The sequence below is a fragment of the Oryctolagus cuniculus genome, chromosome 17 (genome assembly GCF_964237555.1).
Source record: "Oryctolagus cuniculus chromosome 17, mOryCun1.1, whole genome shotgun sequence".
Lineage (NCBI taxonomy): Eukaryota > Metazoa > Chordata > Mammalia > Lagomorpha > Leporidae > Oryctolagus > Oryctolagus cuniculus.
Window position 1 is genome coordinate 4046040 of NC_091448.1, and position 102995 is coordinate 4149034.

The window sequence follows — 102995 nt, forward strand, 5'->3', positions numbered from 1 at the left end:
GGTGACAGTGGCTCCCTGCGCCCAGATGGCACGAATGGCTTGATGGTGACACGAACAGCTGCCTCTGTTGGGGACAGTTGCTCGGCTGGGCTTGCCTGTGTGACCTCCCCAGTGCGCACATGGTGCTGAGTCCCCGTGGGCATCGTGGGCTGAGCCCCTGCACGCGTCACTGCCCCGCGTGCTGTGCTCTGTGCCGCCCCTCACAGGTGGGAGGCCCCCGACTGCCGAGTTTTCCGTGAGCTCCTCCAGTGTGTCGCCGAGTGCGTGGCCCTGTGGGGACCCCTGAAGCCCAGGGGCACTGAGCAGCAAGGCGGGGTGGGGGGCATCAGTGTGTGTGCTGCGTTGCCTTGGCAACAAGCAGTCCAAAATTTCAGGAACCCTCCAGCCCGACAGAATTTTCACCCAAGACGGGAAGGGGCTGCCGGGGGTGAGAGCTGCGCCCGGGAGAGGCAGCGGGAGGGAGGCCCTCACACAGGTGGCCCACACCCAGGTGTTCCAGCCAGGTGTGCGTGTGGAGTCCTGGGGCCGCGGCCGCCCAGCTGTTCTGCACCGTTACACAGGAGCAAAGCCGTCGCCCTCCTGGATGAGGGTGGGGGGCTGAACACTCCCGCCCTCTCCTCCGCTCAGCTCTCGGCCACCCCCTGCTGTAGACTCCAATCTGCACCCCAGGACCCCCCTCCCCCACCGCAGCAGCAGCTGGCGGCTCCTCCCGAGGTGACCCTGAGGCTGTGCACCTGCCTCTCACAGTCTGGCATTGACCTTCAGGTATCCCACGGCAGGGGGGGGGTACCTGCAGGCATGACCTTGACAATGGAGTGGGGAAGCAGCCTGCCTCCCAGCAGTGCCCGCACGCTCTGCTCCTGTCTCACCACGGAGTGGATTATCTGGGACAGCCACGCTCAAGGGCACACGAGTCAAAGTTGCCTGCTCCTGCCCTGACCAGTGACCGATTTCCTGCCCTCCTGGCCAAGAGGGCAAGGCTGCACGCTCCACGAGGCTGGTGGGGAGCCCGGCAGCCTCTCCCGTCGGAGCTCCCGCAGACACACAGAGGAACAGCCACGCTCCCACGCACACCTGCACCTGCACGGGACGGCCAGCTGGCACACAGCCCCCCACGCCACTCTCCCCATCCCCCACACGGGGACTGTGTGGCTGCTGGGGCTGGCACCACGAGCACCCCAGCCAGCTGCCTTGAGCAGCAGAAATTCCCGGTGTTAGCGGGGTTGGGGTCTCCTGAGGCCTCGTGCACAGCGTTGTCCTCTGTGGGAGCGTGTCCACCAGTCATGGGGGCAGGGCCCCCCAATGACCTCACTTTACTTAATGTCCTGTTTTTTAAAGATTTATTTATTCATTTGAAAGTCAGAATTATAAAGGGAGAGAGGGAGGGGGAGAGAGAGAGAGACAGAGAGAGATCTTCCATCCATTGGGTTACTCCCCAGATGGCTGGCAAGGACCAGTACTGGGCCACACTAAAGCCAGGAGCCAGGAGCTTCTTCTGGATCTCCCACATGGGTGAAGGGGCCCAAGCACTTGCGCCATCTTCCGCTGCCTTCCCAGACACATTAGCAGGGAGCTGGATTGGAAATGGAGGAGCTGGGACTTGAACCTGGGCTAATATGGGGTGCCGGCCCCACTCAATGACCTCTTTGCAGACTGTCTCCACATGCAGTCACATTCTGAGCTTCTAGGGGGTGGGACTTCAACACATGAATGGGGGAGGGGCCACAGTCCAGTCCAGGAGTGGGCACCACTCAGACAGCCCCCCTCTCCCCTGCAGCAGCCAAAGGGTTAAAGCCGGCGCTGTGGGTGGGGGTGGGGGAGTGTGTGCCTACATTAAGCAGATTAGAGCTGCTGGAGCCGCCACTGTAATCACAGTCATTAAAGTCAGGGTGGAAGGGGGCAGGAGCTCCCCTGCCTTGTACTCAGGGTGGGGCCGGCTGGTCTGTAAGGAGGGGCGGGGCAGCGGGCGGGGTGGGCGGGGCAGTGGGTGGGGTGGGCGGGGCCCTGCCTCCCCTGTGCCACCCTGGGGGACCCGGCTTTCAGCCCTGGCTGTCCACAGGGTGTGAACTGGCCCTGGGGGGACCCGGCTTTCAGCCCTGGCTGTCCACTGGGAGTGAACTGGCCCTGGGGGGACCCGGCTTTCAGCCCTGGCTGTCCACTGGGAGTGAACTGGCCCTGGGGGGGACCCGGCTTTCAGCCCTGGCTGTCCACTGGGAGTGAACTGGCCCTGGGGGGGACCCGGCTTTCAGCCCTGGCTGTCCACTGGGAGTGAACTGGCCCTGGGGGGGACCCGGCTTTCAGCCCTGGCTGTCCACAGGGTGTGAACTGGCCCTGGGGGGACCCGGCTTTCAGCCCTGGCTGTCCACTGGGAGTGAACTGGCCCTGGGGGGGACCCGGCTTTCAGCCCTGGCTGTCCACTGGGAGTGAACTGGCCCTGGGGGGACCCGGTTTTCAGCCCTGGCTGTCCACTGGGAGTGAACTGGCCCTGGGGGGGACCCGGCTTTCAGCCCTGGCTGTCCACTGGGAGTGAACTGGCCCTGGGGGAACCTGGCTTTCAGCCCTGGCTGTCTACTGGGAGTGAACTGGCCCTGGGGGGCCCTGTTTTCAGCCCTGGCTCTTCGCTGGGTATGAACTGGCCCTGGGCCGCAGCTCCCTGTGGGGAAGGAGCATCTGCCTCCCTCTCCCCTCCGGAGAGCGCCCTGGACAAGCGGCTGGGGGTTGCATCTCCCTCCCTTCTGCTGCCTGCCCCCAGGGTCTCAGAATTCATATTCGGAGCTGGGGCCTGCAAAGAGGCTGGGGAGCCTCTGAGCCATTACAAAGAAATCCGGACACAGGAGGAGACCCGGGGTGCCTGTGCCCAGAGGAAAAGCTGTGGGAGGGCTGGGGGGAGGGGGTTGGCCACCTGCACACTGAGCTGAGCGGCCCCGAAGGAACCAACCCTGCCCACACCTTGGCCTTGGCCTTCCAGTCCCCAGAGCTGTGAATTCTGTCCCGAGAGCCCCAGCCTGGGGCTCTGTGTGGCAGAAGGGCTGCTCTGCTCCGGCCCGCACATCTGAGCCCCAGGGTCTCCCACTGGATTTCTCTGCTTCCTTGCTCTCCGCCGGCTCCCGTGCTGGGTGAAGCGTGGAAGTCTTAGCCAGAGGAGACGCCCGCATCAGGTCATGGGGCTGAGGGCAGGGAGGACGAGTGGAAGTGAGGACCTCGCTCCTGCGGCCACCTTGGGGCCAGGAGCCCAAGCCCTTGTGCCGTCTTCCCCCGCCTTCCCAGGCGCATCAGCGGGAGGCAGAGCGGCTGGGACTTGAACGGGTGCGCAGATAGGGGGTGCCGGCTGTGCAGGGCGTGGCTCAGCCCACCGCGCCACAACACCGGCCCCCAAAATTCTGCTCCTAAAACAACTGAGAGTTAGACGAAGACGGTGCTGTCTTCCTCTGGAGCCTAAGGGTTTAAGCTGTGGCTGAGCGGGACTCTCGCGTCTGCTTGCGGTCCGCTGCCCCGTGCCGGTTTGAGTGGAACTTAGGGGACGCATTTCTGTGAAATGCTGACCTGCACAAAGTCCCAGCACCGCGACTCGGGCGCAGACAGGAGCTGCATGAAGGTCCGTCCCTTTCCCGTTCCCCGAGAACAGGGCCGGGCAGGAGCCCTGCGGGGACCTCCGGGGACAGCCCAGGCTATGCTAGTCCCCGACCCGACAGCCGCACAGGGCTGCTGGGGACCAGGGCAGAGGCAACTGGCTCGGACGTGGCCGGGACAGAGCAGGAAAACCCAGGCCAGCACACCCCGGGCTGCTGAAAGCATCCACTGGCTTGGGGAGTCTCCCCCTAAAAGCCCCTCCCCACTCTGTGACCAAGGAAGCAAATCAATTTTCCGATTCTGCCGCCTTCTGCACAGCAAGCGGTGGTGAGAAATAAAGAAAATCCGAGCACAGAGGACAGAAATGAGTTTAACAGCAAAGCGAGCCCTGCGGGAGGCTCGGGTGGTGACGGGGCCGGCGTGCTGGGGTCTGCCTGTGCCCACGTCCACAGAGATGCTGGGGCACAAGACTAGGGGTGGTGACAGGGCCAGAGTGCTGGGGCCTGCCTGTCCCCACGTCCACGGATGCTGGGGCACAGGAATGGGGGTGGCGACAGGGCCGGCGTGCTGGGGTCTGCCCGTCCCCATGTCCACAGATGCTGGGGCACAAGACTAGGGGTGGCGACAGGGCCAGCGTGCTGGGGTCTGCCCGTCCCCACGTCCACAGATGCTGGGCACAGGACTGGGGCGGTGATGGGGCCGGCGTGCTGGGGTCTGCCTGTCCCCACGTCCACGGAGATGCTGGGGCACAAGACTAGGGGTGGCGACAGGGCCGGCGTGCTGGGGTCTGCCCGTCCCCATGTCCACAGATGCTGGGGCACAAGACTAGGGGTGGCGACGGGGCCGGCGTGCTGGGGTCTGCCCGTCCCCACGTCCACGGATGCTGGGGCACAGGAATGGGGGGGGGACGGGGCCGGCGTGCTGGGGTCTGCCCGTCCCCACGTCCACAGATGCTGGGCACAGGACTGGGGCGGTGATGGGGCCGGCGTGCTGGGGCCTGCCTGTCCCCACGTCCACGGATGCTGGGGCACAAGACTAGGGGTGGCGACAGGGCCGGCGTGCTGGGGTCTGCCCGTCCCCATGTCCACAGATGCTGGGCACAGGACTGGGGCGGGGCACCAGCCCTGCTCTGGAATGCAGGGGGCTGGGGGGACGACCAGCGGGGGTCAGGGAGTCCTCACCAGAGCCACAGATGTCAGGGCAAAGGGCGGCCCTGCAGCCGGGCGGGGGTCGTCCTCCCAGTCAGAAGTCACAGAGGCCCTCACAGAGTGGACTGGCGCGCGGCCATTGGAAGAGCGCAATCCAGTCCCCGCCCAGACACGTCCCAGCCCTGGCCCCGGGCCCTGGTCTTCGTCCCAGCTACGGAGGCTGCTGATGGCACCGCTCGATCTGTCACCACCCCTCCCCCCTGAACAGCACCAACCTGCTCCCAAGGAACACGCATTCTCTGTCTTTTTTTAAAGATTTATTTATTTATTAAAGATTTATTGATTTATTTGAAAGTCAGAGTTACAGGGAGAGAGAGGGGAGAGGCAGAGAGAGAGTTGAGCCGATCCGAAGCCAGGAGCCAGGAGCCAGGAGCTTCTTCCAGGTCTCCCATGCAGGTACAGAGGCCCAAGCACTTGGACCATCTTCTACTGCTTTCCCAGGCCATAGCAGAGAGCTGGATTGGAAGTGGAGCAGCCGGGGCTGGAACTGGTGCCCATATGGGATGCCGGCACTGCAGGCAGCAGCTTTTTTCTTTTTTCTTTTTTTTTTTTGACAGGCAGAGTGGACAGTGAGAGAGAAAGACAGAGACAGAGACAGAGAGAAAGATCTTCCTTTGCCGTTGGTTCACCCTCCAATGGCCGCCACGGCCGGCGTGTTGTGGCCGGCGCAAGCGCTGATCCGATGGCAGGAGCCAGGTACTTCTGGTCTCCCATGGGGTGCAGGGCCCAAGCACTTGGGCCATCCTCCACTGCTCTCCCGGGCCACAGCAGAGAGCTGGCCTGGAAGAGGGGCAACCGGGACAGAATCCGGCGCCCCGACCAGGACTAGAACCCGGTGTGTCGGCGCCGCAAGGCGGAGGATTAGCCAAGTGAGCCACGGCGCGGGCCTAAGGCAGCAGCTTTAACAACTATGCCACAGCACCGGCACCAAAGATTTATTTATTTATTTATTTATTGAAGATTTATTCATTTGGAAGGCAGAGTTATAGAGACAGAGACAGAGTCAGCGACAGATCTTCCTCTGCTGGTTCCTCCCCGGATGGCCACAACAGCCAGGGCGGGGCCAGCCTGAAGCCAGGAGCCAGGAGCTTCATCCAGGGCTCCCAGCTGGACGGCAGGGACCCAAGCACTTGGGCCACCTTCTGCTGCTTTCCCAGGCTCATTAGCAGGGAGCTGGATTGGAAATGGAGCAGCCGGGACTTGAACCGACACTCTTACAGAATGCCAGCATTGCAGGGGGCGGCTTAACCCACCGCTCCACAATGCCCATCCCCCAGTGCACATCCTTTTCCAGCCCAGGGTTCTAGGGCCCAGCCTCCCACAGAAAGAGGCACCGAGACAGCGCTGGACAGCAGCTGTGGCCTCCCGGCTGGGAGGCCTCTAGGAATCAGCTCTGCTAGGCCACACCACACTCCCAGAAGTGGGGGCTCCCCCAGGTTGAGGGGGCCCCCCAAAGAGAAGAGGCCCAGGAGGCAGGGAGGAAGGAGTAGGAAGCGGGCGTGATGTCTGGCCAAGATCGCTGGGGGTCCTGGGGACGTCCCCTTTGGTGCGGTGGAATGGGACGTGGTGCCCGGAGCTCGCCTGCAGATCCTGGGACGTGGAACTGCCTTCCAGAAGGGGGCAGATCCCTGCTTGGCCCGCCCAGAACTCTGCCCGCGGCAAAGACCCTGCCGGCCTGCTGGGACGCGGAGGGACCTGCCGTCTGCGGCCTGGGATGTCCCCCAGGCAAGCGAACAAGCGACCGCAGGGCCTGCAGCCGGGCTTCCTCGGAGGATCAGTCCACTCACGCACGCCCACGGGCACGCGGCTCTTCCCGCTGTCGTTCGGAGCTGGCTTTGTCCCGTGGCTGCTGCTGCCTGCTGTCACACGCAGCCGAGGCAAGTTGTTGGCAAAATGCACAAGTGAGATAAATGAATGCTCCATTAAGCAGGACGCTCGCTGCACACAGCAAGAGAGCGCATGTTCTCACCTAGAAATCTGCTCCCGCGTCCCCAGAACCCAAAGCACAAGCCCCTCCCACCACCACCCGCTCCAGACGGGGACGACCTGCGGGCAGCCTCCACGCTGCTCCCAGTGACCGTCAGCCCTGGCGTCCCTGGGGAGTCTCGGCCCTACACTTTGAGAAACCCAAGGGTTCATAGCTGGAGTCCGGTGCCCACTAGGAGGCGCTAAGAGACTGGAAACTTCATCGACCTAGCGCGTGCACAGGGAGGCCTCTGGAGCTGGTGAGGGTGGAACCCCAGGAACTGGAACCTGGTGGCGGGGTTGGTGTTGGGGTACAGTGGGTTAGGCCACTGCTTACGACTCTGGCATCCCATATCAGAGTGGGGTTCGAGTCCCGGCTGCTCCACGTCAGCCAGCTCCCTGCTGAAGCACCAGGGAAAGCATCCGATGACGGCCCAAGGACTTGGGCCCCTGCACCCACAAGGAGACCCGGATGGAGCTCCTGGCTTTGTCCTGCCTGAGCCCTGGCTGTTGCGGCCATTTGGGGAGTGAACCAGCAGCGGATGGGAGTCCCACAGGGCCTGGTTAGCTGCCACACAGACAGACACACGTGCCGTGAAGCCGAGTACCAAGTCTTCCGTCCATTCGTTGTTCTCCCCATCCATTTTTTTTTTTTTTTGACAGGTAGAGTGGACAGTGAGAGAGAGACACAGAGAAAGGTCTTCCTTTTGCCACTGGTTCACCCTCCAATGGCCGCCACAGCTGGCGTGTTGCGGCCAGCGCACCGCGCTGATCCAAAGGCAGGAGCCAGGTGCTTCTCCTGGTCTCCCATGGGGTGCAGGGCCCAAGGACCTGGGCCATCCTCCACTGCACTCCCGGGCCACAGCAGAGAGCTGGCCTGGAAGAGGGGCAACCGGGACAGAATCCGGTGCCCCGACCGGGACTAGAACCCGGTGTGGTGGCACCGCAGGCGGAGGATTAGCCTAGTGAGCCGCGGCGCCGGCCCCCATCCATTCTTATACAGAGTTTCCACCAGGCTGTGCATGCAGAAAGCTCAGGCAGACCCCACGCCCTCAGGGCCGCTTGTGGTAGAGCCATTCTAACTTTCAGACCTCCCCCCTGCACACACGCAGGGGACTGGCTCACCTCGGCTGAGCTCAGACCTCAGAGGCAGCCTGGAAACCGGCCTGAGAGGATGGGCAGTGCTGAAGAACCAGTGGGCTCTGCTCAGGCTCAACGTGGGGCCGTGATGCAGCCGAGGATCCGTGCGCCCCGAGGGAGGCCAAAGCAGGGGGCCTGGGTCCAAGTCAGGTGCACGGGAGAGGGGGAGAGGACGGAGGAGAGGACTGGAGGGAGCAGCCAGATCTGCCCGGAAAAGATTCAGACAATGCCCCGGCCCCTCCCACCACTGGGATGCTCTGAAAGTGGGCGGGGCCATCGCCCAGGGGCTCCCCTCCACCTGCTGGGCACTGCCAAGAGCGGGCTGGGATGGAAGCTGAGACATGAAGATGAGGCTCCGTCCCTCTCTGCCAGGAACTCCCTAGAGGGTTCTCGCTCCGACCTCCCCCACGAAGGTCAAGTCCACGCCCCGGTGAAGCGACTCAGAGCCATGGCCTGGTCTGGTTTCCCCACCCAAACCCCAGTCCCCGGCCCCCTCCTGTCCACACACAGAGGCTGCAGCCCTGCAACCGATGTGAGCGCCAGTGATCTTTGGCCTCCTGGAAGCTGGTGAATAATTCAAGAGCAATGCGTTCCCGGAGAGCCCAGCCAGGAAGCAGCGGCGCCTGCTGACAGAGACGCCCACCCAGCCACCTCCAGCCTCGCAGACACGGGAGGCCCGCGCCCAGCAAGAGGTCCTGGGGCTCAGGAAATGCACAGGTCCGTACCTCACTCCTGCTCCCCTTGAGGCTGGAGGGCGGCCGTGGGAGAATCACACGCATGAGCGTGCACACACGTGCATACAGAGAGACACACAGAAACACAGGCACACACACATGTGCATATACACAGAGACATAATACACACATGAACGCATTCACGTGTACACAGAGACACACGGAAGCACACACATGCACAGACACACACATAGAGGTACACACACATACACGGAGACACACATACACAGAGCGACACACACATATATGCAGACACACACACATGCAGAGACACACAGACACACATGCATACACAGAGCGACACACACATATATGCAGACACACACATGCAGAGACACAGAGACACAGACACACATGCACACACAGAGAGACACACACATGTACATGCATGCACGCGCGCACACACACGCCCCTGGGGACCTGAGTCCTGGGCTGGGAGAAATCAAAGGCTGCCCCCGCCCCGGTCCCCCTGTGGCTCCCAGCTCTGCCTGCCAGGCCCTGCATGCACAGCTGAGCAAACGCAGACCCGGGTCAAAGTCAGCACTGAGACCCCAGGGCTGCTCCCCGCCAGTGCCTGACCCCCAGGGGACCTCACTCACAAAACATGAGAAAGAGATGCCGATCCCGGGGCCCTGGGGAGGGCTCCGTCCAGCACCCGGCGGCCAGTCCATGCAGATGGCACAGAGCAGGGTGGGGGCGCCCCCCCATGAGAGCAGCTCTGCTGGGGCTGAGGACGATGCGATGAGAGAAGTGGCCTTGGGAAAGGCTCTGCGTTTGCCCTGTGCTGGAGATGAGTGCCGAGGGGTGCTGGGAGGTGCTGCCGGGGGAGGGGAGGGCACAGGTGGGAGACGGAGGCGCCAAAGGCACGGGGACGGTCCCAGCGGCTCCACTTCCGATCCAGCTCCCTGCTGTGGCCTGGGGAAGCAGTGGAAGATGCTCCCTGCACCTGTGTGGGAAGACCCGGAAGAAGCTCCTGGCTCCTGGCTTTGGATTGGCGCAGCTCCGGCCATTGTGGCCATCTGGGGAGTGAACCAGGAGACAGAAGACCTCTCTGTCTCTCTCCTTCTCTCTCTGTGTAACTCTTTCAAATAAACAAATCTTTAAAAATAAAAAAAAGTTTCGTGGCTATCACATACTATGAAAAACTATGCATGGATATCAAGTATTTTTGTATCAAATTAAACATCTTAATTTTGCTTTTGAAGTATCCTCCTATGTGTGTGCAAATGTGTGAGTGAATGTGTGTGGGATGGGGTACAGGATTGATTGTCCAGGGAGTGGGCCATTGTTGGGGCGCAGGGGGTTAATCCGCAACCTGCAACGCCGGCACCCCACGTCTGAGCACCTGCTGAAGCTCGGCGGCTGCTCTGCTCCCAATCAAGTTTCCTGCTGACGCACCTGGGAAGGCAGCAAGGAAGGGCCGGGTGTCTGGGGCCCTGTACCCACGTGGGAGACCCGGACTGACTTCTCGGCTCCAGGCTTTGGCTCGGTCTGGACCTGGCTGCTGCAGGAGTCTGGGGTGTGAACCAGTGAATGGAAACTCTCTCTCTCTCTCTCTTCTTGCCCACCTCCACCCCAGTGCTCTGCCTTTCAAATAAATAAGTACATTTAAATAAAAAAGGCACCGGGGAGGAGGGGAGTTTGGTGCAGAGGCTAAGCCACGGCTGGGACCCCCTTCCGTACCAGAGTAGCTGGGTTTGAGTCCCAGCCCAGCTCCGTCTCCGGTCCAGCTTCCTGCGAATGTGCACCCCGGGAGGCGGGGGAAGGTGCTCCAAGGACAGGGACCCTCGTGCCCCGTCCCTCTACCAACCCAGCGCTGATACGGTTTCCCTCCTTACCCGCGGGCTCCACATCGGAGGATTCAACCCGCCACGGAGGGAAACTCTGAGGCAGGACATGCCTGTGTTTGAACGTGGACAGGCATGAATTCCTTGTCACTGGCCCCTGCACCACACGGTGAGATGAAGAGATGAAGCAAAGCGTGCATAACTAAGGTGGGTTCTGTGCAGGCTGCATCGCATCCTGGGAGGGGCCTGAGCAGCCACCAGTGCAGGCCCCCGTAGGGGTCCTGGAACCAGCTGTCTGCATACAGGGGGTCTTCCAGGGAGCGATGACTCCAAGCACAAAGGAGGAGGAGGGAGGGGATGTGTGCCTCCTTCACCCTCGCCTTTCCCGCTGTGGTCCTCCCAGGGGAAGCTTTTCATGGAGGCAGTGTGGGAAGCCAGACGCCAGCCAGGCCACCTGCCCACCTGCCCACCTGCTCACCTGCCCCCCTGCCCACCTGCCCACCTGCCCATCTGCTCACCTGCCCACCTGCTCACCTGCCCACCTGCCCCCCTGCCCATCTGCTCACCTGCCCACCTGCTCACCTGCCCATCTGCTCACCTGCCCACCTGCTCACCTGCCCCTGCCCACCTGCCCACCTTCCCACCTGCCCACCTGCTCACCTGCCCCCCTGCCCATCTGCTCACCTGCCTACCTGCCCATCTGCCCACCTGCTCACCTGCCCCCTGCCCACCTGCCCCCCTGCCCACCTGCTCACCTGCCCCCCTGCCCACCTGCTCACCTGCCCCCCTGCCCACCTTCCCACCTGCCCCCCTGCCCCCCTGCCCATCTGCCCACCTGCCCCCCTGCCCATCTGCTCACCTGCCCACCTGCTCACCTGCCCACCTGCCCCCCTGCCCATCTGCTCACCTGCCCACCTGCTCACCTGCCCCCCTGCCCATCTGCTCACCTGCCTACCTGCCCATCTGCCCACCTGCTCACCTGCCCCCTGCCCACCTGCCCCCCTGCCCACCTGCCCCCCTGCCCACCTTCCCACCTGCCCCCCTGCCCCCCTGCCCATCTGCCCACCTGCCCCCCTGCCCACCTGCTCACCTGCCCACCTGCCCACCTGCCCCCCTGCTCACCTGCCCCCTGCCCACCTGCCCACCTGCTCACCTGCTGGGAGCTCCAGAGCCTTTGGCTTCTCCTTTCTCAGCGAGGGTGAAAGGACCGTCCAGAACTCCACCCCGGGAAGGCAGGGCCAGCGCTGGCTCTCTGTCCGCGTGGGGCTCACCTGAGCCAGAGGACTCCAGAACACGCTGGGAAAAAACCTATCGGCCCCCCTCCCCACAGCCCCCCTCCCCCGAGAGGAACGAGAGCAGCTGCTGGGCTCCCGGCTTCTCCAGCTCACAGCATGGGACTGCGCAGCCGCGCGGGGAGAGGTCGTCGAAGGCAAAGGCTGTGTTTCAGAGACCAGCAGCAACCGGAGCCCTCTGGGTCTCCCCACAATGTATGGGAGTCCTGGTTAGGAGGCCCCGGGGCCAGGGGCACAGGCCCCTCCTCGGTACCCAGCGCTGCAACGCTCCGGCCTTCCCAGCAACCTGCGGCCGCATTAAATGGCTTTGATGTGAACCGTACACGGGGAGGCGGTGCGGTGGCCGGGAGGGTAAGGCCGTCCAGCTCCAGCTCGCAGCTAATGCGCAGGGACGCACGTACGTGGGCCCCTGCCACTCCTGTGGGAAACCCGAACAGAGCTCCAGGCTCCTGGACTTGGCTTGACCCAGTCCCGGCCATTGCAGCCATTTGGGAGTGAACCAGCAGATGGAAGACCTCTCTCTCTCTGTAACTCTGCCTTTCAAATAAATAAATAAATAAATAAATTTATACATACATACTAGGATACTTCATAAAGTTCATGGGAAAATGGGCTAAAATGTATGAGTTCATTTTGGTCCAAAAATTATTTTTTTGTAATACATGAAAAATGTGTATTATGAAAAAATTATGGATTTCATTTTTTACCCTAAAATAAATCCATACTTTTAATTCATTTTTTTCCCGAGAGCTTTTAAAGATAGCCTGTATGCACCTGCCCTGTTGGACGCCCTGTCTAGGAATTCCAGTGCGGGGAAGGCCGTCTCTCAGCCACAGTGAACCCGCGTGCTTGCTTCCACGGTTCCTTTTATGGTCGAGGGCCAGACGAGCTAAGTGAATCTGTCTCATTGGAGCGTGTGTGTGCAGTTACGGGTTCAGGCAAAACCATCTTCCAAAGAGGCGGATCTGGAATGGTTTCTAATTTCCCACAAATCCAGTTCTCAGCCCCTTCCCAAGAGGACACAAAGATGAGTACACTCCATGAAGTCAGGGACTCACACGGGTCGCAGGCAGGAGCCAGGGCCTGCACAGCACCCCCGGGGGCAGCCGGCAGCACGGGGGTCGCAGTGGGGCCGCTGAGGGCCAGAGCCAAAGTTTAAGCCGCATCTTAATTTACTATTCCAATTCAATTCCTTTTGCTGGGGGTTCGTTCCAAGCCAGAGCCCATGGCAAGGGCAGGGCGCCCCCTGCAGGGCACAAGAGGATGTGCACCCACCTCTAGGCCATGTTTCTCTCAGCCCCGGTTCCAAAACCAGTTTGACACCCGCTGAGATTCTCCTGTCTGCAAGGCTTGGGACTGAAGTGCTGCGGCTTTTTAGGATTTGCGAACGTTTGTATTTGCATGGTTAAGTATCTTGGGGATGGGGGCCAAGTCGATTATGAAACTAATTTATACTTCATATATGCCTCAGATACATGAAGGTAATTTCACACAAAGTTTTAAACAATTTTTATTTTTTTTAAAGATTTATTTATTTACTTGAGAGGCAGAGTTACAGAGAGGGAGAGACAGAGAGAGAAGTCTTTGATCTGCTGGTGCCCTCCCCAGATGGCCGCAACAGCTGGAGCTGCGCCGATCCGAAGCCAGGAGCCAGGAGCCAGGAGCTTCTTCCAGGTCTCCCACATGGGTGCAGGGGCCCAGTACTCTGGCCGTCACTCGCTGCCTTCTCATAGTGCACTAGCAGGGAGCTGGGTCAGAAGTGGAGCAGCCAGGATTCGAACCGGTGTCCGCATGGGAATTACGGACACCCGGGGGGTGGAGAAAAGGCCGCAGTGCCCCCCACCCCGTGCGGTTCTCAGGCGGTGCCTCTTGGAGTTTGCCGTGGGGACTGAGTGGTACAGGAGCAGCAGAGTGTGGGCCTCTGCCCGGTGCACAGCGCGTGTGGCTCCCTTCAATGGGTCAGGCTGGGGGCCAGTGTTTCCTGTGAGACGGCAGGGGTGGGCAGTGGTCTGGCTGGAGGGGCGGGGGTCGGTGTCAGAATGTTTGAGCCCTCAGCAGAGGGACCCTGGGAGCCTTCGGGGGTCAGGGTCTGGGCTCTGTCCCGCCCTCATTTAATGAGTTTCCCTTCACGGGGCACTCAGAGGGGCCCGGCCTCACCACGTCCTCCGCTCCCGGAAGCCGAGGCTGCAGTGGGCATTCTCGGGCACATCTTGGTGTGTCCCGGGGCAGAGCCGCTGAGTCGGCAAGCACGCGTGCCACCCTCATCCGTGCTGACACGGCTGCACCCCGGGGCACCCCTCTCACCCTGCAGTTGGGCCTCGCTGTCCACCAGGCGCCAGGCACCAGCACCCCTTCCTGGAGACCCCGACATGCGCTGTGGCCCCGCCCCTTCCCTGCTGCCCGTGGGCCTTCAATGCAGCCCTGCCCGGAGCACGGCTCCTAGCTGGGGCTGGGGGAGAGGATTCTGCCCCCCGGGCTGTGGCGTGCACGTCTGGGCGTGCGCCATCTTTCTTTCCGTAAATCCTGTTCTCCTGCTCACCTCCACCCATGGCTACTGAGGATCTCTCCGGGTCCTGGCAGCACATTTTTTCTTTCTTTAAGATTTACTTATTTCAAAGGCAGAGTGACACAGAGAGAGAGACAGCAGGAGAGATCTTCCATCTGTTGGTTCACTCATCAAAGGGCCACAACGGCCAGCACTGGGCCGGGTTGAAGCCAGGAGCTTCATCCGGGTCTCCCATGTGACTGGCAGGGGCCCACGTACGTGGGCCGTCCTCCACTGTTTTCCGGGGCGCACTTGCAGGGAGCTGGACAGGAAGCGGAGCGGCCGGGACTGGCCCCGGGTGGATGTCGGCACTGCAGGTGGCAGCTTAGCCCACTGTGCCACGACGCCGGCACCACCCTGTATTTTCTGTGTGAGGGAGAAGTATCACTCCTTCTCTAAATGTCTGATAAAATTCGCCGGGAAGCCACCTGGGCTGGCCCGCACTCTGCAGGGCTCCCTTCGTTGCTATTTCAGTCCGGGCGGCTGCTACCGGTCTGCTCAGTTCCTCTTCTTGAGTCGAGTTTCTGTCTTTCTAGGAACCCGCCCATTTCACTGAGTTGTCCGTCTCCTCTTTCTGAGCTTCAGCTGGATGAATACTGACTGTATTTGACCTGGAAACGGGAATGCTGTCGGTCTAAAATGCCAACACACGGGCCGGTGCGTGGGTCAAGTCACCACCTGCAGTGCCAGCATCCCACGTGGAAGTGCCGGTTCACGTCCCGATTCCGATCCAGCTCCCTGCTACGGCCTGGGGAAGCAGTGGAAGACGGCCCAAGTGCTGGGGCCCTTGTCACTCACATGGGAGGACCGAGGGAGCTCCTGGCTCCTGGCTTCAGCCTGGTCCAGCCCAAACTGTTGCTGCCATCTGGGGAGTGAACCAGTGGATGAAGGTCTCTCTCTCTAACTCTGCCTTTCAAATAAGTAAATCATTGAAAAAAAAAATAGCAACAGAGGCTCTCCGATGATGAGAGTTCATGTGGGAATGAATGACGGGGAATGTAATCTGGGATGCACCTGCCGTGGCGTACGTGGAGGGCACAGGGAGGCAGAACGGGGGGGGGGGGGGGGGGTTGCAGCAGGGGGGTTAAGGGCAAAGTGAGAAAGTGAGGAAGGTGACAGAGATTTTTTGAAACAATCGTCCCTGGCTACGAGGATGGCTGAGGGCCAGTTTCACCGGGTAACCGCTGGGCGGCTTCCTCGCACAGGTGTTGTTCTTACCAGGTCATCCTGGTGTTAAGTAGGATGACAGGAAGTAGCACAAGGAAAACAAGGCACCTGCGGACAGGCACAGGTGGCCTTGGAAGCAGCCCTGCACCTTGCACATCAAAGTCCCGGCCGCACCCCAGGAACTTGGTAGGAGGTCCCGGCCTTCCTCTCCCCACCCCAAGGAAAGCACCCAGGAGCCAAGAGGGCTGTAGCGTGAGTTGTAGGGGCCAGCAGCCGTGGCAGCCCACATCGAAGTGCCGGTTCAAGTCCTGGCTGCTCCGCTCCAACCCAGGCTGGGGAGGCTGTGGATGGTGGCTCAAGCACTGCCACCCACATGGGAGACCCTAACGGAGCTGCTGGCCTGCTGCAGCCGTTTGAGGAGTGAACCAGTGCATCGAAGATCTTTCTCTCTCCCTCTCGCTGTTGCTGTGCCTTATATATATATATATATATTTGACAGGCACAGTGGACAGTGAGAGAGAGAGAGACAGAGAGAAAGGTCTTCCTTTGCCGTTGGTTCACCCTCCAATGGCCGCCGCATCGTGCTGATCCGAAGGCAGGAGCCAGGTGCTTCTCCTGGTCTCCCATGGGGTGCAGGGCCCAAGCACTTGGGCCATCCTCCACTGCACTCCCTGGCCACAGCAGAGAGCTGGCCTGGAAGAGGGGCAACCAGGACAGAATCCGGTGCCCGGACCGGGACTAGAACCCGGTGTGCCGGCGCCGCAGGCAGAGGATTAGCCTAGTGAGCCGTGGCGCCGGCCTAAGTATTTTTTTTAAAGGTTTTTAAAATCCTCTCCAGCAGATGGAGACTTTGCCCGTGTCACCGATTCTGGCCCTCCTGCCGCCCACCCTCACTCATCAGAGCCCTTTAATCGCACTGGGCCCATCCGGATAACGATCTTCTCTCTCTGAGGCCCTTGCCTGGTAACCTGACAAGGACACAAGGGCTTATTCCACCTGTCAAATCCTCTTAGCGACTGGAAAGCAAGTTGGCTTCGGCTGTGACAACCCCGGCATCCTGCAGCCAGGGGGCTGGAGCCGAGCTCCTGGAACAGACCCTCTGGGGTCTAACTCAGCCCCACGGCTTACCAGCTCTGACATTTTAGTATGTTACTGGATCTGAACTTTTCTCATTTACCAAGTGGGGACAACAATGGCACCTGGCTTCTGACCACTTGTAAAGCATGTGGTGTGCGGGTCAGCACGCTGTGTCAGCGAAGGCTGCAGACAGAATCAGCCCTGGAAGACGGCAAGGACCTCGACCTTCAGCCCACAGCAGGCTCTGGCTACAAAACAGCACACACTGTGCAGCTTTGGATACAGCCGCCTGCAGGGGGCACCACAGCCAGACGCCCGGTGAGGCTGCCCGACTACCCCCGCTGGGTGCCTCTCTTTGGTTTGCATGGTTACAGCCGCGAAGAGAGAAACCATCTGTTTTTCCTTAATACACCTCCAGTGTCTACAATACGAGTCATCAAGGCTTTGATTCCATTTATGTGACAATTATCCCCAAGATCCCTTTTAAAATGTGAAACTGAAAGAGCTAAACCCATAACAAAAAAAAAAAAAAAAAAAAAAAAAAAAAGGAAGTCAAACAGGCTTAGAACGTAAACAGACAAGACTGGAGAACTGGGACTATGACACCATTTTAAGGACGAGGGCCTATGGGTGGGAACGAAGTCAAGGAAACGCTCAGTGAGCGGCCTCTGGATCAGCACAGCTGCGGCTTCAAATCCTGCATCTCCGTCCCTCGCCAGGAGAGCGGAGCCACTCGTGCCGCACGCCAAGCCTTCCACCCCTGACAGCGGCCGGAAAGCCAGCGACCGCGGCCAGCTGTGCTGGCGGGGGCACCTGGGGCATCCAGACTGCACACACAGGAGGCCAAGTTGCTTTTTTTTCCCCCTAAAGATTTATTTATCTGAAAGGCAGAGTTACAGAAAGAGAGAGAGAGAGAGAGAGAGATCTCTTCCATCCGCTGGTTCACTCCCTAATTGGCCACAACGGCCGGAGCTGGGTTGATCTGAAGCCAGGAGCCAGGAGCTTCTTCCAGGTGTCCCACGTGGGTGCAGGAGCCCAAGCACTTGGGCCATCTTCTACTGCTTTCCCAGGCCATAGCAGGGAGCTGGATCAGAAGTGGACAACCGACTCAAACTGGTGCCCATATGGGATGCTGGCACTGCAGGCGGTGGCTTTACCCACTGCACCACAGCGGCGGCCCCTGAAGGCCACGTCTGAGAGCCACGGCAACGCTGGAGTTTCTTGGGCTACCTGGTTCACGCACACAGACTTCCTAGCATTAAAACTACAATATAGTGTATTATGGGTCAATGGAAATAAACCACACAGAAAGCCCACAGCTGGAGTATTTTTATGGAATGTCTCCCATTCCTAAGAAACAGGAGTTGTAGGGGCCAGCAGCCGTGGCTTGTGACACGTGGCCCACATCGGAGTGCCGGTTCAGGTCCTGGCTGCTCCGCTTCGGGCCCCGGCGGGGACGTGGCGGATGGTGGCTCAAGCACTTGAGCCCTGCCACCCACGTTGCAGACCCAAATGGAGCTGCTGGCCTGCTGCGGCCATTTGAGGAGTGAACCAGTGCATCGAAGATCTCCCTCTGTCTCCCTCTCGCTTTGCTATGCCTTTCAAATGAGTAATTAAAAAAAAAAAAAAACAAAAACAAACAAAAAAAAAACATGAGCTATAGGCGAAAGGTCTATTTTACATTCTGGAAACTCATCCCAGAAAACCCAAACAACCTGGAGTTGTTAATGTTACATTTTAATGAGACATTAACTTTTCAAACTAAATTATCTCTTAATCAATACCTACACCCATGATCATCTCACTGCTGATTATACAACCATATGCAAGGCTTTCATTTTCTTGAGAGAATCAAAAATAACAGAACGGAACACTGAGGCCATCCTGCGGAGCCAGAGAGAGGAACAGGCACAGCTCCCATCTGCTGGTTCACTTTCTCCATGCCTGCAACGGCTGGGGCGGGGCCAGGTTGGAAGTGGAAGCCAGGAACTTAATCGGGGTCCCCCATGTGGGTGGCAGGGACCCAGGTACTTGAGCCATCACTGCTGCCTCCAGGGTGCACACGAGCAGGAAGCAGCACCGGGCCTAGGACCCAGGGGCACGGGTGCAGTTTTCCAACCACTGTCTCGACTGCGGATCAAACCTCGGTCCCCAGTTCCCTTCCTCTTGAGGGTGGAGAAGCCTCCATTCTGTGGCCTCATGATGGACACTTGGCCAATGCCCCGTTTACAGCACTGCCACGAACACGGCTGCACACCGGGAGTGGAATCGCTGGATCGCACAGCGACTCCTTTTTCTTTTTTTCTCCCAAAGGAACCATTTTACATTTCCACCAACCCCAACCACGCACAAAGATTCCAATTTCTGTATTTTTTAAAGTTTATTTGAAAGGTAGAGTTACAGAGAGGCGGGAGAGGGAGAGGGAGAGGGGTAGAGAGAGAGAGGTCCTCCCTCTGCTGGTTCACTCCCCAAATGGCCACATCAGTTGAGGCTGGGCCAAGCCAAAGCCAGGAGCCAGGAGCTCCATCCAGGTCTCCCTGGGTGGCAGGGGCCGAGCACGGGGGCCACCCTCTGCTGCCTTCTCAGGCGCATTAGCAGGGAGCAGCCAGGACTGGAACCTGGTGCTCATATGGGATGCGGGTGTCACAAGCGGTGGCTCAACCTGCCGTGCCCAGCGACGCCGGCTCCGGCACAGCTTTGCTGATGCCTACTTTCTCTGTGCTGTGTGAGGGTTTCTAGTAGCCATCCCAGTGGAGGATCCAAAAATACTTTGAGAATTGGAAGTCATTTGTATCCTGGGAAGTTAAAAGTTCCCAAGGGATTTACTGTGCTGAAGTCACTAAACCAACCAGAAAGAACTCCCAGAGAGAGAAAGCCTGCGTACCCACAGGCGGGCAGCCAGAGCCCAGGCGGCGTGGGCGCGCAGAGCCTTCCACTCTGTCTGACAAAGGCTGCTCAAAGGCCGAGGTGAGTACAGTGAGGAGCTCGCACTGGACCGTGCACCCACACGTGAGAGCAGTCGACGACTGAAAACTTCATTTATCTGAAAGGCAGGCAGAGCGATGTGGAAAGAGGGCGGGAGGGAGAGCTCGACCGTCCACCCATCGGTTCTCTCTCCAAATGCCCACAGCAGGAAGCCAGAATCCAGGAACTCCGTCCCAGTATCCCACGTGGATGGCAGGAATCCCAGCACCGCGGCCGTCACCTCCGCTCCCAGAGACACGAGCAGGAAGCTGGTCAGAAGCAGAGGCGGGACTCGGCCCCTGGCACGGGTGCGGGTGTCCCAAGCCCCAGGGAGCAGCTTGCCCAGGCGCATCACAATGCCTGCCCTCCAAGCTAAGGCTTTGCTCAGCTAGAGCTATGTAGATAAACGTCAGAGAGAAGCCAATGCTGTGCGTTGTGGCGTAGCGGGTAAAGCCACCGCCTGCAATGCCAGCATCCCACATGGCTGGCTGGTTCATGTCCCGGCTGCTCCATTCCTATCCAGTGCCCCGCTAATGCACCTGGGAAAAGCAGTTCAAGATGGCACCAGTGGGGCCCTGCACCCACGTGGGAGGGAGACCTGGAAGAATTCCTGGCTCCTGGCTTCGGCCTGGCCCAGCCCTGGCTGTTGCAGCCATTTGGGGAGTCAAATAGCAGATGGAAGACCTCTCTCTCTGTGACTTTGACTTTCAAATAAATAAATAAATCTTAAAAAAAAAAAAATCAGAGGGGCTGGCGCTGTGGCACAGCAGGTAAAGCTGCCACCTGCAGTGCCAGCATCCCATGAGCGCCAGTTCGAGTCCCGGCTGCTCCACTTCTGATCCAGCTCTCTGCTATGGCCTGGGAAAGCAGCAGAAGATGGCTCAAGTCCTCAGGCCCCTGCACCCACGTGGGAGACCCGGAAGAAGCTCCTGGCTTCAGATCAGCTCAGCTCCAGTTGTTGTAGCCATCTGGGGAGAGAACCAGAGGATGGAAGACCTCTCTCTCTCTCTCTGCCTCTCTGTAACTCTGTCGTTCAAATAAATAAATAAATCTTTAAAGACATGCCCCAAAAGAAACTAAAAAAAAAAAAACCAGAGAATATAACACAAGCATAAAAATTAAACTCTTTATTTCATTGTCATATTTCATTCTTAATGCTGAAAATTCAAAAGACAACCTTAACATTATCCAGTCATCTAGAATCCACTGAGATAAGACATTAAATAGACAAAAAAAAGTAAAAACATGACCTGGAAAAAAAAAAAAACAGTTGCATGGAGAACTTAAAATGACAATCCAGCACACAGCCAGGGGTGCGGCCTCACGCTGCTTCTCCCCTTCACACCAATCACAAGGAACCCACCCGCGTGGCGAGACGCTGCGCCCTCCCTGGGTCACACACCCAAGGCACCGGCAGGGGCTGCTCAGCCTTGTTCTGCCGGCGCAGCCTGGAGGCTGGGATGAGCCAGGGAGCACGAGGGACCCAGTTCTCGCCTTCAGTGTAAGCCCCAGTGTGTCAGGAAGCCTTGCAAGGTGGTCCCCATCTGCCTGCCTCCCGGCACTGGGACCCCTGAGTAACCCCCTGCCTTGCAGTGTGGGCTGGAACGAGCGATGTGCATCTGACAGACAGAATACGGGAGCGACAGGCGTCACTCTCGGGCTGAAGTTTAGAGTGGCTTCTGCCTCGCTCTGATGAGGACAGCTGTCGTGCTGAGTGGCCCAGAGGACACCTCCATGTGACAAGGAACAGAGGCCGGTATTCAGCAGCGGCCATAAGCTAAGACTCTTAATACAACGTGGGGAGAAGTGACTCCTGCCAACAGGCTGAGCAGCGAGCCCCAGGAGCCGGCCAACACCCAGGCTGGGCCTGAAGAGGAACCGTGGGCCGAGGGCCCAGCTCAGCCACTCCCAGGTTCCTGACCCGCAGACCCGCGGGCTGAGATGGGTGCTGATGTAAGCGGCTCAGTGTCAGGGGAAATCCGTCACACTGCACGAGACCACGAGAGCACCCGCACAAACACTACAGTGTTCAAGACACCGCGAGCCACTGCGCCAGGTCCCAAATCTCATGTGCTGAATTCTTACAGAGTCAACCAAGCCATCCGAGGGAAACCAACACCCCACAACCCAGCACAGGAGAGCCCGGAACTGCACACCAATGGAGGCTGCGACTCTGACTCCCCAACAAAACCCCAAGACCGCGCTCCCCTGGACTCCGGGCTCGTCACACCTGCGAGCCAACTACACAAGTCCCAGATCATAGCAGATGAAAAAAAAAACTCAGGCACCACTTGCCCTCTGGGCTGGATTTATCTGCCAGAGCTCCTTGCCTGTGCAGGTAAGCATTACTCTTGGACAGGCCATCCAGAGGAGGACGAGTGGTGCCCGGTGGAGGAGGGGAGTGACTGCTCATAGGCAGGGGTTCTCCCTGGGCCAGGAGAATGTTCTGGAACCAGGCAATGATGATGGTGGGCCAACTTTGTGAATATAACAAAAAACCATCCACTTGAAGAGTGAATTTCAAGGTTTCCAAATTTAATCTCAATTCCGAGCACATTTTAAGCAAGCTCACAGGGAGAGAGTGAAGCATTTAAGCGCCTCCCCAAGCGGTCACGTTCTGTTCCGACACAGGAGGACACAAGCGGACGTGTGGCACGCAAACGACGCGGTCCACCGCCGCAGCTCAGAGCCCGGCACGGCTCGGTCTGGGGATTTCTTTTCTGCTTTGCATCTTCCAGGAGAATTTACTAACAGAAGTTCTCCTCTGGTTAAGTGCTTGATTCTTAAGTGTGTTGTTTGCTCCTTTATAGACATTAGGTTCAGACAATTTTTATCTCATTTATACTTCTTGAGTTGGCCGCCTCCTGCCATGAAGTACCATGCAAGGGAACTTGTGAACAGTTTTGGAGGAGGAAGACATTCTTTCAAGGGTGGGACTGCATTTTGCATCTGCTGTTTATTTAAACGTCATTCCCGGATACACACGCGCGGTGGCACAGCTGCCTATGGCGTGGTGAGGCGCACTGCACGCCCCACAGGCACCCCCTGGGACACACGGCCCTCCTGGGCTCTGAACGAACAGTGCAGAGGAGACAACATTTACATGATCAAAAGGAACACGGGACAGACGGAGTGAAGAACAACGGTCAGAACAATGGCAACTGGCAGGGCAGGTTCCCCTTGTTCTACTTTAAATAGCTAATATCTGTAAACTGGACGCCAGCTCTGGCAGGTTCAACAGTCGCAATTCCATGATTTTCCCTACCGCACATCATCCAACATCCTGCACACACCACAGGCAGCTTCCTCCGCCAGGCTCCGCATCCGGCTGGATCCGTGAAGACGCTGCCTCCCCTCGCCGGCACCCGGTCAGATGCTCCGGTAGTCAGAGCCCCGGGCCACAATGGCCGCAGCGTCCCATTCCACGGTGAAGAAGGAAATCGTCCCAAAGAACCCAAACGTCACCATGACCAGGAGTTGCCAGTGAAGGAGAAGGTAGTTGCTGTAGAAGAACGCCACGGCTGCGCATATAGACTAGGAGCAGAGAGCACACGTCACAGACGGCACAGGGACCCCCGGGAGCACACGTCACAGGAGGCACACAGGGACCCCCGGGAGCACACGTCACGGAAGGCACAGGGACCCCCGGGAGCACACGTCACAGGAGGCACACAGGGACCCCCGAGAGCACACGTCACAGGAGGCACACAGGGACCCCCGAGAGCACATGTCACAGACGGCACAGGGACCCCCGAGAGCACACGTCACAGGAGGCACACAGGGACCCCCGGGAGCACACGTCACAGGAGGCACACAGGGACCCCCGGGGAGCACATGTCACAGGAGGCACACAGGGACCCCCCTGGAGCACAGGCAGCCGCGGCTGTCAGACCCCAAGCTGTCTGGCCCGAGCGCTTCCCTCCCTCCTGCATCTGTCACCAACTCAGACATGCACCACGGGCCCCCGACAGCGGGGGGGGAAACCAAGTGAGCTACCACCTCTGCTACTGGAAACCGAACTCCGGAAAACCAGAGCAGTGACGGGTGCTACAGAGTGGGAAATGCGCTCGTCTCTGACGCTGAACGGAACCCTGGCGGCCAAGGGAGGCGGGCTCCGCTCTGCGCGGTGCAGACCAGCACGCGAGCTTACTCGACACACGCAAGGAAGAGCGCAGAGGTCACACTGCTCGTGGCTGCTTAACCGCACTCACAAACCCTTTTAAAGGACATCCCGGGCTGCCACTGAAAAACCACAATACCAGTGCCCAAGGAAGGCAAAGCACAAGAAAGCACCTGCCGTCCACCCAGTCCGAGGCGGTTACCTGCACAAACTTGAAGACGGCAAAGGCCGGCGCGCTGTCGTCCGCGTAGAGAAAGCCCAGGATGCTCAGCAGCTGGGTGTTGAAGCAGCTGTCACCCAGCCCTAGCAGGAAACTGCAGAGAATGGCCACTTCCTTGCTGCAGGACGCAGGAGCACAACAGTGACCGCCAGAGACAAAGAGCGCCCACGGAGCGCCCCACCGCCCCGCGCCACGGGAGTGTCCCACCATCCAGCGCCCACGGAGCGCCCCACCGCCCCGCGCCCACGGAGCGCCCCACCGCCCCGCGCCCACGGGAGCGCCCCACCGCCCAGCACCCACGGGAGCGCCCCACCGCCCCGCGCCCACGGGAGCGCCCCACCGCCCCGCGCCCACGGGAGCGTCCCACCGCCCCGCGCCCACGGGAGCGCCCCACCGCCCCGCGCCCACGGGAGTGTCCCACCGCCCCGCGCCCATGGGAGCGCCCCACCGCCCAGCGCCCACGGGAGCGCCCCACCGCCCAGCACCCACGGGAGCATCCCACCGTCCAGCGCCCACGGGAGCATCCCACCGCCCCGCGCCCACGGAGCGCCCCACCGCCCCGCGCCCACGGGAGCGTCCCACCGCCCACGGGAGCGCCCCACCGCCCCACCGCCCACGGGAGTGTCTCACTGCCCAGTGTCCACGGGAGCATCCCACCGTCCAGCGCCCACGGGAGCGCCCCACCGCCCAGCGCCCACGGGAGCGCCCCACCGCCCAGCCCAGCCCAGCGTGCACTACAAAGCTCAGCACCAGCGCTCACCAAGAAGGAACGCGCGTGCTAACACACACAGCTCTGGCCTAGTAACTCCGTGGGGAGCAAATACTGTTTTGGGGGCTGGGTTCCCGCTGGATTTGGGGATCCAGACACCAGTGTCTGGATCTATAATGAAGCTGAGCGCTCAGTGCAATCAGCCAGTGTCCTCAAAGTTCACAAGGCTCCCCGGAGGACTGAGCGGACAGCCTGGCTGGAGACGCCCCGCGCTCCAGGCCCGACCTTGCGGCACTTCACTGCTCCATAGACGACACCACCCATCACGTCAGACACCGCCACGCTCCTTCATTACAAAAGCGACCTTGGGAAGCTCCCTGGAGTCCTGTTACAGCTCAGCCTGCCCCCACCAGCACTCGACAGGCGGCCTCGGGGAGATACAGGATCCCCTCTCCACCGAGGACAAGCACCAGCCACCCGTCCTCAGACTCCAGGGAAAGGGCGCTCGGTTACCTGGATCTGATGTAAGCGCTGCTGCTGGTTCCCTCCGCGGGGGCGATGGGGGCATCCGCGGGCATGTTGAGGAATATCAAGTAGAAAGCTACAAAGTGCACCAGGACGCCCAGCAGCACAACGGGGTTTCTGCCAAAACGACTGTTCTTGCTCAGCAGGCCGAAGAGGCTCCCACCTAGGGAGCGAGACGGCGAAAGCGTCAGCCGCATTACTGGCCCGCGACGTAGCCTCGCTGGCCGAGCTGGAGCAAGGCAGACGCGTCCCCAGCGACGTCAACACTCCCGCCCTCGCGGGCGCTGATGACCCAACGCCACCACCGCAGCGAAAGCTGAGCTCCCAAATCACCTGCATCCACCCAGAGACACTCGCGTTACTGCCTCTCTGTGGATCAGTCCACCCCATGGTGTGACGTGGAGCACACAGTCAACAACGGTCCCCACGTTTCGTGGCTGAGCTAAGGCACTGCCCTTAAAGATGATCCCTGTGAAATCTCAGAACACGGGCAAGCACAAAGGGCGACAGGAAAACCCAGGGAGGCTCAACCATCAGGACACTAACACGTCTCAAGAGTGAAAGAGAAGTAACAGCAAGAGCAGAAGAGACGACCTTTCCACCCCAAAGGGACGAGACCAGGGGCTCTCTCTGCCTTTAACATCCTTGAAGAGTGAGGCAGGCACCTGGTGCAGCCCAGGTCGCCCCTCGGGAAGCCGACGACCCATACGGAGGATCTGGTTCAAGTCCCGGATGCTCGGCTCCTGCTGATGCGCAACCAGGGAGGCGGCAGGTGATGGCTCAAGTACGTGGTTCTAAGCCACACATCTGGGAGCCTGGACTGGGCTCTGGGCCTCTTTCGGCCTGGTTTGGGGAATAAACCAGCAGAAGAAAAATCTGTCTGTCCCTCTCTCTGCCTTTCAAATAAAATGTTTTTTTTTTTTTTTTTTTGGACAGATAGACAGTGAGAGAAAGACAGTTAGGTCTTCCTTTTCCGTTGGTTCACCCCCCAGATGGCCGCTACGGCTGGCACACTACGTTGACCCGGAGCCAGGAGCCAGGTGCTTCCTCCTGGTCTCTCATGCGGGTGCAGGGCCCAAGCACTTGGGCCATCCTCCACTGCACTCCCGGGCCACACCAGAGAGCTGGCCTGGAAGAGGAGCAACCGGGACTAGAACCCGGCACCCGACCAGGACTAGAACCCGGGTGCCGGCACCGCAGGTGGAGGGTTAGCCTAGTGAGCCCCGGTGCTGGCCAAAGGAATAATTCTTAAAAAAAAAAAAAAAAAAAAAGTTACTAGCATGTAAGGAAGCAGGAAAACAGGACCGGCAGTGAAAGAATCAGCGAATTCTCCCCTGACCCATCAATCCCATTCAGGGACACGCCCAAGAGGAGGAAACTCCGCGAGGAAACAGTCCCAGCAGACTCAGCCACAGTGGCCCAAAGGCGGAAGCATCTACCGTCTGTCACACGCTGACAGTGAATGTGGCGCCTGGTACGAAGCACACTTCAGATATTGCTACACACAGTGAATGTGGTGCCTGGTACGAAGCACACTTCAGATATTGCTACACAAAGGGACAGTTTTGCTACATGCTGTAACACAGATGGACCCTGAAAGCATGCTAAGTAAAAGAAGCTGGACACGAGAGGCCACGTTTTACACTGTACATGCGTGTACTGCCATGTGCACATGTATGTGTTGCCTCATGCTGTCCAGTGAAAGAGCCAGACAAGAGCAGCCACCCACCGCTGTGAGTACAGCACTCCCAGGTTTCGGTTTATCTAACACCATTCCCCACGGGAGGAAGCAGGAGCCTCTGGGGAATGGCTGATTCCGGGCTGGGGTCAGGGTAAGCGTGAGATAAACCTGCTGACCAGATGGAAAGAACTGCTCAATAAATGGTGGGGCCACAGACGCCTGCTCGAAGGGTGCCCACTGCTCAAAGCCGGGATGACCGGAGCGCCAAAATAATGAAGTGCAATACCATGAACAATCAACCTTTGGGACAAAGAGCGAGTCATGGGTCCACACAAATAATAAAAATACACGGGGCTGAAAGGCAGAACACCAAGGGCCACCTGTGGATGGCACGCTGGAGGCGGGGCCGCCTTGCTGTGGAAGTCCCGGTGGAGACGGAGCTCGGCGGCTGAGCCGGGGGAGTTCTGCTGGGCAGCAGGGTCTCTGCACGGCTCCAAGCGCCTGCCCACAGAACGCTTATTGGTGGCCGGGCGACAGTTAAAACACAGCAACTATACAGCAGCGACATCAGGCAACACCTTGACCTTGACTAAAATTAACATTGCCCATGAGGGACGGATGGGCATTGCATGTCTCCAGACAGGCTGTCCTGCCACAGACACAGTGTCACATGGGCAGTATCCCTGATGAGAAGCGTAACTTCTGCCTACTCACAGGGAGGATAAAACACACAGCATGAGGAACACACATTTTCAGAGGCAGCAGCCGTATTGAAAACTGTCCGGGCCATAAAAGACAAACTGTGGAAGCATTCTGCATCAGCAGAGACAGGACAACCGATGCAGCATGTGACCAGACTAAACCGGGACCAGCAGAGGGACGACACGGGACACGGATGAGAAATGCTGCAGCTGACACCTGCACTGTGATAACACGAGCGAGCACTCGGCCTGGGAAACACAGGCAGAGTCCCTCCCAGTGCCCTGGAACCAGATGGCACACGCCACCAGGCCCTGGTCGTCCACCGTCTCCTGAGGCTTCAAGCTTCTTTGCCTTGCCTGGATGACTGCAGACCAAGCACTCATGAGAACTCACCCTGCCATCAAGGAAATGGTGTATGGGGTCCTTGCTAATGACCCTCGGGCAGTCCCCTGGTCCTCTATAGATAAAATCTCGAGAACTGGTCTTGTCTGGAAGTTGCTTTTTGGCTCAGGAACCCCAGGTCCTGAAGTAAGGAGCACTGCACACAGCCCCAGGACTGACCAGAGACCACCAGGCCACCATCAGAATGCCCAAAAGCACATGATGGTCTCCTATCACTGACCATTCAAAGGAGGGCCGTAAACACTGCAGACCAACCAGAACTCCACAGGAGCTGAACAAGCACCGCTCAACCCCAACTCAATGCATAAGAGCCCTGACCCTTAACTTCTCAGGGACCCTGGGAATTAAGCCACAGCTGCCATTCTCTCAGCTCTGTGTTTTGTAAAACACAAAGCTACCTTTTTTTTTTTTTTTTTTTTGACAGGCAGAGTTAGACAGTGAGAGAGAGAGAGACAGAGAGAAAGGTCTTCCTTCCGTTGGTTCACCCCCCAAATGGCCACTATGGCCGGCGCACTACACCGATCCGAAGCCAGGAGCCAGGCGCTTCTCCTGGTCTCCCATGCGGTGCAGGGCCCAAGCACCCGGGCCATCCTCCACTGCACTCCCGAGCCACAGCAGAGAGCTGGACTGAAAGAGGAGCAACCGGGACAGAGCCCGGACCGGGACTAGAACCCGGGGTGCTGGTGCCACAGGCGGAGAATTAGCCAAGTGAGCCGTGGCGCCGGCCAAAGCTACTTTCTTTCACCACCGCAATGCCAGTGATTGGCCTGCTGCACACTGCGACAGCAAGCCCAGGCTGGGGCTGGACAGCAGTACTGGGGGTGTTAAACAGCCACGAGATGTGTAACCTATTCTCTTGTGCTTCAGAAGATATAAATCAGATGAGGGGACTTCAAAGACTTCCTGAAGGGATGGGCATTTGGCACAGTGGTCAAGAAAGCTGCTTGTTTCTCATTGGGGTGCCTGGGAGTGAGTCTCGGGTCCGCTACCGGTTCCAGCTTTCTGTTGGAGCGCACACTGGGGGGCGGCACGTGACGGCTCATGCAGTTGGGTCCCTGCAGCCCAAGCAGAAGACCCAGACTGAGCTCCGGGCTTCAGATGGCTAGCATCAGCTGCGGTGGGCGTTTGGGCAATGAACCAGGCGACGGAAAATCCGTATGTTTGTTTTTGTGTGTGTGTCTGCTTTTCAAATTAACTCATTAAAATTCATGAAAAAGTGAAATTTACTGTTTTTTGTTACAAAACTTTTGAAATCATGTGGTTTCTTAATAATATATTCCATAAACCTTTTTGAGGACTCCTTGTACATGAGAAAGTCAACAAGAGAGAGAACAACTGATAAATGTAAATAAGGGAAAATATTAACAACAGGTGAATATTGGCTTTTTTTTTAAAAAGATTTATTTACTTATTTGAAAGTCAGAGTTATAGAAAGAGAGGAGAGGCAGAGAGAGAGAGAGAGAGAGAGAGAGAGGTCTTCCATCCTCTGGTTCACTCCCCAATTGGCCACAACGGCCGGAGCTGTGCCAATCCGAAGCCAGGAGCCAGGAGCTTCTTCCAGGTCTCCCACGCGGGTGCAGGGGTCCAAGCACTTGGGCCATCTTCCACTGCTTTCCCAGGCCATGGTAGAGAGCTGGATTGGAAGTGGAGCAGCTGGGACTCGAACCAGTGCCCATATGGGATGCCGGCACTGCAGGTGGTGGTTTTATCCATTATGCCACAGTGCCAGCCCTATGAATATTGTTAAAGAATATTCAGGCATTCTTGCTTTTTATCTTTGCAATTTTTTGTAAATTTGCAAACAAAACAAAACAAAAAAACACTCAGCAGGCTGCCTATTTGGTAAGAGCGTGTTTCTTGGGGCCAGCGCGGTGTCTCAGCAGGTTGACGCCAGCCTGCAGTGCCAGCATCCCATATGTGTGCCAGTTTGAGTCTCAACTGCTCTGCTTCTGATCTGGCTCCGGTAATGCACCCGGGAAGGCAGCAGAGGACGGCCCAAGTGCTTGGGCCGCTACATGCATGTGAGAGACCTGGAGGAAGCGTCTGGCTCCTGGCTTCAACCTGGCCCAGGCCTGGTTGTTGTGGCCATTTGGGGAATGAACCAGTGGATGGAAGCTCGCTCTGTCTCTCATTCTCTCTCTGTGTAACTCTGATGTTCAAAATAAATAAATCTTTAAAAATAATTACATGCATATATAGATAACAAAGTGCACTTCTTCACGGCTGGGCTTCTGGCAGAGACTCAGTGCCGTGCACCAGACTCTCCCTGCACGATGTCACCTCGGCCAAGGCTCCACCCACCCCTTACACACTGGTGACTCCCAGGGCAACCTCTACCCACGTGTCCCTCCCGAGCACCCGTCTGTACCCCACCTGCTTACCCTGACGCGTCTCCACCTGGCCCCTCCCTGGTGTTTCAACACACCCAGAACCCCTTTCAGGAGGCTGCCTCAGACCCGTCTCCTACAGCAGCTCCTTCATCCACCTGGTTCAGTCCGACTCCTCACCAACGAGGTAGCGAGTCCTGCGGAGCCCACATTCTGATTACTCACTCCACACACTCAGCTGTCACTCACTGAACCCTGACAGACAGACACCTGGGCCCGTCTCAGGGCTGGCACCAAAGCAGGCAGCGACAACACCCAGGCCGCTGTCCCCCTAGTATTTACCATTGTCTGAAATTCCAGCTTTCCTGAATTTTTACTGTATTTTTTCCCAAGAATATAAACTCTACGCGGGCAGGTCTTTTTGTCTGTTTTGCTGACACAAGGAATTCTCAAGCACCTGGTGCACCGGTCAGTTCCTGATGTCTGACGGAGCCTGCCATGTGCTGCAAGGGCGGGGCAGGCCTCTGTCCTGAGGGACAACCAGTGCAGTGGGACACCAATACGTGTGTCAGGGCTTTGCCCGCAGCTCCAGGCAGAGACCCCAGACCCTTGGGATTTACCTGATCACAAGAGTATCTTTCCAACCACGCCTGAGTTTATGCTAAGGAGGTGACCACGGGGAGGGAGGGAACGGCTTCGGAATGGAAGCTCCTTGGAAGGCACCAAGCCCAACAGACGACTGGACTTTCTTCTCCCCTCGCGTGGAAGGGGGGGGGAGCTAGAGGTTGAGCCCCTTGTCTAACAGCCAATGATGTCACCATTCGCGTCTACAGATTGAAACCACCATGACCGCTCAGCAGGCCAGGGAGCCTCCAGGGCTCCCCACACTGGGAGGGGCGCACCCCATGCCAGAAACTCCTGCACTGGGACCCTTCACACCCTGTCCTGTGCATCTTCACCCAGGACCTGACTGCAGTCTGCAGGGGGCCGTCTGGGGCTGGGCCTTTAGGCCGGGGAGAGTGAAGAGTGGGGGGGTCACTGCTTTCACCAAGCTCCTGCACAAGCTCCCAACAGACCAGACTAAGAATCACAACGGAGTCACCCGTGCCAGAGCTCCAGTCACCCAACGGAAACTAAGCTGTCCTGTGGCCTTCTGAGAGGTGAGAGAGCAGTGAAGAACCTCAGAGGCCAATTCCAGCCTGCACGACAGTGCCGTTCCCCTGACATCTCCTCAGTCACTAAAGTAACCCGACCCGACCCGACGGTACCAAGCAGCTGTTTTCTGCGGTCTGTCTCCACCTCCCCACCTGACAAGGGAAGTAACTCTGAAACTTGACCTTTCTCCCGCCATTAGCCCTTCTGCCTATAAAGCCAGCCCGCTCTGCTCAGCCCATCAGAACACCATCACAGAACCAAGCACTGCCAGACGAGACACAGCAGAAGCCGGCTGCGGGCTGTCGGTCGTGGTTTTGTCCTCTGATGCCAACTCCACACTCAGTGCCAGAGAGTCAAGGGACAAGGACTCGGGGACCCCTCTGAGTGCTTTAGGAGGAAAAGAAGGAAGATCCCACGTTGCCCTAGCTGTGGCTTCCATCTGGGTATCTCGCAAGTGTTTTAGTTTTGTTTTTTTTAGAATAGTGATAATAGAAAAGCAAAACACCCGTTTGGGTAAAAGTAAGTAGGGAAAACAGAAATTCAAGACACTTAAAGTTTCCATTTTAACTACAACAATCCAATCTACGACGCAAAGACATGTTTGTAAACCCACCTAAAATTTCTCCAATGCCGATAAAAATGCCAGAAAGTCCAATGAGGCTTTTCTCTTCTGTTCCAAATTTATTTACAGCTCCGATACAGGTCCCATACACGCCAGAGAAGAAAGTCAGCTCCAGACCTGGGGAGAGAACCAGAGCTTCCTGGAACACCCGCGTTCTCCTTTCCCTGGATTCCCTCCCGCCTAGCAGTATCTGAGCGTCTACACACGAGACAAACTCATTCACACTCGCAGCACGCTCCCAAGCATGGCACACTTTTTACTGAGGGGACTTGAAAGAGGTCATGAGAAGGCAGATAATCTACATTTCCCAAGAACCTGAAGATCCTGTGTAACCGAGGAAATGGAATTAACCACCCCCCCATTCGTATGAAGCTCCAAACCCCCAACACAGCGGTATCTGAAGGTACAGATGGTGGGTGGTCATCAGGCCCGAGAGGGGAGCCCCCCGATGGAACCAGGGAGGTCCGGGCTCACCGTCTCCCAGGCGAGGACAGGGAGGGAAGATGGGAAGAGAACCTGCAGCACGGCCACGCGGCCACCCCCTGATTTCCAGTCCCAGCCTCCAGCTGAGAGACCAGCCACTCCATGTGCGGCAACAGCCACAGCAGCTCCAACTGAGAACCGCAGGGTGGCAGCTGCCACACAGAGGGGACTTCCAGGAGTCTAGGAGGCCAGCGTCTGGCGCAGAGGCCGAGATGCTGCCCGGGACACCTGCGTCCCACATCGGAGAGCCAGCATCCGAGTCCCTGCTTCACTCCCGATTTCAGTTTCTTGCTAACCCACACTCCGGGAGGCAGCTCCTGACAGCCCATGCACTTGGGTCCCTGCCACCCACGTGGGAGACCAGGACTGAGTTCCTGGCTCCTGGCGTGGCCTGGCCCAGCCCTGGTTGTTGCAGACACCTGGAGAGTGAACCAGCAGATGGGAGACCTGTCACTCTTTTTCTTTCAAATAAATAACTTAAAAAAATTTTTTAATACCAAAAGAAACTTATCCTCTAATTCCATTTCCCACGAACGTCTCATTTTTAAATTTTCACTTATTTATCCCCTGTAACGGCCTTGGCTGGAACCAAAGCTGGGAGCCGGGAACTCAACCCAGGTCTCCCATGCATGGGGGCAGAAACACAATCTTTTTGGCCATCACTGCTGCCCCCCAGGGCCTATGATACCAGGAAGCTGGGACAGAAGCCAGCGACAAGTGTCCAGCTCCAGCAGCCTGATGTCGTATGCAGGTGTTTGACCTACTAAGCCAAATACCCACCCCACCACAAACTTTTTAAAGGATTTTATATTTATATTTTTATTTACTTGGAAATACAAAAAAAAAATCTGAAATCCATGCATACAACCATTTCAGATAAAAATACATAACTCTTGGCCAGCACCGCGGCTCACTAGGCTAATCCTCTGCCTGTAGCGCCGGCACACCAGGTTCTAGTCCCGGTCGGGGCGCCAGATTCTGTCCCGGTTGCCCCTCTTCCAGGCCAGCTCTCTGCTGTGGCCCGGGAGTGCAGTGGAGGATGGCCCAAGTGCTTGGGCCCTGCACCCCATGGGAGACCAGGAGAAGCACCTGGCTCCCGCCATTGGATCAGCGCAGTGCGCCAGCCGCGGCGGCCATTGGAGGGTGAACCAATGACAAAGGAAGACCTTTCTCTCTGTCTCTCTCTCTCACTGTCCACTCTGCCTGTCAAAAAAACAAAAAACAAAACAAAACAAAAAAAAAAAACAAAAAAAAAACATAACTCCAACAAACAGCCTTCCTTCTGTTCAAACCTGTCACTCTGCACGCAGACAGAGGATGCAATTACCATGAATTTGCAAGAGTGCATGCTAACGTGCTCATTATCGTTATGAATAGCTCTCCAGCGGAACTGGCATTCTTACTCCTACTGGAAAAACAACACTCTCCACTGCTGCTTAAAGGCACAACGCTTTCATTGAATCTTTTTTCCTAGGAAAAGGAAACGCCCAAGATTTCAGTGAAATAATTAGGGTACAGCAGTAGGGGGCCTCTATCCCTTTACGCTGTCAAACCTTAACTGTGGGTTTCAGACGCTCAACAGTTACTCTTTCTCCTACAGAAGCCGTGCACCTGAGAGGCACACACACAACGGCAGTCGGCCGCCGGCACACGACAGCACCACGGGGAGGAAACGGGGCCTCCCATTCCTAGACCCAAGAGCTGTCCCTGCTGCCAGATTACTACCTGCGGTCTATTTCACTATGAACTACCTCAGTCCTCATGGTTACAGGGATGAATTCAGTCTCGTCCTAAAACCTCTGGGCCCAGTGAGCCCTGTGCCCTGGTCTCCCCGTCGCGGGCAGGACCCTTGCTCATTGCGTTGGAGCCAGCTCGTGCTCTGCTGTCACCAGACTGCAGGGGAGATGACGCTGGGCCAGATCCAGGCCCAACCTCTAAAGTCTGGTGCGAGTCCCTGTCGCTCCTTTTTGGAGCCTTTGGCCACTATCCTGAGGCCAGATCTCTCAGAGGGGTCACGAAGGTGAGCAGAGGTCCTGAGACTACACGGACAGCAAAAGTCAGAGTGAGAGAGAGAGCAAGCCCTAGCCTTGCACGTGACCCCGACAAGGAGCCAGACAAGCGACTGAAGCCATCTCGGAAGCTCCAGACCCAGAGACCTTCTTTTAAAGATTTTATTTATTTGAAAGGCACAGTTACAGACAGAGACAAAGAGATCGTCCATCTGCTCGTTCACCCTCCAAACGGCCACAACGGCTGGGGCTGGGCCAGGCGGGAACTATGATCTTGGAACTCTATCTCCGTCTCCCACGTGGGTGGCAGGGACCCAGGCACTTGGGCATCCTCTGCTGCTTCCCCAGGCGCATCAGCAGGGAGCTGGATTGGAAGTGGAGCAGCTGGGGCTCGAACCTGCACTCACAGGAGATGCTCACGTTGCAGGCAGCAGCTTAAACTGCTGCCCCACAACCTCCTGACAATATGCCACGAGACCCCAAGTGACCACATCAGAAAGCCATGCAGAGGCCGGCGCCGTGGCGCAGTAGGTTAATCCTCTGCCTGTGGTGCGGCATCCCATATGGGCGCCGGGTTCTGGCCCCGGCTGCTCCTCTTCCAATCCGGCTCTCTGCTATGGCCTGGGAAAGCAGTAGAAGATGGCCCAGGTCCTTGGACCCCTGCACCTGCATGGGAGACCTAGAGGAGGCTCCTGGCTCCTGGCTTCGGATTGGTGCAGCTCCGGCCATTGTGACCATTTGGGAAGTAAACCAATGGAAAGAAGACCTTTCTCTCTGTCTCTCTCACTGTCTGTAATTCTACCTCTCAAATAAAAAAATAAAATAAAATAAAATAAAAAATAAAATAAAAAAAAAGAAAGCAAGCCATGCAGCTGAGTTCCGTCAAGGCACAGAAATATGCAGAATAACCACACAGCTACTGCGTTCAGTCTTATGGTCATTACAAAGCAGCAGGAAACCAAGACGCAGTTCCATTACCTGTGTACGCGGTTGTAATACTCAGAAGGAGCATCTCCTTGGTGACACATAACTTAAGAGATTTTCCTAAAAAAAAGAAAGAAAGGAAAAAAAAGTACTTAGCATATTTAAATTAACTCAACCAAAATTCTAAAACATTTCTTTAACCAAAACATCCCTTTATCAATAATGCCAGTCAACAAGTCCTTTGGGACAGAGGGTAAACGTTTCATATTAAAATGCTTAAGATGGGAACTCCATCTGCTCCGTAAACAAAAATGTTGATTCTAAGGGTTTAAATGTATTGTAGCACTGCATTTTGTTCAACACATTTTCCAAATCTTTAAACAAACAAAACCACGAGAGAGAGAGAGAGAGAGAGAGAGCGAGCAAATGAGCTGAAACATGTCAACGGGCATGACTGAAGGTTGGGCTGGGCCGTCCCGTCCCATGCTGGTTGGTCAAGCGCTGACTTCCCTAAGGAGCTGGCCCGCAGCAGCTCTGGGACTGGACTCAAGGTCAGGATCCCCAGGGGAGCTTTCTGGCCACACAGAAGCTGGGGCCCCTCCCCCCCCAGGCCCAGATGCTGCCTGGGGCCTGAAACCTGAGTTCTGCAGATTTGTTTCTAACCATTTCCACGTCTGTTTTCACACTGATCAACTTAGCATAACTTTGCAACGGAAAATGGATTTCTCAAAACTCGACATTTTAACCAAGTTGTCTGAACTGTTTGAACCTGCTCATGTTTCGCAACTTAAGGATCACTAATCTCCTAAGTAGACTGCACTGATAGTGGGTCGAGATTCTGGCTGGCATTCAACTGCTGACCACGAAGCTTACCTAAGTCAAAGCACTGTCCTGACCGTGTGCAGGAGGGCATTTCCCTCCAGTTTCATCTACATATAGGGAGAATAAACGCAGTAAGATATCTTCAAGTATTTCCAGGAAATAACACATCACTAACACAAAGTTTAAAGTAACACTTTTAATTTTAAAAAATACATTGGTAAAGCACATTCATTTTAAAATAATCCTGATTTTTCCTACAAGAAGAAATTCTAAACATAATCTAGATAAAGGTAGATACACGTCATCATATATTTGCCCAAACCCACAAAACGCACATGCAAGACCAAGAGTGAATCCTACCATCACCCACCACTGACTGGGGTGACAATGATGAGGCAGTGCTGGTCCTCTGATCACAACTGTACTGCTGTGGTGGGGGCGCCCGGCATGTGAGGGGAGCGGGACACGGGAACTCTCTGCATTCTGCTGATTTTGCTATGAACCTAAACTGCTCAAAAAATATTTTAAATAATCTTTATTAGAAACTGACAAGTTGTTCACAACGCTCAAGGGTGTTAGAAGTCAAGACAGCTGTGGTTTTCAGAGGTGAGGCTGTAGGGGAAGTGACTGGCTCAGGCTTCCTCGGCTGGCTTCCTCTTGCCCCACGCGGTATGTGTGTCGTCGCAGGTCTGCCAGCAAGCACACCATCTCAGCAGGCCACACCAGGAAGGCCTGCCTGATCCTGGACTGCAAACCTGCAGAACCAGGACCCAAAAGAAACCTTTTCTCTATAAAAAGCTAGCTGCCTTGGTAGTCACAGGAACACTAATAAACCTCATTTCTATATAAATACACACACGCATATACAGGTAGGTAGAAATCTTGACGTTTATGGTCAATTAAATCAGTTGGCAAGGGCAACAACTTAGATCAACCGGGAAGGAAGGGGCTTTCAGAAACGATGCTCGGACAACCAAATATCCAGGCGCAGAGGAACGAGGTCGGGCTCTGACGCCTCTCACCACACTCAGGAATGAACCAGTGACTCACCAACCTAAATCTAATTAACATTCTAGAACTCGTAGAGGAAATCTAGGAATAGATTTTTTGTGACCCAGGGTTAGACAAAGTCTTCTCAGGATAATAAAATGAGAAAAAGAAAGCGGACTTTAGTAAAATTAAAAGCTGTCACCAAACCCAGTGAGGTTACCCCCTCAGGATGACTATCATCAAAAGACAAAAGACAAACGAGTGTCAGCAAGCACTTGGAGCAAAGGGAATCCTGTGTACCGCTGAACGCACACTGGGCGAGCCATCACAGCAGCTCCAGCAAAAGCGGAAATCACCACAGACCCAGCAAGCCCACTCTGGGAAAATGACGTGTCTCCAAGAGGCATGTGTCCTCCTCTGGTCACTGTGGCACGACTCCCAATGGCTAAAATAAACAGCTCAGCGCCTGTGATGGATCAGGGAGAACAGAGAAACGCGGCATCCACTAGGCTGCATATGCCCATACACGCAGTGGAGTATTATCTAGCTCGTAAAAAGGAAGTCCTGCCTCTCGCAACATGGACGAACCTGCAGGACCTCATGCCAAGTGAGTAAACCAGACACAGAAAGACAAATCGGTCCGAGCTGCTGGACTCAGGCTGCCGGGGCCTCAGGGAAGAAGGACGCGTGCAGATGCTGGCCAAGGAGCTCAAAGCCTCAGGCAGGATTAACTAATTCCGGAGCTCCAAAGTAGAGCTGTCAGGTAGGAAGTCAGAAATTGAGCCCGTGTGCGTGTGGGACAGGTCTGAAGCCCAGCACCAGCTGCACAAACTCCAGAAGCCCAGCATCTCGCACTTCAAAGTCCTGCTCAGACCCGGATGTCCTCCCAGGTGGTCCCAGCCCTTCCCCCAGGAAGCTCCCAGGAGAATTCTCTCTCCTCAGGACCAAATGGGTTACCTGACCTGATCACATGAATAAAAACTTCCCCAGGGAAGCCCCTCTACTCTGCCCAGCACCAGCAAATCTGGGGAGGAATTGGCTAATTTTCACCCAACAAACCCTTCCACTAGGATTCCCACCCCTTTGTTCTAGAGGAGAGGGGAAGTGGGTAAACAGACTCCCTTAAAAACCTAGGGAGTCCATGGCCAGCACCGCGGCTCACTAGGCTAATCCTCCGCCTAGCGGCACCGGCACACCGGATTCAAGTCCCGGTCGGGGCGCCGGATTCTGTCCCGGTTGCCCCTCTTCCAGGCCAGCTCTCTGCTGTGGCCCGGGAAGGCAGTGGAGGATGGCCCAGGTGCTTGGGCCCTGCACCCCATGGGAGACCAGGATAAGTACCTGGCTCCTGCCAGGTCAGTGCGGTGCGCCAGCCGCAGCGCACCGGCCGTGATGGCCATTGGAGGGTGAACCAACGGCAAAGGAAGACCTTTCTTCCTGTCTCTGTCTCTCACTGTCCACTCTGCCTGTCAAAAAAAAAAAAAAAAAAAAAAAAAAAAAAAGAAAGAAAACAGAAACACCCTGCAGCATGCATGAGCCTTTAAAACAGCATGCTAAGAAGCCAGTCACAAAGTTCACGCGTTCTATGATCCCATTTATACGACAAGCCCAGAACAGGCAAATCTGGAAGAAAGTAGATTCTCGGTGGTGCAGGGGCAGGACTGGGGTAGGGAGAGGGCGGGCACGAGAAACGACCGCTCACGGGCTCAGGCATTCTCTCCGGAGTGATGAGAACTGCACCTCAACAAAGCTGTTCTACTGAAAAAAAATTCTAGCATTTTCATGAATCGCTTCCCAGACGTTTTCTATGCTTTTTGTTCTTAGAAAAACGAATTCCGCGATTTCATAATTGGTTTTCACGTGAAGGGAAAATATTTTTAAACATTCATGGAAATCATTTTAACAGTCTAGGTAACCTATTGTATAGATGTAGTAATACCTCAGAGTTCAATCTTTATATTATTGCCAGTTTCTTGCTAAAATAAACGTATCAGTAGTTAAATCTTGATGAAAATTCCTAAGTATTTTTTAATGATTTATTGATTTATTTGAAAAGCAGAGTTACAGAGAGAAAGAGGGAGAGATAAACAAAGAGATCTTCCATCCGCTGGTTCATTCCCCAAATGGCCGCAATGGCCAAGGCTGGGCCAGGCCAAAGCCAGGGGCCCAGCACTTTCTCGGATCTCCCAAGTGGGTGGCAGGGGCTCAAGCACTGGGGCCATCTGCTGTTCTTCCAGGAGCTGATGAGAAGTGGAGCAGCAGGAACTCTCACTGGGATGCCAGTGTCACAGGTGACAGCTTAACCTGCTATGTCACAATGCTGCCTCCAGTATCTCCTTTTTGAAAGGGACAAAGACAAAGACAGCTCATCTGCTCATTCACTCCCCTAATGTTCAGAAGTGCCAGAGCTGGGCCAGGCTCGAGTCAGGAGTCCAGAACTCACTGTCGGTCCCCACATGGCGACAGGGCCCACGCACTCAAGCCATCAGCGCTGGGACTGGAAGTGGTGCCAGGATCAAATCAGGCTCTCCTGTGTGGGCCGCGGATGTCTCAGCTGCTGCTTAACCACTGGACCCGATGCCCATGCCCCTCTCCAAAGTATTTCCTAGTGGGAATTATTTATTCCATGAAGCTGAAGTTTATAGTTTCTGATACTTCAAAGTGACAAATCAGGGGCTGGTGTTGTGGCACCGTGGGTAAAGCAACCACCTGCAATGCGGTAAATCATGAAGTCTACCTTACAGCATTTTATCCACCCGACCACTGGTTCATGTCCCGGCTGCTCCATCCCCAATCCAGCTTCCTGCTGTTCCCAGGCCATTGGCAGGGAGCTGGATAGGAAGCAGAACAGCCGGACCATGAGCCAGCACCCACACAGGATACTAGTGTCGGTAGGCAGTGGCTTCACCCACTATGCCACAATGCGGACCACCACTTCTGATCTACTCCCTGCTAACGAGCCTGGGAAAGCAGCAGAAGACACCCCAAGCGCGTGGGCCCCTGCCGCCTGTAGGAGACCTGTATGGAGTTCCAGGCTTCTGGGTTCAGCCTGGCCCAGCTCTGGCCATTTAGGGAGTGAACCATCAGATAGAAGACCTCTTTCTCTCTCTCTTTTTTAAAGATCTATTTATTTATTTCAAAGTCAGAGTTACACAGAGAGAGAAGCAGAGGCAGAGGCAGAGAGAGAGAGACAGAGAAGGCAGCAGGAACCGTCCCCGAAGTCTGCCCTGATGCTCCTGGCTGCTGCCCTCTTTCTCCCAGACATGTCAGCTGGGTGGCCACAGCACCCGGCTCACCCCCAACAGACAGACATTCATGGCAAAGCCTGACGCACTGCGGAGCACCGCCCCTGGGGACAGGAACACGCCAGGGCGGCGTCAGTCCAAAGCTCCGAGGGGAGGGGGGAGGCAGAGGCCGACACTTCTGAACAGCTCGCGCATTTGGGTCAGAGAATACTTACTAAACGCATCTACCGCCTTGGTCATAGTGTTCTGGGCGGACCTGAGAAATAAAATAAAATAAAAGTTTTTTTCCCTTGAAAATCAAGAGGAGAAATATTCGAATACACTGTCCTATTCTCACTGCACATATTCACCAACGTGTTTTTCAGAAACGATACTCAGGCAGGACAGAGACAGCCTTGACCCTGCTGTTTCCAAAGTGTAAAACCACCTGGGAGCGCTGCATCCCCACCATCCCTACTGAGTCCCTCAGCGGGAAACGTTCCCGAACAGGCGCGTCCCCTCATGCGACAGGGCTGCGACCTACAATGATGCTCTGGTTAAAGACCTGGGCTCTGGGTCAGAGTCCTGGCTTTACCACTCCTAAGTCATGTGTGTCCAGGCAAGTGATTTCATTTCTCACTGACTTATGGGATTAAATGAGATGATGTAATTCAAGTCTAACAGTTAATGAGATTATGGTGAGCAAGTTTTAAAAAGATTACATTTCTTGCCCTGCCAGCCTAGTCTACTTGTCTTCTATCTTTAAATGACATTGTTCACTTCCCCCCAATAAAGGAAGCTAACGGAAAGCCAGATGACTTAAGTAAGGAAAAAATTACTGATATTTAAAGTACAGGGGCCAGTGCTGTGGCGTAGCGGGCAAAGCCATCGCCAGCAGTGCCGGCGTCCTTTATGGGCACTGATTTGAGTCCCAGCTGCTTTACTTTTTTTTTTTTTTTTTTTTTAATTTTTTGACAGGCAGAGTGGACAGTGAGAGAGAGAGAGAGAGAGAGAGAGAGAGAAAGGTCTTCCTTTGCCGTTGGTTCACCCTCCAATGGCCGCCGCGGCCGGCGCGCTGCGGCCGGCGCACTGCGCTGATCCGATGGCAGGAGCCAGGAGCCAGGTGCTTTTCCTGGTCTCCCATGGGGTGCAGGGCCCAAGCACCTGGGCCATCCTCCACTGCACTCCCTGGCCACAGCAGAGAGCTGGCCTGGAAGAGGGGCAACCGGGACAGAATCCGGCGCCCCAACTGGGACTAGAACCCGGTGTGCTGGCACCGCAAGGCGGAGGATTAGCCTAGTGAGCCGCGGCGCCGGCTTGCTTTACTTCTGATACCGCTCTCTGCTGTGGCCTGGGAAAGCAGTGGAAGATGGCCCGAGTCCTTGGGCCCCTGCACCCATGTGGGAGACCTGGGAGAAGCTCCTGGCTCCCAGCTTTGAATCAGCCCAGCTCCTGTCACTGCGGCCATTTGGGGAGTGAACCAGCAGATGGAAGACCTCTCTCTCTGCATATGCGTAGCTCTGCCTTTCCAATAAATAAATAAATCTTTTAAAATAAATAAATAAATAAGAAGACAGTGTATTCTAATCGTCAGGAAAACCTTCTCATGGGAACACTCAGGTCTCCCTGGAGGCACTTCCTGTTCGGACTTGGTCATCAGCACTGCCCTCACCTTGTGCTCCAAGGGGATCTACTGTGGGATTCCAGGATTCTACACTTCAGGCCTCAAACCAGTAGGAACTGGTTCAGGCCATTACAACACAATCAATTCAATTCAGTGAGCTTTCAAAAGAAGGTATTTTTAGTATCAGGATCCTAAAGCAAGGTAATAGCTAGGTGCCCCAGGTGGGTCAAAGTCTAACTTCAAGCCCTCCCATCACTCCCCAATAGCTCCAGGTAGAAAGCAGCCCTGCTCCACCTTTCAGAGCCGACCTGCAGTCCTGCCTCCGGTCTCCCTGCAACCCCACCAGCAACTGCAAACCACACCTCCCACCCTCATCTGCACCCCTGTGCCCCGCACTGCTTTCTCTTTCCTCCATTCACATTTCCCTGCAGCGAAGGAGCACACGGCTCCGCGTGATTGCACAGGTGAGTTCCATCACAATGAAGCTGTGGACAGATCCCTGTTTCTCTTCTCTCCCACTGGAAAGCAAAACCCAAGGCTCCTACTAAGGAGTCAGCAAGTCCTGCTCAATGCAGTACCCTCCAAACAGCACTAAGACATCAGAGACACTCAAATGCCCCCCCAGCTCCTAGACCCTCAGAGATGCAAATGAAGCACTTGAGACAGGGCTGCCATTTGCCATGTTCAAATGGTCTGCATAGGGCCTGGAAAGGAATCCTTGAAATCACATCCTTATACCCTCAGTGGCTTCTAATCAAACCAAAAGTAAAACCAACAAAACACAAGCTATCCTTGCATAACTTAGTCCTGCCCACTTCGCCCCTTGCCAGGCATGGCCACCCATTGATCTCCCTTCCTCACTGGCAGGTCTCTGCTCCCAGCACCTCCCCTCTTGCGCTGTCTTCACTCACATGGATACTGTTTTACCCGTGTACAGGCTGCCATCCTCTCTAAAATGAAGTCCTATACAAACAGGGGCCCATTAGTCCTGTGCCCGGCTTTATCCAGCAGGTTGAGGGAGGGCTGGTGCACGCTGGGTACCGCGTATGAACAGACACAGAGGCAATTCAGGAAGAGAGAATGCTAAAAAGCTAAGCAGTGTTTATCAGAGCTGCCCGTGTCAGTTATGTAACAGCCCCGCCCAGCCCCGGCCTGCTCCTCCACGCAGCAGTCACGCGGGCTCCACTGATCTTCCTGGCCAACATGTACCACTTGCAGGATGCATGAGTGCTTGATTTTTGTTAGATTTTTGGCATTTATCTTTATAAACAGCTTCTCCGGGATTTACCTGGTGTGTGCTTGAATATACACACATGTATATACTTATCCATCCAAACCAAAATACCACATCCCTCTTGCTTTAAACAAACGTAGTGCAAATTCCAAACATCTAACAGTCCTACGACTGGAGAATGACAGGTCCTTTTTGGATTAAAAGGGTAGCACAGAACGCTCTACACAGAAGGTTTAAAGATAAAATGCTGTAAGGTAGACTTCATGATTTACCAGTTCCTAAACAGAGCGAAAGAAAGCTGGGTCAGGACTCATTCTTCTTTACTCACATCAGACACGGCAGAGAAATCCCATCACCTGTAGTCAGTGTCACTCATCACTGCCGTGTGCCCAGAGAACACGGGGCCATCCCCTTAGACCCGCTGCCCTCTCTGAACTACTTTGGGGAAACCACCTCTGCCTCAGTGCGACAGCCAGGCGCTGCGAGCCAGGGCCTGGTGTCACCGAGGCTCCTCCATGACAACTGCCGGTGGCCCTGCCACTCACCCGTCCTACAGGAATTAGAAAGCTGCAGCGCTCGGTCAGACACAGGACCAGGGCAGACTGCTTCCTACCTCACTCTGGGAGCCCACAGCCTCGCACAGGAAAGCACATGAGCTGTCGGCGGAGCTGAACGAAGACACGGAGGCCCAGAGCCATGACAGGGATGAGGTGCAAGCCTGCTAAAGCCTGTGTCTGCTCCCCGCCCCCACCCGGCTGCCCCTCCACCTCCCTTCCCTTATTTCTGTGACACTTCGCCTGCTGTCTGCCTGCAGTAGCTACACAGAGCAGCGGGGAGCAGGGCGGCACAGGCCAGTGCTCTACTGTGAAATAAAAAGAAAGCTGGGGCCAGCTCCATGGCGCAGGTTCATCCTCCGCCTGCGGTGCCGGCATCCCATATGGGCGCCGGTTCTAGTCCCGGCTGCCCCTCTTCCAACCCAGCTCTCTGCTGTGGCCTGGGAAAGCAGTAGAAGATGCCCAAGTGCTTGGACCCCTGCACCCACGTGGGAGACTGGGAAGAAGCACCTGGCTCCTGGCTCCTGATCGACGCAGCTCCGGCCACTGCAGCCATCTGGGGAGTGAACCAACAGAAGAAAGACCTCTCTCTCTGTCTCTCCATTTCACTGTCTATACCTCTCAAATACATAAATAAAATCTTTAAAAAATAATAAATAAAAAATAAATGAAATAAAAAGCAAGTCTGCCTCCTCCTTACTCAGTGACTTCCAGGTCCTGGCCGTCGGAAGAGTCGTCGTCTCCGAGGATGTTTTCTGGGTCTGGTTTCCGAATGAGAAAGAAGAGAACCGCCCCCACGAGGCTGATCACCGTCAGGGCGATAAACACTGTTCTTCGGTCACTCTCTAAGGGGGAGGAGAGGAGGAAGCAGGCAGCAGAGACCAGACAATTCCAGAATCAGCATCAGGTCCACGTGGCTTACACCCACCAAAACTCATCGCCACAACGCTTGAATGTCAGTACAGCAGAGGGCAGAGGGGTAAACAGGACACTCCACCTCTGTCCAAAGAAAAACCGCACAGAATGTAATCACATTCTTCTAGTGAAACAGTGTACAAGACAAAACCACTGAGCGCTCGAGTCCCCTGACATCCGGTACACTTCTGCACAGCATAACCTTCTCTCAGACCGAGACACCACCTGGAGCACAGGGACAAACTGTAATCCTAACTTAAGAATATAATCCAGGGGCTGGCACTATGGTGCAGTAGGCTAAGGGTCCCCCTGTGGCACTGACATCCCATATGGGCATTGATTCATGTCCTGGCTGCTCCACTTCCGATCCAGCTCTCTGCTAATGGCCTGGGAAAGCAGTAGAAGATGGCCCAAGTCCTTGGGCCCCTGCACCCATGTGGCAGACTCAGAAGAAGCTCCTGGCTCCTGGCTTCAGATCAGCCCAGCTTCAGCCACTGTGGCTATTTGGGGAGTAAATCAATGAATGAAAGACCTTTCTCTCTGTCTCTCCCTCTTTCTGTCTGTAACTCTGCCTCTCAAATAGCACTGTGGTACAGCAGGTTAAAGCTGCCACCTGGGATGCTGGCAGCCGACATGGGCACCAATTTGTGTCCTAGCTGCTCCACTTCCGATCCAGCTCCTTGCTGATGGCCTGGGAACGGCAGGGGCAGGTGGCCCCAGTGGCTGGGCCCCTGCTACCTATGTGCAAGACCCGGATGAGGATCTTCTTAGCTCCTGGCTCCAGCCTGGCCCAGCCCCGGCCATTGTGGCCATCCGGGGAGTGAACCAGCGGTCAGAAGATGTCTATGTCTCTCCTCTCTGTAACTCTGCCTTTCAAATATATAAATAAGTCTTTAATATAGAGACAGATATTTTTAAAAATCCAAGGAAAAAGTTTTCTGAAAGTTAAATCTGAGAGGACTTGAGGTAGCAAACTTGTGTAGAACAACGTTTACGAGCAAACTGGGGATTTCTGCGGAATTGCGATTTTGCTCTGGACATATGTGAATAAAGCAAAGTGAGCGAAACAAACCTGATATGTGAGTTTTCCCTTGCCAGGCGAAATATATGTAGAGATTTCCGAAGAATAAGCTGCAGGAAGAAGGAGAGGAAAGGGTGTTGATCAATTGGTTCATACACACAATGTAAGCAGTTATGTCCACTGTTTTTAAAAAATAACTTTTTAAAGGGAATTACCAGTGTACATTTCACTTACAGTATTTTTTTTTTCTTTTTTAACCTTTATTTATTTGAAAGGTAGAGAGACAGAGAATCTGGTGGTTCATTCTCTACATGCCCACACAGCCAGAGCTGTAGCAGGCCAAAGCCAGCAGCCAGGAGCTCAATCCAGGGCTCTCACATGGCTGGCAGGAACCCAAATGCTTGAGCCATCACCTGCTGCCTCACAGGGTGTGTATGAGCAAGAAGCTGGAATAGGAAGTGAGCCAGAACTTGAACTTGGGTGCTCCGATAAGGGAAATGGGTGTTCCAAATGGTGTCAGCCATGGCACCATGCATCTGCTCTTTTCTTTCATAACATAAATATAACACGTTTTTTCAAAACATAATAAAGTCCTCCATTTGAGCAAATAAGAAAGGATATACACAGACTACTGAAGCCACTCAGGTCCTTGCTTGCCTGGTCGCTGACATGTGTCCCAAGGAGTCATGTCTAGAAATGGGAGTTCAGGCGGGAGAGTCCTCGAGACCAGCGCCAAGATTCCCTGACACAAAGCCCCGCTCTCCCAGAGACACACAATGTCTGAGGTGTCAACTCCACCTCTTTCTGAAAGATCTAACCAACCCAGAAGGGATCAAGACTCCTCTCACGGGACAGGAACCTGACTCAGCTGCTTCAGACAGCACTTGACTCACTGTGAAACATGGGATTCACTGGAACTCTGAACCTGACTTCTTGGAAACAAGCTTATGCTGCTTGTAAAATCCCAACCTTTAACGAACTCAAGAAAGGAAAATCTGCCTTCATTATCTGCATCCAGTCAGACACTACTGAGCCAAGGGAAGGAGCCGCTCACCCACGCTCCCGCGTCTCGATGCACTCTCTCCCAGGACGGAAGAGCTCCTCCCTGTGTCATTATATTCCTCAAACAAAAAATTAAAAAATACACACACACACACACAATCCCTTAAAACTAAACATCTACATTTGTTAAGCCTTATCAAGGTCAAAAGTTTGGCGAGACCCATGAGAACAGATTCCTAAAATCCAAGAATCGTAGGCAGAACAACTGCTGATTTTTTCTCCTCAGGAAATACTAATTGCATTACATTGCTCTGAACTGGTACAGTTAGTTTGATTTTTGCGTTTCAGGCACCAGCTGTCAGGTAGTACAGTTCAGCGGGAAGAACCTGGCTCTGGGAGTCAAGACAACGAGGGCTTAGATTGAAAAGTCAGGGACAGTTTTGGGGCGCAGTCGGTTACGTCGCCATCACGCACACAGCAGCCCACATCAGAGTACCAGTTCAAATCTTGGCTGCTCCACTTACAACCCAGCTTCCTGCTGAAGCACCTGAGAGAGCAGTGGAAGATGGCCTGAGGACTTTGGCCCCGCCCTTCAAGTGGGAGGTCTGGATGGAGTTCCAGGCTCCCATCTTGGGCCTGGCAAAGACCTGGCTGTTGTGGCCATTTGAGAAAATGAATCAAGGAATGGAGGACCTATCTTTCTCTGTCACTCCACATTTCAAATAAATAAATATTAAAAGTAAACTGTTGGGGCTGGCGCTGTGGCGCAGCGAGTTAAAGCCCTGGTATCCCATATGGGCGCTGGTTTGAATCCCGGCTGCTCCACTTCCGATCCCGCTCTCTGCTATGGCCTGGGAGAGCACTGCCCAAGTCCTTGGGCCCTTGTACCTGCGTGAGAGAGCCGAAGGAAGCTCCTGGCTTCGGATCGGCACAGCTCTGGCCATTGTGGCTATCTGGGGAGTGAACCAACAGATGGAAGATCTCTTCCTGTCTCTACATCTCTCTTTAACTCTGTCTTTAAATAAATAAATAAATCTTTAAAAAAAAATAAATCTTGGGGGCCAGCACTGTGGCAGAGCGGGTGAAGCCGCTACCTGCAGTGCCGGCATCCCATATGGGCACCAGTTTGAGTCCCGGCTGCTCCACTTCCGATCCAGCTCTCTGCTGTGGCCTGGGAAAGCAGTAGAAGATGGCCCAAGTGCTTGGGCCTCTGTACCCACATGGGAGACCCAGACGCTCCTGGCTCCTGGCTTCAGATCAGTGCAGTTCCAGCCATTGTGGCCATATGGGGAGTGAACCAGCAGATGGAATACTTCTCTCTCTCTCTCTCTCTCTCTCCGTAACTGCCTTTCAAATAAATAAATCTTACAAGTTACTTAATTTAATTTTTAAGTCTGTTTTCTCATCTATGAACACAAAGAATAGCTTCTCCTCTTGTGAAGCGAAGAGGATTATGTGAAACGAAGCAAAGACTCCCAGCCCCTGAAATACAGCAAATGCTGAACATGGAGGATAGCACCATTTTCTAATTAGTCACAGGTCTCAGTGACACAGGCCCACACATTTCTAGTAACGCTCTAAGATTTTCAATCTGTATCACATTCAGCTGGGAACCCAGTTCAGGCAGCACTGAAGACCTGAATTTCCAACAAAACAGACTTGAGAAACAGTGTGACACATACCCACCCACAAGGAAAGACTGAGTTTCCGAAGGGTCATTACCTGGACTGCAAGAGCGCCCAGAAAATTCCACTGTTCCTCCCAATAGTGTGCTCATCTGAATTGATTGTCAGGCAGTTTCCTTGTGCTGTCCAGAGTACTACAATTCAAAACAAAAGCTCATCAAGGGAATGAACTCTCTTAGCTTTACTATTGCCCCTGGACCCTGGAAAACACGATAAAAAGCCAAACACTCACCAGCGGCTGCGATTCCAATGAAAACGGAGGCCGTGTAGAAGGACCACGGGAAAGGCTGGATAAAAACGGCAATGTACATGCTAAAACGCAACAGGCCACGCATTACAGTCACACAACACCTGCGACGGCGCCGCGCTCGCCTTCCAGGAATCGGTTCTGGGCTCTTCTCTTAAATTCAACCCACAAGGGACCTCTCCCGATTTGAAAGAAGGGGACAAATGTGAACTACTCATTTCTTTACCTACTATTTCAAATGTGTGAGATTGGACATGGTACAGGATTCCAATAGCCTTTGCTGATAGCCTAGCACACAATGGACCATAGCCCAGGAGCCCAGAGGAATGCTTAGTTATTTCACTGGATTCTCTGTTAACTGGCTAGAAAGTAAGATTATTTCATGGGAAGCCTTTTACATGGAGAGAGATCTGAGGGTACAATTCTTATCAGTACTTAAAAAAAAAAAAAAACAGACGACACATAAACGATACAATATCCCCAACCAAAAAGCAGAGGACCAGATGCCCGAATTCCTCCCAGATCCTACTTAAACCACAGCTGCAAGTTCCTGCTGAAGCTATTATGCGCTTGGAAGATGCTGAAAGGGCCCAGTGAGATCCGTGAAGCAGTGTCCCACTCACCTGTAAAATAAGCCACTGACAAACATGGAGAGTTGAGGTCCTACAACAGCGACCACTGATGGCGTGATCAGATTGGAGGCGGAGAACACTCCATAAATGATGGCCATGCTGTCCACGCGACACCCAGAGGAAGGAAAGAACAAGACCTTCAGCAGTGTCTCAAACGCTCACTTTCAAAAACTCAGCATCTGTAGATTTCACAGGGAACATTCCTATTCTTTGGCCTGAATTGTTTTGATAATCGCATCATTAAATAACACCATATTAAAATCCTCACTTACAGGAAACACTAAAGTCCCCTTCACCATTTCTTTGCATCAGTTTGTGCATTAATGTACCAGTAAACTACGATGGCAGCCATTATATAACAGGTACTGTGCCAAGTACTTTATTCTTATTTTCTCTCATAATCCTAGCAGTTCCAGGAATAAGGTAATGTAATTTGTCTCATTTTACCAAAAAAGAAAACTGAAACACATTGAGGGGAAGTAACTTGCCCCAGACCAGTTGGGTGGCTGGTGAACACAAGCCAGGATCCCCTCCCTGGCAACGGGACTCTGGAGGCCAAGGTCAACCTGACTGTGCTACAAACTTAGCCTACAACTTCTGGCGACTGCAGGACCTTCCATAAATAACAAGCATGAAGTTATAACTTGTTAAACAGGAACTGACTGGCCTCAACCAGATGGTCTCATTTGAACATTGTGCTATTGACACAGCCCCAGTGTTATCTCACACAAGGTGCAACTAAAACCATCTCAAGGATCCTGAACTCATTTACCAGCCACTACCTGCACATTCAAATTGTTCTTTGGGTTTTATGACTCTCTCCAATATCAAATGTGTGTTTTTTTTTTTTTTTTTTTTTTTTTTTTTTTTTTTGACAGGCAGAGTGGACAGTGAGAGAGAGAGAGAGAGAGAGAGAGAAAGGTCTTCCTTTGCCGTTGGTTCACCCTCCAATGGCTGCCGCGGCCGGCGCGCTGCGGCCGGCGCACCGCGCTGATCCGATGGCAGGAGCCAGGAGCCAGGTGCTTTTCCTGGTCTCCCATGGGGTGCAGGGCCCAAGCACCTGGGCCATCCTCCACTGCACTCCCTGGCCACAGCAGAGGGCTGGCCTGGAAGAGGGGCAACCGGGACAGAATCCGGCGCCCCGACCGGGACTAGAACCCGGTGTGCCGGCGCCGCTAGGCGGAGGATTAGCCTAGTGAGCCGCGGCGCCGGCTCAAATGTGTTTTTAACTCTGCTCTTTACAGGACATGTGAAGACAAAGTACTACAAAAAGTTGCGGTACTACTATTGTTGGATGAGAAGAATAGATATGAACATGCCTTCATTATCAAGTATCATATACAAGACTCAGAGGAAGCAATAAAGACCGAATTAGGAAAAGCAGCAGGAGCCGGCACTGCAGTGCAGCGGGCTAACCCACAGCCTGCAACCACACCCCACGTGAGTGCTGGCGGGAGCCCCGGCTGCTCCACTTCTCACGCAGCTCCCTGCTAACGCCCCTGAGAAAACAGTGGAAGATGCTTGGGCCCTGCCACCCACCTGGGAGACCTGGATGCAGTTCCAGGCTCCTGGCTTTGGCCTGGCCCCGCCCTGGCTGTTGTGACCATTTGGAGAGTGAACCATTTGGGAAGCGGATGGATCTCTGAGTGTGTGTCTGTGTCTCCCTCCCTCCCTGTAACTCTGCTTTTCAAATAAATGAATAATCTTAGGAAAAAGAAAGTTGCAGAGCAGGGAATGCCACAACCCAATAGCTAACTACAGAGAGGCCGGCGCCGCGGCTCACTAGGCTAATCCTCCGCCTAGCGGCGCCGGCACACCGGGTTCTAGTCCCGGTCGGGGTGCCGGATTCTGTCCCGGTTGCCCCTCTTCCAGGCCAGCTCTCTGCTGTGGCCAGGGAGTGCAGTGGAGGATGGCCCAGGTGCTTGGGCCCTGCACCCCATGGGAGACCAGGAGAAGCACCTGGCTCCTGGCTCCTGCCATCGGATCAGCGCAGTGCGCCGGCCGCAGCGCGCCGGCCGCGGCGGCCATTGGAGGGTGAACCAACGGCAAAGGAAGACCTTTCTCTCTGTCTCTCTCTCTCACTGTCCACTCTGCCTGTCAAAAAAAAAATAAATAAATAAAAAATAAAAATAAAAAAAAAATAGCTAACTACAGAGAAATCAGAACCCGTTCACGTCTCAATCCAGCAATTCCACAAAGCGCGTGCAAGGGGCGTGTGCAGATACACACAGGAAGACACAATTGCTGTCAATAAAACACAACGTTGTTAAGGAGAAACCTGTGTTTGTACACACTACATTCCCAGCTCTGAGCACAAGGAGCCAGTAACTTGCGAGGGTTTACCCGTTTTTGCCACCTATAAAACTGAGAAGATACCTTAAAAAAAAAAAACAAAAAACTCCCGATGCACACATATGAATGCTTATGAAATTACAAAAAAAGGGGAAAACCTAATGTTTCCGGAATCCCACAAAACATGATGTTCCCTAGGACGGGCGGAACGCAGGTGCTCATTAAATGGCGCGCTCTGCACTCCGGCGTCTGCGCTCGCAGCAGGGGGCTCAGGGAAATAAGCCGGCCAAGCTAAGGAAGCAGCCAGGATCCCACAGGAAGCCTAAGCCCAGCACCTACTGCATTCCGTCCCCCCAAGCCCAGGGCCCCACAGGGAGGCGACCCCGGGGACTGAACCCCAGGTCCCACAGGGAGGCGACCCCGGGGACTGCACCCAGGGCCCCACAGGGAGGCGACCCCGGGGACTGCACCCAGGGCCCCACAGGGAGGCGGCCCCGGGGACTGCACCCAGGGCCCCACAGGGAGGCGGCCCCGGGGACTGCACCCCAGGTCCCCACAGGGAGGCGACCCCGGGGATTCAAGCCCCTGTCCCCACAGGGAGGCGACCCCGGGGACCCCCCCAGGTCCCACAGGGAGGCGACCCCGGGGACTCCCCCCAGGTCCCACAGGGAGGCGACCCCGGGGACTCCCCCCAGGTCCCACAGGGAGGCGACCCCGGGGACTGCACCCAGGGCCCCACAGGGAGGCGACCCCAGGACTCAAGCCCCTGTCCCCACAGGGAGGCGACCCCGGGGACTGCACCCAGGTCCCACAGGGAGGCGACCCCGGGGACTCCCCCCAGGTCCCACAGGGAGGCGACCCCGGGGACTCAAGCCCCTGTCCCCACAGGGAGGCGACCCCGGGACTCCCCCCAGGTCCCACAGGGAGGCGACCCCGGGGACTTCACCCCAGGTCCCACAGGGAGGCGACCCCGGGACTCAAGCCCCTGTCCCCACAGGGAGGCGACCCCGGGACTCCCCCCAGGTCCCACAGGGAGGCGACCCCGGGGACTCAAGCCCCTGTCCCCACAGGGAGGCGACCCCGGGGACTCAAGCCCCTGTCCCCACAGGGAGGCGACCCCGGGGACTGCACCCAGGTCCCACAGGGAGGCGACCCCGGGGACTGCACCCAGGTCCCACAGGGAGGCGACCCCGGGGACTGCACCCAGGGCCCCACAGGGAGGCGACCCCGGGACTCAAGCCCCTGTCCCCACAGGGAGGCGACCCCGGGACTCCCCCCAGGTCCCACAGGGAGGCGACCCCGGGACTCAAGCCCCTGTCCCCACAGGGAGGCGACCCCCGGGACTGCACCCAGGGCCCCACAGGGAGGCGACCCCGGGGACTCAAGCCCCTGTCCCCACAGGGAGGCGACCCCGGGGGCTGCACCAGGGCCTCCCTGCTGGCGAGGGCGGGGGATCGGGCCGCCGCCCCCGGTGAGGCTAAGCCGGGCGCCGGCGCACGGTACCTGGTGTAGCCGCTGCCGTGGAAGTCGGTGCGGTTCAGACTCCGGATGACAGTTTGCTGTGGGGAGACAAAGCCATCAGCGGAAAGCGTCGCGCCGCCTGCCCCGCCTCGGGAAGCCGGGTCCCGGGAACTCGGAGGCTAAGCGCACACCCGGACGCCGAGCAGGCCCGGGGCTGCCGGACGGCGGGGCGCAGCGCGAGCCGCGCGGCTCCGACTCTCTCCACCCCAGCACCCGGCGCGGCGGCGCGCGGACAAGCAGGCAGCCAGTCAGCCGCGAAGAGGACGCGGGAGTGTGCAGCGCCCGTGAACAGCAAGCACCCCGAGATCACACCTGACCGCGGAGAGGCTGGGAGGCGCGGCCCGACTCACCGCCACATTCCCGCAGGTCTGAAAGGCGGTGAACATGAACATGAACGCCACTCCCAGAATAACGATGTTGAAAAGCTTTTTAGACTCCGGGGCCATCCTGGCTGCGCTCGGCTGTCCCCGGGGCGGCGCCGGCCCGGCGGCCAGCTTCCACTCCGCGCGGGTCGGCGCTGCGGGCCGGAGCCAAGTTCCCCCGCCGGCACGGTGAGCACGTGCCTAGGACGCCATGCGAGGACGGAGATCCCAGCCCCGGAGAAGCGCCGAGGACGCAGCGGCTCCAGGCGCCCGGGACTCACAGGCTGAGGGCCAGCTGCAGCGGCCAGCGCCGCCCAGCCAGCGCAGCCCTGACTCACCGCGGGCGCGCGGCTCCGTCAGCTGACCGCAGCCGCCGCTCGGCCCGCTGGGAAATGTAGTCCCCGGCGGCACGCGACGCGCAGGCGCACTGCGAGCACTCCCGGCCCTGCTGAGAGGAGGCGGGGGCTGGGAAGCGGGACGCGGTCGGGAGTGGTGGGGAAGTGCGAGAGAGGGTCCTGGAGACGACCTAGTGGGGACTGACGGAGGCCGAGGACACAGCGAGGCAAAGGGGGACAGAAGCAGCCCTCTGACAGACTCGCAGCTGAGGGTCGAGCGGCAAAGCGGCGTGGACCTCGGGTATTGGCACGAGAGGAGGGCGGGGCCCAGCCTGATAGCCCCGCCTCTTCCGCCAGCCCGAACCGGAAGGAGCGTTTCGCGGGCTTTCCAACTGCCCTCCAGTTCCGCTCCCCCGCCCTCCCGCAGTGACAACGCGCTTTTCGGCCCGCCCGCCGGGCTCTGCGCAGGCGCGCACGGCAGGGGCGGGCGCGCGGCGTACGTCGTTAGGGGGCGGGGCGGGGCGAGCCAATCAGAGGATTCATTTCCGGGTGGCGCGGGCGCCATTTTGTGAGGCGAGCTATAAACGGGCGCTGGGGCCGGCCGCCCGCTCAGTCGCTGCTCAGGTGCGCCCGGCCGCGGGCTTTTACCTCTCGGCCTCCTCTCTAGACTCGCTTCGCGTTCCCACGCGGGAGGCGGCCGCCAGCGGGGAGGCGCGGCGTCGCCCGCCGGGACCTGAGGAAGCCGCCGCGTCGGCGCAGCGCGCGGGCCCGCCCAGGGCGTTAGAGTCTCGGCGCCAGTTCGCGGGGCCTCCGGCCGCCTCCCAGCCATGAGCTACGGCCGCCCGCCCCCCGATGTGGAGGGCATGACCTCGCTCAAGGTGGACAACCTGACCTACCGCACCTCGCCCGACACGCTGAGGCGCGTCTTCGAGAAGTACGGGCGCGTGGGCGACGTGTACATCCCGCGGGACCGCTACACCAAGGAGTCCCGCGGCTTCGCCTTCGTGCGCTTCCACGACAAGCGCGACGCCGAGGACGCCATGGACGCCATGGACGGCGCGGTGCTGGACGGCCGCGAGCTCCGCGTGCAGATGGCGCGCTACGGCCGCCCGCCGGACTCGCACCACAGCCGCCGCGGCCCGCCGCCCCGCAGGTACGGGGGCGGCGGCTACGGCCGGCGGAGCCGCAGGTGAGCGGGGCGGGGCGGGCGGGAGGCCGGGCCGGCTCACAAAGGCCGGCGGAGCACGTGGGGCGCGCGGCCGCCGGGGACCCCGCCCTCCGCGCCCCCCGGGCTGGGGGCGGGCGCCGGGCCCCGCCGGGCGCGGAGGGAAATGGCGCCGCCGTGGCGGGCGCGAGATAATGGCGGGCGGGCGGGCGGGGCGGGCGCCGCCTGGAGTGACCGCGCCGCGCTGCTCGTCCCGCCCCGCAGCCCGAGGCGGCGCCGCCGCAGCCGCTCCCGGAGTCGGAGTCGCTCCCGGTCCCGAAGCCGATCTCGCTACAGCCGCTCCAAGTCGCGGTCCCGCACGCGGTCGCGCAGCCGCTCGACGTCCAAGTCCAGATCGGCGCGAAGGTCCAAGTCCAAGTCCTCGTCGGTGTCCAGGTCGCGCTCACGGTCCAGGTCCCGGTCCCGGTCCAGGAGCCCTCCCCCCGTCTCCAAGCGGGAGTCCAAGTCCAGGTCGCGATCCAAGAGCCCCCCCAAGTCTCCGGAGGAGGAAGGAGCCGTGTCCTCTTAAGAAAATGGTAATGTCTGTGGGCCCGAGCGCACCGCCTAGGTCTGCACGGGGCTTGGCGTGGTGTTGTGAGCCGTGGTGATGTGGAAAGCGACTCCCGTCGGGAGAGCTGCTCCGAGGTTACTCGGCTTTGGGCGTAATACTGAAGAGGGGTCTGCAGAGAGGATGTGTGGAAAGCTTAGATAATGATGGCTGTTTCGTAAACTGTTTGAGACCTATTAATGAAAATGACTATTTCTTGCTGTTTTTATCCAACGTCTGCATTTTCCCCCTTTAAAGCTGCGGTCTCCTGTTTGATAAAAGAATATTGGCCAGTATTGCAGATTTTAACTGATTTGGCTGATCCTCCAGGGACCAGTTTCTGTGGGCGTGTATTGGAGCAGGTTTGTCTTTAAATGTTAAAGATGCACTATCCTCTTAGAGAAAAACAATCAGTTCAACTATTGTTGTACTGACTGGGACTTCCTATTCTAATGGATGTAGCACACGAGTTGAAATGCGAAGCAATGAACTTTTGGAACCCCAAAACAAAGTACAGGTATCGCGCTGGGTGGGGAAAGGATAGTGTGTCTTTAACTCTCAAATCGTTTGGTCCTATTTTTTAAGAGGAAAGGGCCCTAACTAGCTCAGATAAAAGCATTATTTTATCTCAATTGCCAAATACTTAATTTGGAAACATTTATCTTAAAATATAGTCTGATACTCTGACCTCAAGTTTCTGTTTGGATACAGCCCCTGCCCCCCATTCCCTCCCCCCTCCTTTCCCCCCCTTATCACTCCCCACCACCACCACCACCACCACCTTTTTTTTAAACTTTGTTTACTTAGCCAAAAAATAGATAAATTGACAGTTGGTGGTAGCCATTGAAAATTTCTTAATCGGGCCTTTAGAAAACTGATCATGGCCGGGTGGAACCTTACCGTAACCTCCTTGTTTCACCAGAGCCTTAGTAAGTACAAGCCTGAAACTGAAACCATGTGCACTGGGCCCTCCTGGTGATGGGAGGTAAGCTGAACTCGTTTCTTTTCAAACCTAGATGTGTCTGCGAGGAGCCTAATGGAGGACTTGAGAAAAGGACCACATACTCAGTCCATCGGTTTGGTCCGTTGAAGAATCCTTGGAACAACCAACTGGCTATTGAAAAGGTTATTTTGTAACATTTGTCTAACTTTTTACTTGTTTTAATCTGCCTCAGGTGGCAAACTTCATTTTATGTGCCATTTTGTTGCTGTTATTCAAATTTCTTGTAATTTAGTAAGGTGAACGACTTCAGATTTCATTATTGGATTGGATATTTGAGGTAAAATTTCATTTTGTTTATATAGTGCTGACTTTTTGTTTGGAATTAAACAGATTGGTAACCTAATTTGTGGCCTCCTCACTTTTAAGGAAACATGTGCAGCCATTACAGTCTAAAGCTGTCAAGAGATTGACTCAACATTGCCTTCATTCCTTAAAATTTAAAAAAAAAAAAAAACTACAAAAGTTGGTGTAAATTTGTATATGTTATTTACCTTCAGATCTAAAAATGGTAATCAGAACCCAAATTTGTATAAAGACTTCAGGTGAAAAGACTTGATTTTTTTTTGAAAGGATTGTTGACCAAACACAATTCTAATCTCTTCTCTTGTGTATTTTTGTGCACTAGGCGCAGTTGTGTAGCAGTTGAGTAATGCTGGTTAGCTGTTAAGGTGGCGTGTTGCAGTGCAGAGTGCTTGGCTGTTTCCTGTTTTCTCCCGATTGCTCCTGTGTAAAGATGCCTTGTCGTGCAGAAACAAATGGCTGTCCAGTTTATTAATGCCTGACAACTGCACTTCCAGTCACCCGGGCCTTGCATATAAATAACGGAGCATACAGTGAGCACCTCTAGCTGATGATAAATACACCTTTTTTCTCCCTCTCCCCCCAAAAATGGTAAACCGGATTGTCTTGTATGAACTTAAAATATGGAAAATGTTAAGGAAACATGGTTTGTAACTTTGTAAGTACTTATAACATGGTGTATCTTTTTGCTTATGAATATTCTGTACTATAACCATTGTTTCTGTAGTTCAATTAAAATGTTTTCTTGGTGTTAGCTTTTCTCAGAATGTGTCTTGGTCTTTTTTCCCGTCCGTCTCAGATCTCTGCAGTTGAGGTCACTGCAGAGGGTGGAAGGCAAGATGCCTGAGTGCGTGAAACCACTGCTGTGCGGCAGTGCTTTTTCTTGAGACAGTCCCCGCCTCAGCCTAACCCATGCCCGTCTTACTGCCAAGCACAGTCCAGTCCTTTATCTTAGAAGGTGTTTATTTTTCCCTTGTTGTGCCACATCCCAATTTCAGGCCAGCAGACTTGACCGTTTCAGCCCACTGCACTTGGCCTGATCTGACTGCAGCTGCTGGGGTGCTGGTCAGCGTTGGCTCTGCCCCTGAGCAGCTGTGTGGGTCTAGCCTGGGCCCTCTGCACGGGAGATGACCAGCATTTCAACTGTGTGTCTTCCTGGGAGGGCGGAGTCTGCGATGTGCTCCTTGTCAGCATCGAAAGACCCCAGGGGGACGTGGGCGCATCTCATCTCCCACTTGTAGAGCAGAGCTTCCAGGGACCAGTCAGCGCTGGAGGAAAAGGAATTGAGAGAGCTTGGGTATAGTTCAACCTTAGGCCTTAAACTAGATGTTGCCCGAGTACTAATAAAGCCTAAGTAGGCCGGGACTGCCAATGCTCACCTCCTAACCTGGTAAGTAGACCACAGCTGAACTCTGGGGTTCTTCTGCATCAGGAAGTACACTGTAGTCAAGATGTCTTCAAAGTCTGAGGGGAGAGATTTTTTAGGGCAGCCTTCCCCTGCGATGCATCTGGCCAAGGGCACCGCCGAGCAGCTTTACCTTCTGGTTCAAAGAAGACATCAGATGCCAGAACGATGTCCTGTGGCGGCAGGCCCAGGAGATCCTGAGAGACATGGCCCCACGTCAGGCCCAGGACGGGCACCTGCGGCAGGTGGTTCATCCGGCAGCTCTGCCGACAGATCTCCAGACAGTGCGGGAGCTCCGCGCTGTCTGACAGCGTGACTTTGGCGCCACATTTTGCAGCCACAATTCCTGGAAGGCTCACACCGGCTCCAATCTAGTCGAACAGCATTGGGAATTTTTTGAACTGGAAGGAATTTGGGATTTCCTCCTAAACATTGTTGTGCTTTCCTATAAACAAATGTACCACGACAAGAAGTTCCAACTGCTGGTTCACTCCCCCAGTGACCAGAAAGGCCAGAGGTGGGCGGATCCAAAGCCCAGAGCTGAGCTCAAGCATTGGAGCCATTAGACTCCCAGGCCACAGCAGAGCTGGATCGGCAGAGGAGCAGCGGGGCTAGAACTGGCACCCAAGTGGGATGCTGGCACCACAGGCATAGGCTCAGCCCACTCCCCACAGCCAGCCCAGTTATCAGGTTTATTCATTGTTCTGTACCTGAAACCGTCACCCCCAAGTGGCAAACCTGCTGCCCCAGGTTTGGGCAGGACATAGGTTTGCCTATGACCATTTTGGGCAAGCAGATATGAAGTGAAATGTTCCATGACAGGTGGAAGGTTGAGATTAGACGAAACCTCCACTCCACTCCCCAAATGCCAGGGAAGGGCCAGAGCTGGGGTCCCGCGTGTGGGTGGCATCTGCTGCTATACCAGGCCCATCCCCAGCTACCCAGTTCATAGCATGGAAAGCCCGTCGGCACGGCTTAGGCTGCCGCTGGTGGACTGCGGTTCAGGGGAGAACACCAAAGGGCTAAACGGTAGATGGTTCAGGCTCCTGGGCCTCCTGTGGGCTGGCACGTTAGCTCAGACCTTTCAGGCTGGCCCAGCCACCAGATTCTATGAAACAGAAAGGGCTGGTCATTGTGGCACAGTGGGTTAAACCGCCTCACTCCCGCAACGCCCACATCCCTTGGGGGCGGCTTGCAGTCCCGGCTGCTCCACTTCCAAGCCAGCTCCCTGCTAATGTGCCTGGGGAAGCAGTGGAACCTGTACCCACACGGGAGACACGGCCCAGCCCAGCCCTGGCCATTTTGGCTACCTCGGGAGTACGCCAGCTGACCTGTCTCTCCTTCTCTCTGTAAGTATGCTTTTATAAGGCAGTAAGTGTAAAATGAGAGCATGATGGAGGCTTCTGTACCTCTAAGACAGCCTTGCCCGGCAGGGATCTTCTGTGAAACCAGAGGTACTGGGCCAGGACCACAGCACAGGGCCAAACGTACATTCCATACTGCGGGTGCAGAACCTGGAGAGAATGTTTCTGTAAGCCATAAGTAACTCACCTGCTGGAAGCTCGAATATACGCAGCAGCTGCTTTCGGACAATGGCCTCCATTAACAAAAATGACAGCCCGGCTCCAGGTCAGCACCGGCGGGATACGAAACAGCAGCCGTGCCAGGCCCCACGCTCAAGACTGCAGATTAAGGTACAGGGCCTGTCACTGGAGAACACAGGCAACAAGCCCACGCGTGCTATGAACCCAAGAGTGACATGGGGCCGGTGCTGTGGCGTAGTGGCTAAAGCCACCGCCTGCAGTGCCAGCATCCATATGGGCGCCGGTTCAAGTCCCGGCTGCTCCTCTTCCAATAGAGCTCCGCTAACGGCCTGGGAAAGCAGTGGAAGAGCCGAGTACTTGGGCCCTGCACCCACGTGGGAGACCTGGAGGAAGCTCCTGGCTTTGGACCAGCGCAGCTCCGGCTGTTGTGGCCATCCCGGGAGTGAGCCAGCGGATGAAGACCTTTCTCTCTGCTTTCTGTAACTGCCTTTCAAATAAATACGTAACTTTTAAAAAGAAAAAGAGTGATGTGCAGCATAACGTGTGCGGGAGCAGGGACAACCACACGGTGACAAGGAAGTCAGGCACAGGCAGAACTGACTGAAGCCAGCCAGCCGCCTCAGGCCGGGCCTGGCAAGTGCAGGCGGGCTCGTGCTACCGGAAGCGCACCGTGGGGTCTCGTCAGCCACGGGAGTGTCACAGCAAGAAGTTCTGGAGGGTTCTAAGCTCAAACCGAACCGGCGGCGTCACTGGGAAACTGTGGGCCCAGGAATTCACCCCAGAGGGGAGCGGACTCAGGCCGCGCAGGGGTGGAGGGTGCCGCCTTGGCTCAGACTCCCCCGAGTTGCCTAACCTAACGGTGCTGAAGTTTCCTCGCCGGCCAGACAGCCGGGAAATTCGCGCTGTGCAGCCGGTGGGGCCGCAGCCTGCAGGGCCGGTTCGGGCCCCAGCTGCCCCTCTTCCCATCCAGCTCTCTGCTATGGCCTGGGAAGGCAGCGGAAGATGGCCCACGCCCCTGCACCCACGTGGGGGACCTGGAGGAAGCTCCTGGCTCCCATGGGCGCAGCTCTGGCCGTTGTGGCCATCTAGGGAGTGAACCAGCAGATAGAAGACCTCTCTGCCTTTCTTTCAAATAAAGATTCAAGGCAAACGACTTAGTGCAGGTGCGGGCACAGGCCAGGGGGAGCAGCGCTCAGGAGACCACAGCGGCCGCAGACGGGCGGACTGGATCATTCGATCCACGCAAAAAGTGAGCGCTTGAAACGCACTGGGCACTGCTGTAGGGCAGGAGAGGGGCCGCGCCTGGCCGGGAAGGGACGGACACCGGCCACGGGACAGGGCTGCGCGGGGCGCGGGCGCCTCCGTCTTCTCCCCAGCCCAGGGGGAAACCCAAGGGGGGCGTTCAGACGCAGCCGTCCGGAGACACCAGAAGGGCACCTAGCCTCCGCCTGGGCCGTGGGACGGCCAACACCGCCCTCGCTGGCCGCTACGACGCAGAGGGAACGCGCGCGGGCCGGGAGCGCCCGTCCCCGGGGCCTGGGTCCCCTCGATTCCTCGACTTCACCCGCCAAAGGGCCTCTGGACCCAGACCTCTGTCCTCACTGCAGTCCGCTCCCCGACCCGGCGGGCTGGAGGCGCCCCGCACGCACCTGCGGCACGCGAACCTCCAGCACGGAGCCCCGCTCCCCCGAGAACCGGAAGCGCTGGCCCCGGGCCGCAAGTCCTCCTAAGCCCAGACAGGCGTCGGTGCGCTCGGGGCGGCCCGCGGCCCGCGGCGGGCACCGAGCCGCCAGGCTGCGCGCGTGGGGACCCCCGGCCGTCCACGCGGCCCGCACCGCCCGGCAGCGGGAAGGGCCAAGGCACGCTCCCACGACGCCCAGCGCGCGCGCGTGCGGAGCTCAGCCAACCCCGGGCCACGCACAAAACACGCGCCGCCAGGGCCCGGCCGGAAGCGGGCGCGGGGAGGCGGCGCGCGGCCGGAAGTGGCCGGCGCGCCGGAAGTGGGCGGGGCGGGCGGCGGCTGACGGGACCTTCCCAACATGGCGGAGGCCCGGCCTGTGTGAGGGCGGACCCCGGAGGCGCCGAGGCCAATGACGGGCCGCGGGAGACGGCGGGGCGGGGAGGACGGCCGCCGCATGCCCAACCCGAGGCTTGGGAGGTGGCTGGGGAGTGAATATTCTGGAAGGCGACTTTAAAGGCGCTGGGCCGGGGCGAAGGGCGTTTCGGGGCGGCCGCCGGCCGAGCTGGGAGGGGGCGCGCTCAGCGGCAGGGAGCGAGGCCGCCGCGGACCCCGCAGGATGAACCACAAGAGCAAGAAGCGGATCCGCGAGGCCAAGCGGAGCGCGCGGCCGGAGCTCAAGGACTCGCTGGACTGGACCCGGCACAACTACTACGAGAGCTTCCCGCTGAGCCCGGCGGCCGTGGCGGTGAGCGGGCGAGGGGCGGGCGAGGGGTCGCGCAGGCCCGGGCAGGCGCGCGGCCCGTGCCCCGGCCGCCTCGGCCGACCCCGCGGGTGCTCGTGGGGGGCGCGTCGTGACCGGCGGGTCTCTCCGATCCCCCCCCCCCCCCAGGATAACGTGGAGCGCGCAGACGCCCTGCAGCTGTCCGTGGAGGAGTTCGTGGAGCGCTACGAGCGGCCGTACAAGCCCGTGGTGCTGCTGAACGCCCAGGAGGGCTGGTCGGCGCAGGAGAAGTGGACGCTGGAGCGCCTGAAGCGGAAGTACCGCAACCAGAAGTTCAAGTGCGGCGAGGACAACGACGGCTACTCGGTGAAGATGAAGATGAAGTACTACATCGAGTACATGGAGAGCACGCGCGACGACAGCCCGCTCTACATCTTCGACAGCAGCTACGGGGAGCACCCCAAGAGGAGGAAGCTGCTGGAGGACTACAGAGTGCCCAAGTTCTTCACCGACGACCTCTTCCAGTACGCCGGCGAGAAGCGCAGGCCGCCCTACAGGTGAGGGGCCTCGGGGGTCTAGGGCAGTCAGTCCCCGCGTGGGTCAGAGCGCTGCCACTCCGCTTCCCAGACGGCGGCCCACGGCCCAGCTGAGACCCGGGCGTGGAGTCCCAGGCCCGGCCCTGGCCCAGCTGAGACCCGGGTGTGGAGTTTCAGGCCCAGCCGAGACCCAGGTGTGGAGTTCCAGGCCCAGCTGAGACCCGGGTGTGCAGTCCCAGGCCCAGCCGAGACCCAGGTGTGGAGTCCCAGGCCCGGCCCTGGCCCAGCTGAGACCCGGGTGTGGAGTCCCAGGCCCAGCCGAGACCCAGGGTTGGAGTTCCAGGCCCAGCCGAGACCCGGGTGTGGAGTCCCAGGCCCAGCCCTGGCCCAGCCAAGACCCGGGTGTGGAGTCCCAGGCCCAGCCGAGACCCAGGTGTGGAGTTCCAGGCCCAGCTGAGACCCGGGTGTGCAGTCCCAGGCTCCAGCCTGGCCCAGCCGAGACCCGGGTGTGGAGTCCCAGGCCCAGCTGAGCCCGGGTGTGCAGTCCCAGGCTCCAGCCTTGCCCAGCTGAGACCCGGGTGTGGAGTCCCAGGCCCAGCTGAGACCCGGGTGTGGAGTCCCAGGCCCAGCTGAGACCCGGGTGTGCAGTCCCAGGCCCAGCTGAGACCCGGGTGTGCAGTCCCAGGCCCAGCTGAACCCAGTGTGGAGTTCTAGGCCCAGCCCTGGCCGTTGCAGGCACCTGGGGACTGAACCAGCAGGTGGAAGATGGCTCTCTCCGTCCTCACGCTCGCTTTGCCTTCAAGTTGATGAAAAGAAACAAACTTGCTCTAAAACGTCTCGGTGGCGGTAGCATGGGTTGGCCGCCGGCTGACCTTTTTCCAGAATAGTGAAGTGGTTCTCCCCGGGCCGTGCGGAGCTCATTTAGGGTCTTTTTTTTTTTTTTTTTTTTTTTTAAGATTTATTTTAGTTATTTGAAAGACAGTTACAGAGAAAGACAAAGAGAGGACTTCCACCCGCTGGTTCACTCCCCAGATGGCCACAACGGCTGGAGCTGAGCTGATCCAAAGCCAGGAGCTTCCTCCAGGTGTCCCACGCAGGTGCAGGGGCCCAAGGACTTGGCCATCTTCCACTGCCTTCCCAGGCCACAGTAGGGAGCTGGATGGGAAGAGGAGCGGCCAGGACTAGAACCAGCGCCCATATGAGATGCTGTGCTTCAGGCCAAGGCGTTAACCTGCTGCGCTAGAGCGCTGGCCTCGTCATTCAGGGTCTCAGGCGACGCAGACCACCTGGGCGCCAGGGTTTCTGAAACTCCCAGGCGAGTGCAGCACAGTGGATCCTCTGTGCTGGGAGGGGAGCCTTCCTGGTTAAGGTCCAGCAGGGACGTCGTGCGAGCGAGTAGGTGAACCTACCGTTTCTGTGTGTCAGTTCTGTGAAGTGAAAATGAGTAATGTACAAACAAAGCAAGAAAAAGAAACTGCTCTCCTGTGCTGTGCGCCTGGACGGGAAGTTACCCCCTTACGTCCCGCTGTTTCTGCAGGTGGTTCGTGATGGGGCCGCCGCGTTCCGGAACAGGGATCCACATTGACCCTCTGGGAACCAGCGCCTGGAACGCTTTGGTTCAGGGCCACAAGCGCTGGTGCCTGTTCCCCACGAGCACCCCCAGGGAGCTCATCAAGGTGACCCGAGAGGAGGGAGGCAACCAGCAGGATGAGGCCATCACCTGGTTCAGCATCATCTACCCCCGGACACAGCTTCCGACCTGGCCGCCCGAGTTCAAACCCCTGGAGATCCTGCAGAAGCCGGGAGAGACTGTCTTTGTGCCAGGTACAGAGGAGCTGGAAGGAGGTGCATTCTGGGTAGCAGAAGTGTCTAGAGCGAGCCCACAGCAGTGCGTGCGTGTGCTGCCTGTGAGGGAGCTGACCAATACCACTCGATAGTGCGCGTGGGCAGGGCCGGGCCCTCGGTAACCGTGTGAGGCTCGCCCTCTGCCCGCGGTGGAGCCGCGGTCCCTGCGTGTGCCTAGCCGCTGGTGCGGCACCGGCTGCAGGGAGTGCGGCGGGAGATCCCTAAACAGCTGGCACTGTGGTCGGTGAGGCGTGTTTGTTGAGTTCGGTGTCCTGGACACCGCCACCTCCTGCCTTCCAGACCGAGGGCAGAGCCCTGGATGCGCAGGCTCCTGTGAAAGGCCAGAAAGTGCACACTGGGCCGCGTGCGTCACGGCTGGGCTGCGCAGGAAAGCCGCTCGCGCCACACGGCGCATTGGCAGCCTCGGGCTGTCCCGTCCCGCGTCTTGGTGTCACATGGTGGTTCCCTGCAGCAGGCTCAGACCGTTAAACCGTTTCTCCGCTGCGTTGCAGGAGGCTGGTGGCATGTTGTCCTCAACCTCGACACCACCATTGCCATCACCCAGAATTTTGCCAGCAGCACCAACTTCCCCGTCGTGTGGCACAAGACGGTAAGAGGGAGACCAAAGTTATCGAGGAAATGGTATAGGTGAGAGACGCTTTTCTTCTTACTTCCGCTTTGTTCGATTGCTGCCCCAGAGCTGAACTGGAGAGAGTTCGCTCGGCGTTACCGAGGCCTGGGAGAAAGCTGGGGCTGCCAGGCTGCGGGAGCAGAGAGGCTGAGGCCAGGGCCGGCGCGGCGCGCGTGCCAGCCGCCAGGCGGCAGGGCGAGGCCCTGCGTGTCCATCGCAGCCCCTCGAACGTGCTCCCAGCGGGACGGCTTCTCGTTTTGGTTTTTTGTTTTCTGTTCTCAAAAGCTGGCGCTAGTGAAGGAGCCACTCGGTTGGGTTTTGTTTCGGTTATTTCCGTTTCTTACCCGGAAGCCTTACCCGTTTGAACTCTGACCTTCCTTTCTCGTGAGCGAGGTGACTGCCCTGGAGACTTAGCTCCTCTGTTTATCCACAGAACAGACACAGCACGGGCAGCGGCAGTGCCAGCCACCCCCAGCCACCCCGTGCCACTGTGTCCCAACCCTGACCTGGAGGGACCAGCTCTCGGGGTAAGAGAGGGCTTCTGGCTTGTTCACCGCTCAGCCTCCCTGCTGAGAGGGCCAGCAAGGGGGTGGCCCGGGCAGCGGAGGCCGCCGTGTGCCGCAGCTGGTCACTGCGGAGGCCCTGTCGTCCCGCAGGTCTTTGTCAGGCTCCGAGGGGAGGGCTGCCGACCCGACGTAGGACTGCAAGGTTTTTCTCTTCCAAGTGAGGGGCCCTGGCTCTTGTATGACCCCTCCTGCGTCGTGACAAACCTCGCCCTTTCTGCTCCTAGCAGTAGACTCTAACCGGACCCCACGCTGGCCGTTCAGTCCGCACTGTGGACAAGAAAGGTCACTTAAGAGCCAGCGAGAGCGGCTCAGGAGGAGGAGCTGGCTCTGGCGGCCCCGCCCCGCTGTGGCCGGAGGGCTGGCTCGTCGGGCAGGTGCCTGCGGAGCGCGGTAGCTAGCGTGTAGTTTTCCTGTCAGACAGACACGGGCAGCGTGTGAGGCTCTCGTCAGGCCTGGGTTTGCGTGTCCCCATTCTGAATGGACACGCCTGGGGTGCGTAGGTGTGAGACACAGATCTCCACTTGCAATGAGTCGAGCGTGGGCGTGGCGGCCCCCGGCACTGAGGCGGCGTCTCCTGCCCGCAGGATCCTGAAGCAGGAGCACCCTGAGCTGGCGGTGCTGGCCGACTCGGTTGACCTCCAGGAGTCCACGGGCATGGCCTCCGACTCCTCCAGCGACTCGTCCAGCTCGTCCAGCTCCAGCTCCTCGGAGTCGGACTCGGAGGTGAGGGCCGGGCGCCGAAGGCGGGGGCCGGGCGCGTGTTTTCACTTTGCTCCAAGCACTGTGGGTGCTGCCACTCCCGAGTGGTGGACTTCATCCGGGTTACAGCTCTGTGTGCGCGTGGAGCGCTAAAATGAGCATAGCGGGTCTCAGGGGTGCTGGGGGACTTAGTGAAGATCACACCACTGTGTCAAGATTCACGCTCGGATGGGTGTGGCCTCAGCCCAGGTGAGGTTAGAGGGCCCCGCCCTGAGCGGATGCCGTCCGCCTGTTGTCACTGCGCAGACGGGAAGAGTTGGATGCTGTTGCACACCGGGCTCCGTGCTGGTTGCGAGCTCCCATGGTGCGCTGTGGAGCATCCTTGGGCCCTGATTTCAGACACTCGCTTCTGGGGAGCACAGCGGCTCCACCTGGCGCCGAGCGGAGTCTGCGCAGTTAGCGAGGCGGGGCTCTCCCGAGTGGTCTGGCAGGCAGCCAGAGGTGAGCTGCAGCCGGCTGAGTCCTGTGCTTGTCCCCCGTGTCCAGTGTGAGTCGGGGTCTGAAGGCGACGGCATGATGCATCGCAGGAAGAAGAGGAGGACGTGCGGCCCGGTGGGCAACGGGGACACCACCTCCCAGGACGACTGCGTGAGCAAGGAGCGCAGCTCCTCCAGGTGAGCGCGCACGGCACCACACGGCACCGCACGGCCGGCTGCAGGGCGCGCGCACGGCAGGCGGGAGCCGGAGCACAGGGCTCCCGGAGGACAATGCGGACACTCACGGCGTCTGCTGCAGGCCTCTCTCTGCTGCCGACGAAGTAACGTGGCTCGTTTTACGCATAAAACAAGACCATGAATGGTGCCAAGGAAGCTCTTTATACTATTTAATAAAAGACGAGTGATTTTAGCTCTCTGGACACTTGGTTCCCGTGCGCACCTCCCCTCAGTGCTCTTCTGGTTGTCCTGGCCGTGTCCTGCCGGGGAAGCTGCCGCTGCTCCCGGCTGCCCGGCGCTGCTTCGGGGGCTCAGGCCGAGCTGAGCCCCAGCAGAGAGCCCAGGTGTTTCACAGAATGTCGGTGACGTGTCCAAGTCTGGTTTCTGAAATCAGATTGGATTGAAATAAGTCCAAAGTCAGACCTCAGGAGGAGAACCTATTTACAGCATCGGTCTGCCTGCTGGGCGTGTGGCAGGCCCGGAGGAAGCGAGGCCACGTCCGCTGTGTCCAGGCTCCTCGCGCCCGTGTGCTAGCTGACGTGACGAGAGGGGAGGGCTGGGACGGGAGGGGCGCCCTGAGGTCCTTTCCTGCCACAGGCGACCCACTGGCCCTGCGCACCTGCTGCTTCTCTCTCTCGTCCCTGTGTGTCCCTCTGAGTACGCAGGAGAATTTTTCAGGCTGGAACGGCCACGTGGCCACAGCCACACTTAGATTTCCCTTCTCAGGTTACTGCTGTCATTGTCAGATCTGTGTGACCCTGCACTTGCCGTGTGGCTTTGTAGGCCCCAGAAAAAGCTCCGCATGGCCTGAGCGTGGGCCCCGGGTGCTGTGGCAGCGCTGCGGCCGCTGTGCGCGTAACAGGGAGCTGTGCTTTCCTTGGCAGGATTAGGGACACCTGTGGAGGCCGGGCGCACCCCTGAGCGCAGACTCCCCCCGAGGTGGCTGTTGGCGGCCTCCCAGCTGGGTTCTCGCCTCTTCCGCTCCCACCTTCTCCTTTGCCTCCTGGACTCTGGATCTCCCCTTCTGGTCCTCGCTCCTGTCTTCGGTCAGTGCTGTGTTAACTGAGAGTAGAGTTCGAGAAGCTGAAAGCCCGGCCAGCTCCGTGAAGCCTGCGGCGAACAAGACGTTGGCTAAGAAGGTTCTGTGCGCGCTCGTTCTGAGCTGAGCCAGAGCAGAGGGCTCCGTGTCTCACTGTGTCTCACTGTGTCTGTCAGCTCACTGCTGTTGCTAGGGAGCGGCGCCGGCTGTGCACAAGCAGATGCATCGAGCGGTGAGTGGCTGACCTGCGAGGGAACCAGTCGTGTGTGAGGAGGGCCGTGAGCGCGTGCCGCCTTCCTGGATGTCGCCCGGCGTCCACAGACGGGGCAGTGCCTGGCCGCGTGCCCGGCGCCAGGGCCCGGTGCTCGGCCCCATCTCGCTCTCCCTCGTCTTTGCCCCGCGTCAGCCGCTGTGGCGCTGCAGGGATGCTGTGTGGTGGTTTGGGAGGGCAGGGGAGACGCTGGAGAGGTATTCCGCGAGTTCCTCCACAGAACAGCCAGGTGCTCTCCCAGCACGCGCCCGTAAGGAAGGGGACCCCACGACTGGGCCCGTTTCTCCCTGTGGACGTTAGTGAGTGGCCAGCAGGACGCAGAGGCTGCCGCCAGGCCCTGGAGCCATCTCCGCAGGTCACTGGTGTGGACACTGGGGGCTGTCCAGCTCTTGCCCTCCTGAGTCACCCGCTTGCCTTAATCTGTCCGTAGATTCCGCTGAATTTAAATGAAAATAAGGGGTCGTCCAGGTCACACCTTGTCACGTGCAGTCTGGGTGGGAGTGGAAGGAACGGCTCACGGTGGCCAGCAGCCAGTGGCCAGAGGGGGGCGGGGACGTCGTGCACTGTTGCCTCTCAGCACCACCTACAAACAGGTGTGACCAAGGAAGCTCGCACCTCTGGCGGGTAGGTCATCGCAGACTGGTTACCGTCCCTGACCCTGGGGCGTGTGCTCTGCTCCGGGAGACTGGTCCTGTTAGTTCGGTTTCCCGCACCTGCTGCTGGCCGAGTGTGTGCTCCCTGCCTGTCTCACCTGCTGATCGCTGCCTTTGAAGCAGGCCGGGCAGCGGCTCCCTCTGGCCCCTGGTGGCCCGAGTGTGCCTGGGTTGAATTAAGTCAAGCTCTGAATGTCGGGTACTGATACCCGAATGGTGTTCCTCCTCTGCTTTTCACAAGCCTTTTCTTGCCGTCCTTAAAAAGCTTTTTTTCTTTTCCCCAGCATTTGACCCTTTTCCCCTCAATTCCGAACCAGTCAGCTTTTCTGTAATATATTTAAGTTTGAAATAAAAAGCGAAGGCTCTTTGCCACCAGGGGGCGCCGTGGGCCAAGTTGCCAAGGGGCAGAACTTGGACTGGAACTTGGCGGCCCAGTCCTGCTGCTCCAGCGCTCTGGGCTCCTGTCTGATGAGTGGTTTCCAGGGGCCCGGGGCCTGGCCTCTGTGACTGCTCCGTCTCCCGGAAGCGTCCATGCAGCTGCTTGGCTGTGCCGCCCCCTCAGTAACCGTGGATCGTGTTTTATTCGTTGTAGGCAGGCCAGGGATTCCACAGCCCCCACCTGGCGGTGGGGGTGTGTGTGTGCGGGCAGCCAAGCAGGAGGCAGAAGGAGCAGGTGGGAAAACCAACAGAAAAACACTGGAGCAGTGACCAGGTACCGGCACCGGGCAGGAAGTAGTGTGACCAAAGTGTCCACCTGTTCAGTTAGCGCCCGTTCCCACCTGGCACGAACCACCCCCTTGGGTAGCGTCACAGTAGGAAAGTGAGGGGTGCACAAGTGACAGCCAAGCCTGCAACCAAAGAGCTGGGTCCCAGAACAGACCTGGGGCTGGTGACCACTGCTGAGGAGGAGCGGGGTGGGCCAGACTGAGTGCGGGACCCAGGTCCCCAGCACTGTGGGAGTGAGGTTTCCCCATCAGCCCTAAGAATCCAGAGCCGCACGCAGCTGCCCCAGGGTCGTTACTGGTGCTGGGACGTTTAAGGGAGAGCCGCTGAAAACGGGCGTTACCACACGTGGCTCTGTTCCTGCAGCTGCCTGCTTAGTCGTTGAAGCATGGACAAGTGTCGTAGCAGGCGCTGCCCTCGGTTCCATTTGTTGCACTAATGAGAGCCCCGATCCCTGGCCTGGAGTTGAATGGTCGTTGAACGTGCTGTGGTTCACAGGGCCAGCCGGCGTGAGTCAGCCTTATCTTATTGATGAGCCCACGGCTTGGCCGAGGTGGCCGACGTGCCGTAGGAGCAGCTGGTGCACGTGTGGTGCAAACCCACGGGGGCTCCTCAGCCTGGGTAGGGACAGACGGGGCTTGGCAGTGAGCGCAAGGGTGCCGTCTAGGAGTAGGCCTGTAGGAAGGCGGCCGTGGGTTCTAGTGTGTGTAGCATTTCGGCAAGTACGGTGTTCTGGTGTGTGTGCTGATGTTGGTGGGGTCGAGGTAGAATCTGGTGTCTCCCTGCACACTGCCTCCCCCGCCCCCCCCCCCAGCTTTTGTCTAAAGTGTTATATTGATGTGATGTTGTGAGCTCGGCCCCCCTGCCGGCGGCTCACCCTGTGTCATTGGGAGAACTGGAATCCTGGCGCCCAGTGCCCGTCTCTGCTGGGACGTAGCCCTGGCCGCCGTCCCCACGGTGACAGGCTGCAGAAGAGCTGGCGCTGTCCTGAGCACCCGTGCCTCTGCCTCCCGCTCACTGTGGGCTTCGCCGCCCGTGGGTCTGCCCTGGGCTTGGTATTTTTAACTTGGATGAAACTTGTTCATCATTTTAAATAAAGCAACTTGATTTGGAGTCGTGTTTTTTGCTTTGTTTGTCCCTTTCATTCTTACTCGTTGAAGAGTTGACAGCATATAGCTCGTTAGCAGTCCAGGACCTTTTGAAAACTGACCTTCAAACGGTGGGGACAGCGCAGGCCTGAGCACCTCGGCTGCCCCGAAGCCTGGGGGTGAGCCCACGGGAAAGGAACAGAGCCGCTCGCTCTCCAGAGGGCAGCTGGCGGTCATCCACGGACTGCCGGGGAGCCGAGCCAGGCTGGGGTCTAACCTAGGAGAATCGCGTCCAGGTCAGCGATGGTCTCGGACGCCAGAACTTTCCAGAACAGTACCAGGCGCTTCCTAAGTAAAACCTGGAGCCCTGCTTTTTGGTTTGTTTCTTAAGCGCCAGACCTGGCGCTGGTGGGGCGGGACGTGGCGTGGGGGGGCACACTGAGCTCGCAAACCGGTCCCACCCAGTTACCCAAGGAAGAGCCAGGAGGGGAGACTGGCTGGCCGAGAAGGCTGCCGGCTGTTTGGCCTGGGGTTCCGAGCTGCTCCTGGGGACAGCGCTGTCGCTGGCTAGAAAATGGCAGAGGGGAAGGCCTGGGCTTCAGGACCAGTTTCGTGGTCCTGCAGGGCAGTGGCCGCTGTGCCTCCACAGTACGTCCATGCCCGCTGAGCTGATGCCAGCCGAAGCCCAGGCCCGGGCTAGTTCCCAAGGGGTCCCCAGCCTCCGAATTCCCCCAACCCCAGGGCCAAGGGGGCGAGGCCGGAGCGGAGGCTCCGCCCCGGGGCGGGGCGCGGCAGCGGCCTCCCGCGGGGTCCCGGCGGGCGGGCACTCGGCGGCCGCGGCGCGATGGAGGCGCCGGCCGAGCTGCTGGCGGCGCTGCCCGCGCTGGCCACCGCGCTGGCGCTGCTGCTCGCCTGGCTGCTGGTGCGGCGCGGAGGGGCGGCGGCGAGCCCGGACCCCGCGCCCCCGGCCCAGCCCAGCGCAGCCCCTTCCGAAGCCCCGCCCGGGCCCTGCGCCCCAGAGCCGGCGGCCGCGCCCGCGGGGCCGGAGGAGCCCGTGGAGCCCGCGGCGGCGCCGGCCCAGGCGGAGGAGCAGGCGGCCGAGGCGAGGCAGGTACGCACCGGGCCCTTCCGCGGCGCCCCCATCCCCAAGGGGCCAGACGCCGGATCCCAGCGTCCAGGCCGGGTCGCCCCAGGAAAGGGGGGGCTGGGGGGAGCAGGGCGCGCGGGCGGTAGGAAGCGCAGGTCCCGCAGTGTCGCCGGCCAGTTTGCTGGGCTTTTCCCTTCTTTGCCTGGCCCGGAGCCCGCCCTGCCCGGCCTGGCGTCAGGGGTTGGAGATCTGGCTCCACACCCACCCGGGCCCACCTTCGCGCATCCGCGTGCCGTGGACCGGGCGGGGAGCAGGGGGAGAGCTGTTCCGGCAGTTTGAGATCCAGATTCCAGAGTTGGTGCCGGCTTCTGTGAGGCCCAAAGGATGGGTCGCTTCTGTCATTGTCTGGGCCTTAACGGGCTGCGGGGGTGGGGGGGTGCGGGTTAGCCTCACCTGCTCCCAGGGACAAAGTCCTCTTGCCGCCCAGCTGGGCACCCCCGTGCCGGTCCCCCCGGCCCCTGCCCCAGGCCGTCAGCTTGGCCCTGACCTCACTGCCTTATCTCCGGACATCCGCCGGGCTCTCTTCCTGCTGGCCGGTGCACCGTCTGATGGGCCTGTCTGGGTTGGCTCCTGGGCTCCCTTTTCAGGTGAGGGGGGTGGGAGCCGGGAGACCACTGCTGGCCTGCAGGTGCCCCCTCTGCCCTCGGTGGACACAGTGGTTTGCACTGGAGGACGCCATGGGGGAGGGGCGGAATCCGGGCCCAGAGGCCTCTCTCTGCTGGGTGTGCCAGAGCCCTAGGGCAGGGGCTGGAGCTTTGACAAGTGGGTGATGAATTGCATGGTGGGAGAGGATTCTAATCAGCTGTGAGTGTGGCTGTGCCTCCCGAGCTTGGGGAGGACACGACAGACGAGCTGATGATGCCCTGGGCTCGTGCCCGTGCTTGGGGTTCCTGTCTCTGGGACCGGGAGGCATCGGCACGCCCAGCTCTGTCGTTTACACGCTGGCCTTGTGTCACTTGGCGGCCACACTCAGAAACGTCAAATCCCTAGGGGAAGAACTTTGCGCACGCCCTGGCGTCCGTGGTGCCGCTTCTGTGGGGGCCCGTGTGCCGTTTGGAGAAGGCTCAGGAGTTCACGGCCCAGGCCGGCCCGCCAAGGCTGTGGCTTGTCCCTGCACACCACCCCGTCCTGAGCGAGTGCCCCTCGGGAGAACCCTGTCCGTCAGTCCTGCACTGGGGCGCTTGTCCCTCCTCTTAGGGCTGGCAAGCCCCCTGCCCACCCCCACAACTCCTGCGGGCGCACTCGACTGCAGAAGCCCTGCGCGGGGGCTTGGGGAATACAGATGGCATCACGCCCTCCCTGCCCTTCCCGGGGGTGACTTAACCAGAGAAGGAGCTGCCGAAGCATTCTCTCGAAATAGACCTGGGCATCTTCAAGAGCTTCCGGCACTTCCTTCCGCCGACGACCACGGTGTGGAGGGTTACAGGAAGAAGGCACCCTGGGGAGAGTAACTCAAGCGAGCCTTGGGAAGCCTGGGTGACGCCCCAGCCAGCCCCCTTCGCGCAGGGAGAGAGGCGGGAGAGAGGAGGCGGGCGACCCGCCTGCTCTCGGCCGCTGGAGTCAGGGCCTGGAGCGGTAGCTCATCTCCCTCCCTCCCTGTGTTCCATTAAGGGCCCCTCTTCTCAGCCAGGCCAGGCGTCTGGGGCAGCTGCTGCCTGTGACTCACAGGCCCGTGGCTGAGAGGATCAGGAGCCCGGGCAGGCACCCTCCAGCCGCCGCTGTGGAGCGTGGGGGAAGAGGCCCACCCCGCTGGGCCCCTGCGCGGCCAAGGACAAGGTGGCGGGGGGGGGGGGAGGCCCTGGGCTGGGGATGAGGTCCACCAGCCTGAGGCTGCGGAGCGAGGGCTCCTCCCCTGTCCAGGGCAGCGCTGGCCGAGTCAGAGGAGGGGGCAGGGACATTACATCACCAGAGCCTCTTTCCACGGCCCCCACGGTGATGGGTGGGGGTCGGCTGTGGAGGAAGCCCCCCAGGCACACCCCACCCATGGAGAATTGTCAGGGACAAGAGCTGGTCCCCTCCCGGAAGTACTTGTAGAGGATCACCAGGCCGACCCTGCATCGTAGGGGGCCCGGCCAGGGGTCCTAGCGGAGGGTCGAGGGTCACCAGCAGTGCTCTGTGCCAGAACTCAGCTGTCTTGGCGCTTGGATCCTAGCTCCTTCCAGCACCAGGGAGGGAGCCTCACAGGGCAGCTGGCCAACATCCCAGACACACAGGAGCAGGGCACGGGCACCACGTGACACTTGAAGCCAGCCTTGGTCCTCGGCTGAATTCTCGATTGTATTTTTTTTAAAGGTTGATTTATTTATGTATTTGAAAGGCAGATGGACAGAGAGGGAGAGAGATTTTTCCAACCTCTGGTTCACTCCTCTAATGGCCCCAACAGCTGGGGCTGGGCCAGGCCCAGGGCCAACCCAGGAGTCAGGAACTCCATTCAGGTCTCCCATGGGAGTGGCAGGGTCCCAAGTGCTTTGGCCCTCATCCGCTGCTTTTCCAGACGTCATAATGGGGAGCTGGATTGGAAGCGGAGCAGCCAGGACTCAAACCAGCACTCCCCTGTAGGATGCCAGTGTCCCGAGGGGCAGCTTAATTAACCTGCCGCCACAGTGCTACCCCTGCCCCATGGTTGGACTTCGGACCGTGGGTGGGGGTGCAGAGCCGTCAGGTCATTTTGGAGGTAATGGGGATATGTTTTAAAGGAATAGTGTCTTGAGCCGGCGCCGTGGCTCAATAGGCTAATCCTCCACCTTGCGGCGCCGGCACACCGGGTTCTAGTCCCGGTTGGGGCGCCGGATTCTGTCCCGGTTGCCCCTCTTCCAGGCCAGCTCTCTGCTATGGCCAGGGAGTGCAGTGGAGGATGGCCCAGGTGCTTGGGCCCTGCACCCCATGGGAGACCAGGAAAAGCACCTGGATCCTGGCTCCTGCCATCGGATCAGCGCGGTGCGCCGGCTGCAGCGGCGGCCATTGGAGGGTGAACCAACGGCAAAGGAAGACCTTTCTCTCTCTGTCTCTCTCTCTCACTGTCCACTCTGCCTGTCAAAAAAAAAAAATAATAAAAAAATAAAGGAATAGTGTCTCGGACGGTTTTATTGGATCAACACGGGATTTGGGGGGCATGATCCTGGCACCGTGGTTATGTAAGAAACCGTCCTCATCCTCTGGAGGGAGCATCCTGGAACGTGTGGGGGTGGCGTGCTGTGGGCCCAGCAGATGCACATGTGCAGACCGTGTGTGTGCGTGGACAGAAGACAAAGGTGGCAGGGGGTTCACCGTTGGTTTAGCCAGGTGAAGGGAGTACACGTGTTCACTGTATTGTTCTTCCCAGCTTTCTGGAGCTTTGAGATTTTTGAAAATTATTATTTATGTTATTTGAAAGGCAGAGTTACTAAGGGGGAGAGATACAGAGACAAAAGAGATCCTCCATCCCCTGGTTCACTCCCAAATGGCTGCAATGGCCGGGGCTGAGCCAGGTCGGAGCCAGGAGCCAGAGCTTCTCCCAGGTCTCCTGCACGGGTGCAGGGCCCAAGCGCTTGTTCCATCTTCCTCTGCTTTCCCAGGCAAACAGGGAACTGGATAGGAAGTGGAACAGCTTCTCGAACCGGGACCCATCTGGGATGCCGGCTCTACCCGCTATGCCAAGGCTGGCCCAGGGATTTTCTCAAAATCCAGTGGGGGGGGGGGGGGCAGCGCTGTGGCGTAGCAGATAAAGCCGCTGTCTGCGGTGCTGGCATCCCATATGGTTCGAGTCCCAGCTGCTCCACTTCTGATCCAGCTCTCTGCTGTGGCCTGGGAAAGCAGTGGAAGATGGCCCGAGTCCTTGGGCCCCTGCACCTGCGTGGAGACCTGGAAGAAGCTCCTGGCTGCAGATTGGTGCAGCTTCAGCTGTTGCAACCAACTGGGGAGTGAACCAGCGGATGGAAGACCTCTCTCTCTCTCTCTCTCTCTCTCTCTCTCTCTCTGCCTTTTCTCTCTCTGTGTAACTCTGACTTTCAAATAAATAAATAAATCTTAAAAAAAAAAAAAAACGTGCTGGAGACAAGAAACCTTGAAGGGGACTTCCCAATGGGGCTTGGTTTTTCAGGCCGACTGGGCTGCTCAGCCTCCGTCTGTGCTCAGTGGGCAGCTCGGCCCTGGGCACCCCTGCAGCTTCCTGCTGTGCCATCCACCCCGAGCCCCCTCCCTGCCCTGCCCTGTGGACACAGGTGTGCTCCTGGAAGTGGCAGAGATCCTGGCTGCCCGAGCCATCGGGCAGTGAGCCCCTTCCCCATCCTCTGTCCTTGAAGCCAGGGAGTGGAGGGCCACCTGCGTCTTCAGCAGTGGTCCATGTCACTCTGGGGTCCTGCTGCTCACCAGCCAAGGGCTGATTAGACTGGGGAAGCCACGACCACGGTGTGGGCGGATTCGGCTTGCTGCCGAGGGCTCTGTCCTTGGTTCGCCCAGGCAGCCCTGGAGGAAGCCGCCTCTTACAGGCAGCGATGCCATCACAGCCCCGGGACCTCACCTAACCCCAGATACCGCTCTGGCCTCCAAACGCCCTGGCGCTGGAGCCTCAGCGTATAAGTTCTGGGGGTGGGTGGGGGGGTACGAACCTTCCACTCCTAACAGGCCTAGTGATTTGCTGAGGGAAAACTGGAAATAATGCAGCTGTCCATTAATTAGGCCATTGGATGAATCAGCCAACCGGCATGAAAAGAGTAAAGGAACGAACAGAAGGCAAAATGAGAACCGCGTGCCCACAGCAGCTGAGGAGGGCCGTGAACGTGCCCGGAGGTTCAAGGGGCCGTTTTGTGATATTGTTTCAGCTCCCAATTTAATTTTTTCCATCTAAGAAGGAAGCTCAGGGATTTTCCCAATGACTCAACTTTGTTCTTTTTTTGGAAACAGAGTCTTGGCTGTACACAGAACATGCAGCTGCCAGTTAAACTTTCTACTTAGCAAGAAGTACTACAGCTTCAAAGAACAGGTGCAGCAGGGCTGGTGGTGTGGCGCAGGGGGTGAAGCCGCCACCTGGGACATCAGCATCCCATAGGGAGCACCTGTTCTGGGTCCCGGCTGCTCCACTTCCATCCAGCTCCCTACTGTGGCCTGGGAAAGCAGTGGAGGACGGCCCAAGTGCCTGGGCCCCTGCACCCACGTGGGAGACCCAGATGGAGCTCCTGAATCCTGGCTATTGTGGCCATCCGGGGAGTGAACCAGCGGATGGAAAATCTCTCTGTGCAACTCTGCCTTTCAAATAAATAAATAAATCTTTAAACAAATCTTTATTTTTTTTTTATTTATTTATTTTTTGGACAGGCAGAGTGGATAGTGAGAGAGACAGAGAGAAAGGTCTTCCTTTTGCGGTTGGTTCACCCTCCAATGGCCGCCACGGCCGGCGCGCTGTGGCCGGCGCACCGCGCTGATCCGAAGCCAGGAGCCAGGTAATCATCCTGGTCTCCCATGGGGTGCAGGGCCCAAGCACCTGGGCCATCCTCCACTGCACTCCCTGGCCACAGCAGAGAGCTGGCCTGGAAGAGGGGCAACCGGGACAGAATCCGGTGCCCCAACCAGGACTAGAACCTGGTGTGCCGGCGCCGCAAGGCGGAGGATTAGCCCAGTGAGCCGCGGCGCCGGCCTAAATAAATCTTTAAATAAATAAATGTGTTCCCAGGCACGTTAGCAGGGATCTGGATCCAAAGTGGAGCATTCGGGGCTCAGATTGGTGCTCCTGCGGGATGCTGGGGTTGCAGGCAGAGGCTTAACCCCCAGGCTGCACTTGTCTGGCCCTCGAGGCAGCCTGGCCTGTGACCGAGACAGCCTGGGCCTGTGACCGAGACAGCCTGGCCTGTGACTGAGACAGCCTGGCCTGTGACCGAGGCAGCCTGGCCTGTGACCGAGACAGCCTGGGCCTGTTCTCAGCAGGGACCTCATTCTGTGACTTGGTGTTGTAGTCGCTGTGCCCTCATCTCCTGGGGATGTTGCAACCCTCCCCCTCCACGGACACCTGAGAGTACAGATAGTAGTCAAGTCTATTAAGCTGTTTTTTTCCTGTACATGCCTATGATAAGGGTTGGTTTCGCAGGAGGAGACTAACAGCAATAACTGATACAGGAGAATAATTGATCAACATACCGTAATAAAGTTATTTAAAAAGATAGGAATTGTTCGTTTCCGGAATTTGCACCCCAGTTGACTGTGGGTAACCGAAACCACAGATGAGCAAGGGGCTACTGGTCAGACCCCCGTGAATCGCAGGACAAGGAAATAGCCCCAGCTGGGGTCTGCAGTGACCCCTGCCCTGGGGCCCCTCTGCTGTCGGAAGCTCCTCCACCCCAGGCCTCCTTGAGGAGTGAAGAGCCGGCCGCCTGTCCTCTGCTCCCGCATGTCTGGCTGGCGTGGTCACCGCCACCCAGCCTGCTTCTGCCCGACAACATGATTTTGTATTCTCTGCCCCGCTTAGTGTCTGTTTTTTGCCAAGCCCCTGCCTGTCTTCCCGTCCCGAAGGGTAGAGACGAATTCAGCTCCTTCCCCGGGGACATGGGGGGCTGCCCCCGGGTGGTGTCCTCTGGGGGCAGCAGGGTGGTTTTCTGAAGCCGTTGAAGTCCTCCAAATCCTCTCTGTAGGAACATTGCCAGAAACGGTTAATCTGATAGGATTGAATCTGGGGAGCTGAGAGTTTGTTTAGGGCTGTGGATGCGTCCTTGGCGGGGACCCGAGGCCAGAGCCCAGGATCTGAGCTCCGTGTCTGTGTGGGGGTGGGCTGTGCTGCTGGCCCTGGCCTCCCCCTCTCCCTCCCTGTCACCCCCTCCATGACTCGGTGGCTTCCCCAAGCCCTGTCTTTGCTCTTGCTGGAAGCGTTCCTGCCCACAGCGGCAGCCAAAAGGCTGCTGGCCATGGATGCCACGGCCACCTGCCCCGGCCCCAGCCTCTCCCACTCCAGGACGCAGCGCCCAGCCCGCGCCCGGAGCCCCCCACCCCCACACCCCAACGCCAGCTGCCTGCGTGGTGAGCGCTGCCTCAGGTTCCTGCGTCTGCCCCAGAGTCGCCCTGGGCACTTGCGGGCTCCTCCTTCCCCGTCTTGCGGGCTCCTCCGGGCCAGACCCCCACCTCAGCCCCTGCCCTCCCTGCCCCACCCCCCTTGGGTCTCTGGGTGCTGCCGCTGCACTCAGTGCATTCCGGACCCTCACCGCAGCCCCTCCACGACTCAGCCTCGCTCCCACCCCGCCACAGGGGCCTCCCCCTTGCTTCTCCGGGTTGTTCCTCCTCACCCCACCTGTCTCTGGTCCCCACAGCCTCAGCTGGCGGACCCACCCCACCCTGTCCCCATCCCGCCCGCCCCCGCGTGCACCGGCCTCTTTGGCTTTCTTCAAGGCACTTAATCCCGCCTGAGGTCATCTTTTATTCTGGTGTGTCGCTCCCCCTCTTCGTGGAGGAGCAACACTGAACCCTGCGCTGTTCTTTCGTCTGCTCGGCCCTCCCCGGGTTTGCTGCTGGTTCTTCCCGGGTTGGCTACTATCCCTTCCACCTCCGTGGAAGGGCAGTTCCCCCTGGCCGCATTCCCCACTTCCGCAGGGGAGCGGCACACCGCCGGCCGGGTCTCTCGGGGGCTGCACGGGTTCCCTTAGATGTTCCCCATAGATGTTCCCGGTGCATGCCGTCTCTCTCCTCCTTTATAGTCCTCCTCCGCCAATCCCAACTCGGCTGAGTACGCTGCTCTCCAATCAGGAGCAAGTCCTACAGTTAATTGGTTGAACTGGAGGCAGCTGTGCGGAAGCTGTTTACTTCTCTCCCAGCGCCACATTGTGGGAGAGCAGATGCATAGAATAAGTCCTAATTAGTCTAGTCCGGATTGCTCCCCACAGATCCCCCTTTCTTTTTATTTTTTAGCGTTGATACGCGCCTGTCCTCGGTGTCCCGCAGCACACACTCTGCTGTACTTGCTAGAGTTGCCACAGGCTCTTACAAGTCCTATCCATCAGGCAAACCGAATCCGGGTCCTCTCTTCGCCATGTTGTGAGGAGGTTTTTAGGCGCTGATGCGTGCCTGTGTTCGGTGCCCTGCAGCGCATGCTCTGCTCTGCTAGAACTGCCTGCAGGTGTTTACAAAACCTATCAGGCAAACCGAATCCAAGCCTTCTCATTGCCGTATTGTGGGGGAGACTTATTAGTGTTGGTTCGTGCCTATCTTCGGTGACCTGCAGCTCATACTCTGGTCGAGCTTTGCTGGCGCTTACCGCCTTAAATCAGGCAGACCGAATCCAAGCTTAATATTGTTGTATTGTGGGGAAGCCTTACTGATGTTAATTCGTGCCTGTCTTCGGTGACCTGTGGCGCATAAGCTGCTAGCTGCCCGCAGGTGCTCATCGCCTCACTTGATTAGGCAGACCGAATCCAAGCCTTCTAATTGGCATGTTGAGGGGAGGCCTTATTTTTCTCTATTTCTCTATCTCCGGGCATTCCTACCTCTCCCATTTCACTTCTATCTTCCAGCATTCCCATTTCTCTTTTACTTCACTTCCAAACTTCTGTTTCTCTTATCCCTGCGGCTTTCCGGCACCTCGCCCCGCCGGCAGGTTCCCGGCTCTGCGCCGCTTCAGCCCGCGCGCCTCTCTCATCTGCGCAGCTTCCCGGCTTTGCGCGGCTCGGCTTTGCGCGCTCCGCGGTCTCCACGCTTAACCCTTTCGCGTCTGAACCACGGCCTACGCCAGCGTTCCCTATCTATTCACGCCCCGTGCTCTCTCTGCACGCGGCGGCTTCCGCGAGTAACACAGCGTAGCTTGCGTCTCCGCCACTAGGATTCAATCTAAGTTCCCCGGGCTAGCCTGGCGAATTCAACCCAGCGTACGTCTCCGCCCCACGATTTGGCTTCCCGTCCTTTGCTCCCCGGGCTAATCAGACGGATCCCAATCTGGCTTGCGTCTCAGCTTCTGGTTTTAACTTTTCGCCCCCTATTCCCGGGCTAACTTGAGAACCCCAAAGTGGCTTTCGTCTCCGCCTCGGCCTGCCCCCCGCGGCTTCAATTTCCCTAACATTTTTCTCTACCCGGTATGTTTCCCCAAACTTTCCTCCAACGATATTCCTCCCTCATTTCTCCTGGCCTCTCCCCACAGTCCGCGTCCGAGTCTGTTTGTTCTAGCTTTCACTTTCGCTTTCGACCTTAGAGATTTCTCCCAGCTTCCCCCCGTAGTCCGTATCCGAGTCTATGCCTAGGCTTTCAATAGCTTCTTCCGGCACCTTTTTCGTCCGGCTTTTCCCTAGGCTGTTTGCTAGTCTCTCTCTCCGATATTTTCCCAATTCTTCCCGTTTCTTCCCTCCTAAGTTTGCTATCCGTCCTAGGTTTCCTATCCGAGTCAGGTTTCCTATCCGTCCTAGGTTTTCTATCCGAGTCACGGCACCATTATGTCGCTCCCCCTCTTCGTGGAGGAGCAACACTGAACCCTGCGCTGTTCTTTCGTCTGCTCGGCCCTCCCCGGGTTTGCTGCTGGTTCTTCCCGGGTTGGCTACTATCCCTTCCACCTCCGTGGAAGGGCAGTTCCCCCTGGCCGCATTCCCCACTTCCGCAGGGGAGCGGCACACCGCCGGCCGGGTCTCTCGGGGGCTGCACGGGTTCCCTTAGATGTTCCCCATAGATGTTCCCGGTGCATGCCGTCTCTCTCCTCCTTTATAGTCCTCCTCCGCCAATCCCAACTCGGCTGAGTACGCTGCTCTCCAATCAGGAGCAAGTCCTACAGTTAATTGGTTGAACTGGAGGCAGCTGTGCGGAAGCTGTTTACTTCTCTCCCAGCGCCACATTGTGGGAGAGCAGATGCATAGAATAAGTCCTAATTAGTCTAGTCCGGATTGCTCCCCACACTGGTGTGCATTGTCTGCCGCACTGGCACGTCCGCTGCTGGGAAGGGGCCCTGCCTGTCACCCCCCTCCCCCACCCCGCCCAGGCTCCTCTGACAGGCCCAGCGCTCGGCCGACCGGAGCCCAGTAGGTGCTAGAGAATGAGTTGGAAGAAGCCGCAGTGACCACAGCGCCTGCCCTGTCTCGTGTCTCTCCCTGCCCCTAGGCCACCCACTGGCCCGCAGTCTTTGTCTGGCGCCGGCGGTGCGCCGCACCCCAGGTAGAGTTCAGAGATGGAATAACCCACGGCTGATCCAGGGCTTGTTTTGGTTTTTTGTTTTAAGATTTATTTTATTCATTTGGAAGGCAGAGTTACAGAGAAAGAGAGAGAGAGAGATCTTCCATCTGCTGGCTCACTCCCCAAATGGCCACGATGGCCAGGGCTGGGCCAAGCCGGAGCCAGGAGCCAGGAACTGCATCCGGGTCTCCCACGGTGGGTGCAGGGACCCAAGCACTTGGGCCGTCTTCTGCTGTCTTCCCTGGTGCATAAGGAGGGGGTGGGATTGGAAGAAGCATAGTCGGGTTTCAAACTGGCGCTCCGATGATACGGGTGTGGGTGTCCCAAGAGGTGGCTTAACCCACTGTGCCACGACACCAGCCCCTCATCTCTTCTGTGTGTCCCTGTGCGGCCACGTGGCCCCTGCTGGGCCAGCAGTTCCTGGAGTCGGGCCACCCCAGCGGGCTCCTTTTCACTGTCACCACTTTAAGGACCCAGTCTCAAATTGCAGCTGGGTGTGGGGCTTTGGCACAGGAAGGGGTTGGGGACACAATTGAGCCCTGACCCCTGGTGCCATGTGATGTTCTCGGGACCCAGGGCACGTGGGACTCCGCAGGGGTGGCCCTGCAGGAGGTCTGTGGCCTGCACTCTGAGCCCTGTCGCCTTCAAGGCCCTGGAATGAACCTGCTCCTGGCTGTGTGCTTTGCTGGGTCCATGCGACCCCCAAGAGTGGCCCTGCAGGGGCGGGGGCGGGAAGCACAGCCACCTGGGGGCAGAGGGACTCAGACCACCAGGGCTGAGGCCAATGGCCTCCCAGTTCAGCCCTCGAGGCCTGGCCTGGGCTCCAGCCTCTTCCCAGGTATCCTCCTGCCTCTTGCCTCGCCCCCTCCAATGCCCCCCACTGATGGCTCCGGAGTGCAGCTCTCATCCTGTTGCCTCCCTACCTACCGGCCCGCACCTGCTGTGGCCCTCACCTGGGCTGCAGGCCTCGCCCCACCCCCCCACCTTCGATGACGTTTTTGGGCACTTAGGCCTGCCTCCATACTGTCTGGGGTGAGGCTGTCGCACCCCCAGCCTCCAAGCCTTTTGCCTGGCTGTGCCCTCCTGCGACCGCCTGGTACACCCAGCTCACACCCTGCCAAGGGCATCGCCGCCTCCCTCCCTCGGACCCAGCCCGGCCCCCATCCCTTGCTCTGACGAATCACACGGGCCTGAAACCTGGGTCTAAGACTGCACGTGTAGGGGCTGGCGGGGTGGCATAGCCAGTGAAGCCGCCGCCTGAGATGTGGCATCCCGTATGGCTGCCAGTCGAGTCCCAGCTGTTCCGCTTCTGGTCCAGCTCCCTGCTAATGCGCCTGGGAGAGCAGTAGAAGATGGCCCAAGCACCTGGGCCCCTGCACCCGTGTGGGAGACCCGGAAGAAGCTCCTGGCTCCTGGCTTTGGTCTGGCCCAGCCCTGGCTGTTGTGACTGGGGAGTGAACCAGCAGAGGGAAGACCTCTCTCTCTGTCTCTCCCTCTCTCTGTAGAACTCTGAGTTTCAAATAAAAATAAATAAATCTTTTTAAAAAATAGGGAGAGAGAGAGACACCAGTTAAAAGGAAAAACCAGCTGCTTCCCGGGTGCTCAAGGACACTGTACAGGGCATTGCACTCCATGGGAAACAGTCTTGTCTCACACTGCCAAGCCCTGGGCACAGATGTCCTGCAACTCAGCCCTCCCCACAGCCAGGAGCCTAGAACTCCATCCAGGTGTCCCACGTGGGTGCAGGGGCCCAAGCACTCGGGCCATCTTCCCATGCTTTCTCAGATGCATTAGCAGGGAGCTGGATTGGAAGCGGAGCAGCCTGCACTCCAGTCGGCGTCCATATAGGATGCTGGCATTGCAGGCGGTGGCTTTATCTACTATACCACAACGCCAGCCAGCCCCCAGAAGAAAACTTTAAAACACCTGCCAGTCTCACTGTTCCAAGACACCATAGCATTTTTTAGAATGTATTTAGTGCGTGCGTTCCACGCACGTGGTTAGAAGACACAAATCAGAGTGGGCAGCGAGGATGGGGAGGCGGTCACTGCTGCGTTTCCTGGGAGTCCATCCACAGGCTTCTTCTTTTTTTTTTTTAGAGATTTATTTCATTTATTTGACAGAGTTACAGAGAGAGGTCTTCCATCCTCTGGCTTACTCCCCAAATGGCCACAACAGCCGAGCTGCACCAATCCGAAGCCAGGAGCTTCTTCCAGGTCTCCCACGCGGGTGCAGGGGCCCAAGGACTTGGCCATCTTCTACGGCTTTCCCAGGCCATAGCAGAGAGCTGGATGGGAAGTGCAGCAGCCGGGACTCGAACCGACACCCACACAGGGATGCCGGCGCTGCAGGCCAGGGCTTTAACCCACTGTGCCACAGCACCGGCCCCTCCACAGACTTCTGCTCTGTGCCTGTGAGCCTGCGTGTGTGCGTCTTCTTTCACTGACTGACAGGCAGGTGTACAGCCACGCCCCCTTGGCAGTGCTGGGCGCTGCGTGGGAGACGCGTGCTGAGACGTCCCAGGAGTGGGTGTTCTGGTGCGCAGGTGAACGAGCAGGGTTCTTGTCTTCGCGCAAGAAAGAATTCAGGCGTGAGACAGAGGGTAGTGGGAGGTAAAATAGCAAGGTTTATTAGGGCCGGGACATCCATAAGGATGGATGGGCACCTCTCCAGACAGGACCTGGGAAAGAGTGACGGGGGAGGGGGTGGGAGGGGGGGAACAAGGTTACATGATTGAGTGGAGAGATCACACCTGGCCAGGCAGGCGGGCGGGCAGCTCAGCAGAGAGGCACAGGGCTGAGCGCAGATGTAACAGAAAAAATTCTATCTGAGTTTTCTCTTGAAGGTCTGAAACAAAGGACTTTATGGATGCAAATGTTATCAGACAGGAGGAAGGGTGGGCAGGACCCCCTAGAGAATTGGGATCTGTAGCAGGGTGTTTGAGATGCAGATACTGGGCTGCACCTGGGAGATATCTGGTAGAAGGGGGCAGGGCAGGGCAGGATGTGAAGACCAGGCTGCCCCTGAAACACCATCAGGATGACCCTGAGATGCAGATGCTGGACTTAGACGTCTTCTCTCTCTCTCTCTCTTTTTTTTTTTTTTTTTTTTTTTTTTTTTTTTGACAGGCAGAGTGGACAGTGAGAGAGAGAGACAGAGAGAAAGGTCTTCCTTTGCCGTTGGTTCACCCTCCAATGGCCGCCGCTGCAGCCGGCGCACCGCGCTGATCCGATGGCAGGAGCCAGGAGCCAGGTGCTTTTCCTGGTCTCCCATGGGGTGCAGGGCCCAAGCACCTGGGCCATCCTCCACTGCACTCCCTGGCCATAGCAGAGAGCTGGCCTGGAAGAGGGGCAACCGGGACAGAATCCGGCGCCCTGACCGGGACTAGAACCCGGTGTGCAGGCGCCGCAAGGTGGAGGATTAGCCTATTGAGCCACGGCGCCAGCTAGACGTCTTCTCTTTAGGCCTCTATGTCGCACACACAGAAGCTCATAACTGACTTCCTGCCTAAGAAACGGAGTATCCTCCAGAACGCGGTCAGCTCCACGCGAGGCTGGTTTTCGTTCTGTCTTGGTTTCTGTTGTGCACAGTCAGCGCTCCATCCCAGAGGGTGCCAGCTCGGGCGCTCTGCTGGGTGACAAGTGGACGGCGTGCGGACCGCAGCCCGAGGCCTGACCTGTGCTCCCGGCAGCCTCGCTCCCACTGGCAGGAGCTGAGAACATGGCCGCTGCTCCCTGGTGGCCTTCCGGGCAGTGAGCACGGCTGCTCTGGGCCTCAGCTTTGCCTCCTCTGACCCCCGCGGGGCTTGTGGGAACCAGGCCTCTCGCTAGGCTCACTCCTGGGCCAGAGCCTGCTCCGGAGGCTGCGGCTGGCTAAGCCTGGCATGCAGTGCGCCACACTGCCCCACCCCCACTGCCCGGCAGCCTGTTCCCGGCCGCAGCTGCTTCTGCCCGCCGGGCCTCCGAGTCCCGGTCACCCTCCCCCGTCCGCCCCTTCCTGTGCCCTGCAGCCCACGTGGCTGGAGCCCATCTGCACACCCCCCTCATTCTCCAGCACCGAGGCCATCCAGGGACATTCCTCCGGCCATCTGGCCATGGTGTCTGTGTGCGGGGGAGGCCCCGGCCAACAAGGCGGAGCTGCAGTTTTGGGGAGGTGGACACAGAGGCAGCCAGGGCTGTGGACGGAGCAGAGGAGGAGGCTGCGGTACCAGTGCCGCTTCATCCAGGCACCTGGCCCTGTGGCGTCTGCCAGCTGGCGGGCGGGGTCCCGAGCCCACCTCCAGTGGCTGGGAGGGTCAGGCTCAGGGGCTGCGGGCACAGGCAGAGAGTGTGGTCCTCGGTGCAGGCTCCCCGCCCCTCGCCCACCCGGGTTGGCAGTGGCCTCAGGACAGGGGTCAGGGCGAGGTCACAGGTGCAGGGTGAGGTCACCCTGGATCTTGGAGGCTCCTTCCTCTCTCCCTGCTTCCTGCCGGCCCTCCCCACTGCCCGAGGTGACTGGCACTGCGTGCAGGCGCTGACCCCGCCTCTGTCTTGCAGGAGGAGGAGCAGGACTCCGAGAGTGAGAAGGGCCTGTTCCCCGAGGGGCCTGAGGAAGAGGATGGTGAGTACACAGCGGGGCTGGGGCCGGCTGGCCAGGGACGCCAGGAGCTGGGGTATGAGGCTGCAGGAGGGACCTGCTCCACTGTGACCCTCCCCCGCACCTGCCTGCCGCTCGCCAGGGACGCCAGGAGCTGGGGTATGAGGCAGCAGGAGGGGTGTGGACGGAGGAACCTGCTCCCCTGTGCCCCTCCCCCCCACCTGTCTGCCGCCCACCTCCTTGAACGTGGCACTTCCTCCTGTGGCCCAGGGGTCTGCTCCTGTCCCGTGGCCTGAGCTGGCTGCAGGGGTGCTGGGATGCTGTTAGGGACCGGGACACGCGGGGGGGGGGGCACGGTGGCCACAAGGGGGAGGCTCCTGAAGTGGCCCAGTGCACACCCACCACACCCACTCCCATTCCCTCCTGCCACCACTTAACTCAGCAGAGTGGGAGGGGCTTCAGACCTCAGCTGGCGGAAGAGAGAGGGTGGGCCCCGCCCCCGCCCCCCTGCAGGGAGCAGCTCTGCTTCCCGGGGCTAATTGATTAGTGGCGCTGAAATTATCTCCCCACGAGGGTTCAGCAGGCCGAGAGGAAGCCCCCTCCCCCGCTCCCCAGGGGCCTCTCACACTGGGAATCGGCGGCATCTGGGTATGGCCGGCCCAGGGAGCCCACAGCCAGCCAGTCAGACCTGCCCCCGCCGTGCTCCGGCCGAAGGCAGAGCCAAGAGTCGCTGGTTTTCTCTTTGCCTCTTTGGGTCCAACAGTGAGCGCTGCTCGTGTTTGTCCCGTGCTCGGCCCCGCGGGGCAGGATCGCGCTCAGGGCTTCTGCTCCCAACTCCTCTCTGTTTTTAAATTGTTATTTATTTCTCCGACAGACAGAGAGAACTCCCATCTGCAGGTTCTCCCCCCAAATGCCCACAACAGCCAGCCTGGGCCCTGCCAGCACCGGGAGCCCAGGTCCCACACGAGTGGCTGGAGCTCAGTCTCTCTTTTTTATATATATATTATTTATTTTTATTTATTTGAGAGTTAGAGTTACAGACAGTGAGAAGGAGAAACAGAGAAAGGTCTTCTGTCCACTGGTTCACTCCCCAGATGGCTGCTACGGCCAGCGCTGCGCCGATCCAAAGCCAGGAGCCAGGTGCTTCCTCCTGGTCTCCCATGGGGTGCAGGGACCAAGCACTTGGGCCATCTTCCACTGCCTTCCTGGGCCACATCAGAGAGCTGGCCTGGAAGAGGGGCAACCGGGACTAGAACCTGGCGCCCATATGGGATGCCGGCGCCGCAGGCGTAGGGTTAACCAAGTGAGCCACGGTGTATTTTTAAAAAAAGCGTTGGAGTGGGCATTGAAGTCAGGCCTCCAGCGTGGGATGTGGGCCTCCCCAGCACGAGTCCGAGTGCCCATCCAGGCTGTCTTGGAGCGACTCCCTGGCCTGCTGGACGTTCTAACTCTAGCCCCCACCCCGGGGCTCGCTAGATACCCGGGAACGAATGAAGAACGGGGGAATGATGCTAGAAACGTGGTAGCTGCCTCCCGAGGGGACGGTCCAGTCTCGGCACTTGGCTGGGGCGGGGGAGCCTGCAGGGCGCCGGCCAGCGTGCTCTCTCTCTCTCTCTGTCTCTCAAGATTTATTTATTTGTTTGAAAGGCACAGTGAGAGAGAGAGACGCTGGCCGACGGGAGGCTCCTGGCCAGCAGGCCTGCCTCGCCGAGCGGGCAAGAGGAGGTCAGCGGCCCTGGGCCCTGGCACGCGGCCCGGCCAGCCTCCCGAGAGGCCGCGCCCGCCTGTCTGGCACAGAGCGCGTTGAGATGTAGGCTGCGGCTCTGCCGGCGCCAGGTGCCAGGGCGCGCGGGGGTGCAGGCAGGCGGGTAGCTCGGTGCCGGCTAGCCTGGCCTTGGAGGGGAGCTCCAGGGTTGGAGCGGTTGAGTTCACGTGCCCCGGGGTGGCTGGCAGTGTGCCCGGCCCTCTCTCCGCCCCGGGAGAGGGAAGGGGGCTGCTGAGTTGGGGGTGGGGGATCGGGGGGGGGGGCACAGCGTCCGAGCCGGCCTCCTCTCCGTAGGAGACGCCTTCTCCTTCAAGTACAGCCCCGGGAAGCTGAGGGGGAACCAGTACAAGAAGATGATGACCAAAGAGGAGGTGGAGGAGGAGCAGAGGTAGGGAGCCCCGCCCACACCCTGCCTCTTCCTTTCGGGGTTGGGGTCTTTCCTGCCTGCTCGCTCTGAGCCGGGCTCCATCCCTGCAGGCCCTGGCTGGGAGGAGGCCCCTGGGGACTGGAGGGGGGGCGGCCTGCCACTGCTGCTGGTTCCCTCCCCCGCCACACGCAAGAAAATGAGACATCAGCAAAGAGCCCCCAGGCAGGCGGCCGGCTGCTCACTTGTGCGCGGAGCCCACGCAGAACTGACAAAACTGATCCATCACTTCAGGACCGCCGGCCCCACCCAGGCCCGCAGTGTCATTTTGGATCTGTTCTGCTCTGGGGAGCTGGAGGCCAGGGCAGCTGCCAGCCAGAACTGGGGCCTCCCGCTTGCCGGCAGGAGGCCCCCTGCGCCCCTCTGGTCTTCCCTCGGCATCCTCTCCCCACTCCAGGCCCGCGGCTGAGGGGTGTGGGGCAGCCGGCGATGCATGGGGGACACAGGTGGTCTGTCCCGAGACCCTGGGCACACGGGAGCTGCCTGGAGCCTGCGGTTCAAGCACAAGTCCCAGGGGCAGCGGCGCCATTTTCTGAGCCTGGCAACCCCGAGGGGCCGGCGGGGTGACCACAGGCACAGGGCTCGGGGCCGGGGCGCAAGACAGAGCTCAGGCCTGGGTGGCTGGGTGGCGCTGGCGTCAGCGCTTTGCAAGCCCAGTGTGACCCGCTTTGCTGCCTTTGTATTTCAGGATTGAGCTCACCTCTGACCTCACTTCCCTGTAGCGCGTTCCCTAGGTCCTGAGCCACAAAATTCCTTGCGTATCCTTTTGGTAAGGAGACAGATTTCCCAGGCCAGCAGGCCCCCCATCCCGCGCGCTCCTGTGTCCCCGTGGTCCCAGCCTCCCCTCCTCCACCACCTTCCACCTAGAAGTCCAGGTTCGCCCCTCGGAGCCCTTTGCCAGCACGGGGGTCGCTGGCAGCGAGGGGCCTTTCCCCAGGGGTGGAGGTTCCTGGAGCCCCCCCCAGGGGGGCCGGCTGGATGCTGTGCTAGAGAGGTAGGGGGCCACAGGAATGGGCTGTGGTCACCCAGCGGCCTTGTCACATGGCTGGCGTGGCTTGGGTCTGGCCCTGGGGAGGGCGTGGCAGAAACCCCAGGACCCGGACAGAACAGGCAGGGTTCTGTGATCACAGCCAGGGCTGGCCGGCCTCCGCCCACAGCCCACCGCCTGCAGCTGTCAGTCCAGTGCGCCTGGAGCCCAGCCACGCCCACTGGTTTTCCGGTGGTCTGCGTCCGTCTGTCCTGGTGGCAGACTGGGTTGTTTCCACAGGGACCGTCTGGCCCACGAATCCTAAACAGTACCTGACCCCCTGCAGAAGGGGGCTGTGGCCCTGGACAGGAGGGTGGGGGGAAGGCCTGAGCCACCCACCACGCTTCGCAGGCCTCTGCTCGGTGTGGACCTGGGTGGACCTGGGTGGACCTTTAGAACAGGAGAGGCCGGGTGGTGGATGGCGGGCCAGGCCTCAGGCAGGGACCGGAGTGCTACTGCTCCCCGTGATCAGAGCCGGGACCTCAGAGCTGAGACTTCCCAGGGCCGGAGGGGGCCCTGCACCGCCCCCCAACCCCAGCTCCACCCCTCCCATACCCTGCCCAGGCCTCTGCTCTGGGGTGAGGCTGATCTGCAGCCAGCCTGAGTCGAGGAGGAGAGGCTGGAGTTCATGTCCACCCCCATGGCTGCCCGCCCCCTAGCATGCTCCCCACGGCCCTCGCCTGCCTGTGACACCTGCCCACTCCCTCCCCTGCATGTGGTCGGGAACTCTTGGGCTTGCAGAGGCTACTGGGCTGTCTGTGTCTCTTTGTCCCCAGTCTGACAGCTCCCCTGGGGGCTGGGAGAACCCCTGCCAGCTGCGTACAGAGAACTGCCCTGGGCCGGCCACAGTGACACGCGTGCTGTCGTCACGCCGCCAGAGGCACAGGCCAGCGACAGGCCACTGTCCTCTTTCCTGCCAAGTCCCTCCCTCCCGAGCTCTGTGTCTGTTTTCTGATTCCTTTCCTGGCACTCAGGGCCCCTGTTAAGTTGCGAGGTGGTTAAGGATGCATAGCGCAATTTTATTTTTCTTTACATATTTATTTATTTGAAAGGCAGAGTGACAGAAAGGGAGGGAGGGAGGGAGAGGAGAGAGAGAGAGAGAGAGAGAGAGAATATGAATTACCCCAAATGGCCGCAGTGGCTGGGGCTGGGCCTGGCCAAAGCCAGGAGCTTGTTCTAGATCTCCCAAACGGGCGCAGGAGCCCAAGCCCTCGGGCCGTCGTGGCTGCTTTCCCAGGCGCGTCAGCAGGGAGCTGGCGTGGAAGTGGAGCAGCCGGGCCTCGAGCGGGCGTACACGTGGGATGCTGGAGCTGCAGGCAGCGGCGGTGCCCGCTGTGCCGCCGTGCCGCCGTGCCGTCCCCCGCCCCTGGCTATGAATGCATTCGCTCAGTCAACACATTCCTGTCGAGAGCCCAACTCCTCCGTGGTTGCCGGTCCCAGCGTTCTCCAGAGGCCCGGGTCTGCAGCGGGCCGAGGGGCAGCAGGTGCTGGCTGGGCTCTCCGAGTGCTGACCGGGCAGTCCCATCCTCCATCTCCCACAGATGGAGGTCCGTCAGCCCCGAGGGCAGAGAGTGGTGGGGGCTGTAATCTCCAGGCAGCGGCTGCTTCAGACCCTGCACATCCGCCCCCTCCCAGTCTTCCTCTGCCCCGTGGGTTCACTCACTCCCCCCTCCCCACCCCAGGGGAGCGGCCTCCCCATCGCCTCCCAGAGCCCGTGAAGCTGGCACGGCTTGGCTGGCCGGCAGCCTGGCTGGCCCGCAGTTTGGCTGGCCCGCGGCCTGGCTGGCCCGCAGCTTGGCTGGCCCGCGGCTTGGCTGGCCCGTGGCTTGGCAGGGCAGAGGGAAAATGTGGCTGCTGGCCCCTCCGTCGTCACAGGCTGGGCAGGCGTGGACAGAGCGGAGCCCCGGCTTCGGCACTCGGAGCTCTGCACCGCTGTCTCGGCCCTTTGGGGAGTGCACACCACTACGCGGGCAGGTGTCTTGCCCTCCGGGTAGAGGCGGAGGCCCCACAGCTGTCCTGGTTCTTCCCGCGGTGCGTCCATCAGGCCTGCATTGGAATCGGCCTGTCTGGAAATGCACGTTGACTCCAGCCTCCAGAAGGGGGCGCCAGAGGGACAAAGTACACCTGTTCCCGTGAAAATCCGCATAGAAAGCTGGGCCAGTCTTTGATGGACTGCGGGGGCGGGCACAGAGGGGACAAACCCAGCCGGGGGAATCGGAGATGACCTAGGATGATAGGCACTTCGTGAGCCCAACCGCGCAGGCGGAGATCAGAGAGGCTGCAGGACTCAGCTGCCCGGTACCCGGGTTCCTCCACGCCACGGATGCTCGGCGCGTCCGTGGCAGCCAAGCTGGGCAGGATCAGCCCAGGGCAGTGCACCTCTGATGGTGCCAGAGCCGGCCTTGCTTCAGGCACGAAGAGCGTGTTTGAGAAACCAGCGGCCCACGTGGCTTCTGCAGTTCCAAAGGTTCCCCGTCCTCCTCCCGCCTCCCCGTCTCCTCTCCCACGGCACCCGAGAGGCGGGATGAGTGACATACATGATCTCTTTTCTCCCTATTTTTCTTTGCAGAACTGAAGAATAACGAAGTTACCCTTAGCCTCCTCCTACAGGTGTTTCCTTTGGGCACCCTAAAAGCCTAAGAGATAAAGTGGGAACCCCAGCGAGGACCCCCACGGGCTCCCCATGTCTGCTGTGTGGACTGGCGGGACCCTGGGGACCCCTTGGCTCTGCCCTGTCCAGCTGACGGGTCCTGAGTTTGAGCCCACCCCCGCTCAGGCTCCTTCACCCCGCCCCTCCCACCTTAGGTAGCCCTGAGTGCAGGCTCCCAGCCTCTTCTGTCCACACTGAAACCAGGACACAAAAGACCTTGAGGTGGGACAGCCCGGGGAGGCGCTCACCACCAGCTCCCCTTCCCTGCGGCCCGCCTCCCTCTGGCCGCCCCGATGAGAGACGCCCCGTTGATACCGGGCAGCAAAGAGCCAGTGCCGCGGGAACCATCTCACACTAGAGAAGCCTTGGACCCAGGCCTCTCGCGCCCAGAGGCCTTGGCCCTGGCGTCCCCACCAGCCCCGCCTAGAAGCAATAACAGGGCTCGCTGAGCACGGGGCGCTGGGCCCTGCCTGTGGCTGGAGGGTCTCAGAGATGAGACGTGGCCACACGACGAGACCAGTACCAGATCAGTTTCTTGGAGTTTTCTATCTGACAACATTTATACTATACCCACCGATTTTTCAGCTCTTAGATTTGTTGGTTAAAACTCTTTTTTTTTAAAGTTTGTAGAAAAAAAAGGTTTTCCATGTAAAGGCAGGCCAGGAGATGCCCGTTCCCAGTGCCAGGGGCTTCCCTCTGGGCGGGACGAAGCCAGCCAGCCGATGCCTTCCACGCAGAGCCACGCCCACAAGTGGGAGCCCCCTCCCCAGGCTGGTGTCTCGTGGGTACCTAAGTCGTGACTCGCCCACGCGTGGCCGTGGAGGCCTGTCTGCAGACTCCCTGACCACGGCCTGCGGCCCCCGAGCCCCCTGGCCTCCCGGTGGCTTGGAGCCCTGTATTTAGCCTTTATTCAGTCCAATAAATTTTGAGTAGATGACCTCGGCGACCGTGTGTTTCTTCAGCTGGCTTCGTTTCAGTCCCATAGAACGCGAGGCCGCGTTCACTTTGGTGCCTGTTACTCTCCGGCAGAGGGCGAAGGCACATGGCCGCCCTGGCGGGAACACAGACCCACACGGGGAGACGCACACGCACGCACGCACACACACATGCCCGCCGTGCAGCCTGCTCCCTGGGCCTCCGCTCCAGGGGTACAAGGTACAGCTCGGAGCCCCGTGCGCCCACAGGGAACTGACTGCCGGCACCACGTTCCCAGGTGACAAAGGAGGCTGGGAGCTGGGACTCCGGTACCCAGTCCTGGAATCCTCTCAGGGCGGGACACGTCCCGCGTGCCAGGCGGAAGATGGGGCGTCAGGCCGGTGCCGCTGCAGCCGGAACGGGAAACGCTTCCAGAGTGTTCGGGAAATGGACTTAGAAGATGTTTATTCTGGTGCGCAAAAGATTCTGAAATTCATGCATCTGAGAGACTCCCCAAAAGCAATTCATGCAAATGCATATTATGAAAAAACGAAGCATGGATTTAAAAATGATTTTCCTGCCAAACTTCTCAATCCTAATTTTATTTGAAAGGTAAATATATAGAGAGAGGAGACAGTGACAGAGAGAGGAGATTGTCTGTCTTTGGGGTCACTCCCCCAGCACCCCCAGCAGCTAGGGCTGGGCCAGAGCGAAGCCAGGAGCCGGAACTCAATCCGGGTCTCCCACGACCTACATAGCAGGAACCCAAGTCCCGAGCCGTCACCTGCTGCCTCCCACCGTGCACGCGGGCAGGGAGCCGGGGGGGGGGGGGAGTGGAGGAGCCAGGACCCCATCCCAGGCACTCTGTGTCCGGGCAGAATCAGCAGCTGGTGAAATGCCCTCCCCTATGCCCTGCATTCTATGCCCTGCATTTTACTCCACGAACTTCGTGAAGCCCCGTTGTTCCTTAGACATCTGAGACACACACACACACACACACCCCGCCTTCCCGGCCCTGGGCAGTGACGGGCTGCTGCTGGCCTCGCAGCTGTGCCACAGCTCGCGGATGGGCGTGGACCGCGACTTCCTGGCAGGGAGGGACTGAGAGGGCTGGCCCCTGAAGGTGCCCGGCCTGCGGTGAGATGTGCAGGGGGAACCGCAGCAGAAACCGGAGGAGGGCGATGCGGCCACAAGGACCAGCCTGGGGCCCCGGCGGCGCTCAGAGACTGTCCTGGTGCGGCATTTGCTGCAGCGCTGCGTCCCCACCCCTGCTCGCCGTGTGTGTGCCGGGGGAGCTGTCCCACGCCGACACCCCAGGTGTGGCTGAGCCTCAGAGAGAGAAAGGAAAATGCTCCCGGCCCCAGAGGCCGCGCGGAGCCAACACTGAGGCCGGTCTCGGGCCTCACGCGTCCCCTGATGCACTGGGCATCTGTGCGCATCTGGAAACGCCTGCCCTCGCCCCTGTGCCAGGCACCCTCGTGTCCGAAGCCGCCCCACGGTCCACACCCGTGGCGTTCTCTGCACGCAGGCTGTCTCTGACCTCTGTGGCAACAGGCTCTGAAGCCCCTTGTTGGGACACACGCTCCTGGGTGCTTCACCGGGACACGCGCCATTAACAATAAAACGAGGCCTGATAAAGTGGGGAAACTGAGGCACGGTGACCCCAGGGGAGCCCTGGAGTCCCCAGGCCTCCAGCCACCCAGTGCCTAAAACCCTCGGGTTGAGAGCGTCCTGCTGAACCGCTCCCGCGTGGGCAGGGTGTTCCGTTTTGTTCTCTGTGTTTCCTTCTTATCGTGCGGCTGGGGACGGGAGCGGCCCGGCCCGCGTCTCCCTCCCTGCGTCAGGGGCGTCTTTGTCCTCTTGTGCTTTCTTCCCGGCAGACTGCAGAAGGAACAGCTGGCCGCCATCTTCCGGCTCATGCGGGACAACAGCGAGACGTTCGGGGAGATGTCGGAGGGCGACGTGCAGGAGCAGCTGCGGCTCTACGACATGTAGGCCGGCCCCGCCGCCACAGCGCCTCTGCGTTCACACCTCTGTAGGCTTAGTTTTGTCTTAGACGTCTAGACTGCGTTGCGTAGATTTGTCAATCGTTCTGTAGCATCAGCCGAGACCGTCTTCGGCTTCTGCCTGCTGGTGAGGTCCCAGCTGTTGCGTAGGCCAGGGCCTGAGGCTGTTGCCATATTTTTTAAGATTTATTTATTTGAAAGGCAGAGTCACAGAGAGAGGGAGAAGAGAGATCTTGCATCTGCTGGTTCGCTCCCCAAATGGCCACGATGGCCAGGGCTGGTCCGCGGTGAAGCCAGGAGCCAGGAGCTCCATCCAGGCCTCCCCTGTGGGTGGAGGGGCCCAGTCGCCCATGCCCTCGCGCCTGCAGGGGGGTGCGTTCCCAGGACTGGACTCTGGAGACGCCACCGGACACACAGCCCACGTCACAGTACCTGGGTTCAAACCCTGGCTCCCATTCTGCCTCCTGCTTCCTCCCAGCGCCCACCCTTGGAGACAGCAAACGGTGGCCCTGAGAGCTGGTTCCCTGCCACCCCGTGGGAGACTGGAGCTGAGTTCGCCAGCTGTGGCCTGGTCCAGTCCTGGCTGCCGCGGGCATTCGGGAAGTGAATCGGAGGACCGGAGTTTTCTGTCCCTCTGCCTCTCAAATAAAAACAACTTTTTAAAGTAAAAAGAAGACGGGCCGATGTGTGGGGACAGAACCTCAGCAGAAAGCGTTCAACAAGGTGCCCACGTGGAGCGCCCGGGGTACCGGGTGTCGCCCCGCTCCGGTGAGCGGGCGAACGAGAGACGTCGACGACAATGATGGAAACGGTGGTGGCCCCCTCGCGCCACAGGGGCTGAGGGCCTCCCTGGCAGGAAAACCCACAGTCTGCAAGAGGCAGCCCACGCAAGTCCTTAGAAATAGTTTCCAAATAAAGCTGAATGACACTGCACAGAATGAGTGCCGTGCAGCCACCTGCGGTGGTCACTGGGCAGCGCCTCGCTCCGGGCCGGGAGCCCCCGGGAGCTTCCCCGCTGCGGTTACGTCGCTCCTCTGCCGGTGCTCTGGGGTCTGCGTCACATCCAAAGGACAGCGCTGGGTTTTATGTATTTATTTGAAAAGCAGAGCGAGCGAGAGAGAGAGAGGGAGAGAGAGAGTGAGAGAGATTCTTCCATTGCTGTTTCGCTCCCCATAGTAGCTCCAGCCCAAAGCCAGCACCCGGAACTGCCTCCTGCCCTCCCACGCAGATGGAGGGATCCAACTGTCAGCCGTTCCCGCTGCCTCCCAGGGTGTGCCTTGGCGGGAAGACGAGCCAGGGCCCAGCCCCGGGCACTCTGCTGTGAGCTGTGGCAGCTTAACCCGCAGAGTCACAACCCTGCCCCCACCTGCCCCCCGGCTTTTAATGATCAATTTTATCTTGTTTATCAATGATTTCATTTTTTTAAATTTAAGAATGGTTTGTTCCCTTTCTCAAATCCCAGGGATCCTGTACATCATTTATTTTTCTTTTTTATATTGCTTTTTAAAATTATTTATTTATTTGAAAGGCAGAGTTACACAGAGAGGAGAGGCAGAGAGGTCTTCCACCCGCTGGTTCACTCCCCAGATGGCTGCAACGGCCAGAGTTGAGCTGATCTGAAGCCAGGAGCCAGGAGCTTCCTCCAGGTCTCCCATGCAGGTGCAGGGCCCAAGGACTTGGGCCATCCTCCACTGCTTTCCCAGGCCATAGCAGAGAGCTGGACCAGAAGAGGAGCAGCTGGGACTTGAACCAGTGCCCATATGGGAGGCCAGTATTGCGGTGGCTTAACCTGCTATGCCACAGTGCCAGTCCCCAACATCATTTTTTTTTTTTTAAGATTTATTGAATTATTTGAAAGGCAGAGTTACAGAGGCAGAGAGAGAGGTCTTCCATCTGCTGGTTCACTCCCCAATGACTGCCAATGGCTGGAGTTGAGCTGATCTGAAGCCAGGAGCCAGGAGCTTCCTCCAGGTCTCCCATGCAGGTGCAGGGCCCAAGGACTTGGGCCATCTTCCACTGCTTTCCCAGGACACAGCAGAGAGCTGGACCAGAAGTGGAGCAGCTGGGACTTGAACCAGTGCCCATATGGGAGGCCAGTACTGCAGTGGCTTAACCTGCTATGGCACAGTGCCAGTCCCCAACATCATTCTTTTTTTTTTTTTTTTTTTTTTAAGATTTATTGAATTATTTGAAAGGCAGAGTTACAGAGGCAGAGAGAGAGAGAGAGGTCTTCCATTCGCTGGTTCACTCCCCAATGACTGCCAACGGCTGGAGCTGAGCTGATCAGAAGCCAGGAGCCAGGAGCTTCTCCCAGGTCTCCCATGCAGGTGCAGAGGCCTGAGGACTTGGGTCATCTTCCACTGCTTTCCCAGGCCGTAGCAGCTGGATTGGAAGTGAGACTTGAACTGACACCCATATGGATGCCGGCACTGCAAATGGTGGCTTTACCCACTATTGTACTGGGCCAGCCCCTAGTTTTTAACGCTTTATTTGTTTGTTTGTTTTGGGACAGGCAGAGTGGACAGTGAGAGAGAGAGAGAGAAAGGTCTTCCTTTTGGCCGGCGCCGTGGCTCAATAGGCTAATCCTCCACCTTGCGGCGCCAGCACACCGGGTTCTAGTCCCGGTCAGGGCGCCGGATTCTGTCCCGGTTGCCCCTCTTCCAGGCCAGCTCTCTGCTATGGCCAGGGAGTGCAGTGGAGGATGGCCCAGGTGCTTGGGCCCTGCACCCCATGGGAGACCAGGAAAAGCACCTGGATCCTGGCTCCTGCCATCGGATCAGCGCAGTGCGCCGGCTGCAGCGGCGGCCATTGGAGGGTGAACCAACGGCAAAAGGAAGACCTTTCTCTCTCTGTCTCTCTATCTCACTGTCCACTCTGCCTGTCAAAAAAAAAAAAAAAAAAAAGGAAAGAAAGGTCTTCCTTTTTCTGTTGGTTCACCCTTCAATGGCCGCTGCGGCCGGTGTGCTGCGCCGATCCAAAGCCCGGAGCCAGGTGCTTCTCCTGGTCTCCCATGGGGTGCAGGGCCCAAGCACTTGGGCCATCCTCCACTGCACTCCCAGGCCACAGCAGAGAGCTGGCCTGGAAGAGGGGCAACCGGGACAGAATCCGGCGCCCCGACCGAGACTAGAACCCGGTGTGCCGGCGCTGCAGGCAGAGGATTAGCCTATTGAGCCGCGGTGCCGGCCAAGGTTTTATTTATTTGAAAGGCAGAGCAACGGGAAGAGGGAGAGATCTCCATCATTGGTTTGCTCCTCAAATGAACGCGACAGCCAAAGCAGGAGCCAGAACTCCTGGTCTCGTGGGTGGCAGGGCCCATCTCCCGCCGCCTTCCCAGGCGCATTAGCAGGGAGCTGGGCTGAAAGTGGAGCAGCACAGTGCTCCCGTAAGGGACGCAGACGTCCAGTGGTGGCTTAACCCGCAGTGCCACGACACCGCACGTTTGTTTTATTTATTTGAGATACGGAGGGAGACAGAGAGCGCTCCTACCCACTTGCTCACTCTCCAGTGCCCACAACAGCTCTGGCTGGGCCAGGCTGAGCCAGGAGCCAGAGCACAATCCGTGTCTCCCAGGTGGGTGGCCGGAACTGTTAACTGAGCCATCGCCTGCTGCCTCCGAGGGTGCGCGCCAGCAGGGAGCAGTCAGGAGCCGGAGCCAGCGCCTGACTGCTGGGACAGACGCAGCCCCCCCCCCCCCCCCCCCCCGCCCACGGCTGGCCTGCAGCCTGTGCTGTTCCCACCGCTCAGGTCCTCTCCCGATGATGCCAGGCAAGGATGGCTCAGGCGTACTGAGTCCAAACCCTCCCCGCAGGGCGAGCGTGCACTGCGGCCGCTCTGGGGACTTGTGTCTGCGAAGATGTCGCCCTGCGGAGAAGTTCCAGCTCCACTGGTCTCCACAAGAGGAGAGCGGCCGCACGGAGAAGCCACAGCAGAGCGGCTTCAGGCCCAGAATGGCCGGGCCCCACGCTGCCACTTCTTCCCTGCCTGCACGTTCTCATGTAGACTAACGCTCCTCACGGTGGCAAGACGGCTGCAGGCACTCAGCTGTCGCATCTGGTTCGTGTCTCTAAGAAGGAGGGACCTAGTCCAGCTGCCTCTCCCCAACCTTCCTCACGTCCCAGTCGGCCAGAATCTGTCGTGTGTCCCTGTTTCAACCAATGGTGGGCAAGGAGATGGGCCCACTGTAGGTGGCCGAGATGCCTGGAGCCAGCACCCGCTGGACACGAGGCCACAGAGGAGGGAGTCCCTGAGCCTCAGGGGCCCTGTGAGGAGACGGGGCAGGGATGGGTGTTGGGTGCACACCAGCACTCCTGGTAGTGCCTGGGTTTCCTGGGAGGCTGCAGAAGCCAAGGTCTGAAGTCCCCAGCATGCCCCTCCTAACCGGGTGTGCTCGGGCCCCCGCCAGGCCGTGGGTGCTTCCTGGAGACGGTGCCGGCTCGCTGTGCCTGCTGGCGGGCCCCAGTGCCACGTCCTCGGTTAGCGCGGGCCCCGTTATCATTCCTGCCACCTCCCGCGAGGTGCGCTCACCAGCTCCCCCGTGAGGCTGAGTGGACATGCCTGTGCTGTAAGCAAAGGCCTCCCAGGGACACCCAAGTCCCCTGGCGGCCAACGGAGCCCTCTCCACACCAAACCAGTTTCAGACTGACAGGCACACATCTCACGGGCTCTCAGTCTGGCTATGGGCCAGGAAGCCCCCGGGGCCTGCCGAAGAACAGCCCTGCTGTTGGTGCCCGTCCTGAAACACTGCTTGGCGTCCACGGCAAGAACGCGATACAAGCCGTGACGGCCGGAGTCAGGACACACCCTGTCCGCTCGCGAGTGCCAGGAGGAGGATCGACACCTTCAGGCCTCTAAGAAGTGTCAGGCAGGGGAGTGGAAAACCGTGGGAGGGAGAGAGCAGACACAGGGGGACCGCCCCAGAGGCAGGCCAGGCACCACTGCCCCTGGGCCCAGAGCCGCGGGCCGGCTGCAGCCAGCCCAACCGGAAGCTTCCCAGGTGGGGCTGACAACACTGGGTGCTGGGGCATCTCCTGTGCAGTGGGGACCACTCACAGCTTGGCCTCTCGCCCTGCCCTCACCCCCTCTCGGCTCTGGGCCCTCCCCAGCCAGCAGCACCGCTCCTCCCGCGTGGGGGCGGGTTCTGCCCACAGTTCATTCCTGCCACCGGCACCTGCTGTCTAGACACTCTTGAAGCCGCCCCTCTCCCGGGGCAGCCGCTGGACAGAATTAGCTGGCTCCTCACTTCCTGTCCTCAAAGCCTTGTCCAGCTGCTGTGTTGGGAGAAGGCTTCATCCACGCAACTTGGACGTGACCTACAGAGAGGCTTCATTTGCTGGGGCCGGCATTGCGGTGCAGCAGGTTAAACCGTTGCCTGCCGAGCCGGCGCCGTAGACCCAGGGTCGGTGCCGGTGCCAGCTGCTTCGCTGTGGCCCAGCTCCCTGCTAAAGTGCCTGGCGAGGCAGCAGCAGGTGGCCCCCGCCGCGCAGGTGGGAGACCAGCGTGGAGTTTCTGGCTCCTGGACGTGGCCTGGGCCACATCTGGCTGCTGCAGCGTTTTGGGAAGTGAACCAGCCAATGAGAGATGAGGCTTTGTCTCTGCTGCCCTTTCAAGTAAATAAATCTTAACGAGAAAACCAGCCACAGTCACCCGGAGGGCCTCGCAGCACTCACAGACAAACCCAAGTTCATCTTCTGGGCAGACGCTGGGCCTGGCAGGAAGGGTGCACGGTGACACCTCAGCCGCGTTGTCAGCTCCCCTGGGGAGACCAAGAGGCCGTGCCTGCAGCAGGACCAGATCCCGCCTGGACCCCGCCACCCCCAGGGCCGCCTGGACCCTGCCACCCCCAAGGCCACCTGGACCCCGCCACCCCCAGATCCCGCCTGGACCCCGCCACCCCCAGGGCCACCTGGACCATGCCACCCCCAGGGCCGCCTGGACCCCACCACCCCCAGGGCCGCCTGGACCGTGACATCCCCAGGGCCGCCTGGATCCTGCCACCCCCAGATCCCGCCTGGACCCCTCCACCCCCAGGGCCTCCTGGACCGCGCCTGCCCTCTGGGGTCCTGCCGGTCTCTGCAGGGGGAGAGGGGTTCCTACTTCAGCAGGTGACAGTTGTCGCCTTTCTTCCTGCTCAGAGCCTCGAGGGAGGGGAGCCCTTCCAGAAGGGCAGTGCCCTGTCTGCAGCACCGCCCCCGGGGTTAGGCTCTCCCAGCCGCGTCCGCAGTCCGTGCCCGGGGCCCAGAACGATGGCCAAGCCTGGGCGGTCCTGTTTGATGTCCTTACTGCCCCTGTCACTCCGCTTAGTCCCCACCGCCACCCCCGCCCCCTCCGAGGAGCCAGTCCCTCAGAACCTGCATACGACACCAGAAACCACCGTCGTCGTCCTTGGTAGCCGCAAGGAGGGAAGGCTACACTCCCGGGAATGGAGAGGCCTACTTCCGGGGAAGAAAGTCCTTGTCAAGGTCCCTGCGGGTGCCTAAAGGTCAGCCAACGAGGATCAGACCCGCCTCACCCTTTAACCCCTGAGTCTATAAAAGGAGCCCTCCCAGCCTCTGACGCGTGACTTCCCCGGCCCCCGCTCCGTTGCTCTGCTGGGACCGGGGAACCTCGCCCGGGAGCGGAACCCCAACAAAAGCCTGTGAATGAATCGGTTCCTCTGCCTGGGCAGATCCGTTACGCGCCGGACACCTTGCAGGCCTCACTTACAGAGGCAAAGACAGGACAGAGCGCGTCCATCGCGGTTCACCCCCAGTCCCTCGGCCTCCTGGGTGGGCCAGTCTCCCACATGGTGGCAGGAGCCCAGTTACCGGGCCATCATCCCCGCCTCCCAGGGTCAGCCCCAGCGGGAGCCCGGGCCGGGCATCACGCTCAGGCGCTCCGGCGCCGGCTCGGGCATCTCAACTGCCCACTCCTTCCTCATTCTCCCGAGTGCCACAAGGCCGGCCGGGCTGCCCAGTCTTAACGCCCCATGACGGGGTGCGCTGTGGCGTGTGGGGTAAAGCCGCCGCCTGCAGGGCCGGCATCCCATATGGGCGCCGGTTCGAGTCCCGGCTGCTCCACTTCCCATCCAGCTCTCTGCTGTGGCCTGGGAAGGCAGTGGAAGACGGCCCAAGTCCTTGGGCCCTGCACCCGCGTGGGAGACCCTGGAAGCTCCTGGCTCCTGGCTCCCAGCCCCGGCCACTGCGACCACTGGAGGAGTGAACAGCGGATGGAAGACCTCTCTGCCTTTCAAAATAATGATAATAATAATAATAACGTCCCCATGAGTAAAACCGAGCGCCTGTGTTCGGGAGCTGATCCTCGGGACAGACTCCCACGCGTGGACGGCTGCTGGTCAGGCCACTCCCCACGGCCAGGCCAGCGCCAGGCCCGCGCGCCCCTACAGCCCTCAGCGCCCCTCGCGGCTCTCCCTGGACACCGCTCGTTCGTGTCCGG

At 58.6% G+C, this 102995-nt stretch overlaps 5 protein-coding genes and 1 long non-coding RNA gene across 29 annotated transcripts; 3 read left to right on the top strand and 3 right to left on the bottom strand.

The window, feature by feature from the left end:
- Positions 1-20561: 20561 nt before the first annotated feature.
- MFSD11 (major facilitator superfamily domain containing 11) lies at positions 20562-54151 on the bottom strand. Of its 2 annotated transcripts, XM_002722922.5 has the most exons (13): positions 53439-54151; positions 53071-53126; positions 49267-49374; positions 48629-48708; positions 48434-48530; positions 45761-45819; positions 44474-44618; positions 40598-40638; positions 35383-35448; positions 31904-32029; positions 25012-25186; positions 23772-23907; positions 20562-22983 (listed from the first exon to the last, which is right to left on the bottom strand). In XM_002722922.5, the coding sequence occupies exons 1-13, from the start codon at positions 53532-53534 to the stop codon at positions 22819-22821; spliced, it is 1350 nt and encodes a 449-aa protein (XP_002722968.1). In that variant the 5' UTR covers positions 53535-54151; the 3' UTR covers positions 20562-22818. The 2 variants fall into 2 exon arrangements, with proteins under 2 accessions (XP_002722968.1, XP_069916349.1); XM_070060248.1 differs by lacking the exon at positions 53439-54151 and having other exon boundaries at positions 49267-49454; positions 53071-53117.
- Positions 54152-54381: 230 nt separating this feature from the next.
- Positions 54382-57593, top strand: SRSF2 (serine and arginine rich splicing factor 2). 9 transcript variants are annotated; one of them, XR_011383331.1, is made up of 5 exons: positions 54385-54974; positions 55215-55525; positions 55795-55898; positions 56553-56661; positions 57165-57593. XR_011383331.1 is itself a non-coding variant. In XM_051838335.2 (3 exons), exons 1-2 carry the CDS (start codon positions 54613-54615, stop codon positions 55516-55518), a joined length of 666 nt encoding a protein of 221 aa, XP_051694295.1. In that variant the 5' UTR covers positions 54385-54612; the 3' UTR covers positions 55519-55525; positions 55795-57593. The 9 variants fall into 9 exon arrangements, 4 of the variants coding, with proteins under 4 accessions (XP_051694296.1, XP_051694295.1, XP_069916355.1 ...); XR_007916296.2 differs by having other exon boundaries at positions 56553-57593; XR_007916298.2 differs by having other exon boundaries at positions 54386-54974; positions 55215-55898.
- A 191-nt stretch (positions 57594-57784) lies between these two features.
- On the bottom strand, positions 57785-61577 carry METTL23 (methyltransferase 23, arginine). Of its 3 annotated transcripts, none has more exons than XM_051838337.2 (5): positions 61438-61577; positions 59796-59926; positions 58378-58615; positions 58219-58303; positions 57785-58107 (listed from the first exon to the last, which is right to left on the bottom strand). In XM_051838337.2, the coding sequence occupies exons 3-5, from the start codon at positions 58496-58498 to the stop codon at positions 57942-57944; spliced, it is 372 nt and encodes a 123-aa protein (XP_051694297.1). In that variant the 5' UTR covers positions 58499-58615; positions 59796-59926; positions 61438-61577; the 3' UTR covers positions 57785-57941. The 3 variants fall into 3 exon arrangements, with proteins under 3 accessions (XP_051694297.1, XP_008249111.1, XP_051694298.1); XM_008250889.4 differs by lacking the exon at positions 59796-59926 and adding an exon at positions 59654-59758 and having other exon boundaries at positions 61438-61571; XM_051838338.2 differs by lacking the exon at positions 59796-59926 and having other exon boundaries at positions 61438-61571.
- A 334-nt stretch (positions 61578-61911) lies between these two features.
- On the top strand, positions 61912-70979 carry JMJD6 (jumonji domain containing 6, arginine demethylase and lysine hydroxylase). 5 transcript variants are annotated; one of them, XR_011383330.1, is made up of 8 exons: positions 61912-62214; positions 62359-62747; positions 64264-64550; positions 65084-65219; positions 65636-65729; positions 66353-66491; positions 67014-67141; positions 68065-70979. XR_011383330.1 is itself a non-coding variant. In XM_051838327.2 (8 exons), the coding sequence occupies exons 1-8, from the start codon at positions 62086-62088 to the stop codon at positions 68099-68101; spliced, it is 1296 nt and encodes a 431-aa protein (XP_051694287.1). In that variant the 5' UTR covers positions 61932-62085; the 3' UTR covers positions 68102-70979. The 5 variants fall into 5 exon arrangements, 3 of the variants coding, with proteins under 3 accessions (XP_051694289.1, XP_051694287.1, XP_051694288.1); XM_051838327.2 differs by having other exon boundaries at positions 61932-62214; positions 65084-65181; positions 65641-65729; XR_007916294.2 differs by lacking the exon at positions 68065-70979 and having other exon boundaries at positions 67014-67373.
- LOC138846005 (uncharacterized) lies at positions 67430-73824 on the bottom strand. Of its 2 annotated transcripts, XR_011383333.1 has the most exons (3): positions 72589-73824; positions 72317-72461; positions 67430-67564 (listed from the first exon to the last, which is right to left on the bottom strand). It is a non-coding gene; the product is annotated as an uncharacterized lncRNA (long non-coding RNA). The 2 variants fall into 2 exon arrangements; XR_011383332.1 differs by lacking the exon at positions 67430-67564 and having other exon boundaries at positions 70608-72461.
- MXRA7 (matrix remodeling associated 7) lies at positions 71756-96497 on the top strand. 8 transcript variants are annotated; one of them, XM_070060252.1, is made up of 5 exons: positions 71766-72065; positions 86738-86801; positions 88837-88930; positions 89655-89735; positions 92563-93580. In XM_070060252.1, the coding sequence occupies exons 1-4, from the start codon at positions 71799-71801 to the stop codon at positions 89686-89688; spliced, it is 459 nt and encodes a 152-aa protein (XP_069916353.1). In that variant the 5' UTR covers positions 71766-71798; the 3' UTR covers positions 89689-89735; positions 92563-93580. The 8 variants fall into 8 exon arrangements, with proteins under 8 accessions (XP_069916354.1, XP_051694292.2, XP_069916353.1 ...); XM_070060250.1 differs by lacking the exons at positions 71766-72065; positions 92563-93580 and adding exons at positions 85668-86619; positions 95439-96497; XM_070060249.1 differs by lacking the exon at positions 71766-72065 and adding an exon at positions 85675-86619.
- The last annotated feature ends 6498 nt before the right edge of the window (positions 96498-102995 follow it).

Excerpts from the sequence above, each read along its gene's own strand:
- MFSD11 (XM_002722922.5), bottom strand. The coding sequence starts at position 53,534 with ATGGCCCCGGAGTCTAAAAAGCTTTTCAACATCGTTATTCTGGGAGTG. Across the intron at positions 49,375-53,070 it reads CACGGCAGCGGCTACACCAG|CATGGCCATCATTTATGGAG; the intron begins GTACCGTGCGCC and ends TCGCGTGGACAG. Across the intron at positions 23,908-25,011 it reads AGCGCTTACATCAGATCCAG|CAAGGAAGTGGCCATTCTCT; the intron begins GTAACCGAGCGC and ends TGCGTCCTGCAG.
- SRSF2 (XM_051838335.2), top strand. The coding sequence starts at position 54,613 with ATGAGCTACGGCCGCCCGCCCCCCGATGTGGAGGGCATGACCTCGCTC. Across the intron at positions 54,975-55,214 it reads TACGGCCGGCGGAGCCGCAG|CCCGAGGCGGCGCCGCCGCA; the intron begins GTGAGCGGGGCG and ends CCCGCCCCGCAG.
- METTL23 (XM_008250889.4), bottom strand. The coding sequence starts at position 59,737 with ATGTACGTTTGGCCCTGTGCTGTGGTCCTGGCCCAGTACCTCTGGTTT. Across the intron at positions 58,304-58,377 it reads TGTCTTCTTTGAACCAGAAG|ACTTTGAAGACATCTTGACT; the intron begins GTAAAGCTGCTC and ends CTCTCCCCTCAG. Across the intron at positions 58,108-58,218 it reads TCTACTTACCAGGTTAGGAG|CGCTGACTGGTCCCTGGAAG; the intron begins GTGAGCATTGGC and ends CTTTTCCTCCAG.
- JMJD6 (XM_051838327.2), top strand. The coding sequence starts at position 62,086 with ATGAACCACAAGAGCAAGAAGCGGATCCGCGAGGCCAAGCGGAGCGCG. Across the intron at positions 64,551-65,083 it reads AGAGACTGTCTTTGTGCCAG|GAGGCTGGTGGCATGTTGTC; the intron begins GTACAGAGGAGC and ends GCTGCGTTGCAG. Across the intron at positions 66,492-67,013 it reads CCTCGGAGTCGGACTCGGAG|TGTGAGTCGGGGTCTGAAGG; the intron begins GTGAGGGCCGGG and ends CCCCGTGTCCAG.
- MXRA7 (XM_051838330.2), top strand. The coding sequence starts at position 86,086 with ATGCAGTGCGCCACACTGCCCCACCCCCACTGCCCGGCAGCCTGTTCC. Across the intron at positions 86,620-86,737 it reads GGCGAGGTCACAGGTGCAGG|GAGGAGGAGCAGGACTCCGA; the intron begins GTGAGGTCACCC and ends TCTGTCTTGCAG. Across the intron at positions 88,931-95,438 it reads GAGGTGGAGGAGGAGCAGAG|ACTGCAGAAGGAACAGCTGG; the intron begins GTAGGGAGCCCC and ends TCTTCCCGGCAG.